This window comes from Lithobates pipiens, unplaced genomic scaffold, assembly GCF_037356315.1.
Source record: "Lithobates pipiens isolate NorthernLeopardFrog02 unplaced genomic scaffold, aLitPip1_a1.2 Scaffold_8, whole genome shotgun sequence".
NCBI lineage: Eukaryota > Metazoa > Chordata > Amphibia > Anura > Ranidae > Lithobates > Lithobates pipiens.
Window position 1 is genome coordinate 32242937 of NW_027507903.1, and position 144179 is coordinate 32387115.

General features: G+C 45.1%; 1 protein-coding gene across 1 annotated transcript; it reads right to left on the bottom strand.

The window, feature by feature from the left end:
- Positions 1 to 10125: 10125 nt before the first annotated feature.
- On the bottom strand, positions 10126 to 118502 carry KLHL25 (kelch like family member 25). Its single transcript, XM_077472001.1, has 4 exons — positions 118376 to 118502; positions 78435 to 78759; positions 51698 to 53524; positions 10126 to 14247 (listed from the first exon to the last, which is right to left on the bottom strand). Exon 3 carries the CDS (start codon positions 53508 to 53510, stop codon positions 51741 to 51743), a length of 1770 nt encoding a protein of 589 aa, XP_077328127.1. The 5' UTR covers positions 53511 to 53524; positions 78435 to 78759; positions 118376 to 118502; the 3' UTR covers positions 10126 to 14247; positions 51698 to 51740.
- Positions 118503 to 144179: the final 25677 nt, after the last annotated feature.

Consider the following 144179-nt stretch of genomic DNA (forward strand, 5'->3'; position numbering starts at 1 on the left):
TATTGGGGTTACAACATCACCACCACATTGCCTACATTCGGTCTATTGCTTAAAGTATTAACCACTTGCCGTCCGCGCTATAGCCGAAAGACGGCTGCAGCGCGGACTTCATTTGCCGGGAGGGCGTCCTCCTGTGCTTGAGTGGCCTGCGTGGCACGCTCTGTGATCAGCGAGTCTATGAGACTCGCCTGATCACAGATCGGAGTAAGGAGTCAATCCCGACCCCTTACCACGTGATCAGCTGTCAGCCAATGACAGCTGATCATGTGATGTAAACAAAGCCATAATCGGCAATTTCTCCTCCTCACGCTGATAGCTTCAGGAAAAGAGGCACATAGGTCCCGATTGTGAAGGTACTCACCAGTGCCATCTACCAGTGCCAGCCAGCACCACCTAACAGTGCCAGCCAGCACCACCTAACAGTGCCCACCGTGTCACCTCACAGTGCCACCTATTAGTGTCCACAGTGCCGCTTATTAGTGCCCACAGTACTGCCTATCAGTGCCCACAGTGCCGCCTGTAAATTAATCAGTGCGTAATTACCAGTGCTGCCTATCAATACCACCTACCAGTGCCCATCAGTGCCACCTATTATTGCCCATCAGTGCCATCTGTCAGTACCACCCATCAATGCCACCCTTCAGTGCCACCCATCAGGGCCCATCGGTGCCGTCTTATCAGTGCCTATCAGTGTCGCCTTATCTGTGCCTATCAGTGCATCCCATCAGTGCAGTCTCATCAGCGAATATCAATGAAGGAGAAAAATGAACCATTTGCTAAATTTTATAAACAAACTATGAAAAGTTTTTGTTTTTTTTCAAAAACTTCTGTCTTTTTTTGTTTGTTTAGCAAAAAATAAAAACCCAAATGGTGATTAAATGCCACCAACAGTGAAAAAAATTATAAAAGTTTCATTTGGGTACAGTTTTGTATGAACGCGCAATTGTCAAAGTGTGACAGAGCTGAAAGCTGAAAATTGATCTGCACAGGAGGGGGGGTTTAAGTGCCCAATAAGCAAGTGGTTAAGGCCATCGATCTGTAACTGTGTTAAATTCTTAGTAGCAGGAGAGAAACGGGTAAGTTTAATGTCGCAGCTGTAAGAAAAGCCCACACTTATGGACTTGTAGGTAGGTCAGGAAATCTCTGTGATTTAACCTGAAATTTATATGGAGTGAATTCATTATGTAAAGATGTAGAGGACACGCCACTTGGATCTGGTTCGTTTTCCTCCAAAAGGAGGATAAGGTCCCTGAGTGCACGAAAATACTTCATGGTAAACCCCTTCATATTTTTAGTGAGTTCCTCATCTTTATTGACCCCGATTCTGTCCGCATCGAAGAGGTATTTATAGGTAAGCTTTCTACTAAATAGATATAAATCCTTGATAGTCTCATATTTGTCCATATTGTTTGACGGACAGAAACTCAGCCCACTATGTCTATATTTATTCTTGAACAGGGTTTATAACTGTAATTAACCCTTCACGCTCCTGAAGAAGCATTATCCATCAACGCGAAACATGTTGAGCACAGTTCTTTCCATCTAGCGTGAAGCTACGCACCCCTCTACAGCTATAGCCCCATTATCAGCTCTTGGTGACATTGTATATTATGCTCTATATTCACCATTGTTATTACATTGGATGCTCCCTACCTATGCTTAGGGGGTGGGTATACCCACACAGTTTGGGTTATTACTGTTGATGTTTTTAATGTTTTTTAAATGATTTTCTAATAAATAAATATATTTACCTTCATATATGTTTATCTTCCTTGACACAGTGCCCATAAAGTCCCAAAATTTTTCGCCACCGTAGCTTAAATAGCAAAGCAGAACTTTCATTTGCAGCCATTGAGAACCTATATAAAGTAAAACGATGAGTGCACGTGACTAAACTAGGTTTTTTTTTTTTCCTGAAATGGCACTGGGGTTATATTATGTGCCAGTTTAAATGCTTACAGCTATTCTTATTCTAAAAGACTTTCACTTAAAAACAATTGCTGCTGACAGTGCAGCTACCAGACCGTTCTGACAGCCAAAGTTCCAACATTTCTAGGTAGCATCAGGCTGAATTCAATTCACACCCATCTATTGTTTTTTAGCTTGCATTGACGTGCACTTCTCTTGATACATTTTGACAGTTTCTTCAAAGACAGTACGTTAATGTTACATTGCCAAAATAGGATTATTGAACTCATGTTAAAATGGTTTTCTTAGACTTCATTGAAGGATACAGAATTCATAAACATATATATACTGGAATTTGTATTTTTTTTCTTCATACTAGTATTATCAGCGGCTTATAATGGGCCTGTGATATTGCGGCTGACAATCAGACACTAACTGATACTTTGTGGGAACCAGTGACCCTAATACATTGATCAGTGCTCAAAATATGCACTGGCACTGTGTACTAATGACACTGACTAGGAAGGGGTTAAACATGTAGGGTAATGAAAGAGTTAAAAGTGTGCCTAATCATAGTTTATGTGTAAACTGTATGATGCTTTTACTAAGGGAAGTGATGGCTTTTATTCCCTTTTATTCACAAAATCCATCACTTTCCCAGTCAGAATGGAGCTCTGTCTTGTTTAATGCCCCCCCCCCCCCCCCCCCAGTATATCTGCTATGGGGCAGTCGGGTAGTGGATAACTGCGGTTATGTCCAGAATAATGCTACATCCATCAGGACGAAGGAATATGTTAAGGAATTAGGAGTTAGGGATTCAAGCAGAGGACAACATTCTAGGCTATAGGTGTACAGCTCTTGAGCAGGAGCACTGCAGACCACCCCAAAACGCTTAATGGTTCGTGAGTGGTGGGAACTGACACAGCTGCACTGCCCTCCCTTTGTTTGGGATGTGGGATGTTGCACTCCATAGCAGGGATAACATATCTAAGAATGCTGTACTAATTAAACAAAAATTGAACGCTGAGTTCACATCCAACTAAAATTGTATAGTCTGCACATCCAGCTTTTGTCAGATGGAAAACTGGAATTGGCTGTTGAAAGCACCATCCTAACAATCTGAAAATCGGCAGATCGTTCGGACGAAATTCTACTTACGATTTTCGCATGCCTCAAAAGGCACCAAAATGCAGACCTCAGTACCAAAGGTTACATTCCAGGCAGGCCCCACAATCATCAAGAGCAAGTCATAGATCATGAGCTCAATAATAGCAAGCAATGCCAAGCTGCGGTTTCCAAAGCGAGCAAAGTCCTTTCCTGTATTAAGAGAGGTATGGACTCCAGAGAGAGAGATATCATTTTGCCCCCCTGTACAAATCATTAGTAAGACCTCATCTGGAATATGCAATTCAGTTTTGGGCACCAGTTCTCAAAAAGGATATCGGGGAACTGGAGAAAGTGCAGAGAAGGGCAGCCAAACTGATAAGAGGCATGGAGGAGCTCAGCTATGAGGAAAGATTAGAGGAACTGAATGTATTCACTCTTGGTAAGAGGAGATTAAGGGGGGATATGATCAACATGTACAAATATATAAGTGGTCCCTATAGTGAACTTGGTGTTGAGTTGTTCACTTTACAGTCAACAAAGAGGACAAGGGGGCACTCTTTACATCTAGAGGAAAATAAATTTCATCTCCAAATACGGAAAGGTTTCTTCACAGTAAGAGCTGTGAAAATGTGGAATAGACTCCCTGCAGAAGTGGTTCTGGCCTGCTCAGTGGATTGCTTTAAGAAGGGCCTGGATTATTTCCTAAGTGTACATAATATAACTGGGTACTAACATTTATAGGTAAAGTTGATCCGGGGAAAATCCGCTTGCCTCTCGGGGGATCAGGAAGGAATTTTTTCCCCTGCTTTAGCAAATTGGATCATGCACAGCTGGGGTTTTTTGCCTTCCTCTGGATCAACTGTTTGTATAGAACTGGGTATATGGGATTGTATGATATTATTATTATTTTTTTGTGGTTGAACTAGATGGTGTCTTTTTTCAACCTGACTAACTATGTAACTATGTAAGATATGACTTGCGCCACTGTGGACTGAATCCGCCAATTTTGGCAGTGGTCTTGCCAGAACTGGACCCTTTGGCAACCTGGCTCCAACTGTCTCCTGGGTGGACCTAGCGTTGAAAGGACTTCTGGGTATCTGAGGGAGCCACAGGGGCCTTAGATCTCTGCGATCTTACAAAGGTTGATTATGTACCCCTCCAACCCTTTCTGGAGTCCTTGGATGGGCAAAGGCCTTCAAAATCTGGGTACCTGTTTGGCGCTCCGCTGGATGGTTGCCCCCTCTGGAGTCTGGACCATTTTTCTTGTGGCAGAAGACTCGATTTTCCTCCTGCAACCCTGAAGATGGTAGTCTCCAGTTTTTTGGCCAAACAGTGCGTTTCCATCAAAAGGCAGTTTATAGCAATTCTGGTTTGAGGATGGGTCGGCCGCCCAGGGTTTTAGCCACAATGCTCTTTTGGCTGTGACTGAGCTGAGCATGGCTCTGGAGGACCATCAAATGATGTCCACAGCTGCCTCACCCGTGAAGTCCTCAGAGAGTTTTATCTCATAAAGAGCCTTGATGATTTTTTTTCTTTTGGCAGCTGGTTTTTGATCGCATACTCCAAGTTCTGAGCCCACACTCATATAGCGCTTGCTATGGATGTTACACAATGGTGGGCTTACAAGCACCACCTACTGCTAGGTAAAACTTTCTTAAGTTCATGTCAATGCATCTATCAAGGATATCGCGGAAGGAGGAAGAGTCTTCCATCGGAAGTGTCACATTCTTGGCCAGTCTGCCACATCCACCATTGGTGGGTTAGATAAAGGCCTCCTCCATGAGTGGATACAACTTCTGCAACCAATTGGTTGAGCAGGATTTTCTCTCCATTCCCCCTGAAACAGGCCTCTTATTTATGTCATAAGAGGAAAGGCTTGTTCATATTCGCAGCAGGCTCTGCTATTGCACCGAAAAGAAGCCCCTGCTCCTATTTAGAGACGACAAGCTTCGCACAATGTTTTTAAAGGTGCGTTCTCCCACGTGACAATCGGAGCAGAATCGCATCGCATTTGGGGTGCCCTAAAAGGATAAAGGCACCTAACGTGTGTTGTGCAGCGATTGCCATACAATTTAAAATCATGGTGTGTGATAATAGGTTTTCTCCTTCTTTGGAGGAGGTTCCGGATCCTCCCATTCCAGTGCAGATTTTACTGCCTTAATAAATGGTGGTATCATCGCAAAATCAAAGCCTGAACCTTTAGGATCCTCTGCCAAAGAGGAGGCGTTATCTTCTCCCTCTGCCTGGAAGATTGGCTGTAATATTGGGTCTGGGGAATCAACCCGCCGAATTCGCTGGGCTGGAGTCACCCCATGAAGTGCGCTTCTGCCCCTGGTTGTCCGAGATGACTGGAAAATTCTGTCAGGGAGTCATGGACTACTTTCTTAAACAAGGTTGACACCTGCTGACTCTTACTCCTGGGCTCTGGCAAGCTGCCCGAAGCAGTTTCTGCAAAGTATCTTTCCTGGCATAGGGTCAGTTCTACATGACCAACATTTGCCTTTCGGGAACTGAGCCCTCAGAGGAGAAGCTGTGTGATTTCACTTAAGCGTACATTTACGCACTTTGTACTGGGATCTGCCAGACCTGGAGGAGTCACTTTCTGCCCTGGAAAAATCATGACAATCCAAAGGGCTTCTGAACCTCCTAGAGTGGGAACGGCTGGGGCTGCAAGAGACAAGTAGTAAGCACACTCGTCCAGGCATAATTCACCCTTTTTCCTACACCTTCTTACTTACCCAAAGTTGGCCCTTACCTGGTATTGCGGTGGTCTTAGGCTCATGCTGGCAGAAGAACTGAAAGGTGCAAGGGGGAATGCATGGCAATAGAGACAAATAAAGGAAGCGAGAGAGGGACAAAAATATATCTATACCCCCTCTTTTTTTTTTGGCAAAGTAACAAATGTAAATAAAATAAAATAATACATTCTTCCTTTCTCCCTCTCCCTTCTATCCCCATTACTAGAATAGCAAGACTTACCTGTCATTGACTGTGCCTCAGAATGAGATGCTGTCTCTCTGCATGCCTGAATCGCAAAGGCATTCATTGCCTGGCCATTTGTGCCCTTTAAATAGAGCACCTGAGAGAGACGGTCCTCTCCAGCCTCTGTTCTATTCAAAAAAGGGCTAGCACAATTAGGAGGGAAGCCAATGCCCATCCACAAAAAAGGACACTTTCAAGCTGGCTACACATCATGCAATCCTCTGCAGATTTTTTTTTCCCTAATGCCGCGTACACACGTCAGGACTTAAGTCCGGCAGACTTTCAACGGAGTTCTGACAGAGTTCTGACGGGCTTTACGAATGAACACACAATCACACCAAAGTCCGACGGATTCGAATGTGATGACGTACGACCGGACAAGAATAAGGAAGTTCATAGCCAATAGCTGCCCTCGCATCGGTTTTTGTCCGTCGGACTAGCACACACACGAGCGGATTTCTCGGTAGGAACTGGGTCTGGCGGAGTTCTGGCAGAAAAATTTGAAACATGTTCCATTTCTAAAGTCTGTCAGACTTTTGCAAATCAAAAGTCCGCTGCAGCCCACACACGATCGAATAGTCTGCCGGAATCATTCCGTCAGACTTTTGATGTTGAAAAGTCTGGTCGTGTGTACGCGGCATTAGATTTACCAAAACCACACAATACGAGGTCAAACCTTAAAGCGGTAGTAAACCCAGTGAATTATTATTATTATTATTTTTCATACCTGCAAGCCAAAAGGCATAATGAGCTAGTATGCACCGCATACTAGCTCATTATGAAATACTTACCTTAGAACGAGGCCCCGACATCTTGCCCGATACACGCCGAGAGAGATGACATGTTCCCTCGGCGCGTCTTCCGGATATCGCGGCTCCGGCGCTGTGAGTGGCCGGAGCGGCGATATCGTCATTACCACGCATGCGCGCGGGAGATTTCTTTCTGGCAGGGTCTGGCATCTGCCGGGCTTCCAGCCAAGAAATCCCTGTGCGCATGAGCCGCTGCAATCAGTGGGTCATTGCCAGGGGAATATCTCCTAAACCGTACAGGTTTATGAGATATTTTTTTTTACCTACAGGTAAGCCTTATTATAGGCTTACCTGTAAGTAAAAGTGAAAAAAATTGAGTATACAACCGCTTTAAGAGCCTCAATTTGTATGCAAGCAGGCAGGCCCCTGCACTACATGGTCCCGGCAAATCCAAAGGAAATCAGACAGCAAAAGCTGCACAGTGTGTATGGGGTCTTTAGAGACATGAGAGCAAGAAAAAGAAAAAAAAAACATTTTATAGAGATTGACAGACCTGGAAAGAGTTCCATGGAGAAGACATCATGCAATTTCAGCTGCTGGATCTGGACTCCAAAGCAGGCATGCCACAAGAGGATTGTCGTCTCTGATTAGAGAAAACCTCGACCCCAAAAGACCACCAGAAGGGGTTCTCCAACTTGTTGGTGCATTTAGCAGCCTAAGATGTGGGACTGCATACTGGGAGAGGCTGAACCCAGATGGACTCCAACGTAGTCGGCAGGTAAGTGCTTACCCTGAGTGTAACGGTCTGTAGCTGTTGATGTTTGAGGACAAAGAGGAGAATGGGGGAGGTAGCTCTCAGTCAGACTTTTATAGAGCTAAACAGGTCCTGTGGGTGTATAGAGGGGCGGAGCTATATCATGTATGCTGCCATGTTGGCATCAGGAAAAAAAAATATTCTTGAGAAAAATAAAAAATGGCTAAACTTTCTCAGTAGAGAAAAGGCATCCATCATCCTAGGACACCAGGAAAAAACAAACAGAGGCATGCTGGGAGTGGGAAGGATTATACCAGGCTGGTCACTTTTTTTAAATTATTTAATAGTGCCCGAAATCTGCTACAAGAGCAGTATAACCCAAACTCCTCTGAATCTCATGTGTCTGAATGTGAACAAGAAACATTTTTCTTTCCTTAACGTGTGTTGCAATGATGGTTTGTTAGGTGTTGCACTGTGTTTAAATGCAGCAGGTTTCATTTTCACAACGCAAGATGTGTGAACTGGTGAGTTTCTAGCTGGTTGTTGCATTGGGTCTATGATGAACAATGCGGTCCAATGCAGGCCAGTGGTTGTGATGTGAGTGGGCCCATCGATCTTGCCTTGTCCTGCACTCAATCTTTTGGCCCATACACGCGATACGAAAATCTGAAGAAAAATTTCGCCCGAGCGATCTTCCAATTTTCAGATCGTTAGTATGGTGCTTTCGACAGCCAATTGCGTTTTTTCGTCAGACAAAAGCTGGATGTGCAGACTATAAAATGTTTGTTGTACTTGAACTCAATGTCTGATTTTTGTTTAATTTGTACGGTTTTTGCCCCAAAAAAAAATTAAAAAAATAAAAATCGTAAGGGCAAGACTACGCATGCTCAGAAACGAAAGAATACATTCAAACTTATTCAACACATTACGTCACTTCTGACGTACAAACATTTTCATATAGTGGGTAACCTCTTCACTTTCTAACAGAGATTAGCATGCAACAAAAAAACGGATGAACGGTCGTCCAAAAATGTGATCGTGAGTATGAGGTCTTACTGGCTCATCACTCTGTTGGGATGCTTTACTGGCTATTAGGAAAACCAGGACAGGGTGGGCAAAAGCTTTGCCTGGCATTTGGTTCCAGTAGCAGGTACTGCAATCTGCTGCAAATGCATTTAATGGCACTTTCACTTCATTCTTGCCGGCAGCTTTTGTTTTCTTAAATTGACCTAGCAGTAGAGAAAGTTCAACACCTAATCCTCCTAATCCCTACAAAATTGTGGTTTAGTGTAATAAAGGTACAATACCATCCTAAACCAATATTGGACTTTATAGGTACCAAGTAACACCATTCCTTCATATAAATTAAATACATTTATTGTGAATAGTGTAATATGTTCTTAAACTGGTCATTTATCTTCTAATCTGATTGTACAATCACCATTGAATTTAACAACATCATGTACCAGAAGGGTCTGCCTGCTTGGATATAAACTGAATGGTTTATTTAGGTATCTGCAATAAATAATTGATATAATTGATAGTATAATCTAAAGGATTTTACAGCCAGCTTTGCTCCCTTAAAACATCTGTAGATATTGGACCACTGATTCCACTAATATGGCAAAAAGATTGACCGGCATTAGGATGCAAACTTGCTTCTGACAACTATAGACTGCAATTTAGTGCAGACAAACTAAAGCCCAATTTCCAGTGACTATGGCACTTATTAAATATTAACATGTAACCAGAAGACACCTAAAGACCCTACGGCAACCAAGCAGGTCCCAGTAAAGTCCTGGAATACCCCCAACCTTTGTGTTCTTGCAGTAAAGCAAAAAATAACATAAGCTAGAATTCACACATAAATTGAGGAAGTTCTCACAGAGTTGCCAAATTTGAAGCCCTTTGGAGTTCCGGGGTGAGTCACTATCTTCCAGAGGATTTGGAGGAGTCCTTTTTGCTCCCCTAAATTAGCAACCCATTTCATTTGGATGTGGAGGCATTGAAGCCTCCTTCTTCCAGCAGCCTCCCGTGGTTCCCGACTATCGCTTCCCTTTCCCATCCCATTACCATGGGCTCCTTTCCCCCCCCTCTATCCCCCCCCCCCCTTGCTCTACTCTGTTCTAGTTTTCAAACAAACATTCTTTATCCCACTTTGTTCTTCTCTTGTTCAGATAGCCACCAGGGACAGTGTCCCTCCCTGTGCTTAGACATGCTACCCTATTTTCTGACCTTCTGGCACTATGACATCAGCCTCAGTCTGCCACACTTTTTTTATTTTTATTTTTTATGTATACTGGTGTCTTATGGTTTAGCCCATGTTCATATGATATCATCTTTGCAGTCTATGTTCTATATTCAGGACCAAAGTTCCACATACGCCATTTCATTGTACCTTGATGGCTATCTTTGCATCTTTCTAAAGTATGATATACTGTGATGTATTGTTTATTGCTTTTGTTTCAATAAACAAACTGAAGAAAGAAGCCCAATGACCATGTGAATCTACAGTAAATTGGACCAAAACTATTCTAGACAAAACTATTTTTCCTATTTTCATTAGTACAGGAAAAATCAAATATCCATACAGAGTATGTAAGTCATGAACTAAACAAACAACAGTTTGGACATGAATGTAATATTTATTAGTGAGTGCAGTTTTAATAAAATTTACATTACAACTAGTAAGCTATTAAAAATGACCACCATTGTTTGGTCTTTTTGTGTGTTCAATGTAAACTTGCACACCATTCATCATAATCAAGTAATCTTGATTAATCTTAATTATTAAAGTTTTTTTGTGCTGTCATATTGGCATTAACATGTAATTTTATTCATTGATTCAGAAAACTAGTTTTCAGACACAACACCAAAACAGAATGTCAAAGGAAGCCCATACCGTCAATAGAGCTGTGAAGGAGGTGATGCAGAGATTGTATGAAAGACAATATTTCTCTATTAATGACTAGAGAATAAAAAAGTACTCAACGCAGAGGTGCCATATTGGTGGCATTATACAAGAGAAACTTGTGACATTAGGGCATTGTGTCTCAGTGATGGATCCGGTTCCTCCAGTAACAAAAGGCCGAACATTATATAGGCACTGAGTGTATCTATAAGTACCATGTGCTTTACATATAAAGTAGACCTGGAAGCAACCAACATAAGTGCTGAATATCAATTAAAAAAAAAAAAAAAAAAAAATAAAAAAGGCCTGAGAGGGTTTGGTGTCCTTACCTTTGGTTTTACTTGGAGATTTTTTGAACTAGAGTTCTAATTAGAACAGGGTTTCTCAACCAGGTTTCCATGGAACCCCAGAGTTCTTCCAGAGATTCCTTGATCAATGAGCAATTTCAATGAGCAATCTCTCACATAAGTTTCCACTGACACCATTGATCTTTTTAGCTATCTGTAATGGGGGTAATTCTGCCCAATGACGACAAGTGTAAGGAGCATTTTTCCCCATGTCCATCATGCTTGTGTATCATGAGTTGTAGATATAGTAATTTTTAGCAGGGGTTCCCAAAAAGTTATTTCAAGGGCTTCTCTGTGTTGAAAAGTTTGAGAAAGGCTGGGTTAAGGGGTCACATTAACATGTGTAAGGTTATTTTTATTTTTTTTACAGCTATCACTGGCCAAATGTGTTACAGAACAGTTAATCTCCATCCAGAAAGGTGACGTTCAATCTGCAGAGGCATAGAAAGTTCTAATTTTCCCAAATTATGTGATTTAAACTGAACCGGTCCATTTCCCAAAAGTAGTTCATTGGTGGTACCAGGTTTTGTGTATTCGTACGTTAAGCTCTCTTGATCCAAAACAGTTGTCCCCAAAAGATCCAAGTTACTTTGCATAGGGAATTTCATCCTTTTTTTAAATTAGTTGACAGTGAAGCTTCATAAACTTTTGTGTCTATGTTCTGCTTGGTAACATTGTGATATTATCATTGCCAATTCTCAGATCATAAGACAGAACCATGTGCCTTTGGTTATGGCCTCTGGAAACTGGTTGACCACATGATCACTTTCTCAGGAAGCCATGCCCCAAGCAAGGTGGTGGCACCCAAATGGGAATAAATTGGGTCTTAGGGAACAAATTGAACAATTTCAAAGAAGTACAATGCATAAATGAGCTCAAGGTAGCTTAGTTCGAGGATATTTGGTATTGTATTTAAAGAAAACCCATCATAAGATAAACATGAAGGCTGCTACTGCTGGCCCCTCCTAAGTATGCATAGGTAAGGACAACTGGCTTTTCTGCAAATTTCCTGATTGACATACTTCTTTCAGGTCAGCATAACAAACATATCTGTGTCTGCTTTGCATTATCAAAAATTGTCAATGTTGTAATACATAGTATTTATTACCAATCATGTACCATTGGGCCTTTACAGTATCCATTGTGCCCAGTTAGAAATGCCAAGCTTATATGGGTTGCCATGATCCATCTCCACCCATACAGAACATTCTGTCCATACAAGCATTCTTCCAAGACCAGCTCGTGGCAAGCGGGCAAAACATCAATGAACAGCATGACTTCCTCAAAGAGCTGCACAGACAAGACTGGCAACTGAAGATGAATTCCAGGCATGGTATATATGTACATAGTTACATTGGTCCAGCTTGGCCCAATGTAACTATGTATATCGGATACCTGCCCAATGGCCCTGGAAGTTGGAAAACACTGAAGTACACATCGCTACTATTTTCACTTGCATACGAGTCCCTTCATTAGAGATCAGCCTGATCCACTGCACTAAAATGATCTCCACTAGTTTCTGGGGCTGTGCGAGTGTCTGCTCCGCTGCTTAATGAATACAGGAGGTCGGCCACTCAGCACTGGCGCCATTCAGAGAATGTTGTGCATTTTCTGAATGAATGCAAAGCATTCTCTGATTGAACAAGGTGGAGAGTGTGACATCCACCACCCCGCCTCATCCAATCAGAAAATACAAAGCACTCTCTGAATGATGCTCATGTCGAGTGGTCAACCTCCTGTGTTCACAATGCAATTAGGCCGGCTGCTTGGCTCAGAACCCATGTGGAGATCACTGGAGTAGCGGTGTCCAGTTGTCCAGGAGCATCGGTCAGGTATGGAATATGCGTAGCTACATTGGTCCAACTTGGCTATGTAACTATGCAAAAATATACAATGTAAAAATATACTATGGGGTTGAGTTACTAAAACTGGTGCGCTTGGAATCTGGTGCAGCTGTGCATGGTAGCCAATCAGTTTCTAGCTAAACCACTTCAGCCCTGGAATGTTTTGCCCCCTTAATGACCAGGCCATTTTTTTGCGATACGGCACTGCGTTACTTTAAGGTCATGCGACGCTGTACCCAAACTTATTGTTTTTTTTTATTTAACTAGTAATGGAGGTGGTCAGTGATTTTTAGTGGGACTGCGACATTGTGGTAGACAAATTGGACACCTGACACTTTTGGGACCCAGTGACATTATTACAGTGAGCAGTGCTACTTATATGCATGTTACTGTACTAATTATACTGGCAGGGAAGGGGTTAACATCAGGGGCGATCAAAGGGTTAACTCCGTTCCTTATGAGTGTTTGCTTACTGTGGGTGGGCTGCTCTGACTGAAGACAAAGATCGGTGTTCCTGCTCAGCAGGAACACAAGATCTTCATCTTCTACTCTGTCAGAACGGCGATCTGGAGGAAGAAATTGGTGGCTGCACACCAAAGTAGCAAAAAGTCCCATTTCATTAACAATTTCATTTGGTAATGAATAAGCACAATGTAACTGTGTGAAACGCGTCTATCTGCTACCATCCTGTAGTGTCATATCATGTTTTATTGAAGAGAAATAATGGGACTTTTTGCTACTTCGGTGTGCAGCCACCAATTTCTTCCTCCATATCCTTTGCACGGCAGGCGAGCCGAGGCTTGCACCCATGGGAGAAGTCCTCTCCGTAGATCACGTGCAATCACTCACCTAGAGCGTTTTTTTTCTTTCCTATAGAACGGCGATCTGCCTTGTTTACATAGGCAGATCGCTGCTCTGGGTGGCCAGCGGTCCCGCCGATGGGCATCCCCCGTGGCCAATCGGTGCGCAACCGTGCCCCCCAGTGGCTATTTCACAAAACGACGTACGGGTACATGGTTTTGCACAATAGAGCTGACCAGCCGCAGTAAATATGCAGTAGGCAAGTAGTTAAGATTGTTCAATCAAACTTTGAAAATGAAACCTGGAAGCTGCACTAGATTTTCCACCTTTCAGTTTAAGCAAATAACCCCGTGTCTGGAATTCTTCTTTAATACCATTTGCAAGCTTTATTAATTTACTATTGTGCCTTAGCCACTAAAATGTGTCAAGGATAGGAGGTTGGAAAGCACAAATGTAGAGAAGTGGAAGCTTTAGAAGTAGGGGAATCGTCCTTCAAAAATGAATATATACGTTTAACTATCAGAGCCTTCAATGTGCAGTTAAGACTAATGTAATTACCTTTCTAGGCAGTTAGTTATGAAGACCTCTGCAATCACTCAACAGAAATAACGTGAATCCTTAATCTGCAGTGACTTTCCACTCATCAGTACAGTGGAGACCTACACAAAGCTGTTCAACATACACACAACACATCTGCCGGTCCTGTGAGCTCTTATTTTGCCACTCAAGTTGCAGAAACATAAGATCGTCTCAAACCCCAGCAGGCTTTTTCATAGTCATGACAATGGCCGCTCTGTATCTTGAAACGGAGACGTTGAATGCAGCATTCAGAGCCAGGACACATCTGTGAGGAAGAGGGGAAAAAAGAAAACATTTTAAAGCCTCGGAGTTTATTGTGTTCCGAGTGTGGGGAGGACATCTGCTCAACAAATACATGTTATGAAGTGAAATTTTATTTCATGACCTGCCAGACCTTCTGGGGCAAAACCCATATTGTTACAAAAGCAGAAAATGTATGAAAAAGCCTGTTAAGACCACAAAGCTGCTACAAATTAGGAGACAAAAAAGTTATGGCAGGCAATAAGTGGAGAAAACAGGAAACAGATTGAGCTTTGATTGATCATGTATACTGGAGTAACTCATAACTAATACATTGAGAGGTATCTGACTGACGAGGGTCCATGTGTTAGTTCCTGTAGTATTAGAGAAAACATACACTAGATTGTCAAAAATATTTGGGCATGTGCCTTCACACACACACACACACTTTAATGGCATCCCAGTCTTAGTCCGTAGTGTTCAATATCGAGTTGGCCAACCCTTTGCTGCTATAACAGCCTCAACGCTTCTGGGAAGGCTATCCACCAGCTTTAGCAGTGTGTCTATGGGAATGTTTGACCATTCTTCCAGAAGTCCACTTGTGAGGTCAGGAACTTATGTAGATGAGAAGGCCTGGCTCAGCGCCTGCGCTTAAATTCATCCCAAATGTGCTTTCATGGGTGCGCAGTCATGTTGGAACAGGAAGGGATCATCCCCAAACTGCTCCCACAATGTTCGGAGCATGAAATTGTCCAAAATGTTTTGGTATGCTGACGCCTTAAGAGTTCCCTTCTATAGAACCAAGAGGACAAGCCCTACCCCTGAAAAACAACCCCACACCATAATCCCCATTCCACCAAATGATTTGGACCACTGCACAAAGCAAGGTCCATAAAGACTGAGTGAGTTTGGGGTGGAGGAACTTGACTGGCCTGCACAGAGCCCTGACCTCACCCCAATAGAACACCTTTGGGAAGAAAGAGTGGCGATCGTGAGCCAGGCCTTCTTGTCCAAAATCAGTGCCTGACCTCACAAATGCACTTCTGGAAAGAATGGTCAAACATTCCCATAGACACACTCCCAGAAGAGTTCAGGCTGTTATAGCTGCAAAGGGTGGACCACCTCAATATTGAACCCTACGGACGAAGACTGGGATGCCATTAAAGTTCATGTGCGTGTAAAGGCAGGCATCTCAATACTTTTGACAATATAGTGTATGTGTATAGCAAGTGCATGCGGGTATAAACCGTGCCTTTTTAATGTTTGAAATATAAAAGCCTATACCTCCTAGTATCTCCAGCACTTGCTGATAGTAATAAAGAGTTTGCCATCTTCTGTTGAAAAAGCAATGGCACGGGGGGGGGGGGCTTATTTCTTTTGTCTGGGAGCACTGGATCGGATGGCAAGGGTATGGTACAGTTCTCTCTTAGCCAACTTTTAGATAGATAAATGTACTGGCAGCATACATAATCAGGAGCTACAGACCAAACACAAATAAGGATCTGTAACAAAGAATTTTAAAATTGCTAAAATGTACGAGGGGTGTTCAAGTCAAACCGGGACTTTTCATTTTACAGGTATAAAAAGGGATGCTAGCGTGGCGGTAATAAATGCAGTAGTAAGTGGCAAGTGTGTGCTATTACTGACAGGAGACGCACATGTCAGGGGCCAGTCCAGAGACCGTTAATCAAGATGGCAGACAACAGTGTTAGTGCCTGCAAGGAACAGCATGTGGTAATGAAGGTGTAAATGAAGGATATCTACAGAAGACTTCAAGCACAGTACGGTGATGAGATACTCAGCCGCAGTAAGACATTGCAATGGTGTAGTAGTCAGTGACGATCCTGGCCATGGTGGTTCCCAGCCCATAGCAGTCATTCCTGTGAACATTCAGCATGTAGAACGTCTGATCCTGGACAATCGATGCATAACCTGATGAGTCTTTCTGTGGGAACGGTGAACACAATCTTCAGGAAAATTAGCATTTTTTGAAACGCTAGCGCACGCTGGGTACAAAGACAGCGCTCTGCTTTTGACCTACAGAAAAGAGTTGAAGTCTGCTCTGCACTGAGTTGAAGGGGTGTTTTGACATGGAAGACCAGGATCACATTATTACATGTGAGGAAACCTGGGCACATCATTTCACTTCGTGCATGGTTCAGGCGTACTGACAAATATTTCTGTGCCAAAGTTTTCCAGGCATTAAACACAGAGAGAAGTGTATAAATGTAGCAAGGGAACATGTTAAAAAAATAAATGCAGTTTCCACCCATTGAAATTTGTTTTTATGAAATAAACTAAAAAAAGTCCCGGTTTGACTTGAACAAGTTTTTCTCCTCAAAACTGGAGTTTGCATAGATTCCCCATTTCAGTTTCACTTTTCAATATGTCGCAGGAGGAAGTACAAGGGGATTAATGTAAGGGACACCCTTCGTATGAAGGGTGTCACTTAGCAGTGAGATCTAAGCAGTCTTTGACAAGGAACCCCAAAGGTTGATCCTGCTGTTTTTTTAACATAATTTAAAAGACCAAGCTGTGCTGCAAAAGGGCCAGTTAGAGAGTTGAGATATACAATAAATAGGGTGTGCCTACACTGGTTGTCAAGCGTCTATGGTAGTAAGCCCTTGCTGATCACCAACTTGGGGTTCCCCAGGGTGTGGGGCTCCAAGCCCCACCCTGCTTCCTCACCAGAGTCTCTGATGATGGGGATGGACTTGCAGCAAGCTGGAACCAGGTTGCGGCCCCCCAGGTACAGCCAGCTGAGGATGCAGAGTCCACTTATGTGTGCAGAGTACAAACGTCAGGAAACAACAGGAAATCCAGAAGACAAGCCGAGGTCAGGCTGGGGAGCAAAAAATAGGATTTTTATAACAGCATGCCTGTAAAAATCCTTTTCTTTGAAGTACATCACGGGACAGAGCCATATTAGTTACTATGTGGGTTAAAGGCCACCTTTAGGTGATGGACACTGCCACGCCCTAAGACAAAAGGTGCATTCCCTATATAACTCCTCCCACTGCTGGGAGTTCCTCAGTTTTGTAGCAAAGCGATACACGTGTATACCAAAGAAGGGAGGGACCTCTGTGTCCTGTGATGTACTTCAAAGAAAAGGATTTTACAGGTAAGCGGTTATAAAAATCCTATGTTCTTATCGTACATCACATGACACAGAGCTATAGTAGTTACTATGTGGGATGTCCCATAGCAATGGCAACTGAAGGGAGGAAGACACAACAAAAGTAGGGCACCAAGAGACTAGAGGACTTATACTGCAGTCTGCAGTACACTGCGCCCAAAGGCGATAGCCTCATGATCTTTTACATCTACTTGATAGAATCTGGTAAATGTATGGACCGAAGACCAAGTTGTGGCCTTGCAAATCTGAGCCATGGAGGCTTGGTGACGCACTGTCCAAGAAGCACTAACAGCCCTGGTGGAGTGCGGTTTAATATGAAAAGGAGGAATTTTCCTCTTTAAACCATAAGCTTAATCAATCACTTGAATCCATTTAGCAATAGTAGATTTCGATGCTGCCTGTCCTCTTTTAGGACCATCTGGCAACACAAACAAAACATCTGTTTTATGAATCTGAGCAGTCACTTTCAAATAGACCTTGACCGCTCTCATCCCATCAAGAGAATGTAGTGACTTTTCTTCCACAGAACGAGGTTCTGGAAAAAGTTAAGGCAGAAAAATATCCTGGTTTAAATGAAAACCCGACACTTACCTTTGGTAGGAAATTAGGATGAGGTCGTAATGCGATCTTATCCTATGAATAATCAAATATGGCTCTTTACAAGAAAGAGCAGCCAACTCCGATACTCTTCTTGCAGAAAATAGGGCAACCAAGAAAATTTTTTTCCTCATCAAGAGGACCAAGGGAATATCTCAAATTTGCTCAAAAGGCTATTTTTGTAAAGCGACAGGACTAAATTTAAAGCGGAGGTCCACCCTAAAATGGACCTCCGCTCATCGGAATCCCCCCCCCTCCGGCGCCACAATCGGCACCTTTCAGGGGGGAGGGGGGTGCAGTTACCTGGATAATCCAGGTAACTGCACCCACTTCCGGGCTAGCTCTCTGCGGAAAGGGGCGTACGTTACGCCCCTTTCCGCAAGCGCCCGCCCCCTTCAGCAAGTGCCCCGCTGCCTGCTGGGAAACACACAGCTCCCAGAGGCAGCGGGGACCGTCCGGATTGCGCCGCGCGGCTCGCGCATGCGCAGTAGGGAACCGGGAAATGAAGCCGAAAGGCTCCATTTCCTGATTCCCATACCCAAGATGGCGGCGGCAGGACCCGCCAGACGAGCGAGCGATCGGCTTCGGGTGCCGACATCGCGGGCGCGCTGGACAGGTAAGTGTCACTATTTAAAAGTCAGCAGCTGCAGTATTTGTAGCTGCTGGCTTTTAAATAAAAAAAAAAAAACGCGGAGTCCCGGTGGACTCCCGCTTTAAGTCCCAAGGGTTCAGGCGTGACCTAACTAACTGGGGAGTTAATCTGCATTACCCCCTGAATAAAGACACGAACCAGAGAGTGTGAAGCAAGTGGACATTGACAAAATACTGATAAGGCCAGCACCTGGCCCTTGACAGTACTCAAGGCCAGCTTAATTTCTAATCCCAAGTGTGACTTCAAGGATCCTACCTATGACATAGTTTCTGGGGTGCCAACCCCTGGATTCACACCAGGAGACATACGCTTTCCAGACTCTACAGTATAGGACTCTGGAGGCCGGCTTTCTAGCATTAACCAAAGTAGAAACTACTGAAGCCGACAGCCCACGGTCCTTTAGAATGTGGGTCTCAATAGTCAAACCATTAAATTTAGCGTTTGTAAGGTAGGATGGAATACCGGACCTTGCGAGAGAAGGTCTGGTCACAGTGGTAGGGTCCCCTACAGCCATTTTTATGATCTCTGCAAACCAAGATCTCCTGGGCCACATGAATCACCTCCTTCCCTTCTTGCTTGATTCTGCAAAGATGCGGAAGCAGCTGAACCGGAGGGAATGCATAGATCAGTGAAAACTGATCCCACGGAAAGAACAAGGCATCAGTTCTGCATGCCATCGGATCCCTTGTCCTTGACACAACATTGTCAATCTTGTTGTTGTACCTGGACACAAACATATCCACGTCTGGAAATCCCCATTTTTGACATATTGAAAGAAAGGTGTCGGGATGAAGGGACCGTTCTCCCGGGAGCAATTGTTAGCAACTCAAGTAGTCCACCTGCCAATTCTCTATCCCTGGAATGAAAATTGCTGATAGGCAAGGAATGTTGCTTTCTGCCCAAGAAAGAATATGATTCTCCTCTCTGGGCCGCACGACTTCTTGTGTCCCCTTGGTGATTGATATAGGCCACCACTGTGGCATTGTCAGATTGAATTCTGACAGGACAATTCTGTAGTCTGAGCGTCCAGGCTTCCAGGGCCAGGCATACTGCCCGAATCTCTAGAATATTGATGGGCAAGATCCTCTCTGATATGGACCATTTCCCTTGGACAGACGCTTCTTGCATGACTGCTCCCCAGCCCAGAAGGCTGGCATCTGTTACGACCTTCCAGGTAACTGGTAGAAAGGATTTCCCTTTTTGAAGATTCTTGGATATCAACCACCAATTGAGGCTCCGACAAACATTGGGGGGGATGAACGCATTGGGAAGTCCAGAGCTTGACTCTTCTTGGTCCAAGTTGACAGGATACTGTTTTACAGTATTCTTGAATGAAACTGTGCATAAGGAATGGCCTCGAAAGAAGCCACCATCTTTCCCAACAAATTTCATGCAAAGTCAAATAGAAGGATTCTTCTTTGTTTTGACCAACTGAATCAGTTCCTTTTTGGAACTGATCATTTCCTGGGGCAGAAACACCCTCTTCTGAGCTGTATCTATGATTAGCCCCAAGTACTGCAATCGCCTTGATGGTTTTAAGGATGATTTCTCTAGGTGGAGAATCCAGCCTAGGTTTTCCCAGGTAGCTGACTGCGGTGACCAAAGTTTGGTTTAAGCAGGCTACTGATTGAGCTATCAAGAGTAGATCGTCTAAGTAGGCTAGTATTGTTAAACCTTGAGCCCTTAAACTGGCTAAAGGAGGAGCCAGGACCTTGGTAACACTCGAGGTGCAGTAGCTAGATCGAAAGGCAGAGCTACAAACTGAAAATGAAGATTTTCTATCGCAAAGCGTAGACATTTCTGGTGAGCGGGGAAAATCGTCATATGGAGTTAAGCATCCTTGATGTCGATTGATGCCAGAAGTTCTCCCCCTTGTAGGATGAAGACTAGTGACCGTATTGACTCCATGCGGAAAGAGCAGATATTCAAAAACCGGTTTAGATCTTTGAGACCTAAAATGGGTCTGACATCCCCGTTTGGTTTTGGAACCGTGAATAGGTTTGAATGAAGCCCCAAACCTTGCTCATCCAAGGGGACAAGAGATGATTCAAAGCTAGAAAGAGAGACTTCTTTTTCATTGGATCTCTCGGAACGTTTGATTTGAGAAAACTAGGAGACGGGAACTCTCGGAACTCTTGACATTGTTCTTGCCAGACCCTTGAAAAGTGTAAAAGCCTACCCCCCCACTCGAGCGAGTGGGGGGTAGGCATGACCTAACTAAGGAGGCTTTAGTATTCCGTTTTCTGGGTTTCTTCCCCCAGGTCCTCTTTTGACCCTGGGACTAACCCTGAGGTTTACCTCTTGAACCAGACGGTGGAGGCCGTCGTGACTGCCTGGAGGCTGATGCCCTTGGCACTGGAGAAGCACGTTTAAAAGAAAAACGCTTAAACTTTTTTTTTTAACCAGTAAAAGGGAACTTTTCCCATTAGAAATTCTTTGGATATACTTATCCAGATCATCTCCAAAACAACCAACCATTCACCATGAAAAGAGAAACTGGCCCAGAGCTTTTTGCATGGCAATTCAGCTGACCAATTTTTCAACCATAGGATTTTACGCACATGTACCAGCCCTAGCTGGAGAAAAGAATCTTTCATAGCGTCTACCATAAAACACAATGCTTCCAATATTCCTTCCAAATGCTGGGCCTTCTGATCAGGAATAATGTTGAGTACTTCTATAAACTGGTCCATTAAGGACTGAGATACTCCGATCGCTGCCAGCGCAGGTTGAACGAATGAACCCCGAAAACTTGTTTTTAAAATGGAACTCCAACTTCTTATCCATTGGATCTTTTAGCATATGAGTATTGTCTACTGAACAAGTCAGGTTTTTATTTACAGAGGATATAGCAGCGTCAATTGCTGGAATTCCCCATTTCTTATAAAACTTTTCCTCTATAGGATAAAGTATTGAAAACTTTTTTGGAGGAAAAAAACGTTTATCTGGGTGCTCCCATTCAGAATACATTAGCTTCCTTAGCCATGAATGGATAGGAAAAGAATGAACAGATTGGGAAAGCTTTAGTAAACCCAAACCAGAAGTGGGCTCATCGACTGACTGCGCTATTGGCAGTAAAAATGTGGAGCGTACCAATTCAGTGAAATTGGACCAACAACCTTTCCGGTGAACCTGATACTTCCATATCAGGTTCTTCAGAAGAGGAGACATCAGCCTCTTCCTGGTCCTTTGAAAGTAAATTATCATCTCTCGCTCCTTGTTCTTCAGCATGAGGGTCCTGAGCAATGGACGGGAACCTGCTGCGCTTAGTCCCACTCTGGGATGCAATTAAAGCATCAACTTTTTGCTCCAAGCATAAAATGGATGAAGAAAAAACCTCCTTAGTAATATACAAAGGGGCTGCAGTGTTAAGAGCACCTGCAACACTTGCCCTTCCTGATGGTTCACTCTGACCAGCCATATTACTCTCAGGGGGAGGATGCCATCTTTACGGGGATGGCTCTAGGCTTCCGTGTGACTGTAGTAGTCTTTCCAGGGCCCTTTTTTGAGGAGTTTTTCACCCCCTTCTGACCATAGCCTGATGCACAAAGCAGAGGTACTACCAGAAGGAATGCATCCACTGCTTGAGCAATACTCCAGCTCTGCTGCTGCTATTAATGCTCAGCCTGGTGCAGTAGTAAATGTGTCAAAGCAAATGCATGTGTCCCCAAACCTCTTGTAAGCCACCTTTGCTCGTGTCCCTCCTGCAGCATGAAACAGCCCAAATGGTGCATCGGAGGACAACAATGCCATGCTAAGCCCCACCCCCGTCACCTATGGCCCTTCCACTCTTTAAATAGAGCTCTTTCCTGCGCTCCTGATCCTATAGGATCCCAGGGAGGAAAGGAGGAATGGCAAGGGGGCAAGGGGGCCTGGAAGCCGCCGAGCGGCGTGCCGTTTGTGCCTTTTTTATTTCTGGTGCGCTTTCCCTGAGAAGTGGAGAAAAAAAAAAAAAAAAAAAAAAAAAAACGCACATGGGGCGTCTTGTGCGGAGAGGGACCCCCCCCCCCCCCCAGGCATACTGGAGGTCTTCCTGCTGGAGAAGAAAGAAAGAAAATCGTCTGCTTCCTGGACACAACGTTGCTCTCTGAGAAGCATGAGACGCAAGTGCTCTATACAGCCCCCAGTGATGACACATAGGCATGACAACACTTACTAAATTTAAAGGAGACATAAGAAAATGTAAAAAATTTCTTAGAAAACTCCACTTACCTTTCTCACCGCAAGGTTTTCTGTGCTAAACCAACAGACCCAATCTTCACCCTTCACAGTGGGTTCGGTTGAACCTTCAGGAGCTGGGGATCCTTAACCGGTTCCCGACCAGCGCACGCCGATGTACGTCGACAGAATGGCACGGGCAGGCATATTGGCGTACATGCAAGTCCAATCTTCAATGCCGCCCTGCCATCGGGAGCGCGCTCCCGCGCTGGTCGGGAACCCCCGTGAATCCGGTCGCGGGACCCGCGGATTTGATCGCCGCGGGCATACCCGCGATCGTCTCACGGGACGGCTGAATGGAGGAAATGCCGTGTAAACAGCATTTCTCCATTCTGCCTAGCAACTAGTGACGCTGATCTCTGCTCCATGTGATTGGAGCAGAGATCAGTGTTCACTAAATGAAAGCCCAACCCCCCCACAGTTAGTAACACACCCCTAGGAACACTTAACGAAGAATACGTATCGGCCTAAACGGAGGGAAACATTTTTTTTTTTATATATATTTTTGGGGGATATTATAACAAAAAGTAAAAAAATAATGTGTTTTTTTCAAAATTGTCGCTCTATTTTTGTTTACAGCGCAAAAAATAAAAACCGCAGGGGTGATCAAATACCACCAAAAGAAAGCTCTATTTGTGGGAAAAAAAGGACGTCAATTTTGTTTGGGAGCCACGTCGCACGACCGCGCAATTGTCAGTTAAAGCGACGCAGTGCCGAATCGCAGAAGTGGTCTGGTCTTTGACCAGCAAAATGGTCTGGTCTGTAAGTGGTTAAGGAAACCCACAATCCTGGACCTGTAATAGCACCTCTGCCAGTAAAACTTTATGGCCTTAATACCAAAAAGTACTGAAGCCCAGGGTCCAGCTCTCTAAAAAGAGGAGTGTCACAGACAAAACCTTGTTTCTTCGGATATGAGGCCCGGTTACCATTAATTTCGGCCAAAAAAATACACTTTGAATGGATTCGGTCTGCATGGCTAGCCCCAGCAAGGATTGCTCCAGTAGAACTCAGCACAACACCTCAGACACTAGCGAAAAAACGGAGGAACTCCCAGCAGTAGGAGGGGTTATATAGGGAGTGCACTTTTTGTCTTAGGGCGTGCCAGTGTCCATCACCTAAAGGTGGCCTATAACCCACATAGTAACTACTATGGCTCTGTGTCCCGTGATGTACGATAAGAATAGCACAGACAGTGAATGACTCGGGGATTGATACACAGGCAGTCAGGCACAGGATACACAAGTATCAAGCAGCAGGGACTTTAGAGATCAGTGACGTTGCTCAGGCAATGTGGGCTACACTGAGCATGCCTTATATAGGCAAACTTGGACGTGGACCAGGAAGTGATGGTAGGGAAGAAATAAAAGCCCACAGAGTAGTTAGCAACGCACATAGGCGAGCATAGCCAAACCACACTGGTGAAAGGATTCAAGTTGGGAAATGCACTGCAGAAAGGAGGTAATCATACACAGGCAGAAAGGTCAGCTTTTATTCATTTAGTTAAATCTTTTATCCAAAACAAAAATAAATTAAAAAAAAAAGTTTTTGTAACTACTTTAAAAGTGTTAGCTGAGGTCAAGCTTTGGTTTGTTAGTTTGTTAGTCACTCATGTAAAGTACATCTAACACTACCTTTTGCAGACAGTACTGTTGTCAAAGAGTGTCTTACATTGTCACCTCCACAGAAAGGGGGAGCCACCCTACCAAAGGAAGTGTTTTACTGGCCAGATCACCATGGGAAGAAAAAAAAAACACTACTAAATATAATCAATGACACCTAAGGATTGGTAAACTGAAATAGATTACATTTCTGTTTTGGATTTAGATATGCTTTAACTCTTGATGGTGCCAAATGCCAAAACGGTCTTGAATGGAGAAAGACAGCATTCATCCCAGGAAGTATGGAGTTTCCTTGCCTCACAGCAGGAGGAATATACCTTCCAGATGCAGTGGTAGACTTGCAAGAAATCCGATTCTTAGCTTTTAAGAGTGTTGGGGTAGCCAAATCAGACAGGCCCCTATCTCACAGGTAATGGGCTTCAACAGCCAGGCTATGAAGGCCAGCAACTGAGAAGCAGGTTAACTGGTCCTTGCGACAGAAGATCTGAGGGCTTAAACACTTTGGGGTGTCTAGACATTGATGACTAAGGAAGTCGGCCTGCCAATTTTCAATGCCCAGGATGTGCACAGTTTGCCACTCACTTGCTGGGATTCTGACAAGTTTATACCAATAATCTGGGTGAAGGCAGAGATGGAAATTCCACCTTGTAAGCTTTGGATTCCGGACCAAAATGTCCAAAATTAAGGTCACCAGATGTCCCCCACTCTAATAAGTGGGGAAGTTCTCTCATTGTGAAAAGGAGGACTTGTTCATATAATTGGGGGATTTGGGGTTCCAGGACACAGTGGCATTCTCGGCTTTGCTTTGGACTTGGAGGCTCAAGAAGCGCAAAATAAACTTTTCTTAGTCTCAGCAGTAGGGGGTTTCCAGAGTGAGGTTTTCCTGTATTTTAAGGGTACTGTTTCACCCAGTAACCACCTTAAAGGTTGTTTAGGGATTTGCCAAAGAGGCATTTCCCAACAAAGGCCATGTGCAAGAGACTTTTCTTTTCTGAAGACCAACACTGATCCAAAGGGTCCTTCGCAAGTGTACCAAAAGGAGGTCCATTTTGGATATTTAGTGTAAAAAATATCCCCTAGCCTGTCAACACCAAGTAGGGACACAGGCATGAGCTCCAGTTGATGGAAGACAAAAGAGCTTGTCAGGATATATTCAGGCTTCAGAGATACAACCTTGGATCCAACAACTAAGATACGGCAAATGGTGAGCAATAGTGAGCATACTGGGTCAGGCCAGCCACCATACCAACCAGACTGCAGTAACGAGCGTATGGGGAAAGATTTGGGGGGTTGGTTACTTTAGTACAGACTAGTAACACTATACATTCTGAAAAAGAATGCTGTAGTTGTAAGATGTATGCACTGCATCAAAAACTACCGTATTTAACGGCGTATAACACGCACCTTTTTCCCCTTAAAATCCGGCGAAAAAAAAAAAAACGCAAATGACACTGGGGCAAGGCTGCAATGACAAGGCTGCAATTATGGACAAGGCTGCAGATGGACACTGATAAGGCTGCATTGATGGGCATTTAAATGTACGTTTTTTTCCTTAAACTTACCTCCTAAACTTGGGGTACACGTCATACACCAGCGCGTGTTATACGCCGATAAATACAGTAATAAGGTCTCCTACATGTGGGAACAGTGTCAGCAGACCCGAGTCCCCACAGACCTAATGCCTCCAAGGAGAGATTCCATTCCCCAATGCCCTCAGCTGAGAATACAGACAGAGTTGCAGTTGCATCAAATATACTCTGTAGGGAGAGTGTTCCTATGTCCCCTGCATTCAGTATGGAGATATTCAGCAATACAAGTCATGGTAACAGAAAAAATGTCTCCCTGGGCAATGTAGAGGTGGATGACACTCTAGTGTAACTGGAGATTGAGAAGAAAGTCTGCAGGGCCACTCTCTCAGCACTTGTTATTGGACTTGCTTCCAAGCATATATTATAGTGTCAGGCCAGTCACGTTCCTCCCCCCAAACCCACTCATCCATGTCTTTATGGACCTTGCTTTGTGCACTGGTGGTCATGTTGGAACAGGAAGGGGCCATCCCCAAATGGTTCCCACAAAGTTGGGAGCATAAAATTGTCCAAAAATGTCTTGGTATGCTGACACTTTAAGCGTTCCCTTGACTGGAACTAAGGGGCCAAGCCCAACCCTTTAAAAAACAACCCCACACCATAATCCCCCCTCCACCACATGATTTGAACCAGTGCGCAAAGCAAGGTCCATAAAGACACGGATGAGCAAGTTTGGGGCGAAGGAACTTAACTGGCCTTCACAGAATTCTGACCTCAACACGTTAGAAAACCTTTGGGATGAATTGGAGTGGAGTCTGCAAGCCAGGCTCTCGTCCAACATCAGTGCCTGACCTCACAACTGCACGTCTGGAAGAATGGTCAAACATTCCCATAGACACACTCCTAAACCTTGTGGACAGCCTTCCCAGAAGAGAGCAGGTATAGCTGCAAAGGGTGGACCGACTCAATATTGAACCCTATGGACTAAAATTGGGATGACAAAGTTCAAGGCAAGTGTCCCAATACTTTTGGTAATATAGTGTATGTTTGCAAATGTAGGAGACTAAACCCCTTGTCTAACGTGAACGGTTAGACAGGACCAATTTGGTTTTGTTGCAGGCTGACAGGTACGCGAGCTGGGAAATCTTGTTTTTGATGTGCGCTGCCCTTCCATGTTTTCCTAGCTGCAAAAGCTAGTTATAGGTTGGGGTGGTTGCCATTTGTTTGTAGTAATTGCTTTTTTACATGACTGTATGGTAACTCGGTTTGATGTGAGCCTGGGTTCCTTAAACTTTTGAAGTGCTTGCTGTCCAAGATCTAAGACCGCGAGATACCTATTGTTACCTTCATTACCCCAAATGTCATCTTCCGTGCTCCTCTCTGATTTGGTTTGAATTATATTCTGGTCCTGAGTTTGTCCTATAACGCCACGTGTTAAACCCAGCCAGCTACCATTCATATTGCTTCAGTGGCCATTAAAGGCACTCTCATTGGATGGAAAAAATGTAGAGTTTAGACCCCAAATCAAGAAAAATCAGGCCCCCACTAACAAATTAAAACTAAATCAGAGTGAGTCACATTAGAGCAGTGCTGTTTCTTGGCTGAGGCCAACAAGGCCCAGGCCTAGGGCGGCAAAAAAGCCACCCCCTGCATGAAAAAAAAAAAAAAAAAAAAAAAAGCCTCCCTCCGAGTTCTGGTTCCACCTCCTGCAAAAATAGTCCTCGGGGGCTTGCTGTAGCACCAGTGTTATGGGGCGTACTTGGTAGGGACTGGCTCCCCCACAAAGTGGCCTGACCGGCCGCAAATCATGCAAATGGTGGAGCTCAATTCTCCACCTACCCTCCTCCGAGGCATCCTAACATCCTCCCAGTTCGCATGTCATAGGAGAGAGGAGGACGAGGGGAACCCCCAGGCCTGAAACTTCCCATAAGTCATAGATATTCACATTGTGCAGACAGTGTGTTCTCCTCCTGGTTCTCTATGGTGTCCGGAGCTCAGAGCGATGCTAAAGGTGAGTGCCATGCTGCAGCTGTCTGTGCTTATTGTACAGTTCAGGCATCAGGGAAAGTTTTTCTGTCCTAAGCAAATGGGTTTCAGTGCCTCACCCAAAGACTAGTCCCACCTGTAGAGGGCAGAGTAAGGCCTGTCATTTGGTGAGAACTATTGTGACAGCACTTGTTACATATAGCACTTTTCTTTAGATCTCCTTTGCTGCTTGAACGTGGGATGTGTGCTTAGCTATAGATCTACCATTTATAAAATGTTTGTTTCCCATATTTAGTTAATGCCGAGATGTTCTGCAGTGACTTTACCATGTAGAACACTCACATTAATTAAAATGCAATTGGAGACTCTTATTGGGGCAATATGTGGATGCATTGCTGCACACTGAGGAGACTGCATGGATGGGCACCAGTGAGGCTGCAATGATGGGCACTGGTGGAGCAGCACTGATGGGCACTGATAGTCTGCGCTGATGGGCACTGGTAGAGCTGCACCGATGGGCACTGGTCAGGCTGCATTGATGGGCACTAGCGGAGCAGCGCGGATAGGCTGCATTGATGGGCACTGATGAGGCACAGATGACAAAGCAGGTCTAAAACAGAAGGGGTGCAACTTTGACTGGAAGGGGTGGGTCATATTTAAATTAGAGGGTGCACAAGTTAAGTCAGGCCTAGGGCAGCACAAAACCTAAATACACAAATGCATTAGGGGCTTTGTGTGTCTGTACTTAGGCAGGAATTTTACTTTTAAAATAGAGTACGGTTCACTTTAAAGCAGTGGTTCTCAACCTGAGGGTCGAATGACGATTTGCCAGGGGTCACCGAATCCTGGGTTGTTGCTGAAGCCCGCACTGCTGTCCCAGTCTTTTTGCAGCCGCCCAGCAGGGCTGTCCGTGGGGGCAGCGGCCACCCAGCTGGGCTGTTCCTGGAGCCTGCAGCCGCCCATTCAGTTCACGGCATGGCTTGGGGGGGGGGGGGGGCAGAGACTAAAGGTCAGCTGACTGGTGAGTAATGTGAAGTGGGAGGGGCGGCAGGAGACCCTATGTCCTGATTTCAGCATAGGTGTCACTGCTACAAGACACCACAAAGTTGGTGACCCAGTGAAGCTGGGAGACACAGTAACACTACCTGTGATTATAGTTGCCATTAAAAATCCTCACTACAGCTCTCTGATCAGCAGATGACCTTGATCAAGAGCACCTAAGTTGGCTGATCAGAACTCCCCCCAGCACTGTCACTCATGCCACCCCCCCACCAGCACTGCCACTCATCCCAACTCCCTGCCACTCATTCCATTCCTCTCACCAAAGAGTAAGAGAAGGAATCAAAGTAGAGAATACATGGAAGGGAGAGGAAAAGAGGGGGAGGAACAAAGAAAGGGAGAGAAAGAATAAGAAAGAGGGCTAGAGAGGGATTGGGGGGACGAAATTAGGATAGAGCGAGATAAAAGGGAAAGAAAGGAGAACAAAGAGCAAGACTGGTACAGCCTAAAGTGTACCATAAGGGGTTATAATACTGTACCAGTGGAAGGGACTCAGGGAGCAGTAAATGTCCATGGGTTAGGGGCCAGGCAATTATTAGTCGTCTTGCCTTGGGTGCTTATCAACCCATACTACGAAAATAATTTTACGGTTAGGGACCCCCACACCTTGGGAATTTTTATCGAAAGGTCACGGCCCTAGAATGGTTGAGGACCACTGCTTTAAAGGGTCCTGAACAACATCTATTCCGGTATCACTGACCGCAGGCCCATTTCTTGCCTCCCTGATTGCAGCGCGGCTACTTCTAGCTTTGGACTATCATGTAAACATGAAATAGCTGAAATCAAGCATTGCATTCCTTATTTCTTGAAATTTTTATTTCTATGGAATAAAAACAGAGAGTAGTGATGGACGAACTTCCGACGGGACGTTTCGCGAACGCGAAACGCGAACGGACACAAACGTTCGCGAAAACGACCGTTCGCCGCGGGCTCCATTGACTTCAATGGGAGGCGAATTTCGCAAACCTTTAGGTCGAATTTGCGGCCACGGGGTAATTATTAGGGGGTAGCACGTAGTCCCACCACCTGGACAATAGCATAATACATGTATGAGGTGAATTTGGGATCGATAACTACAAGCATTTTTTTTTTATTTGGGAAATTGTTCTGACAATTCAGGACTATGGAGCTAATGAAGGCAATGGAGGAGAGGGAAGGTCAGGGACCAGGGTAGGCAAACAAGAGGGTGCAGGAGATACAGAGCACTGACAGCAGCACCGTAATACAGAGCACTGACATCAGCACCGTGACATACAGCGCTGACAGCAGCTCCGTGACATACAGCGCTGACAGCAGCTCCGTGACATACAGCGCTGACAGCAGCTCCGTGACATACAGCGCTGACAGCAGCTCCGTGACATACAGCGCTGACAGCAGCTCCGTGACATACAGCGCTGACAGCAGCACCGTGACATACAGCGCTGACAGCAGCTCCGTGACATACAGCGCTGACAGCAGCTCCGTGACATACAGCGCTGACAGCAGCTCCGTGACATACAGCACTGACAGCAGCTCCGTGACATACAGCGCTGACAGCAGCTCCGTGACATACAGCGCTGACAGCAGCACCGTGACATACAGCGCTGACAGCAGCTCCGTGACATACAGCGCTGACAGCAGCTCCGTGACATACAGCGCTGACAGCAGCTCCGTGACATACAGCGCTGACAGCAGCTCCGTGACATACAGCGCTGACAGCAGCTCCGTGACATACAGCGCTGACAGCAGCACCGTGACATACAGCGCTGACAGCAGCTCCGTGACATACAGCGCTGACAGCAGCTCCGTGACATACAGCGCTGACAGCAGCTCCGTGACATACAGCACTGACAGCAGCTCCGTGACATACAGCGCTGACAGCAGCTCCGTGACATACAGCGCTGACAGCAGCACCGTGACATACAGCGCTGACAGCAGCTCCGTGACATACAGCGCTGACAGCAGCTCCGTGACATACAGCGCTGACAGCAGCTCCGTGACATACAGCGCTGACAGCAGCTCCGTGACATACAGCGCTGACAGCAGCTCCGTGACATACAGCGCTGACAGCAGCTCCGTGACATACAGCGCTGACAGCAGCTCCGTGACATACAGCGCTGACAGCAGCTCCGTGACATACAGCGCTGACAGCAGCTCCGTGACATACAGCGCTGACAGCAGCTCCGTGACATACAGCGCTGACAGCAGCTCCGTGACATACAGCGCTGACAGCAGCTCCGTGACATACAGCGCTGACAGCAGCACCGTAAGCAGCCCCAGGAGGAAGTCAGCACAGCACAGGGATGGTGTGATCCCCTCATAATAAGAACCCCCAGGAGGAAGTCAGCACAGCACAGGGATGGTGGGAGCCCCTCATAATAAGAACACCCAGGAGGAAGTCAGCACAGCACAGGGATGGTGGGAACCCCTCATAATAAGCAGCCCCAGTAGAAATATGACACCGCTCAACCTCTTCAAAGAGGAGGGTAGGGGCATATAGTACGGTGTGCTTTTTTGGGTCAGGGAAGTGAGCCAAATGAATTAAGAAGGTCTGTGTGCTTGATTCCAAAAATTGTTTATAGACATATACATGGTCTACTGATCACATGTGTTGAATTCCTCCGAGATCCATGCCTCATTCATTTTTAGAAATGTGAGGTAGTTAACACTGTGGTGAGCTAGGCGAGTACGCTTATCGGTCACAATCCCCCCTGCTGCGCTGAACGTCCTTTCGGACAGGACACTGGATGAGGGGCAAGCCAACAGTTCGATTGCAAATTGGGCAAGCTCTGGCCAGAGGTCAAGCCTGCCCACCCAGTAGTCTAGGGGTTCATCACTCCTCAGAGCGTCCACATCGGCCGTTAACCCAATGTAGTCGGACACCTGACGGTCTAGGCGTTCCCTGATGCTGGATCCGGATGACACCTGTCGATGGGTCGGCTGAAAGAATGACCTCATATCCGAAGTCACCAACACATCTTCAAACCGGCCTCTTCTTGCAGGCGCTGTTGGATTGGTACCCGCAAATCCTTCTCTGGGAGTGGGAATTGCTCCTCTGCCAGCGCACGCAAAAGCAGAATGCAGCATTTCTCGAAGCAAGGCCTGGAAGTGCTGCATTCTGACAGCCCTCTGCGACGGCGGTAACATTTCCGCCATTTTGTGTTTGTACCGGGGGTCTAAGTACGTTGCCACCCAGTACTGGTCCTTGACCCTCATGCTTTTTATACGGGGGTCCCTATTAAAACACTGGAGCATGAAGGCCCCCATTTGCACTAAAGTGGAAGCGGTGTGGTGGCCTGGCTCCTGCTCATCATCCAGGATAATGTCGTCCTCTTCATTCTCCTCTCCCCATCCTCGCACAACAGGGATCCCAGAAAGGTTTAAAGCATGCTCTTCTTGCTCCTGCTCATCCGCCCCGGCACCATCCTCCTCTGACTCCTCATCAGACTCCTGTTGTTGACTTGTCTCAGATAGAGTAGCCCCCCCTGGGAATTCATCCAGCATTGCGACTTCCTCATCTTCCCGCTCCTGCTCCTCCACAGCCTGATCAATGACACGACGCAATGCACGCTCCAGAAAGAAGGCATAAGGTACCATGTCACTGATGGCGCCATGGCTGCGACTGACCAGTTTGGTGATCTCCTCAAATGGCCGCAGAAGTCTGCATGTGTCGCGCATGAGCAGCCACTGGCGCGGTGAAAAAAAACCCAGCTCCCCAGAACCGTTTCTTTCGCAGAGTTCATACAGGTAGACGTTAACTGCACGTTTCTGCTGGAGCAGCCTATCAAGCATATAGAAGGTTGAGTTCCATCGCGTCGGGCAATCGCAAATAAGACGTCTGACCGGCAGATGGTGTCGCCGCTGAATGTCAGCAAGGCGAGCCATGGCCGTGTAAGATCTTCTGAAATGGGCCGAGATTTTCCTTGCCTGCCGCAAGATGTCCTGGACCCCAGGGTATTTGACAAGGAATCGCTGCACGACCAAGTTTAAGACGTGTGCCATGCACGGCACGTGCGTGATTTTGCCCTGTTTCAATGCGCTAAGCAGATTGGCACCGTTGTCACACACCACTTTACCAACTGTCAAATTGAGCGGTGTTAGCCACTCATCTGCCTGTGAACGCAAAGCTGAAAGGAGTGCCGGGCCAGTGTGGCTCTTTGCTTCCAGGCACAACAGACGCAGCACGGCATGGCAACGTCTCACCTGGCATGTGGAATAGGTTCTGGGGAGCTTGGGCGGTGCAGTGGAAGAGACGCTAGCAGCGGAAAAGGAGGAGGCAGCTGAGGAGGAGAGGGAGGAGGATGGAGTAGGAGGAGGAGAAGAAGAGTCAGGCCTGCATGCAATCCGTGGCGGTAAAACCAAATCTACACGGGTGCCACGGGTTACATGCTTGACGGCCGTCAGAAGGTTCACCCAGTGGGCAGTAAAACTGATATACCTTCCCTGCCCGTGTTTGCTAGACCACGTGTCTGTGGTCAGATGTATCTTGGCACCGACACTGTGTGCCAGAGATACATTCACTTGCCGCTGAACATGGCCATATAGCTCTGGGATGCCCTTCTCTGAGAAATACTTCCTTCCTGGGACCTTCCATTGTGGTGTTCCAATGGCCACAAATTTGCGAAAGGCCTCCGAGTCCACCAGTTTATATGGCAGTAGTTGGCGGGCTATGAGTTCTGACAAGCCAGCCGCCAACCGTTGGGCAAGAGGGTTATCCGGCGTCATCATTTTTTTACGCTCAAACATTAGGCCCACGGAAGCCTGCCTTTTTGCAGAAAAATGTGAGCTTGGCGTGATGGAAGGTGGAGTGGAGGACAATTGTGAGGAGAGAGGAGAAGGAGAAGTAGAAGACGAGGCTGGACGGTGAGAGCCTGCAGTGTGGCTTTGTGTGTTCCGTTGCTCCCACTGGGCTCGGTGATGGCTGCTCATGTGCCTTCTTAAGGCGGTCGTCCCTAGGTGAGTATTGGGCTTACCGCGACTAACGCGTTGACTGCAAAGATTGCAGATGGCAACGCTATTGTCAGCAGCGGACACGTTAAAAAAAGCCCACACTGCGGAGCCATGTGCCGGTGTCCTGGGAGCGCCAGATGTGACCGTACATGGTCGATGACTCGCTCCTGATACATTTGCAGTCTGCTTTGTCCCTGCTGTGCAATGTAAGTCATTGCTGCTTCTCCTCCCTATCTGCTGGTCCATATCTCCCTCTGAACTCCCCTCCTCTTCCTCTCTTGTGGGCACCCACGTGACATCACTAGACACGTCATCATCAACGTCACCTTCCCCACCGCTATAAGTAGAGTAGGCAGCAACACCGGGGACCAACCTCCTCCTTGGGCTGATCTGGGTACTGGCGTCAGACTGCTGAGTAGCGCTTGTTGCTACCTCCTCTTCCTGATCCAATACCAAGAGTGGCTGCGCATCAGAAATGTCCTCTTGATATGGATCGGAAAATAATTCCAGTGACTCAAGCGGAAGGTATGTGGTGGTGGTGGTGGTGGTCGTGTTGTTGGTGGTAGTGTCTTTGGGGGTGCACATAGCAGAGAGTGAAGAAGAGGGTGCAGATCGAGAGGATGAGGAGGGTGCAGAAGAGTAAGGCTGAGCGAGCCACTCAACCAAGTCTGGTGCATCCTTTAAAGTAATTGAACGCACCTTCTGCAACTTCCCACTTTGGCTCAAGCCTGTTGCTCCTGCCCTACCCCTACCACCCCTGCGGAAGGGCCTGCCTCTTCCTCTGCATGTCATTTTTTAAATGACCCTGTGACAAAACTCTTAGTCCCTATACCGCTGAAGGACTGCTGCAGTATAGGTGAGCGGTCAGCAGTGGTGCACGTCAACCCTATCTATTGTGGACCTATAGCGGTCCTTACAGAACAGCAGACTGTACCGCACTCAAGCCTATGTACCGTAGCACCCTATACCAAGTTACCAGTCCTTATAAGAACTTTTGTGGACCAAGCAGGTTGTGTATTAGTGTTTAGCAGACTGTACGTCAGTCCCTATACCGCTGAAGGACTGCTGCAGTATAGGGCAGCGGTCAGCAGTGGTGCACGTCAACCCTATCTATTGTGGACCGATAGCGGTCCTTACAGAACAGCAGACTGTACCGCACTCAAGCCTATGTACCGTAGCACCCTATACCAAGTTACCAGTCCTTATAAGAACTTTTGTGGACCAAGCAGGTTGTGTATTAGTGTTTAGCAGACTGTACGTCAGTCCCTATACCGCTGAAGGACTGCTGCAGTATAGGGCAGCGGTCAGCAGTGGTGCACGTCAACCCTATCTATTGTGGACCGATAGCGGTCCTTACAGAACAGCAGACTGTACCGCACTCAAGCCTATGTACCGTAGCACCCTATACCAAGTTACCAGTCCTTATAAGAACTTTTGTGGAACAAGCAGGTTGTGTGTTAGTGATTAGCAGACTGTACGTCAGTCCCTATACCAATGAAGGACTGCTGCAGTATAGGGCAGCGGTCAGCAGTAGTGCACGGCAACCCTATGTATTGTGGACCGATAGCGGTCCTTACAGAACAGCAGACTGTACCGCACTCAAGCCTATGTACCGTAGCACCCTATACCAAGTTACCAGTCCTTATAAGAACTTTTGTGGACCAAGCAGGTTGTGTATTAGTGTTTAGCAGACTGTACGTCAGTCCCTATACCGCTGAAGGACTGCTGCAGTATAGGGCAGCGGTCAGCAGTGGTGCACGTCAACCCTATCTATTGTGGACCGATAGCGGTCCTTACAGAACAGCAGACTGTACCGCACTCAAGCCTATGTACCGTAGCACCCTATACCAAGTTACCAGTCCTTATAAGAACTTTTGTGGACCAAGCAGGTTGTGTATTAGTGTTTAGCAGACTGTACGTCAGTCCCTATACCGCTGAAGGACTGCTGCAGTATAGGGCAGCGGTCAGCAGTGGTGCACGTCAACCCTATCTATTGTGGACCGATAGCGGTCCTTACAGAACAGCAGACTGTACCGCACTCAAGCCTATGTACCGTAGCACCCTATACCAAGTTACCAGTCCTTATAAGAACTTTTGTGGAACAAGCAGGTTGTGTGTTAGTGATTAGCAGACTGTACGTCAGTCCCTATACCAATGAAGGACTGCTGCAGTATAGGGCAGCGGTCAGCAGTAGTGCACGGCAACCCTATGTATTGTGGACCGATAGCGGTCCTTACAGAACAGCAGACTGTACCGCACTCAAGCCTATGTACCGTAGCACCCTATACCAAGTTACCAGTCCTTATAAGAACTTTTGTGGACCAAGCAGGTTGTGTATTAGTGTTTAGCAGACTGTACGTCAGTCCCTATACCGCTGAAGGACTGCTGCAGTATAGGGCAGCGGTCAGCAGTGGTGCACGTCAACCCTATGTATTGTGGACCGATAGCGGTCCTTACAGAACAGCAGACTGTAACGCACTCAGGCCTATGTACCGTAGCACCCTATACCAAGTTACCAGTCCTTATAAGAACTTTTGTGGACCAAGCAGGTTGTGTGTTAGTGATTAGCAGACTGTACGTCAGTCCCTATACCAATGAAGGACTGCTGCAGTATAGGGCAGCGGTCAGCAGTAGTGCACGGCAACCCTATGTATTGTGGACCGATAGCGGTCCTTACAGAACAGCAGACTGTAACGCACTCAGGCCTATGTACCGTAGCACCCTATACCAAGTTACCAGTCCTTATAAAAACTTTTGTGGACCAAGCAGGTTGTGTGTTAGTGTTTAGCAGACTGTGCGTCAGTCCCTATACCGCTGAAGGACTGCTGCAGTATAGGGCAGCGGTCAGCAGTGGTGCACGTCAACCCTATCTATTGTGGACCGATAGCGGTCCTTACAGAACAGCAGACTGTACCGCACTCAAGCCTATGTACCGTAGCACCCTATACCAAGTTACCAGTCCTTATAAGAACTTTTGTGGACCAAGCAGGTTGTGTATTAGTGTTTAGCAGACTGTACGTCAGTCCCTATACCGCTGAAGGACTGCTGCAGTATAGGGCAGCGGTCAGCAGTGGTGCACGTCAACCCTATGTATTGTGGACCGATAGCGGTCCTTACAGAACAGCAGACTGTAACGCACTCAGGCCTATGTACCGTAGCACCCTATACCAAGTTACCAGTCCTTATAAGAACTTTTGTGGACCAAGCAGGTTGTGTGTTAGTGATTAGCAGACTGTACGTCAGTCCCTATACCAATGAAGGACTGCTGCAGTATAGGGCAGCGGTCAGCAGTAGTGCACGGCAACCCTATGTATTGTGGACCGATAGCGGTCCTTACAGAACAGCAGACTGTACTGCACTCAGGCCTATGTACCGTAGCACCCTATACCAAGTTACCAGTCCTTATAAAAACTTTTGTGGACCAAGCAGGTTGTGTGTTAGTGTTTAGCAGACTGTGCGTCAGTCCCTATACCGCTGAAGGACTGCTGCAGTATAGGGCAGCGGTCAGCAGTAGTGCACGGCAACCCTATGTATTGTGGACCGATAGCAGTCCTTACAGAACAGCAGACTGTAACGCACTCAGGCCTATGTACCGTAGCACCCTATACCAAGTTACCAGTCCTTATAAGAACTTTTGTGGACCAAGCAGGTTGTGTGTTAGTGATTAGCAGACTGTACGTCAGTCCCTATACCAATGAAGGACTGCTGCAGTATAGGGCAGCGGTCAGCAGTAGTGCACGGCAACCCTATGTATTGTGGACCGATAGCGGTCCTTACAGAACAGCAGACTGTACCGCACCCAAGCCTATGTACCGTAGCACCCTAGACAGACCAAGTTACCAGTCCTGATAAAGAGCTTTGTGGAACAAGTGAGTTGTGAATGATTAGCAGACTGCAGCAGAAGGGCAGCAGTCAAGTATAATATTCTTTCTATATTTGGAAGAAAGAATATTATACGTGTACAAGCCTATTACCGTACCACTGATACCAGTCCTGAAAAGAACCTTTGTGGAACTAATAGTAACAGCAAGTCTTTAAAATTATCCTCACTGCCTGACACACTGCTTCCTGCCTGTCCCTATACAAATTGGCAAAAAAGAGTAGGCTGGAACGATTAGCTGGAACAGCTCTTTTGTGGACCTGATAGTAACAGCTAATGATGATGATGATGATGATGATGAAGAAAGACTAATCTGGCTGAGCTGTCCCTAAAATAGCAGCATACAGCGCTCTGTCCCTTTATCTAAACTGACAAAAGAAACTCAGGCTGCTGACCTAACACCTATACCAGTCCTGAAAAGAACTTTTGTGTACCAAATAGCTAGCGTTTTCTCTGTCCCTACTCCACACAGGATCCTTTCCCTACAGTGACAGAAGAAAGAATGTAAAATGGCCACCGGATCGGGTGTATTTATAGGTTAGGGGGAATGTCCAAGTGTCCATGAGCTGTCATGTCTCAATTGGTTGTCCTGTAACACATGATAAACGTGTCACGAAAGGTTAAAGTTCTTGTATACATTAAACACGTAAGTCCGCCGGGGCGAACGACGGAAAAAGGCGTTCGAACCCGCGGACGGCGAAAGTCGGAAATTCGCCGCGAAACGACCGCCGGGCGAACCGTTCGGCCATCACTAACAGAGAGCACCTTTCTGAATAAGAGACTTCATATTACTAAAAAATGCATAGCTTATGTAAGATTAAATAGGATAATGTCTACATGATCCATATCCCTAGGGAGTAATAAAACTACAAAGACATTTCAACAATCCTTCGTGCTAAACTAACTGTATAGCACATTCTTATATTTTTTTTTTTTTTTAAAGAGATTGCAGAGCGTTCTTGGAATCTAGAAGCCCGATTTGCAAAAGCTGGCATTCTTTATAAAAGGATTAATGCAGTCATGGGGTAGCGAGTTGATTATGGGTATAGCAGCTTAAAAATGCCAGAGCGCCGAAAATGACCATGACCGAGTAGAAGCCCACAAATGATACCGAGCATTCGTTATAGAGAAGGAAAAATCATCCAGAGTGCTGTCTCAGCTAAGCCTTTCACTTTTCCTACACATCTTCTGAGTACGCCTAATTTCCATTGCAATTAATTGGGGGAATGGGAAGATCGTCTCCCTTCAAATAATCAGTTCGCTTTCCTCCAGTCTTTTTGGCAGACGTCCTCCATAATAATGAAAACCACAAACCGCTCAGAGACTTTGTGATTTATATCTCTGCTCTTATAATTCCACATTTTAAACTGATGAAAAAGAATATGACACTGAACAATCAGTCCACAGACCAGTAGACTGCCTCTCAATTAAGTTAGCAATGATCTGGCTGTGATGTTCTACTGGAGGGGAAAAAAAAAAAAAAAAAAACTCTGAAAGGGAAACTCATTTGAGTCGGTCAGCCTTTTAGCTTTTCTATGAACTGGACTTTACCACCTTCAAGGGTACCTGTCATAAGAGAAACACATGGATGGCCCGTTTTGACCTTCTTCTGCTAATGTAAGATGACTGGCTGTCATGCTGATCATCAGGGTTAACCACGTCAGCTCCAGGAGATTTACCCCTCTTCCTGACCAGGCCATTTTTTGCAATATGGCACGGTGTTACTTTAATTGACCATTGCGCGGTCATGCAACACTGTACCCAAATAAAATTGATGTACTTTTTTTACCACCCATAGGAGCTTTCTTTTGGTGGCATTTGATCACTACTGCATCTTTTATTTTCGGCGCTATAAACAAAAAAAACGACAAATGGGGGAAAAAAAAAAAAAAGCCTAAAAAGTGACAGGGTGTCAACAAAGCTGGCAAACTTCTTATAGCCTAGGCCAGTGATGGCGAACCTTGGCACCTCAGATGTTTTGGAACTACATTTCCCATGATGCTCAACTACATTGCACAATGCACAAGCATCATGGGAAATGTAGTTCCAAAACATCTGGGGTGCCAAGGTTCGCCATCACTGGCCTAGGCCATCTTTATGTAGCGTAACAATTCTTTTTTTTCAGATCCTCAGAGTTCTTTGCCATGAAGTGCCATGTTGAACTTCCAGTGACCAGTATGAGAGGGTGGGGAAAATTGGCTAATTGAGCCCAATTTAGACATTTTCACTTAGGGTGTACTCACTTTTATTGCCAGATGTTTAAACATTAGTGTGTGTGTGTGTGTGTGTGTGTGTGTGTAATAATATATAATATATATATATATTTTTTTTATTTATTTATTTATATTACACACACATATACATACATATATACACACACACACACACACACACACACACACACACACACACACACACACACACACATGTCTAAACTGCTGGCAATAAAAGTGAGTACACCCCAAGTGAAAATGTCCAAATTGGGCCCAATTAGCCGATTTTCCCACCCTCTCATACTGGTCACTGAAAGTTCAACATGGCACTTCATGGCAAAGAACTCCGAGGATCTGAAAAAAAAAAGAATTGTTACTCTACATAAAGATGGCCTAGGCTATAAGAAGTTTGCCAGCTTTGACACCCTGTCACTTTTTAAACAGCTTTTTTTTTTTTTTTTTTTTTTTTTTCCTTCCTTCAGCCTACTAATTAAGTGGAATGGTTCATTGGTCACGGGTACTTGAGACCTATATCATTTTCTGTAGAACTCATCTTTGAGCTTCCTTTTTGTTTGCTGGAACTTAGACCAAGTGGAGAACTGGACTAAGTGGTGAGTTAAAAAACAGAGTTGAAAACAGGGGGTTATAACAGGAGTCATCAAACCTGTAAGTAGCACCTGCAATTTCCTGTTAGTAATTATTATTGTAAGTGTAGGGCAGTGGCGGCTGGTGAAGTTTTAGGATGGGGGGGCGCAAGACCCCGCCCATCCATGGTTGGCCCCTCCCACTTCTCATAAGCCACACCCAGAATTTGTAGAATGATATTGGCGTGTATCCAGAATTTCATTGTTCTGCAAATACAGTAGCTGTGTACATAGACATACTGTACTAACATTATCTATGTATCCAGAAATACAGGGTTATGTATAGGCATACCTGTGTATAACTGTGTATAGGCGTATCATTGCCCCAGAATTGCAGAGAGCTGTATAGAAACTGTATATATTAAAACAGTAGTGTAACACTGTAGCTGTGTATTCAGAATTACTGAGTTCTATATGTATAGGTGTAACATTATTCAGGATTACAGACTTCTGGATAGACACATCTGTGTGTATATGTGTGTACCACTACCCAGGATTGCAGAGTGCTGTATAGATATATACTGTGTATTTATAGGTATACCATTATTCAGGATAGCAGACTTCTGTATAGCTATGTATAGATGTGATATTATCCAAGTTTTGCAGACTCACATGGATACTATAAATAGATATATATACAGCACTCTGCAATCCTGGATAATGGTACATATATATAACTCTGAAATATCGGATTATGTTACACCTATACATATAGATATCAATACAGCACTCTGCAATCCATGTGAGTCTGCACAGTCAGTGGGCTCCGCAGTTCGATGAAGGATGTGATGGCAGCCACCAGAAGCAGCAGCACATCATACTGTAGCCAGGAGCTATAAGAAATAGTGCTGGTAAAACTCATAGCTAGAGGGGAGAAGGTCACTTTGTTGGAAACAGCACAGCCGAGCAACCATGCTTATGTCAGCACAAACACAACACATGGAACAGCTGTAATGGATCCATGACTGAGCAGGGAAACCAATACAAAGTAAGCAGGTAAAGTAACACCAAACCACTCCAACACCTGCACAGGGAGAAGCCACATTTCAACAGTCTGCACTTCTCATCATCACAAAAACCAACTCGTGCACAAATAACGAATGTGCTTTGTAAAGCCTGACCCTGCTGAGAACACACACACACCAGTATTTTGCCCACAGGCCTATTTCAGAACTGCAGAGGAAAGATTTTCCCCTTCAGAGTTCCCAATCACACCCTAAAAAGTCTCCGCTGATACCCAGCTGTGGCTAGGATGAGCTCATGGTGAAGCCATATCAGGAGGTCCTGGTGCTGAAGATGCCATGAGATGTAAGAGGCTGGGGAGAATTCAAACAGTAGAATGAGCTATTGAATTACTGGCCAGATGAGTAAGACCCAAAACACAACTCTGCTATAGAGGACAAAGCTATCATAATCTAATACTCCAGGTAAAACACAGAAGCTGCCTTTGTGGACAAAGAAAAGTCCTAGCTGCAAGGGGGTCCCTTGTGAATACAGGCCTCGGAATAATACTCTGAGCCCTTGGGGATCCGGCACCACTTGTTCTCTCATGGGGCTATCCTCATACTTTGGCAAGTCCTGAGTTAAGTCCCAGGTCTTATCTGTTGCAGCACGATCCTGATTGCAGGTCCACATCAAGCATAATGCCCATCATGACTGTATTATGAACAATTACTACTTTACTTTTTTTTTAACCATTTCCTCCTTTCGTGAATCCCAGCACTCTTGATCGCCAGGCATTATATGAATGAAAGTTTTAAAAATAACACACACACACACACACACACACACACACACACACCTTACCTGACTGTGTGCTCTCCGCAGCCGCTCCTCACACCGCTCTACTCCTCTTACTTCCTGTTTCCTCTCTCAGGTGAGATGGGAGAGAGAAGACAGGAAGTGACATCTGAGTCAACTCAGATGTCAATCAACCTGCCCGCCCGGCCGTAGTAACACATACTACAGCGCCGGGCGGAAGCTACTCAGCGCTTCAGAAAGCGCCCTGAGGCGGGCTAAACGCCCGCAAATGAAGCGCCACGCCTGCAATCTCATGATTGCATTGGCGTGGCGTTTCCCGGCGTGCAGTGTGACCGGCGCTCGAGCACTTCCTTAAAGAACTTTTTTTTTTTTTTAAAGGGCCAGTTTTAAAACTTTTTTTTTTTTTTTTTTTTTTTTACCACACAGGGGGGGGGGCGGCGCCCGGGCGCCCCCTATGGACGGGCCGCCACTGGTGTAGGGGTGACCATAGACCCTGACAAGCCCTGCAAGTGTCAGATTGCAAGGGAGATTGAGCAGAGCAGTGATAACCAGCTAACCTGATTGTTGTGTGTATCTGAGTAGTGTGTGTGAATCGTTAGTGTATTACGTGTACCCGTGGGCATTGAGTGCATGTGGTTTGCGAGTGGCTGTGTATTGTCTTGCGAGTACCTGTGTGTTGTATTGTTGAGTATTGGTGTCAGGAAGCTAGGTGTTTTGCAATTTGCAAACAATATAATCCCCAATCCTCATTAAATTATTAGGTACGATGCCAGACAGGTGTGGAGATGCAACTCAGTGTTCATCTTGCAGCATGTATGCGTTCCTTGATCTGATTGAGGGCGAATACTGCTGTGCAAAATGTAAGCACATTGTTTCACTGGAAGCCCAGGTTCTGAATATGGGGAAGCAACTGTCAGCACTGAGAAGACTCTCCATACTAAAGGAGAGCCAGGACCGTAACTGGCAGGGGCCAGCACAGAGGTGGGTGGGGACAAAGGTGCAGGCACTAGAAAAGAGTAGATGGGTGACAGTTAGGATGGATAGAGGGGGGGGGGGGGGGGGGAGTGCCAGGGAGGAAGATCCTGGGCTGTAGCATCACAATAAGTACGCTCCATTGAGTGACATTTGTGAAACCAGTCAGGGACCAGCACTACTGGAGCTGAGGGACTCTCCTAGCAGTCAGGGGGAAGAACTCTTCTAGTGAGAGTGGGAAGAGGAAGCAAAGGGAAAGGATAGACAGATTCTGGTGGTAGGGGACTCAATTCTTCGAAGGACAGAGAGGGCAATCTGTGACAAAGATCTTAAGCGGCGAACTGTATGCTGTGTACCAGGCATTCGGGTTTGGCACATTACGGATCTGGTGGAGAGATTACTGGGAGGAGCTGGGTGCAGGTTGGCAACAATGACAAAGTCAGAGGTAGATGGAGTGTCCTGAAGAACGATTTTAGGGACTTAGGAGCTAAATTGAGGAAAAGGACCTCCAAAAAGGTAGTATTCCCAGGAATACTACCAGTACCTCGAGCCACACCAGAAAGGAAAGTAAACAAGTGGCTGAGGAGCTGGTGTAGAAAGGAGGGGTTTGGGTTCCTGGAGAACTGGGCCGACTTCTCAGTCGGTCATCATTTCTATAGAAGGGATGGACTGCACCTAAATGAGGAGGGTTCAGATCTGCTGGAAGTGAAGATGAATGAAAAGTTAGAGGGGCTTTTAAACTAGGCGATTGGGGGGGGGGGGGGGGTCCCAGAGGTAGAGATAGTCAGATTGGAACATACTCCAGAGGGTAGTATTGGGAACTTTAGTGGTAGGTTGAGTAAAGCACATAAACCCAAGGGAAGTATAGTAACAAGTCCTACTTGCAATCTCGGAACACCCAATAGGAGAACAGTATGCGACCGGTCTAAACTTTTGAGGGAATTTCAGAGACCTGGTTCAACAGCTCTCATTATTGGCTGGAAACAATTCAAGGGTATTCCCTTTATCGCAGGGATGGAGGGGGTTAAAAGGGCGAAGGGTATGCCTATAGATCAAGAATAATGTACAAGTGAATGTGAGAGCTGACATCGATAAGGAAGCTAGGGAGGAGGTGGAATCCTTATGGGTAGAGCTACAAAGGGATGAAGCTAAGGGGAAAATACTGGCAGTATGCTATAGGCCCCCTAACCTGAGGGAGGAGGGGGAGACGGACTTCCCATCCTTGCTGCTACTCCAAATTGTGATATGAAGTGTTATTATAATGGGGGATTTTAATTATCCAGACAGACGGGGTAAAGAGAACCACACATTCGTCTAAGGCTCGCCAGTTCCTAAATGTCTTGCAGGACAATTTCATGGGTCAGATGATAGATGTACCAACTAGAAACAAAGCGTTACTAGATCTACTGATTACCAACCATACAGACCTAAATCACAACATTGGACGTACAGAGCAATTTAGGAAACAGAGATCCTAGGTCAATTGGCTTCAGTATAAATCAAATAGGAAACATAAGGGGAATACAAAGACACTGAATTTCAAGAGCTAACTTCCCCATACTACGAACCTTGCTAGAAGATATAAATTTGGATAAAATCTTAGGAACAAAGAACACAGACAAGAGATGGTTTGCTTTAAGAGCATAATAAGGGCATTAGCCAGTGCATCCCATTGGGAAATACATTTAAAAAAGCAAACAAACGTCCTGGCTGGCTTAACTCCAATGTAAAAATGAATATAAAAAGCAAAGCATTCAGACAAAGAATGCAATAATAAATGTAAGGGTGCACATAGGGCCACTACGATAGAACACAAAAAGACACAGTGGAGGAGAGTAGTGTTTATGCTTGTGACACATCATAGGAAGCACCCTCATGGCTAACAGAGAACAGAATTAGAAATAGACGTGAGAAACTTAACATTAATAAATCACTGGGACTAGATGGCTTGCACCTGAGGGTACTTCGGGAACTCAGTCAAGTAATTGCCAGACCATTGGTTCCTATTTTCTACTGATATTCTACTGATTGGAATGGTACCAGTTGATTTGAGAAAGGCCAACGTAGCACCACTATTTAAAAAAGGGCCAAAATACATCCTTGGGAATTACAGACCAGTTAGCCTAACATCAATAGTATGCAATCTCTTGAAGGGGATGATAAGGGACTACATACAAGATTTTACTAATGAGAACTGTATCATTGGCAGTAATCAGCATGGATTCATAAAGAATCGTTCTTGCCAAACCAATCTATTAACCTTCTATAAGGAGGTGAGCTGCCATCTGGATAAAGGAAGGCCTATACATGTGGTGTATCTGGATTTTGCAAAAGCATTTAACACAGTTCCCCATAAACATTTACTGTACAAAATAAGGTACCTTGGCATCGACCATAGGGCGAGTACATGTATTGAAAACTGGTTACAAGGGCTATTTCAGAGGGTGGTGATAAATGGCGACTACTCAGAATGGTCAGGGGTGGGTAGTGGGGTCCCCCAGGGTTCTGTGCTGGGACCAATCCCATTTAATTTGTTCATAAACAACCTGGAGGATGGGGTTCAATCTCTGATACCAAGCTAAGCAGGGCAATAACATCTCCGCAGGATGTGGAAACCTTGCAAAAAGATCTGAACAAATTAATGAGGTGGGCAACTACATGGAAAATGAGGTTTAACGTATAAAAAATTGAAATAATGTATTTGGGTGGCAAAAACATGAATGCAATCTACTCACTAGAGGGAGAACCTCTGGGGGAATCTAGGATGGAAAAGGACCTGGGGGTCCTAGTAGATGATAGGCTCAGCAATGGCATGCAATGCCAAGCTGCTGCTAACAAAGCATGCAGAATATTGGCATTAAAAAGGGGATCAACTCCAGAGATAAAACAATAATTCTCCCACTCTACAAGACTCTGGTCCGCCCGTACCTGGAGTATGCTGGCCCGTTCTGGGCTCCAGTCCTCGGGAAGGATGTACTGGAAATGGAGAGAATACAAAGAAGGGCAACAAAGCTGATAAAAGGGTCTGGAGGATATTAGTTATGAAGAAAGGTTGCGAACACTGAACTTATTCAGTCTGGAGAAGAGACACTAGAGAGGGGATACGATTTTGATTTACAAATGCCATACTGGTGACCCCACAATAGGGATAAAACTTTTTTGCAGAAGGGAGTTTAATAAGACACGCGGCCAGTCATTTAAATAATTATAAGAAAAGAGGTTTACACTTAAACCTTAGAGGATTTCTTTACTGTAACAGCGGCAAGGATGTGGCATGCCCTTCCACAGGTGGCGCTTTCAGCGCGGGGGGGGGGGCATCGATAGTGTCAAAAAACTATTAGATAAGCACCTGAACGACTGCAACATACAGGGATATACAATGTAATACTGACATATAATCGCACACAGGTTGGACTTGATGGACTTGGGTCATTTTTCCACCTCACCTATTATGTAACTATGTAGCAGTGTCATTTCTTCAGTGTTGTCACTTGAAAAGATATAATAAAATATTTTCAAAAATGTGAGGGGTGTACTGTATAATTCATATATATCTCCATATATCGTATTTATCGGCGTATAACACACACATTCATTTTAAGAGGGAAGTTTCAGGAAAAAACGTAAATTTTTGTATTGGCGTATAACACGCACATGCTATTTGCACCCGATTTTCATGGTGAAAAAGTGAGTGTTATACGCCAATAAATACAGTATAATTAATTATATATATATATATATATATATATATATATATATATATATATATATATATATATATATATATATATATTTCTGAAAAAAAAAAAAAAAAAAAAAAAACACACACCACAACGAATACCTTCATTAACCTCTAGAGATCCGCGCTATAGCCAAATGACGGCTACAACGCGGACCTGCATTGTCTATTGATGTTGTCCCATGCACGAGTTGCTGCACGCCCCCTGAAGTCTATGAGACTCGCTGGATCACAGATCGGAGTAAGGGGTCGAAAAAAAAAAGCCGATCACCGGTGGCAGTGAGCGGGACATCCGTGTGCCCAGATCCTCAGTGCCCACCTGCGCCCCCTACAAGTGCCACCTACCAGTGCCCACAGTGCCACCTGTCAGTGCCCACAATCACTGCCTGGACAGTGCTGCTGCACATCAGTGCCATCTATCAGTGCCACCTACCAGTCCCATCAGTGCCATCAGTGGTACCTATCAGTGCCACCCATCAGGGCCATCTTATCAGTGGCGCCTTATCTGTGCCCATTAATGCCACCTTATCAGTGCCGCCTTAGCTATGCCTATTAGTGCAGCCTATCAGTACCCACCAGTGCTGCCTCATTAGCTCATATCAATGAAGCAGAAAAATTACCCGTTTGCAAAATTTTATAACAAACTATTAAACATGATTTTTTTTTTTTTTTAATTTGTTTAGCAAAAAATAAAAACCCCAGCTGTGATTAAATACCACCAAAAGAAAGCTCTATTTGTGGGAAAAAAATGATAAAAATGTCATTTGGGTACAGTGTTGAATGACCACGCAATTTTCATTCAAAGTGCATCAGCGCCGAAAGCTGAAAATTGGTGTGGGCAGGAGGGGGGGGGGGGGGGGGGGGGGCGGGTTTAAGTGCCCAGTAAGCAAGTGGTTAATGTTAGGTCAATATGTATTCTCCTACATATTTTTGGTAAAAAAATAAGAAAAAATTACAATAAGTGTATATTGATTGGCTTGCACAAATTATAGCATCTCCAAACTATGGGATATATTTATAGAATCTTTAGTTATATATTTTTTTTACTAGTAAATGGCAGCGATCAGCAACTTATAGTGGAACTGCGAAATTGCAGTGAACAAATTGGACACAACACTTTTGGGGGGCCAGTGATATTATTACAGTGCTAGAAATATACACTGTCACTGTACTAATGATACTGGCTGGGAAGAGGTTAAAGGGTTAACTGTGTGCCTAGCTGGTGTTTTACTGTAGTGGGGTAGGTGTTTTTACTCAAGGAAGGCATAGATCCATGCCCCTGATAGCCTAGTCTGTGTTCAAGTGAAGGATGGTGAATGGTGCACGCCCTGTCACCGCAGCAGAAGCATAGGTAGAGTACATGAAGTGTATGCACTCCCATACAATGCAATGAGTTTATTTCCAAAATAGCAAAACAGCACTGGAATGGTACAAATAGGGGGAAGCAGGTAATGCTTTTCACATGACTAGTATGCTTTGTCACAATGCCCGTGTACCAATCAGCGGGTGCCGGCAGGCATCGGGTCAGTGGGACCCACTGATCAGCTCCCACTGTGTAGAATCACAGCGGGAGCGAGCCAGTGTCCTGCATTCGTGCCCGATACCCTGAAGTGCAGGGTCACAAATATATATGTGATCCTGAATAGCGCGGCCACCCTGTAGCAATAAAACTGTTATACGGTGGTCAGCAAGTGGTTAAAAGGATAAGATGATCTTTTTTAACATGTTATACCTATATTTAGGGTGTAACTATAATGTAACAAACAAAAAACGAAGGTGTAACCCACTGCTCTTCCAACATTCAAACAAAACACATTCAAGAAGGCAACCAAATGTCCTTCCAAATACGTCCATGATCACCACATGACGAAGACATCACTACCTCTTGGCAGACACTCACCAGATCTCTATGCCTTTCATTTGCATGATTGGCATAAGCGCTTGTATCACTCCACAAATACATGGGGGTATTGCTACATCGCTCCTTCAATTGTATCTTGGTCATATCCGCAAAGGCACATGGCAATCAGAAATTTAGCAAAGATGGAACCAGACGTGACAAACCAGAGGGTTTGCGCAGTCCGGAGAGGGTGAGAGGTGGATGGTAGCATTTGTATACCTGGAGCCACTTTATATGAGGTAAGCATTTTTTCTTCTTTCCTTGTTAGTGGCATTTTATTTAAATAAGTGCTTTTATGGTACTACACCATTGGTGGTGGGGGGGGGGGGCTGTTCCTTGAGCCGTCATACCAAGATTGGTAGGAGTAATGTACCAATACTTCCATGGATTTGTGACGTTATACAAAGCGCCTTATGCTAATCGTGCAAAGAAGCATAAAGATCTAGCGAGTGTCTGCCAAGAGGGAGGGGTTGACATTTGATTGTATTTTCACATTATTTGGACTTTTTGGACATTTCACTACTTTCAGGAATATTGGTGGAATCCTTTTTCACATCAAAGCACTGCTTGAAATTTGGAGGAGTAGTGGGTTGCACTTTCATTTTTTGAGTTTGGTAGATTTTTCATTCATTGAGAGCAGCTGCAGTGATTGGTGTAATTTCTATCAATTAATTTATTTTTTTGTGTGTAGCTGTGCACAATAATTTATTGAGAGTTTATTACCCCAAAAGTGCAGAGTAATTTTGGATAATGCAGCTAGAATGCACCTGCCCGCACCCATAATTTCCACCGCTCTGCGACAGTAGGCAGGGGATCCTAATCCTGCACCAGGTGTCACAATTTAAAAACCAGCGTGGCTGTGCGGGGTTCTGCCCACACAACTGTGATATTTATTCACAGAGATCTGTAAATGAAAGAACTGCAGGTACAATCCTCCATGGCGGCAGACGGCCTGTAGTTCTCAATGAACTGTGAGGGCACTGGAATGCGCCCTCACAGTTCATTGACACTTCATTAACTGTCTGCCAGTACATTGCACCCATGATCTTTAATGTTTTACAGACTGCAGTGCAAAAAAAAAAATATATATATATTAAATGCACGATTTCTTACCTGCAAAACATGGTGCATTTTTATTTTTTATTACAAAAGTTGACCTTAGCATTTAAATAACCTAAGTCACTGACCCAGAACAACTATGCAAAGTAAGAGTTCTGACTTCACCGGTCACGGGTTTTTTTTTTTTTTTCAGGGAGTAGAAGAAGTAGTGAAGCCAGAAACAGCTAGGCAAATAGTATTTTCAGAAGGTGGTCGGCGATGGCAATATTTCCCTTAGCCCTTGTACACACGGTCGGACATTCCGACGGAAAATGTCCGATCGGACCGTGTTGTCGGATAATCCGACCGTGTGTGGGCTGTTTCCGTCGGAATATCCGACAGACAAAGTTTTAGAGCAGGGCTATAACATTTTCAGACAACATGATCCGATCGGACTTTGTCCGATTGGACAAAGTGCCACGCATGCTCAGATCAAATTACAAGACCAAAGCTATTGGCTACTAGCCGCAACGTAGTCCTGTCGTAACTAAATTACATCATCACGTTACGAACGATCCGAGTTTCTGACAACTTTGTCTGACCGTGTGTATGCAACACCAGTTTGGGACAAAATCCGATGGATTTTGTTGTCGGACTGTCCGACCGTGTGTACAAGGGCATACAGATAGATTTTCAAAGGGTAAGCCCCACCAACCCATCAACCTCTAGTCTGCTTTTATTGGCCAGTAAGAAAACCTCACCAAATGGGGTAGGTAGATGGGTGGAGTTTAGCATCAAAAGGCAAAATTTGAGGTTAAAGTGATTATTTTTATTCGGAAAAAAATAAATAAAAATGGAGACTTTACAAACATGTTATACTTACCTGCCCTGTGCAGTGGTTTTGAACAGAGCAGCATGGATGCTCTTCTTGGGTCCCTCTTCTGTCATCCTGACCCCTCCCTCCTGTTCAGTGCCCCCAGAGCAAGCAGCTTGCTATGGGGGCACTCAAGCCGAGTCACAACTCCTTGTGTCCATTCAGACACTGAGCCACGACCCTCTCTCTCTCCTGATTGGCTGGATGACTGACAGCAGTGAAAGCCAATGGCACCACTGCTATGTCTCAGCCAATCAGGGAGGGAGAATCTCAGAAGGCAGAGAGACTCATGGACATTGCTGGACACAGAGGAACCTCAGGTAAGTATGGGGGGGGGGGGGGGGGCTGCTACACACAGAAGGCTTTTTATCTTAATGCAAAGAATGGCTGAAGAGAAGAGAAAAAAACCTTCTACCTTTTACAACCCCTTTAAAAAGGTAAAGAAAATTAAACTAAGACCAGAGGGGTCTTTGTCAGTAGCCTTTATGGTTAAGGAAAGACTTGGCCTTTTAACTTTTAAAAAATACTGTTGTTGGGGGAACTATGTAACGCACCTATGGCCACATCAACATCAATATCAATATCAATATCAAAATCAATATCAACCAGACCTTTTACAATCCTGAAGTTCTTAATTCTTCTTTACATATATTATTTATATTTCTGGTTTACTGGCCAATTACTTGTACCCTGTTTAAAATTAGTATGCGTGTCATTTCATCTTAGGTTTACCTCGTCGGGACATAAGAAGTGATCCTTTACGTAGCCAACCTGCTCATGCTGGCAAGTGCTTCCAAGTGCTCACAAAAGCAGTAGGTATAAGAGAGTAAGGCACAGTGGTGATACTATTCCAAGAGTCTGAGATCGGATCGTAACAATCTAGTGTTTTACACCTTTGAGTCCCAAAGTATCCTCCAACCACATAAAGTTTATTTCCTGATGCCAATGCGTGACAAGACATCCTCTTGGATGTCATATCTCCAATTCTAGTCCACTGATTTGTTTCACAGTCAAAGCGATACGCGGAGGCTGCTGTAAATTCAGTGTCCCCACCCATAATAAAAATCTGGCTGCCCAATACAGCAGCAGCAGTATAACGCCATGGTTGTGGACATTCTGCTTTAATATTCCAACGGTTTTCAAAAGGATCGTAACATTGCACTTTGGAGACGCGATCTCTATGCATACTTGTACCTCCAAAGACAAACAGTTTCAGCTTTGCACTGACCACAGCTGCATTGCTTACGCCATCTCTCAGTGGTGCCACCATTGTCCATTTATTTGACAGCGGGTCGTATCTCTCCACTTGCTTTAAAGAAACTGAAGGCGATGCTGGAAAAACGCCAGCAACTGCTGTATGTCCTCCAACAACATAGAGACAATTTTGCAACTCTGCGGAACCGTGCCCAAACCTTGCTATGAGCATGGGCGCAGCCTTTGCCCATTCCTCGTGGACCGTGTCATACACCCAAACGTCTTTAGACACTCCATTTTCAGAACCCCTTCCACCAGTGATATAGACCTTACAACCTATGGCACAAGCGCTAAATTCTTTTCTTGGACTTGGTAGGTCAGCTTTTGGAATAATTTCTTTAGCTTTGTGGTCAACCTGATAAATTTTATCGCACATAAAAGTCTGTCCACCCAAAATGAGCAGAGTGTGCCCGGCTTGCCTAGGTTTCGCACATAGGCTAGTCACTATTCCATCATTCTGCAGGATTTTTCTCTTGCAATGAACAGCCTCCTCCATAATCCTTTTACTTCTCTCGTCACCCATCACCAAATTCTCACAGGCAATGGCCTCCTTCAGAGACTCTGAAGAAAGCAAAGCCAACCTAACGTTCTTCAGCATTTCGGGAAAACAGTCTTTTCTTTTGTCCAAGTCATACTTTACCCATTCTAGCACGACATTAAAAACGACTTGCTCATCTTCAATTTCAAGTTCATCACTAGATACCAAGTCAAGCAAAATGTCTTTCGACAGGTTAATAAATTCTTCTGTTCTGTGCAGCGTTTCGAAATTTGCCAAACACATTCGCAAGGACAGTTCATACAATCGTCGGCACTGATGAGCATCAGAGAGCATCAGCATTCCCAGGCAATTTGAGGGATAGAGATTTTTCTCCAAGAATTCGGCTGCTGCATCTCGGACATCATGAAACTGAAGCATATCTCCTGCCTCCAGTAGAGACTCTGCATTCTCTTCATTAATGATGATTTTAGATGAATAAGCAAAGTCCAGCAGAAGTTCCAAAACTTCAGGGTGAAGACTGTCATGGAAGTTCACAGTGTTATCAAGGGTTTCCCTCAATCCATTACTAAACATGGCCTCAAAGTACTGGCTGCAGGCTGCCAACACTACCCGATGACATGGAAAAGAGCGGTCTCCTGCCCAAAGAGTGACATCGGTGAAAAGCTGCTGTTTCCGCATGACATTAAGATGGCTCAGGACGCAGTCGGGATGAGTAAGCTTGTGATATAAGGAAATATTCATAGACCCGGTACTGGTCCGGGATTTCCTATTTTCATGAACACTGACAGACATGATGGTATCTAGAGCTGACAGATGGAAAAATAAAAAATAAAGTTATTTCAAAGAACTTGAACAGTGCTTGTTTTTAACACTTACATATAATGAACTGATATTTGTGATAGATTTAATGTCCTTTTAAACTCCAAAAATTAAATGAGCCAGTACCCATAGCCTACCCTTGGCACCATTTCTATTTGAGAGCAAATCCAGATGCAAAAAGGAGATGGGTCAAAGCAACAGCATCATATAATCTGCCTTTCAGTGAAGCTCAGTCTGTCCAGCACAAGGTTTATTTTTATTTTTTTAAAGTGTTACTAAACCTTCATTTTTTTAAACAAACATGTCATACTTACCTCCTCTGTGCAGTTGGTTTTGCACAGAGTGGCCCCCGATCCTCCTCTTCTGGGGTCCTCTTCAGGGGCGCTCGTAGCTCCTCCTCTTCTCGAGTGCCCCGTCAGAGAAGTGCTCTTCTTTGAGACACCTGTGCAGGCACGCTCCCATGTCCTGCTGCTTCCATTGACACAGACAGCAGGACTCTGCCCCACCCCCTGGTGCCCACATCATTGAATTTGATTGACAGAAGTGGGAACCAATGGCTTTGCTGCTATCCATCAGCACCGACTAGAACTGGTATGCTCGTCCCCGGGGCAAGAAAGAACAGGTTCAGGTAAGTAAATAAAACAGGGGGTCTGTGGGGCTGCTGAGTGACAAAAGGTTTTTCACCTTAATGCATAGGATGCATCAAGGTGAAAAAAAAACACGAGGGTTTACAACCCCTTTAAATAAAATGTTATACCCTTGAGCTCTGTGCATTGGTTTTACACAGAGCAGCCCCAATCCTCCTCTTCTTGGGTCCCTCGTCAGCGCTCATAGTACTTCCCCCAGAGCAAGCAGCTTCCAATGGGGGCAACTCAAGCAGGTTAACAACCGAACTGCGGCTGTGTGTGTGTCCATTCACACACAGAGCCGTGGCTCAGCCTTGCCCCCTCTCCACACTGCCTCACTGGCTGTGATTGACATCAGCAGGAGCTAATGACTCCTGCTGCAGTCTCAGCCAATGAGGAGGGAGAGTCCCTGGAGAGCAGAGACTCTTGTGCACATCGCTGGAGGAAGATCGAGCTCAGGTAAGTATTAGTGGGGTCTGGTGGGTGGGTGTGTGTGTGTGTGTTTTTACTGCATGCATGTAAAAAACCTTGAGCCTTTAAAACCACTTTAAACATAAAAAGGGTATAAACATATATGTGAAATTAATCCAGTGCCAATACATCGCAAAATAAAAAATAAACATATGGCCCCACAAAGAAATATCAGTGATCCGAGTAGTCCCAAAGTGAAAGGTGAATCAGTAAAGGGAATCTTGATCCACACAATTAGTTGAGATTCCCGACACCACAATGACCCCGAGTGCACACCCACCTCAGTGTACAATAAAAAAAATCTTACTGGAGTTAGTGTGGTGAAACGCGTAGGGTGGAGGTATCGCTCATGGTGTCATTATGCTTTTCAAAATCAGGAAGTGATTTCATTATCTCCCAGGATTAATTGTTTAAGCACCTTATACCTTGGAATTTGTAAGAAGTCTGTACGTGCTTTTAATAATTAATTATACACAGTTTTACGCCAAGCATTTCCCCAGCTTCTACATTTTGACACGGGGTATCTCTGCTTGCGAATGTGACGCTTATAAGGATATGGTGTGGATTTAGAAGATCTCCATCTCCCATACCGGCGACCACTGAGAATCATGTGCTTTTTTTTTCCTTGGTAAAGATTTCACTAACTCTGGTAAGTGTTTTTATTGTACACCGAGGTGGTGGTGTACTCTAGACATGGGCACCGTCCAAAAAAAATTTGTTTTGTTTCGTACGGAAAAAAAAAAAATTGTATTCCGTAATTAGTGTACGAAATTCAATTCAGATTCGTATGAAATACGAATTTTCTTTAGATTTGTAAACTTTTCGCTAAAATAACGAAAGTTCCTTATGACGAATTTATAATTATGAGTGGTTCCCACCATCCCTGTGCCGAGTTCCCAGGTCTGTACACCTGCTGTGTGTCCATTATGAGGAGTTCCCACCATCCCTGTGCTGACTTCCGGGTCTGAGTGTACACCCTCAGCGCCCATGATTAGGGAGTTCCCACCATCCCTGTGCTGTACCGACTTCCTCTGATTGGTGAGCAAAAACACCAGTCACAATTCTGTTCATTTTGATCCGAAATTCGTTAACTAAATTTCGTAAGCATAGAAATTCCCCACAGAGTTCCCACCATCCCTGTGCTGACTTCCTGGGGTATTAAAGTGGTTGTATGGTCAATTTTTTAACTTTTACCTACAGGAAAGCCTATAATAAGGCTTACCTGTAGGTAAAAAAAATATCTCCTAAACCTGTACGGTTTAGGAGATATTCCCCTCGGTATGCGCCGCTGACTGCAGTGGCGCATGCGCACAAGGGGGTTCTCTCCGTGAAAATCCGGCAGCGCTCGTGCGGCCGGACTGAAATCTCCCGCGCGCATGCGCGGGAGTGACGATATCGCGGCTCCGGCCACTCACAGCGCCGGAGCCGCGATACCCGGAAGAGACGCCGAGGGAGCATGTCGGCTCCCTCGGCGTGGATCGGGCCAGATGTCGGGGCCTCGTTCTAAGGTAAGTATTTCATAATGAGCTAGTATGCGGTGCATACTAGCTCATTATGCCTTTTGCTTTGCAGGTTTAAAAAAAAAATAAAAAAAAATTGCGGGTTTACTACCGCTTTAACTTTTAGGTTCGTTAACTTTTCGTAACAATTACGAATTTTCGTTAAGAATTTGGATCCTAAATTAGTAGTCTAAATTTCGTATGCAATTCGTATGCATAAAAATTCGTATGAATTTCCGGAAATTCCTACAAATTTGATTCGTACAAAACGAATCGCACATGTCTAGTGCACTCTAGGTTGTGTCTGGCGCGCATCAATTGTATGGATCAAGATTCCATTAGCGGATTCACCTTTCACTTTTTTCCACTCAGATCACTGATATCTCTGTGTGGGACTAATGCATATATATAATTTTTTATCTTACTGTGTATTAGCACTGGATTCAATTTCACATATATTGTAGGTTTATACCTTATTACGTTTAAATTTAAGCATGGCATCTTAAGTAGCGGTTCACACTAGCGATCGCATGCGATTCACACCACACATCACGCACAATATTCATGCGATTTCAGCCGTATGGCTGATATTGCATCGCAGTCAAACCAAACCAAACTCACACAGGACCCTTTTTTTGGTCTGCACCAGAATCAATCGGATCGCGTGGGGTGTTCACCCCCATTTGATCCGATTCATGTCCAAACTGTCAGTTCGCAGTGCAATATGCGAGCTGAAATGGGGGTGTCAACAACGTATTGACACTTCCAAAAGTTTGCATATGGCAGTGTGAACATCTGTGCGAGTCGGGTGCGATGCGGGGAATCCGCAGTGGATTTGCAGGGTACCGGCATCGCACAAGTGTGACCCGAGCCTTGGAAAGATGAACTGAGCGGCTTTGAAATGTTGACAAGAAAATGCCGTTGCTTTGACTTCTCTTGGCTGCAAGACCTTCTCCTCTATTCCTTGTTTGGAATTGACTGATGGGTATCTATTCCTAACACCAGGAATGTAATGCATTTATAGAGGATGTCATGTACAAGGCAGGGGAGAGTCGTTAGGTATACATACTCACCAAGGTGACTGTAGCCGTCTATATACAGGGATAGAATACTAAAGACATTAGATTCAATTCTTTACGTTATGTGGGGGGGGGGGGAAGAAAAAAAATGCAGAGTTGATTTTCTTCCCGTGTAAATGACCTCATTCACCAGTCAGCCATACATACAGTACATCTTCTACTGTGACAAATTGGATATTGTAAAATCAGGGCAGTGAATAATACATTTTGTAAGTAGTATTCATTACATGAAATATATAAAAAGGCCTTTAAAAAGTATTCATCATGTTCTGTTCTTTCTCAGAAGCCATAGTGGATCCATCTCCAAACGTCTACAGTTAAGGATGGAACGTTCCTACAGAATCAATCAATCAAAATTTAGACAAGAAAATTGGGACTTTAAAGAGGAACTGCAGTCTGCGCACATAATTTGTAATAAAACCCTCTTTGCCATTCTGAAGCTTCCCTCCAACCACTTTGCATATTATTTTATATTATCCTGTGATTCTGTACTTGCCAAATATGATGCAGAAATCTCCCTCCACTGAGTCCGGCTGTAGCCATTTTAACTGTGGGCAGCGGAAGCGGCAGCCTGTTCACTTCCTGGATTTACACAGACACACCTCCAGCTCTGCAGCTCTCATTAGCCCTCTTATGACCCATCTGCCCTCCTTTCCTGGCAAACTCTCATGAGAAAGAGAGCAAGAGCTGTTCACAATTCACATCAGAAAGGATGTTATTCTAAACTAGACATAATCGCTCCTGTCTACGCATTTCACAAGTTTATCCACTTCCTCGGGACATTAATTGGAGCGGTATAGATGGTCCAATATAAGAAAATTCAAACCTAGGATAGATTTAAAAACAAAAAAAAGAAAAAAACACACACACACACACACACACGACAAATTAATCATACTGTCCAGATCCAGCTGTGATGTTTTACTGCTATCAGTTGGTCCCTGATCAAGCATCTTTAACCTCTTCCCATCCCTTGTATAGTCAAATGACAGCTGCAAGGTGGCTCTCTCATCCTAGGTGGCCATCATATGACGTCCTTGGCTTCCCAGCCCCTAGGGGGGTGCGCACCCGGCATGTCACTGGGGAGCCGGGTTTGCGTGCCTGGCGGCCGCGATGTCCTCCAGGCGCTCACGATTGCTGGTCACAGAGCAAGGACACGAATCTGTGTATGTAAACACACAGATCCATGTTCTGTCAGGGGAGAGGAAACAGATTGGTGTTCCTCTGTACTGGGAACACACCTCCCCCAGTCTCTCAATGACACAATGGGGCCCAATGACAATGATGGACAACAAGTCCTTCCACTGATGGGGTGCAATTGCTCCCACTGAAACAAATGATGGGGGATTTTTTTTCCCACCGATGTTGAGACCTTTGACTCCTACTGCCCACAGTCCAGGCCCCCTAAAGTCTGAAAGACCGCAAATTGGCCCTTTGTTTAGAAAGTTTGGAGACCCCAGGCCTAATGGTCTACTGTACCAACAGACACAGCTACGTCCCATATATTTGGTGTTTTCAGATGTTTTCAATGGGTGTTCCCTGTATTTTTAGGCCCTAGTCACACTGGAATTCGGTGGTGCATTTTTGCCACTCCCCAAACTCCTAACACGGTAGCCTACAATGGACAATATGAACAGCAGGCACAGCTTTCACATTTGAAAAAGCAGGTAGCGTTTGTGTCACTTTACGTCGATGGGTGACAAAAATGCTGCTACATGTCAAGTGTGGGAGTTGAAGCTCGTCAACTCCTTTCATTCAAATCTCTGGTAATGCGCAGTAAACATGCCTGCAGCGTTTACAACACATTAGCGGAGCATTTGAGAGGGGGGGGTTTCTCAATTATCAGTGGGGTGGAAAAAAAAGCTCCCATCAAAAATCATTTGAAGGGCACCTGGTGTGCGTTTTCTTTTTTTACATGAAAAACATGCGTTGATGCTATAGGCATGTTGGTTCACATAAATGAGCGCCAACGAGCAGGGCCCTCTGATCCCTCCAGTATTGATCTGTATTGTGTACTGTCTGCCCTCATGTTGTAAGCTCTGCGCAAACTGTTGGCGCTATATAAATCCTGTATAATAATAATGACAACTTTAGAATTTTTTGTGTGAACTTAAGTCTAGTTTATGTGTACTGAAAGGCTGAGTTACACAGCAAAAGATTATCAGCACGTTAACATAAGCCAAGACAAAAATTTGACATTCTAATGGAAACTACTTCATCCGACCACATAGCACACAAGATTATAGTTCATCTCTGTTCCCATAAAAATTAAATAATAGCTCTGATGTGTAAAACCCTCTCTGTTATTACATCTTTGCTGCTTTGTTTGAATTTCGGTGTAACTATACAAAACATATATTTTGTCCCTGAAACATTGCCTTAGCCACAAGAAAAAAAAGAAAAGAAAAGAAAAAAAAGCCAACAAAATAAGGTCTAATAAAATGGCAGACAGCGAGAATCTAATGGAACAAACTTCAATAAACGGTATAAAATCAAAAGCAAAATTTGATTTTGTGCTTTACCACATCTCAAAATCTATGGAGAATTACATTTTAGGGAGAATAACGTGTACATAAAATAAGAACTGGGAAAAAGTTACAAGAACATTACTTCCTAATTATTCCAAATAAAATGAATAATTTTGGTTATCAGATCTCTCCTATGTTCTTAAAAGCATCAGATTAGATCTGATCAAACCGATCTTGGTTTATTCACAGACCGGTAACAGCTAGTTTACATTAGCCAAAACCGGAAGCGATTAAATCGCTGTCGCTTCCAGTTTCTTAGACCACAGAGATGATCTGGGGTGTTTGGGTCCTTGATCATCTATGGTCAGCTGGGGGAAAAAAAACGCCAGCTTCAGTCCCGGGCTCCCTGGTGGGACAAAAGAGCCCAGGAAGGCAGTTGCCTGTAAAAGCAATCCAGTGGTTAAATGAGCTACTAGGATAGCTTTTACATTAAAAAGCATCGCCACCTGGAAAAAAAAAAAAAAAAATTAGAAGGAAGCTGGGATGATGCCTGCAGCTGCAGGCATCATCCCGGTGTGCGAAGATGTACGGGTATGTCACTGAGGCCACACACACACACACAGATTCTGAAATGCTGAAATACATGTATGCAACACTTTCAAAATGAAGCTGCAGGATGGAGTTTACCTTGTGAACATGACATTGCCCATACTATTGTTTCCTAGCTAAAAAACTGGTTAAAGCTGGCCATAGGATGGTTTGAATGTTGGCTGGTTCAGCAGGAACCAGATGCGATTCGAACCATGTATGGGCAGGCTAAATTTACCCCAGTTGATTGATCGGGTACAACCAGCATGTTGGGCTTTACATGTGATTATTGCTAGCGGCTGTAATAATAATCACTGTGTTTTCCCGGCGGGCATGGTTTCCCACTCCCCGAGTACACAATCGCTTGGCAGGAGAGATTCCCTTGTCAACACTGTCTGTATTGATGGGGGGGGGGGGGGGGGGGGCGCAAACACATAAAATAAAAAAAATTCTTTCCTGCAACCCGTGCTTGAAAGAAATTTGCTCCGTCTACGCCGTCCTTAGTATGACCTGAACTGCAGATCAACCTCCAATTGGTGCATCAAATAGAAAAAACACAAACAAAAGCAATTAAAAGTGAAGCACCATGGGAGCAACCAACCATTTGGTAAATTGAATAAAAAATAAAGATAATAGAAAACAGACCTCTATAGTTGTGACCCTATTATTGCTCTTTGTATGCTTTATAAAATATTTCCAGCTTCTAGAATCCTAGTTTGAGGTTACATTTACAAACACCTTAGATTTTTATGACCTTTTCTCTTTCCAGGTTTTTTTTTCCCCTATTGCCTTAAGAACCATTTTTTTTTTATTATTATTATAAGGGAACGTTAAGATATCTCAATTCTGTGACCACCATGAGCCGCTTTGGAATCTTCAGGAATTTATACTTCACTAGTGTTATGAACTGAAGATCTGATTTATGGAGTGTCGCAGCGGTTATTGTGGTTTGGAAGCTCTTACTATAAAAGGTATTTTCACACTTTCTTGCTTGACTCTTGAATAGCAGTTCTTCCCTGGGAAACCCGGGTGGCATTGGGAATCTATACAGTCATTGCAGGCCAAGCATCTGAATACATTACCATGTGTAGCCTTTTCGAACAATAACCTATGCAACACTAATGTATCATAAATCATTACAGTTACCAACTTAAAGTATACCTGTTAAGTATACAATGAAAATTCAGCCATTCTATTGACTGGTCTGACATTCAGCCTATCAATTCATTAAGTATTAACAATATTACTATATTGTGTATGGGCACCATTGCATAATGCATGCATATATTGCTGGCAGCGTTGCCACCCACCATTCTTTTTACTGGCAGCCAGTTAAAAATAGGCACTTTTCTCCTGCCATTAAATAATATGGTTGTGATGCTCCGAGTGCCTGTGTTCCGTCAGAATCAGTGACCCGTCAGAATTGGTAACAGAAGCGATCTTCTGTCACAACACCGTGACAGCCATCTTGCTACACCCAGCACTCGGCGGCAGTAAGGCGGCGGCAGTAGACATCTTTTTCCACCCAGCCAAGTCTTGCATTTCACACTTATTTTTACTAGTAAACTGAGCTTATATAGTGAAATACAGCATTTTGAAATCCGTGACACTGTTTTGATGCCGAATTTTAAAAGCAGCGGCAAGCCTGCTGATCACTGGGGCGGGTGTTAGCGGTAAAAGCATCGCTAGTTTCAGCTGCACTTTTCGGACACTAGCAGGGTGCTTTTAACCCCCGCTAGCGGCCGAAAAGCACCACGATAACAGCGGTAAAGCACAGCTAAAACTAACGACACTTTACCGCTAATACCCGCCTCAGTGTGAAAGGGGTCTTACTAGATCCAAAATAAAATAAGAAATGTTTTTTGCCTTAATATCTACATTAAAATCACATTGCTAATGGCATATTTTACTTGTTTGTGGCCTAAATACTGAAATTTGCACTTAACCATTTCCCGACCGCTGCACGACGATGTACGTCGGCAGAATGGCACGGGCAGGCAAACTGCCGTACAGGTACGTCCAGTTGAAATTTCCGCCCTCCCATCGCGTGTGCGCCGCCGTCTGCACATGTGCGTGCCATTTAGGGCCCCCGTGAGTCCGGTCGCGTGTCCCGCGGACTCGATCACCGCCCGGATACCCACGATCGTCTCACGGGAAGGCTGAACGGGGAGATTCCGATATAAACAGCATCTCCCCGTTCTGCCTTGCAACAAGTGACACTGATCTCTGCTCCCTGTGATTGGAGCAGAGATCAGTGTTCACTAACACACAGCCCAGCCCCCCACAGTTAGTAACACACCCCTACACTGCCACCCCCTGGTTAACCCCTTCACTGCCAGTGTCATTTACACAAGAATCAATGCATTTGTATAGCACTGATTGCTGTATAAATGACAATGGTCCCAAAAATGTGTCAAAAATGTCCGGTGTGTTCACCATAATGTCGCAGTCACAATAAAAAAAAAAAAAAAAAAAAAAAAAAATTATTAATAATGATAAATATAATATATATAAATATATATATATATATATATATATATATATATATATATATATATATATATATATATATATATATATATAAATAAAAATGCCATAAAATTATCCCCTATTTTGTAAAACACTATAAGTTTTGCGCAAACCAATCAATCGCTTATTGCAAGATTTTTATTTTTTTTTACCAAAAATATGTAGAAGAATACTTATCGGCCTAAACTGAGGAAAGAAAATGTTTTTTTTTAAATATATTTTAGGGGGATATTATAGCAAAAAAAAAAAAATTTTCTTCAAAAATTGTCACTCTTTTTTGTTTATAGCGCAAAAAATAAAAAATAAAAACCGCAGAGGTGATCAAATACCACCAAAAGAAAGCTCTGTGGGAAAAAAAGTAGGCCAATTTTGTTTGGGAGCCACGTCAGTTGCAATTGTCAGTTAAAGCGACGCAGTGCCAAATTGCAAAAAGTGGTCTGGTCTTAAGCCAGCAAAATGGTCCGCTCTGAAAGTGGTTAAAACTGTAATTTTTTAACTTTTGGAAACATCAGTGAAAACTTAGCTGTGCCAGTAAATTTTGAGTGTTGTGTCAGTATATTTCAATCTGGTAGGTTGGCAACACTGCTTGCTGGTTATTTTCCCAGGGGGTCAACCATATGTTGGAGGAAGCCATCTTTAATCAGAAATCCCACACCTCACAGACCGGGAAACAAAAACGTTTCCCTACCCCATTTTGCTCCCTACTTACTCCACTGAGCTCACCAAACAAACAATGAGCTCCTTTGCTGTATTCTTACCAAATTCTGGTACAGAGCCCAGCTATGTTCTGCCATGATATTTACCTTCAGACAGCCCTCTTCATCTCCTGGCCTATGTATGCCCAGAAGAACCCAATAGACTTCTACAGGGCCAGGTGATCTTTTGCTACAATCAGGTAATTTCACAATATAAAAAGCACCTTTAGTGGACAGAGTACCTACTAATGGATACAGAGCTTTTCCAATTAGTTGGATAGAGGGAAGCATGAAAATAGAATGTTGCACATTTCACCAGCTAATTGGGCAGCACAGTGTCTAAGTGGTTAGCACTTCCGCTTGGCAGCATTAGGGTTGTCAGTCTGATCGAGAAGGGCAAGTGGAACAAAGGACAATAACTATGGGAGAAATAAAACAGTCTGTTGTTAGCTTTAGGCAGGATAGGCTTCCCTGAGAGTTTTCAGATGTCGCCTAAAAGTGGACAGAGTAGGAGATTGGGGAAGGGAGTACCAGATAGTGGGAGAGTCTCTGAAGAAGTCCTAGGGATGAGTATGGGAGTTAGAGACAAGGGAGTTAGAGAGAGCAGGAGGTCTTGGGGGGGAATGCGAAGAGGATAGTTTGGGTGATATTTGGAGACAAAATTGGTGATGAAGCTTGGGGCAGAGTTGTAAAATGGCTTTGAATGTTGTTAATATTTTCAAATGTATTTGTTGGGCAAAGGGAAGCCAGTGAAGGGATTGGCAGAGAGAGGTAGCCGACACAGTGGCTGGAAAGGTGGAGTAGTCAGGCAGCAGCATTCAAGATAGACTTAAGAAGGGATAGCCTGCAAAGAGGTAGGCCTATAAGGAGGGCGTTACAATAGTCAAGGCGACGGATAACAAGGGAGTAAAAGTTGCTTAAAGTTTTCAATGGTTAAAAAGGGGCATATTGTGCAGATGTTACGGAGGTGAGTCCAGGATTACACCAAGCACCCTGGCCTGAGAGGAGAGACTGATGATTGGAGGGGGGGGGGGGGGGGTAATATGAGCTTAGTTTTAGAAAGATTGAGCTTGAAGAAGTGGCGTGCATCCATGTTAGTAATGTGGGAAGAGACTGAAGGGGTGAGTTGGGAAGTAGAGTGATAGATTTGGGGGGGTCCTCAGAATAGAGATGGTACTGGAGGCTGTGGGAGTTTATCAAGTGACCAAGGGAGGAGGTGTAGATGGAGAAGAGAAGTCCAAGGACAGAACTTTTGGGGACCCCAACAGAAAAAGGACGTGAAGAAGGAGACAGATATAGGTAACACTGAAGGAGCGCTAAGATAGATAGAGATGGATAGAACTAGGAAAGAGTCTTGAAGGCCAAGAGAGTGGATTTTCTTTGAATGGGAGGGGATGGTCAACAGTATCAAAGGCAGCAGAAAGGTCTAGTAGCACGCTCATGGAGCAGTGGCCATTGGTTTTAGCAGTTAGTAAATCATTGGTGAGTTTTAGTGGAGTGTTGCGAGCAAAGGGCAGACTAAGGGGTCAAGAAGGTTATGGTCAGTGAGGTAGGAGCTCAGACGGTTGTAGACTAAGCATTCTAAAATTTTACAGGAAAATTGGAATAAGGAGGAGAGGAGTCTTAAATTGTTCAGGTGGGTGTGGTCCTGTGACTGCTTTTTAAATATGGGAGTGATCAGTGGATGTTTTAGGAGGGGAGTGGAAGGTGCCAGTAGAGAGGGAGAGATGATGAAGATGTGAGGGAGCATAGGATAAAAGAAAAGGATGACCACAGTTTCCTCCCACATTCAAAGACATGCTGGTAGGTTACATGGCTCCAGCTCAATTTGCCATAGTATGTGGATGTACGAATGAAAGTTGGGGGCCTTAGATTGTAAGCTCCTTGAGGGCTGGACTGACCAGAATGTATGTATGTATGTATGTATGTATGTATGTATGTATGTATGTATGTATGTATGTATGTATGTACATAAAAAAATAAAAACACACACACACACACACACACACACACACACACACACACACACACACACACACACAGTGTAAAATTGTCAGCACTATATAAAAACCTGTAATAAATAATCATTATGGGGTCTAAAAGGAGCAGTCCCCACTTCACTCTCTTCATCACCAGTGAAGTGGGGACTGATCAAAAACAATACTGCTAATTAAAAGATCCAAGTTCCAGCTAATCCAGTGAGAAGGACTGCAACAAGGACATACATAGGTTTGCACATGGAGTGTGCCAGATGTGCCTGGGCACACCCTAATCCCCCTATGTAGCACATATTCCCCCTGTTTAAACCCCTGATATGTCACAAAAGCCCTCTAATGGGAATCCTAAAAAAATAAAAATAAAATAAAAATAAAAAACACACCACACACACCGTCAGTATATATGCACACATGCAAATATGTTGTGCACACCCTAATGAAATAGTCTGTGTACACCTATGGTTACACACCATCTAAGAGTTAAATAAGAGATCTCTATATATTGACATGACATCATCTAATGTGGTTTCTCTGGGAATTATCTAAACCAGCATGAGACTTTCATTACCACAATAGTATTTGTTTAGTGAGATCATCGCGTATAGATATAATTTAAAGGAGAACACAGAAATTGTGCTTACTCTGTGTAAAAAGACAATGGAGTGAGTCACTGCAATTCATGGATAGATCAATGCGGTACCGTACCCCCAATCTAATGATATGTGCCTAAATGACATGATCAATTCAAACCGCTCAAGACGGGCACATGCTCAATCTCCTACAATTAAGTTATCAAGCTCCAACTTGAAAATAATATCCATTGCTAGTTCTCTGGGTTGCAGGTGAAGAGCACAAAATATGTTCAGTCAATGATGGATTAACCGGTTCTCGACCGGCACACGCCGATGTACATCGGCAGAATGGCATGGCTGGGCAAATGGGCGTACCTGTACGCCCCTTTAAATTTGCCATCGCATGCGCGCACTGGCCGAGACCTCCGTGAGTCGGGTCGCCGGTCCCGTGGACTCGATCGCCACGGGGATACCCGCGATCGCCTCACGGAGAGGAAGAACGGGGAGATGCTAATGTAAACAAGTATCTCCCCATTCTGCCTAGTGACAGTGTCACTGATCTCTGCTCCCGGGAGCAGAGATCAGTGACATGTCACATGTAGCCACGCCCAGCACAGTTAGAAACACTCCTCAGGACACACTTAACCCCTACACTGTCACCTAGTGATTAACTCCTTCACTGCCAGTGTCATTTACACAGGAATCAGTACATTTGTAGATCACCGATTGCTGTATAAATGACAATTGTCCCAAAAATGTCTGATGTGTCCGACAATGTCGCAGTCACGACATAAAGAAAAAAAAAAAAAAAAAAAGCTATAAACACTATCCCCTATTTTGTAAACACTATATCTTTTGCGCAAACCAATCAATAGACACTTATTGCAATTTTTTTTACCAAAAATATGTAGCAGAATACGAAAAGAAAAGAAAGCTCCATTTGTGGGAAAAAAAAAAAAAAAAAAGACATCATCAATTTTGTTTGGGAGCAAAGTCACACAATTGTCAGTTAAAGCGACGCAGTGCCGAATCGCAAAGTGTGCTCTGGTCAGGAAGGGGGGGGGGGGTAAAATCTTCTGGGGCTGAAGCGGTTAAAAAAAAAAAAAAAAAAACACACACACACACACACAGGGGCGTAACTATAGGGGGTGCAGCAGTCACGACCGCAACTGGGCCCTGTGATGCAGGGGGCCCATGCAGCCCCCTCTACATATGGCCGGCAGCAGCATAGGCAGCTAGGGGTACCAGTGCACCATGCACACGGGTGGGTGGAGGGTGACTAGCAGAGCTCCATGCTCGACTATGGCACTGGCTGCTCTTTAGTTGTGCATTCCCCGCATGACCTGTGTCCTCGGCCGGCTCCTCAGAGTACCCCTCTCCTGCTCCATGCATTGCCGCTCAGTCCGATATCTGTTCTCCCCAGCCAGAGTCTCGTCCCCCTGAGTCACTACACTGCAAACTTCTCCTGGATAAACAAACTTTAAGCACCCAGATGCAGTGCAGCCCTATGAGAGCCCCCCGGAGGACACTGCAGGCTTGTCTGCCAGCCCCCCCTCCTCCCCCAGTTATACACAGATGATGAAAGGTCTTTCTGGGAGATATGCTGATCACCCGTCCAGCACACTGGATGGAGCCCAGGCCAACATGGATGAGTGCGCAGCCTGCAGCTTGGTCATGGTGAGTGAGAGGACCCCATCCCCCACACACCATTACATACCCCCTCCATCTTCCCCTGGGGACAGGGGCCCCTTCTCACCTGGGGACAGGGACCCCTTCTCACCTAGGGGCAGTAACTTCATCTGCCCTGGAGAAAAGGACCTCATCTCTTCTGGAGACGGGGACCCCATCCTGCCTAGGGACAGTCCCCCAATGGGGCACCTAAAAATAAAAAAATTAAAATAATAAAAAAAACTACTGATGCCAGTGGTGGAACTACAGGGCTCACAAAGGTCATACCCATGACCACCCCCTGGAGTTCCACCGCCGGACTCGGAGGGAAGGGCCCTGGCTTGGGTTCAGGGGGGTCCTTCATGGTTTCTTGCATCGGGGCCCTGAAGGTTCTAGTTACGCCACTGCACACACACACACACACACACACACACACACACACACACACACACACACACACACACACACCCCCTATGAACCCACCAATGGAAATGTATTGTTATAGAAAACAAAAAGGACAGAATTGTCCCAGAACCAAAGATGAACTTTAGAAAACTGCTACTTGGATTCTTCAATACATAATCTATTCAAGTGACATGAAAAAAAAAAAAATGATAAGGATATAGTGCCTACATGCCGAATGCCAGTCAAGGGGTACTTCTGCTGGCCAAAATAAACTTTTGCAACTGGATAGAAAATAATAAATTTTTTTAATTGGGCTTCCAGGATTTCGATAAGCCCCCCCCCCCCACTGACCCCCACAACCACCGGCCAGGGTTGTGGGGAAGAGGCCCTTCCCCTCATCCCAATGCACCTTCACCTGTTGAAAGCATGTGGCCTGGCTGGTGTGGTTCGGGGGGGGGGGCAAGGGTGGCACTCGCTCCCTTTCCTGACCTGCTTGGCTGCATGCTGTTGTCCTGAATTCTGTGTGTGGTTCATGCTGGGGTTTGGGATATTTCTGAGCATTGTCCCTCCAGAAGTAATTCAAGATAATTAATATCACATTTCCAATTGTTAATATATTTTGTGAGCTTGGTCTCGTGGACTGTTGTGGACTTTTTCATAGATCGTCTGAGGTGTGGCTGTATCCCACTGTTCTATTGTTTCTGTCTGCCTTGGAAACAACCTATTATGGGATGTTATATGTTTCTAGCATGCAAGACCGGGGGCAGGGTGGAGAGGGGAGGGGGAATTCCTCCAACAGCCTCCCTGCTGATAGGACAGCCTACTGCTACGAAGTTCAATGTACCTGTGTCTCTTATTACGAGACCCTGTGTCATTATGCAAAGAAGGGGGATTGTCCTCCGAGTGTATATCTGTACACGTGTTTGAATAAACAGTCTTGTTTGCCTACACGGTTATCTTGACAAGTGAATGGGAGAGCTAAGGGGTCTGGGATCGTGCTGGTACCGGGCAAGGAAGCTTATATATGGTGGACAGAATCCTGTTGAAGACGGGGGTTCGTGGCAAGCCACATATATGCGCATGTCTCTTTGTGCTGGGAGCATGATGCACAGCACAAAGACTCAGTGGGAGTCCCGGCTCCTGTAGTAAGGATTGGTACGTGGAACTCCCGGCTCTGGATCAGTCCCTGTGAAGCCTGCCCCTGCGTTTCTCTATCTGAATAGAGAGGAAAGGCACGGTGCATCTCTTGCAGCGAGAGGAAAAAAAAAACCCTGTAAAATAAATGAATAACAACAACAAAAAAATAAAAAATAATAGCTAGATCAAGGTTTGAGCTAGGTCAGTGCCTGTTTGGGTCAAGTAAGGGTGAAAGTCAGGGTCAGTATATTTTGAGCAGGATATTAAAAAATAAAAAGTATCAGTGTATTTTTAGGTAGAATAAAAAAAAAAAAAAAAAAAAAAAAAAAGCACTATTGTTTTTGGGGCATACTATGGGTACAAACCACAAATAACATGCATGTGTTATCCCTGTGATTGTTGGGAGCAGTAGAAATTTATTTTGGGTTGCTCTTTGGCGGTAGGTTATGGTAGTAAGACATTTTTAGAGGAGAATCACCCTCTTACATTTTGCTACAAAATTTCTTGATACAGTGTAGAATTTGTTGGTCCCCTAATAACTGCAAACTATCTAAGCCAGGGGCAGATAACCTCTACGCTCCAGCTGTGATCAACCTACACATTTTAAGAGACATTGCATGATGCCGACAGCCACAGGCTTGACTCCTAGAGGGTATGGTGGGACTTGTAGTTTCAGCACAGCGGGAATGTGAAGGTTGCCTACCTCTGGTCTAGATCTTCAGGCTGCAAGAAAGTCCAAAACACCATACTCACCCCCCACCCCCTCTGCTGATGAAGAATCTATTGGTTATCGTTTCTAGGGTGTGGGCTAGAACACTAATAACTTGCCCTACTCCACGGTCCGGTGATCTTCCATTCTGGTTGTGACAACTGAAACCCAATGTTCATGTTGACTTCCAACCAGTCTTGTTGCTGCCCTTCTTACCAATGTCATAGTTGTAAAAGGACCAATGGCCGAGTCTTTAGTATTAGACATTAGTAGTAATGCCCATCCACAGTCCAGTGTGGAAGAGTAGAAGAGTAGAAGATTGGACTTCCCAACCGAAACCACTGGAATGAAGATAGTATTACTGTGGCGTTGACCACTTCAATACAGGGCACTTAAACACCTTCCTGCCCAGACCAATTTTGAGCTTTCAGCGCTGTCGCACTTTGAATGACAATTACGCGGTCATGCTACACTGTACCCAAATGAAATTTTTATCATTTTTTTCCCACAAATAGAGCTTTCTTTTGGTGGTATTTGATCACCTCTACGGTTTTTATTTTTTGCGCTACAAATAAAAAAATACCGAAAATTTTGAAAAAAAAATGTTTTTTTGTTTCAGTTTCAAAACTTTGTAAATAAGTACGTTTTCTCCTTCACTGATGGGGCTACACTGATGGGCACTGATAAGGCGGCACTGATGGGCACCAATGAAGTGGCACTGATGAGGTGGCATTGATGGACACTGATATGTGGCACTGATGAGGTGGCATTGATGGACACTGATATGTGGCACTGATAGGCGGCACTGATGGGCGACACGGACGGACACTGATAGCTGGCACAGATGGGCATGGGTGGGCACTCATAGGCGGCATTGGTGTTATACTATAGTAATGGATGCCAATCAGTGCCAAACAATAATGCATGCCAATCAGTGATGCCCATTGTGGGCACTGATTGGCCTCCATTATGGGCACTGATTGGCATCCATTGTGCTGACTGGCATCCCTGGTGGTCTAGTGAGGATTACCTTTTCCCTGGTGGTCTGGTGGCGTCCCTGGTGGTCCAGTGTGGGCATCCTCGGGGGGGCTGTGCTGATAATCGATCAGCACAGACCCCCCCTGTCAGAGGAGCAGCCGATCGGATCTCCTCTACTCGCGTCTGACAGACGCGAGTGAGGGAAAGCCGATCACCGGCTCTTCCCATTTACACTGTGATCAGCCGTGATTGGACACGGCTGACCACGTGGTAAAGAGTCTCCATCGGAGACTCTTTACCGAGATCGTAGTTGCCGGGTGTCAGACTGACACCCTGCAACAACGATCGCCGCGATGCGCGCCCCCGGGGGCGCGCAGCGGCTCATAATCCTGATCACGTCATATGACGTCCGGTCAGGATTATGAAACCACTTTGCAGCCGTCAATTGCCTATAGGGCGGGTGGCAAGTGGTTAACATTACCATGGGCTAGCCCAGCGATTCTCAACCTCAATCACCCCCAACAGGCCAGGTTTTGGGAATTTCTCTTGTTTATTTCAGGTACTTATATAGCGTTGTCGTATTACTCAGCGCTTTACATATACATTGAACATCCACATCAGTCCCTGCCCTCAAGGAGCTTACAACCTAAGGTTCTCTAAAGCCTCATACACACAATCATACTTTGTACAAACTTTCCCGTGGACTTTTGTACAAAGGGCGTTGGCCGTAAGTTTGTATTACATACACACAATCTGACTTTTTAGGCAACAAACACGAACGTAGTGACGTTTCGAAGTACTGACGACACTTTAAAAGAGGACGTTCAATTACTTCAGTGCCACCTTTGGTCAACTTCTGTATTGTTGACTGATCTTTTGCATTGGTTCTGAGCATGCTTGTTTGTAAAGTCCAATGGTTTTGTGTACACACGATTGGACTTTGCTCCATTGAACTTACGTTGTCAAAAAGTTTGTCTGTTCGCACAGCCAACAAAAGTCAGATGAAAACCGAAAAAGTTTGTCCAATGGAGCGTACACACGGTCGGATGTTGCTCCAAAACAGCCAATTTGCATGTTTGTTGCCAAAAAGTCAGATTGTGTGTACGGGCCTTTAGATAAAACAGCTGCCCAAAATACCAAGCCATTGACCCGATTTAACGCACCTGTGCAAGATAAAGGAAAAACTGCAGATGTGGCCTGTTGTAGGTATTTGAGGACTGAGGTCGAGAACCCCTACATATGCCCAGTGAAGTCTCTAGCCTCAGGTGATACACAGAGATAGTACAACGTATGTACTGGTTTATCTACAGATATCTCTATCTTGTGCAGTAGTTCATAGTGCAGAATTTATACAGCTTATCTGAGCTTTAGAAATCATAGGGTGGGGAGACAACTCCCCCCCCCCCCCTCCCCACAGCACAGAGGAACTGAGGTGAGGCAGTCAATCACAAGCTGTGTGCGGGAGATCCCTTCCCTTGTCACCTTTTTACCTCTTGGTGTCAGGAAAACTTGTCAGAAGTGACTCATGCTTATTGCAGAGGAACAAGACAGAAATGACACTTGGTGCTCTAGATTGAGACAAGCACACACTATAGAAGGATATGCTTTGTTCATATTTCATATCTGAGGTTTACAAATCACTAAGAGGGGTAACAAATTCTGCCACATGCGTAATCCTAGCGTTAGGCTTTTAGATATGAAACGACTTCTTATGATTTAGATAAAGAATCACAACGCATTTTAGGAACCACTTAAGCAGAAAACTGCTAAAAGGTTCTCAAACATTTACTGTAGACGGACTCAACGACAGCAGCTGAGAAGCACGGTGGTAGACTAATAATATGACTAAACCTGATTTGCAATGCTCCATCAGACCTGCTGGAGGAAATTGAATTTGCTAAGTAAATGAAAAAAGGGTCAAAACTCTCTCACACATCATACTCAACAGTCTTCTGAAATTAACCATTTATTCTCCAGTACACAATCTGGCTGATGGTACCTTAGCAAGATGTCATTTCATTTAACAGTGGCCCCCCTTTTTTCTTCCTATTACATGGGTAATATCAGAAATTTAAGGAGGCTTTTCACCCTAGAAAAAAATAAAATAAACTAAAAATTTAGTTTCGGTTAGAAAAATTTTGTAAAGTAATTTTTCTCCTTCACTGCACTGATGGGCATGGGTAGGCTGCACTGATGAGGCGGCGGCATTGATGACGTGGCACTAATGACATGACACTAACATGCAGAACTGATTGTCACCAATAGGCGGCACTGAAATGCAGCACTGCTGGACACTGTTGATCAGTTCCCTAATGATCTGTACAGATCTCCCCTGTGAGGAAATGCCGCTGATAGTCTCTTCTCCCCACATGCTGCGAGTTAAGGGAAAGGAATCCTGATAACTGTAATTTCCTTGTTTACATGTGATCAGCTGTGATTGGACAAAGCTGATCACATGGGTAAAGAGCCTCATAATCGACTCTTTACTGAGATCGGTGATTTGCGGGGTCCCAGAGAGAAAAGCTAATAATGGTTAATGGTTAATAATAGGACACTTACTCCTTGTGCCTTCACAGCCAGCCTCTTACTGCGCATGCATGAGCTGTGCGAATGGTTACCAAAGCCTTCTGGGACCTGTGATGTGACCCAGAAGGCTGCGGAGAAAAGGAGGGGGCTGGGAGCCACCTTCCACTCAAGACTGCCTGGGAGGTATTGGGAGTGGGTACTCATCTAAACCAAGTACCTGTTCACCCCCAAAAAATATATTTTGCCAAAATGTGGAGCAGGAGGGAGGGAGATAGGGAGAATTCTACAAAGCAGAATTTTCCCTTTAGGGTCATGTTCTGCTTTAACACTAAGCAGCTAAGATGGCAATTAGATCCCCACAAGCAGATGAAAGTTTACCTGGAGAAGATGGACATTTTTGGATCATTTTTCATACTCTTCCTGAGCTCATTAAAGCACCAGACTGGGTAGGGGGTGGATACGACTGACTCCAACTCTAAGCCGCCTTTTGAAAAGGCAGAGCCAATGGTCAATCAGGCAAATGGGTGGATCGCGACAATACTGTCAGGATCCTTATCGAGCCTGGCACTGCTTTGCCCCATGATAGCTGTCAATAGACCACTATCAGCTCACTCTGGGCCACAGGAGAACAAAAATAAAATGTACTCCTGTGATCCTCGAGAGAAGCGCAGCAAAGTAAAATAATAATAATAATAATAATAATAAAAGGGAGGAGGAGAAGACAGTTTGTAGGGATGGGGTTAAAGGCGATTATTATACAGGATTTATATAGCGCCAACAATTTATGCAGTGCTTTACAATAAAAAGGGGGATAGCACTGTTTACAATCCAGAAGGAATAGGGGGGCCCTGCTCATGGAGCTTAAAATCTAAAGGGAAGGGGAGGAGGTACAAAAAGGTAATGGCGGCAGGGGATGATCTGATGGAGGGGACTCAAGTACAATTCTTAGGTGGAGCTGGGGCAGGCTTCCCTGCATACATGAGCTTTCAAGGATTGCCTAGAGGCAGACAGCATAGAAGCCGATCAGACATACTGGAGCAGGGAGTTCCAGAGGATGGGAGAGGCTTTGGAGAAGTCCTGTAGGACATCATGGGAGGGGATAACAAGGGAGATAGATAGCAGGAGATCCTGGGAGGACAATTTGAGCTATATCCGCAGATGAGGTTGGTGATGTAGCTGGGGGCGATGTTGTGGATGGCCTCAGCACACCGTCAACTTGAATTTTATTAAAATGTTATTTTAAGCGGTTGTAAACCTTTATATATACACCCACTGAAGCGACTGGCTTCAGGCGATACAGAGATGAAAGAAATCATCCTACATAAGTACCTGTGTCTACAGCCATCTTTCCCCTACAATAATTCAAAGTGCAGAACTTACATGGGCCCTCTATGCTCTGAAAAGCAGGAGGCGGAGAGCTGAAGTTACATCAGTGAGGAGAGCTCTGAGAGCCGATTGGAGGGAAGGGACACACCCCCATTTACAAAGCACATGGGAACAGAACTGAGGCAGTCAATCTGCTGGAGCTCGCTCCCGTCACCATTTTTCTCTTGGTGTCAGGAAAACGTGTCAGAAGTGAATCATGCAGATAGCAGAGGAACAAGCTGTTCCCCCTCATTGAAATGATAAAAGAATTTTATTTTATTTTTTTAAGTCAAAGAAATGGCTCTTCATTTTCTATATTTATCACAATAAGCAGTGTGCTTCCTGGAGTTTTCTTTATGTGTGGAGGCGTAATTAACAGCTATTCCATAAGGCACCCACAGGGTACAGCTGAGCAGGATTAGGATGATGCCAAGTGAATGAAAATTTCTCAGCAGTAAGACTCTTTCAAACTCCGATCACCTAACAATTCCATTGAGAGAGGAAAAAAAAAAAAAAAAAAACAACCAAAAGGGAAGAAGATGTTGGGACTTTTCAGGTGCTACTGGAGTCATAACACATACAGCAACATCTACTAAAAAAATAAATCCTTTATTCACCGAGCGTTACTTTAACTGACAACTGTGGAGTTATGCGATGCTGTACATAAATGACATTTAGATCATCGTTTTCCCACAAATAGAGCTTTCTTTTGGTGGCATTTGATCACCACTCTTTTGCGCTCTAAAAGTAAAAAAAAAAAAAAAAAAGAAGAGCGAGAGATCTCTATGTGTGTGTATTATACACACACACAGTTGGGCTCATAAGTTTAGATACCCTGGCAGAATTTATGATTTCGACCCCTTTCACACCGCCCATATCGTGGGTGGTAAAACGCCGCTATTTTTAGCGGAGTTTTACCGCATTTTGGCTGCTAGCGGGGCGCTTTTACCCCGCTAGCGGCCGAGAAAGGGTTAAAACCGCCGGCAATACGCCGCAATTGCGGCGTTTTGCCAGTGGTATTACAGAGCTGCCCCATTGATTTCAATGGGGAGCAGCGGTGGAGGAGCGGTAAACACACAGCTCCTTAGAAGCTGCTGGCAGGACTTTTCCATGAGGTCCTGCCAGCGCACCGATGTAGTGTGAAAGCCCTCGGGCTTTTACACTACAGACAATGGTGCAGCTTTTTTAGGGCGGATTGCAGGCGCTATTTCTAACGCTATAGCACCTGCAAAACACACTGGGGTGAAAGGGGTCTTCTTGGTCATTTTTCTGAGGATATGAATGATAACAAAACTCTCATTCATGGTTAGCGTTTGGCTGAAGCTAATTAATTATTATTAACCAAGTGTGTGTGTGTGTGTGTGTGTGTGTGTGTGTGTATTACACATACATACTGCAACTAACGATTATTTTCATAATCGATTAGTTGGCCGATTATTGTTTTGATTAATTGGTTAATAACCTTAAAAAATATATATATAAAAAATAAAAGTGGGTCAAATTGATGTTTATTTTCAACCACAGTGACGGGAAAATTTAGAAATAATAGAAAACTTCTTAGTCAAAGGAATTTTCAGACAGTGTATGTGGTTTTCGTTCAGATATTACATTTTAAAAACAAGTGAAAATTTCAAACAAAATTTTTTCATTCAGCGAACGTACAAAGATTTTTAGTCTGAATATTCTCATCTGAAAATTGATCTGTGTGGCCAGTATAAGGCTCGGTACACACCTATGCAGTTTGCTTTTGATCTGTTTCTGCAGTGCTTTTTTCTGTGCATTTTGATTTTTGCACGCGTGATTTTACTGTAATTTGCAATTTTGCTTTTTTTTTTTTGGGCAGATTAAAAAACACAAATTGCTGCAAAAACCCATTACATGCTTTTCTGCAGCTTCTCCATTGAGGTATATTGAACCAAAAAAAAGCACCATTTTGCGTTAAAAGTCCCGCCCCCTTTCAGATGTAAACGTGTCCCATAGGAAACCATGTAAATGAACTGTAGTGCATTTCTGCAAAAAGCACCAAAAAAAAAAACAGAGATGTGAACCAGGTCTAAGACGTTTAGTAACATAATGGGGTTAAAAAAAAACACAACTAAAATTAGCCCTTTATAGTAGAAAAAAAAAAAAAACAGATAATCACTACTGAAAGGTGTTCATTTTTTACTGTAGAACAGTGAAAGTAATATGTACAGTAGTGATTATTTGCTCTTTTTGTATTATAAAGGGCTAATTTTTTTTTTTTTTTTAACCCATTATGTTACTGGCCGATAAAGATAGATAGATATATCTATCAACTAATCTATTATATATACACACACACACACACACACACACACACACACACACACAATTTTATGGCGGCGATCAGCAACTTACAGCAGGACTGTTCTACTGTCAGATTGCCCTCCATTCTATTTGACACTTTTTAGGAACTAGTGACACTAATACAGTGATCAGTGCTAAAAATATACACTGTTACTGTACTAAGAACACTGGCTGGAAAGGGGTAAACATCAGGGTCAAAGGGTTAATTGTGTGCTCAACCAGTATTCATCTGTGTACTATGTGGTGCTTTTACTAAGGAATGTGCTTTGCAGAGAAACAAAAACTGGCACATCCCCGCTGACATGACAGATCTCTGCCTCGTTTCCATACACAGAACTCTGTCCTGTCTTCTTCCTTGCTGATCGGCAGGTAGCGACAGTGATCCATTGGCCACCACCCGCTGAGCAGCTTGTGCTGTGACTAATCACAGCACAGCTGGGGCACCGGCAGCACGTGCGCCCCCTACACAGTGAAGCATAATCACACACGGAGCTCTGAGAACCGAGTGATCGGCGGCCTTTGATCACTCTGTACTCAGTATTGGAGCCAGCGAGGGACAGATGCTGCATCCACCTAGGTAAGTATGTAGTTTGTTCTGCACTCCCGTGACCTGTTTTCAGCTGTCATCAGCCGAAAGCGTGCTTTAGCCCATAGCCCACTGTCAGTCGGTCGGAATATATATATATATATATATATATATATATATAATCTCTGATCTGTGCAGCCGGCCTGCAGTAAGGCTGGATTAACACGTATGCAGTTTTAGTGCTTTTTGCATTTTGCACTGCAGTCCATTTATCATGGTTCCAAATCTGCAAAAAGCACTAAAAATGCATAGGTGTGAATCCAGCCTAAAGCTGTAGTGCACAGCCAGCAAATGATAAGCTTTGACAATAAAACCTGGAAGCCGATTGGTTTCTATGCACAGCTGCACCAGATTTTGCATGCACCAGCTTTAGCAAATCTCCTCCTAAATGTTTTTCATATATGGCTATCTTGCATGGGAAATGGTGTACTTGCCATCATTTTCTGCTGATGGTACGGATAAGCCACCTATGGGAATAGCACTTGATATGCACTAAGAGAAAGGTTTATAAAAGAGATCTGGACTCTCTCCTACAGCAGAAATGATCTTGTACCGATTGCTTCACAAGTGTAGGCTGCAGAAACAATGAAACACATTGCACTCTCTCTACAAGCAGGCCTTCTTTCCTCTTCAGTCATACACATCTGCTACATATCCAATAGTAAACTTACCCGCTACAACGCTGTATGGGGTGTTTTAGAGGAGTTTTGGTTTAGGTTTTAGGTTAGTTGTGCAATTTCGCTCGGCCCATTTCCCCCATGGCTGTTTACACTGGGCAGAATTTGTAGCAACAAGCAAATTCTGTTTAGTCCAGACCTCAGTGGAACGTCAGGAATGTGCTGCTCTTTGGGTCTAAGGGAAAGAATGTTCTGCATTTTCATAGCTTGTTTAACATGCTTTATATCCCGGCCTCCGGGGTGACGGCACGCTTCTCTTTGTGCATTGTGCTCTGACTTCCGTTTTCCTGCTTTATTTTTGCAGAAGCATCCGAAAACACTGCAATCAAGGAAAAAAAAGAAAAAAAAAAAAAAAAAGGATGTCAAATTATTTAGTATACTTTATGTATATAGGTATACAGACACACTAGGGTTGCACTGATACTAGCATCGTTGCCCATACCGAGCGTTTGCCCGAGTACTTCTACTCGCACAAATTCTCCGAAGCTTAATCCGATACCTGGACAGTCAGGGGAGATTGGTGCGGCGCTGGGGAGGAGTTACAATCGCCGATCTCCCTGTATATACATTTCAATAAAAGCAGCCGACAGCCGCTTCTCCTTCCCGAGGCTTTCAGCTGCTTTATTGAAATGTATATACAGGGAGATCGGCAATTGTAACTCCTCCCCAGCGCCGCACCAATCACCCCTGACTGTATCCCATATCCTCCTCCAGTCCCCCTCTGTGCTTGATTTGTTAGGATGGAGAGCGGAGGAAGGAGCCAGTAAATATGTTATTTACCAGCTCCTTCCTTTTCCAAGTGTACAAATTCCGTGATCACTGACTGTTCATTCATAACTGTCACCGAGTATCGTAATCTGTGTTTATGAATGGAGAGGAGCTGCTATCTCCTGTCCATTTATCTTCAGTGCAGCTGAGGCTGTAGAGAAAAAAGGGACTGGGAATCTGTGTCCTCAGACCCTCTGTCTCAAAAAGGGAGATGTCCAAAAATTGTAATAAAGAAATAAAAATATTGAAATAAAATAAAAATATAAAGTTAAAACTGAAAAAAACAAAAAACACAACACACCCCACACACACTGACCCTACCCCCCCCCCCCCCCCCCCAAAAAAAAAAAAAAAAAAAAAAAAAAAAAAAAAAAAAAAAACCCACAAGAAAATGGAATTGTAAAAAAATACTGACACTTGGGAAAAAAATAAATAAAAGAAACGGCAGTTCATCAACCAGACATGTTGCAGAATTGGAGGAGATAACATGTTTATTATTGGCCTTGGAGTTCTTGCTTTGACCCAAGTCCAGTCCAGGAACAGGAGGATTTCTTGGACCAAAAATGTGTTGATTTATTAATCGTGACCAATTAAGTCATATGCCTTTTATTATCTCCAGATGACGGACCCCTGCGTTCAACAACTCTTGGCATTGATGACCCCCCCTATATTAAGAAGCAGGACACATGCATGAGGCTTTTATTTTTTGGATGAATAATGATTTGATATATTTTATGCTGATGGTGTATACAGGTAAGGCTTCATGCACACGAGACGCAGATGCAAACGCTGCTGGACACATGTTAAAACCGGCATTTAGAAACGCGCGTTTTGCCGCGATTTTTACCGCGATTTAGCTGCGTTTTACCGCGTTTGCGTCTAGAAGCGTTTAGTTAAGCTAACATCATAGACCCTCCCCAGCTCAAAAATTAACTATTTCAGCAATTTTGTGAGACCAGAGTGAGTAGCAGCAGCTGTGAGAGCTGCAGTGTACTTGTATTTAGCGCGTCACTTGCCACGGCACCTGCCACAAGTTGTGGATTGTCCACTTGCCACGTGACTTGCCACATCACCTGCCACGTCACTTGCCATGTCATCTGCCACAAGTTGTGGATTGTCCAACTGCCACGTCACCTGCCACAAGTTGTGGATTGTCCACTTGCCACGTGACTTGCCACATCACCTGTCACGTCACTTGCCACGTCACCTGCCACAAGTTTTGGATTGTCCACTTGCCACAAGTTGGGGATTGTCCACTTGCCACGTCACCTGTCACAAGTTGTGGATTGTCCACTTGCCACATCACTTGCCACCTGCCATGTCACTTGCCACAAGCTGTGGATTGTCCACTTGCCACGTCACTTGCCACGTCACCTGACACGTCACTTGCCACGTCACCTGCCACAAGTTTTGTATTGTCCACTTGCCACGTCACTTGCCACGTCAGCTGCCACAAGATGTGGATTGTCCACTTGTCACATCACCTGCCACATCACTTGCCACATCACCTGCCACGTCACCTGCCACAAGTTGTGGATTGTCCACTTGCCACGTCACTTGCCACATCACCTGCCACGTCACTTGCCACGTCACCTGCCACAAGTTTTGTATTGTCCACTTGCCACGTCACTTGCCACGTCAGCTGCCACAAGATGTGGATTGTCCACTTGTCACATCACCTGCCACATCACTTGCCACATCACCTGCCACGTCACCTGCCACAAGTTGTGGATTGTCCACTTGCCACGTCACTTGCCACATCACCTGCCACGTCACTTGCCACGAGATGTGGATTGTCCACTTGCCACGTCACTTGTCACGTCACCTGCCACGTCACCTGCCACAAGTTTTGGATTGTCCACTTGCCACGTCACTTGCCACGTCAGCTGCCACGTCACTTGCCACAAGATGTGGATTGTCCACTTGTCACATCACCTGCCACATCACTTGCCACATCACCTGCCACAAGTTGTGGATTGTCCACTTGCCATGTCACTTGCCACATCACCTGCCACGTCACTTGCCACGAGATGTGGATTGTCCACTTGCCACGTCACTTGCCACGTCACCTGCCACGTCACCTGCCACGTCACCTGCCACGTCACCTGCCACAAGTTTTGGATTGTCCACTTGCCACGTCACTTGCCACAAGTTGGGGATTGTCCACTTGCCACATCACCTGCCACGTCACCTGTCACAAGTTGTGGATTGTCCACTTGCCACCTGCCATGTCACTTGCCACAAGCTGTGGATTGTCCACTTGCCACGTCACTTGCCACGTCACCTGCCACGTCACTTGCCACATCACCTGCCACAAGTTTTGGATTGTCCACTTGCCACGTCACTTGCCACGTCAGCTGCCACGTCACTTGCCACAAGATGTGGATTGTCCACTTGTCACATCACCTGCCACATCACTTGCCACATCACCTGCCACGTCACCTGCCACAAGTTGTGGATTGTCCACTTGCCACGTCACTTGCCACATCACCTGCCACGTCACTTGCCACGAGATGTGGATTGTCCACTTGCCACGTCACCTGCCACGTCACTTGCCACGTCACCTGCCACAAGTTTTGGATTGTCCACTTGCCACGTCAGCTGCCATGTCACTTGCCACAAGATGTGGATTGTCCACTTGTCACATCACCTGCCACATCACTTGCCACATCACCTGCCACGTCACCTGCCACAAGTTGTGGATTGTCCACTTGCCACGTCACCTGCCACAAGTTGTGGATTGTCCACTTGCCACATCACTTGTCACATCACCTGCCACGTCACTTGCCACGAGATGTGGATTGTCCACTTGCCACGTCACTTGCCACGTCACCTGCCACATCACTTGCCACGTCACCTGCCACAAGTTTTGGATTGTCCACTTGCCACGTCACTTGCCACATCACCTGCCACGTCACTTGCCACGAGATGTGGATTGTCCACTTGCCACGTCATCTGCCACATCACTTGCCACGTCACCTGCCACAAGTTTTGGATTGTCCACTCGCCACGTCACTTGCCACGTCAGCTGCCACGTCACTTGCCACAAGATGTGGATTGTCCACTTGTCACATCACCTGCCACATCACTTGCCACATCACCTGCCACAAGTTGTGGATTGTCCACTTGCCACGTCACTTGCCACATCACCTGCCACAAGATGTGGATTGTCCACTTTCCACGTCACCTGCCATGCCACCTGCCACAAGTTGTGGATTGTCCACTTGCCACGTCACCAGCCACATCACCTGCCACAAGTTGTGGATTGTCCACTTGCCACACCACTTTCCACATCACCTGCCACAAGATGTGGATTGTCCACTTGCCACGTCACCGGCCACATCACCTGCCACAAGTTGTGGATTGTCCACTTGCCACATCACTTTCCACGTCACCTGCCACAAGTTGTGGACCACGTCCCCTGCCACGTCACCTGCCACAAGTGGATTGTCCACTTGCCACATCACTTGCCACATCACCTGCCACAAGTTGTGGATTGTCCACTTGCCACGTCACCTGACACAAGTTGTGGATTGTCCACTCGCCACGTCACTTGCCACGTCCCCTGCCACAAGTGGATTGTCCACTCGCCACGTCACTTGCCACGTCCCCTGCCACAAGTGGATTGTCCACTTGCCACGTCACATGCCAGTCACCTGCCACAAGTTGTTGATTTTCCACTTGCCACGTCACCTGCCAGGTCACTTGCCGCGTCACCTGCAACAAGTTGTGGATTGTCCACTTTCCACGTCACTTGCCACGTCACTTGCCACAAGTTGTGGATTGTCCACTTGCCACATCACTTGCCACCTGCCATGTCACTTGCCACAAGTTGTGGATTGTCCACTTGCCACGTCACTTGCCACCTGCCATGTCACTTGCCACAAGTTGTGGATTGTCCACTTGCAATTGCAATTGTTTAAAATATTTTTCTAATGGTTTTTCATCATTTGCAATCATTTTTGAGATTTTTAATGTAAAAAAAAAGGTCACCTTTAAAAACGCATATAAACGCAAACGCGGCTAAACGCGGTAGCGGCGTTTTGCGTCTGAAACGTGGAAATTTTTGCTTCTGAACGCATTTTTTTGCTTCTGGAAAAACGAGATTAAACGCAACTGCATAAAAACGGAAAAAAACGAGACTGTGTGCATGGACACATAGGATAACATTGAATGAGTTCAGGGGCAGTTGAAAAAACTGTCCAACTGCATCTGAACGCGCGTTTAACTGCGTCTCGTGTGCATGAGGCCTAAGAGTGGCTTAAAAGCGGGGTTCCCAGTTAAATAAATTAAAAATAAAAGTCAGCAACTACAAATACTGCAGCTGCTAACTTAATAATCAGACACTTATCTGTCCCAGGGTCCAGCGATGCGGGGGATCGAAGCCCTACTCCGCTCAGCGGCATTTTAACTGTGGGCGCCCGGCTGTGGCTTCACAGCCGGGCACCCACTGGCCACGCAAACCTGGACTGGTCACGTGTCGAGAGAGAGAGAGAGAGAGAGAGAGAGAGAGAGAGAGAGAGAGAGAGAGAGAGAGAGAGAGAGAGAGAGAGAGAGAGAGAGAGAGAGAGAGAGAGAGAGAGAGAGAGAGAGAGAGAGAGAGAGAGAGAGAGAGAGAGAGAGAGAGAGAGAGAGAGACACGATCTCCCTTCCTGCGCAGAGAGAGATCGAGAGAGATCGAGAGAGATCGAGAGAGATCGAGAGAGAGAGAGAGAGAGAGAGAGAGAGAGAGAGAGAGAGAGAGAGAGAGACACGATCTCCCTTCCTGCGCAGAGGGAAGTGATGTCAGGAGCCCAGGCACTGAAGGAGGCAGATTATGAGGGACTCCCTAGCAACAAACATTTAGAGGTGAAAAAAAATTTCTCCAAATAAATTTTTTTTTTTAAAAGCACATTAATACATTTTTTTTTTTTGTTGGGATGGAACTCCACTTTAAGGACCACTTAAACTTTAAAGTTATAATCAGCAGCCGATTTAGGCTCAGCTCACACTAACGCGGTGCAGATTGATGCGATTTCACAGTGCGATTTGTGTTTTGACAGGTGTGAAATGAACGCCATTTCTGAAGGGACTGGGCATAGCTGGAGATTAAAATTTTGCACACGACCCTTTTTTTTTTAACCGGATAAAAATCCCACTGCATCAACATGAACAGCCTTCATAGAAAACAATGCATTTTCAGATGACATGCAAGTCTAATAGGATTGCATCAGATTTGCATCAGTGTGAACCGGCTCTTAATCACTTACTGAGTATGCAGCTTCTTCATATTTTAATCCTTGCCTATGTTCCAGGTTAAACTGGCACCACGACTTCTGCCCCGGGTTTCTTGTTTCAGGGTGGCTCCTTTCTCTTACAGCGTTCAAGGGAGCATGCCAGGAGTGAAGCTGCGTCTCCCTACACTGTGTGCATCTATAGAATCACATCCTCATAGCCTAGAACAGCAAGGCCCTACCCTGCACCTCCCTCATCTTTCCAAACTGGACAAACTGGCCGGGGACTGCATTATCCACTGTTACGCCCTGTACGCACGGTCGGACTTTCTGACAGAAAATGTGCGATCGGATCGCGTTGTCGGAAAATCCGATTGTATGTGGGCTCCATCTGACTTTTTCCGCCAGGAATTACCGACACACAAAGTTTGAGAGCTGGATCTAAAATTTTCCAACAACAAAATCAGATTGTTTAAATTCCGTGCAGGTTTAGGAGATATTTACAGTACCTACAGGTAAGCCTTATTATTGTCTTGGCTGTAGGTACAAGTGGTGTAACAGGGTTTACCACCACTTTAAAAAAAATACGCAAACCCAACATTTCATATTCCTGATATGTGCCTGCTGTACCATATACTTGTATGACAAAGTCTCCTGTTCCCTTTGTATTGCTTCCTTTGTGTGAAATCCCTTGTTTTCCGGCCAGACCCTCTGCTTTCCTATTAAAAAACTGACTACACTAGACATGAGATCACAGCATGGTCCGTTCTCTAGCTATGCTGGGAAATAAGCTTGCTTTCCGCCAATGATCAGACTTGTGCAGGCCCATGCACACAGCTGCATTTGCATATAAACATGTGTGTTGCATTTAGCCATAAGAAATAAAAAAAAAAATTAAATAAAATAATAATAAAAAGGAAAAAATAAATAAAAAAGTAAGAAGGGAGGACACATCTTTTCATGAAAGCCCATCATATAAATAGATCTGATCTGCCTCTTCATTTGCTGCAGTCTCTATCGATTTGCTGGAATTAGCCTTCTGGATGAAAAGAAATCAATGTGTGTGTCTGCACTGAGATCATAAATACAGAGATAAAATAATTACTGCTGTGATTACTCCGCTACGATTCGAGGTGTCACAAAGCAAGCATTTAGGGGGTGCAGTTTTCCCCAGAATACAGAGAAGTGGGGGGGAGGGGGGCTCACCTAGGTGAACACTGCCAAGCTTCAAAGCCTCATCGGTATCCAGTGACCCGACCATCTATTGATCCGTTTTCCCAGAACCAAAAAGGCTTTATTTGCATTTAAGTAATCATTAATTTATCTCTCAAAGAGTTGAGGTTTCACTCCAATTATATCATCCTAAAGTCTTAGGAGTGACACAACCTAACCGGTACACACCATTTATTGCAGAATTAACCACTTCAGCCACGGAAGGATTTACCCCCTCCTTAATGACCAGGCCATTTTTTGAGATACGGAACTGCGTCGCTTTAACTGAATTGTGCGGTCGCGCGACGTTGTACCCAAACAAAATGTATGTCCCTTTTCCCCACAAATAGCGGTATTTGATCACCTCTGCAGTTTTTATTTAGAAAAACAAAAAACGACAGACTTTTTTTTTTTTTTTTTTTTTAAATACACACCTCACACTACTATAATTTTGGACTTTCTGCGATAAAACATCTATATCTCTCCATCTCTCTCTCTCTTTCTCTCGATCATTCATCAGTTTAGGCCAATGTGTATGCTGTAACATATTTTTGGTTAAAAAACAAATAAATAATTTGATTGGTTTGCACAAAAGTTATAGCGCAGCCCTCAAAAATTCCACTCGTCTGCTCGCATTTTGGCAGTGGAATTTAGCGGAGGGCGAGCGAGGAGCAGGGGCGGACCAGGCTAACAGTTTCCTGGATGATCACTTGTGGTAGAAGTCGGCCAATGTCAAAGTCCTGCCTCTGGACCAGCATTGGACCAATACGGTGTCTATTAGAATCCAGGAGGAGGGACTTAGTTTGACAGTGCGGCTATTCATATAGAAGCCACGTCTTTGCGGCAGGATCCCGCTCTGTGTCATCCGTCCGCCCAATCCACGTGATTCCTCCCTGGTGCATTGCTGGGCACAGATGGCTGATGAGGCTGCACTTTTGGGCAACGAGGAGGCTGCATGATACGCTGCACTGACAGGCAATAATGCGCTGCACTGATGGGCACTGATATGCTTTATGTTAACATTGTTAAAGTTGTTTTTAATATTTATTTTTGGAACTTAATTCTGCATAAAACCTGTAATTTCATTAGATAATTTACAAGGGTGTGTTTAGGGGCGGAGCAAGGTAGGGGTTGGGTGGGGAAACTGGAGGCGAGTAACTCTTAAGGCCTGGCTAGCGGCTCAGGACTTGAAATTTTGAGCCCTGCTATAACGTCTACAAAATAGGGGATAGATTTAGGGACTTTTAAAAAACTCTTTTTTTATTGTTTTTACTAGTAATGGCGGCGATCAGCAATTTTTAGCGGAACTGTAACATTGCGGCGGACAAACCTGACCCCAAGTGACACTTTTTGGGGACCAGTGACATGAATACAGTGATCAGTGCTCAAAAAAAAAAAAAAAAAAAAAGTGCACCTATTCATGTATAAATGACCCTGGCAGGGGGGGGGGGGGGAATCAATTAACCGTGTTCCCTGGGTATGTTCTAACTGTGTGGGGGATGGGCTGGCTGGAACAACACAGAGATCGCTGTTCGTGATCACTAGGAACATGAGATCTCAGAGTTGTCCCCTGTCGGAACGGGGATATGCCTTGTTTACATAGGCAGATCACCGTTGTGACTCTCTGTACCGCGATCAAGGGTGGCCGGTGTAGATATAGTCCGCCTGACCCGCGGGAGTACTCCCACGGCGCACACCCACAATACCGCATGAATGGACCGATTTACAGAAGTGGTTCTAAGGCCTTAAGGTTTTTCACCTTACTACTGCTTTTATGCATAAAATGCATTTAAACTGCATAAAAAAATAAAAAAAACACCAACCACACATTAGGAGAGATGTGCCTCTTTGTTGTTGCAGAGGGACAATTTTTCCAAAGTGGGAGGTTTATATTCATATATCTTCTTAGATCCAGCCATATCTGTGACAGCTTTCAGGTACCCCTGAGGAAGATTCAATAAGTCGAAACACGCCGGGGTATTGGATGCATGCTATCAAGGATCATGATCACATTTTTGTTTGATGACTCACTACCCTCTACCATTTCCTAATATGTAATATTTTTTATGGTGTCATGCGTTAGGTTTTTCATTCTCTCCAATGTTTGTTTGTTTAGGAGTCATTTTAAATGATTATCTTAATACTTGATTTTACTGGCACCACTAACAGTTTTCTGGGTTCCAAACAGTCTTTCCATTCACACCAGTTCTTCCCTTGGGGTATTCCATTATGACAGACTTGCCTAAAAGAATCCCTCCTGTGGTGTGCCGTCACCACTGAAGGCGCTTCTATCTTCACTTTGTCTTCTTTCTGGGTTCGAGGGCTTTGGCTTTCTGATTAGCCAAGCTGGTGATGCCGTCACTTCTGCACACGTGGCTGTTCCCGGCACAGCTCTGAAGGAACGGCACAGGTATGCCGTTCCATCAAAAGCACATGTGCCCATGATGTCACCGGCTGCATCTAAAGTAAATATCTCCTAAACAGTCCACGTGAAGGAGATATTTACAGCAGGCTTGACAAATTTGCTTGAATCTAGGAGCCAGCTAAAGAAGAGAGGAGCCATTTTTCTTTCCGGCATACGAAAACGGACAGTTTCTGTAAGACCAGCATGCCATACAAATGGGCCAAATGGCAGGCCAGTTTTATTGAACCGGGCGATGTTGCCTGGCACTCGGCCCGTGTGTACTTGGCTTGATGGTGTGATGAGCGGTGGCTCACTAGGGAAGGACAGTGCAGAAAGGTGGGGGAGATGGGAGATCCAGTAACTCATGCCAGCTTAGGTCCCTTTCACACGGGCGCCTCCGGTAAGTGGAAATAGTTTGCTCAATGGGGATTTCTCCGCAAATCCTTGCAGAGCAGGTGGATGGCAGGTCCGTGTCCGATCCCCTATGCAGAACAGACACAGCCCGCTCTCCTCTATGGGGCAAATGGACATGTGATCCATTTCCATTTTATCCGCCGGAGCGAAGGGAAAATAGGACCACCATAACTCTGTTTTTGGCGGACAAGATCAGATGGCGGCGGGTGTCAGAGGAAAGGTGTCTGCTGACATCCGCAGGTCCACCTGAACAACTGACAGGCGGACCCGATCAGACAGTCCTTGTGAAAGGGGCCTTTTATTAAAAAAATAAAATAAAATAAAAAATCATATTTGTGGGGGGGGGGGGGGGGGGTGCTTAAATGGAACTGAGCTGCCCCACACTCAGTTAGAGACAGGGTGCCAAATTAAGCTTGCAATACCTTCAACCTCTACCCCTCTTGGGAAAGAGTTGGGCGGGCAGTGAGAACAGGCAGGGGAAACCCTCTGCGCCATCAGTGACTGCTCATCGAAGCCCCAGCCACCACAAGAGGGCACCAGTTCCCCGATATGAGCATAGCTGGCGCGGCATCTTAGTCCACACCGCATGGGGACAAGACACGTGCCGCAGTGTAGCCCAGGTGCCAAGCCGTTAATTCTAGTCGCCAATGCGACCTGGCATTTGTCGAGCCCCAATAGGTAAGCCTATAACTAAAAAATAAAATACATTTTCATACATGGGAGTTCCCTCCCACTTTATGGTAAAGCAAACCTTCGTTACTTCAGCATCCACCCCCTCCCCCTTATTCTTACCAGAGCCTGAGACGATCAAGCAACATGCACATCACCGCCATCTTCCTACTCATTGGGCAGATTGAATGGCTGCTGCTGCTGTCAAATGTAACAAGCGGATAAAGGGGCGGGGCTGAATTGCCTACTCTACGTCAATAAAATGCAGACTGGGCGGCTTGGGAATGAACACAGATGGGTGCCGCTTTCATGGGGACGCTTGCTGAAAAGGAGAGGTCTGGAGTGCTGACAAGAGCAGGCAAGTATAACATGTTTGTTATTTTAATTTAAAATCAAAAAAACTAAGCGTTAAAAGTGGACCTTCAGTATTTTGTTCATCTTTCCATCTTGTGCCCTTGTTGTTTTAACTTCACATAGTAAAATATATTTTTTTCTGCCAGTAAATACCTTATACAGCCCACTGCCTGTTTCTTGTCTGGGAAAAAAAAGCCTAGGCTTAAGACATCATGCACAGCTCCCTCTCTCTCTCTCCAAGAAGGGGGGGGGGGGGGGGGGTGAGTCATTAAGAGGGCCAATGAGAGCTGCAGGTGTGCCTCTGTAAATCCAGGAAGTGAACAGACAGCAGCTTCAGTTGCACACAGTTAAAAAAAATTGTTGCAGCCAGACTCAGTGGAGGGATATTTCAGCAGCATATTTGGCAAAATTATATATATATATATATATATATATATATATATATATATAAATAAATAATTTCACAATCTTTACCAAGCCCGGACCGACTGACAGTAGGCTAAAGCACGCTTTCGGCTGATGGCAGCTGAAAACGGGTCACGGAGTGCAGAACAAACTACTTACTTACCTAGGTGGATGCAGCATCTGTCCCTCGCTGGCTCCAAGACTGAGAACAGAGTGATCAAAGGCCGCCGATCACTCGGTTCTCAGAGCTCCGTGAGCAGAGAGGTGATGACTGTTAAGTCACCGGCTCTCTGCACTGCCCCCACCACCCAAGTTCACTGGAGCGCTGGGCGCTGCTGGCTCAGGCTCTCTGACATCTGATGTCAGCTGTCTGCTGAAAATGGGTCACACGAGTCCAGAATGAATGACACTTCTGTGATCCACAGGAGAAGTACAGCCATATGAGCTTTGACTGTACGTCTCCTTTAAAGAGGAAGTAAACCCTAATGGGTTTACTTCCTCTTTCATTCCCTGCAAAGGTAAAGCATAATGGACTACTATGCATCGCATAGTAGTCCATTATGTGTCACTTACCTGACACAGGAGCTAGCGATGTCACCGCTGTCCCCTGTAGTCCGCCGCATCCATCTTCTTGGTGGGGGGTCTCGCAGTTCCGCCGCTGTCATTCGGCGAAGCCACGATGACGTCACTCCCGCGCATGGGAGCCGACACGCGCGGCATCTCCGTCGAAGATGCCGCGCTCAGTGCGCCGCTGTCTACGGCGCATGCACCGTAGACAGCAGTGCCTGTCTTCGGGCAAATATCTCCTAAACCGTGTAGGTTTAGGAGATATTTCTTGGACCTACAGGTAAGCCTTAAAGTGGTTGTAAACCCTTACAAACCACTTTGACCTACAGGCTTACCTGTAGGTCAAAGTGTGTTGTAAGGGTTTACAACCACTTTAAATCTGCCAATACATCTAAACACTACCCCATCAAAGATGGTCAATGCTGATGTGCCTCATGTGCTCTGTCCTCCAGAGTTGGGTCTCACTAACACAAGAGGTAAGTTACTGGACAGATCACTAGGCAAAAACAGAGGAACAAAAAATAAAATAAAACCACACACACACAAAAGGAAAACAAATGCAGCCACCACATCTAATAATTGGTGAGCTGCTATATATTATATTTTAGGTTTTGGGTTTAGTACCGCTTTAAGCTCATGGATGCCCATATCAACTTTATAATAACTGCGTGGTATACAAGCCATTAACCCCGACAATTCACAAATCACATTTTTTTACACCAATTTCCTTTTTAATCTCATGACAATTCTGTTTATCAGAGTTTCATTTAATCTCATTTCTGTCCTCTGCAAAACAAATTGAAGTAAGCTGACTCTTGGGTCACTGACCCCGGGAGGTCTGTTTATATGGACTTGTGGAACGATCGCTAAATGCCACCAAAAAATCCACGTGTTCTGATGTGCAAAGTTCACATGGAAGCAGAGAGTTGGGTTCTGTGCACTGTACAACCTACTAGGTCTATGTGCATAGAAATTGGACATTACCACTTTATTTTTATTCTACAGGGTCTCTGCTTTCAGAAAATACTGAATTCTTCTGAGTTTTTCATTTGTTTTCAATGCTTACATGACAACTGTCAGCTTTAATAGTCCTCACCACAACAGGGTCCCCATTGGGAGATTTCTCCTCTCCTTAGTACAGTGACAGTGTATATTAGCATTGATCCCTGTATTAGTGTCACTGTCAGTTCCCACTCAGCATCAGTTAGTGTCAGATTGCTTGCTGCACTATTGTAGTCCCATTATATTACTAATGGCAGGGATTAAAAAAAACAAAAAATAAATAAAAACACACCACACCCCTATAACAGGTAGGCAACCCCCGGCACACCTCTTTTACTGGCACTCAGCTCCCTCCCCATCAGCAGAACAGCGCAGGGAAGTGTCAGTGAGACACAACAAATTTCAGGAGTTCCCCACGGTGCACCTGCACTGAGGGAGAGGCACTGCACCCCCCACACATTATAAAAGATGGGAAACATTGTTTGCTTCTCTAACTGTGCGTTTGTCAGCTCTTGTGATGGGGAAGAGATTGGGTGCAGTCCTGCTGGGGGGGGGGGGGGGAGGGGGTCCCCGTTTTCAGGAGAACGGTCATTGGCCACTGCTGAAGCCAATCACAGTCCCGCTAGCACCGCCCACCGTCTGGAGGAAGATGGCTTACTTGGGTGCCACTACCAATCTCAGAAAGAAGAGATTTCACTGATTGAGAAAACCGCAATCAGGTGACAGTTTGTGGAATTACTGTTGGGCTTCTGGGAACTTTGTTGACATTTTTCCTGAACCTGTGTGTCACTTACTACTGAACCCTGCAACTCTGTGTCCCTATAAGCCAGAGCCAACATTCAGTGCAATGAAAAAATAAAATAAAAATATCACACCCAACTTTTGCTGCGGGGCAGAGCACTGCACTTTTTCTCCTGCACACAGGCCCACCGCTTTCAGAACATGCCCCTGACCTGAGCTCATCACTGCTCATCCATTCCAGAGGATGATATGGGACATCCCATTCATCACACACATCCACGTGGGCTGGGTGTGAGAGGCAGATCAGCAGGACGAGTGTGCCAGGGAAAGGGGATTTTTACTACAGAAATTTGGCTTACTGAAAAGTATGTCCATGCACAGTAAAGTAAGCTGTAATTAAAAGAAAAAAAAATAAAAATGCTTGAAATATATCACTGTGTGTCACTTTTTGAATTACTGAAATAATTGAACTTTTTGATGGTATTCAACATTTTATGAGATGCACCTGTATGTCCCAGTTTGTAGACACTACAACTTTCACACAAACTAATCAAATTTACACTCGACGCGTTTCATGGATGTGTTCACTCATTAGGAGCGTATGCAGGGCCGTCTTTAAGGCAGGGCAAAAGGGGCAGCTGCCCTGGGCCCTAAGCAGCTGGCTTACACACTTGCAAACTATCCCAGTTTAAATTCCCTTGTCCCTTGAAGTTTTAGTCCCTTGCTGTGTCCTGCAGACCCTGTGTTTACATGTAAATAACCGGCATTGATATGTAAATAGCAGAAGCATTCATATGTAAATAGCTGCATCCTGCAGCATAGATATGTAAGTAAAAGCGGCATTAATATGTATATGATGCCCCCTGCAGTGAGGAGATGATGTGCTGCAACCAGTGAGCAGTATTACTGTACAGTAATCTCTAGCAACCAATCAACAAGCAGAAATCATGTGCTGTAACATCTAGCAACTAATCAGTGAGCCGTAATGTGTGGTGTAACCTCTAGCAACCAGTCAGTGAGTGGTAATGATACACTGTAACCTCTGGCAACCAATCACAATCGCTGTCTGATCTGATACAGTAAACTGATTTTAAGTCCAGCTGCTATTTATTGTATGTCTCAGAGCAGGTGGAGAGCGATATTGTATGGGGGGCCCCAATCAATATTAACCACTTTCAGACCGGACCATTTTGCTGGTCAATGACCAGAGGTCTTTTTACAATTTGGCACTGCGCTGCTTTAACTGGTAATTGCGCGGTCATGCAATGTTGTACCCAAACAAAATTTGCGTCCTTTTCTTCCCACAAATAGAGCTTTCTTTTGATGGTATTTGATTGCCTCTGCGATTTTTATTTTTTGCGATATAAACGTAAAAAGACCGCAAATTTTGAAAAAAAATGATATTTTCTAATTTTGTTATTAGAAAAATCCAATAAACTCAATTTTAGTCATACATTTAGGCCAAAATGTATTCAGCCACATGTCTTTGGTAAAAAAAAAAAGTCAATAACTGTATATTTATTGGTTTGCACAAAAGTTGTCACATCTACAAACTAAGGTACGTTTTCTGGAATTTACGCAGCTTTTAGTTTACGACTGCCTATCTCATTTCTTGAGGTGCTAAAATGGCAGGGCAGTACAAAACCCCCCCAAAATGACCCCATTTTGGAAAGTAGACCCCCTAAGGAAATTGATAAGTGGCATGTTGAGCCCATTGAATATTTTATTTTTTTGCCTCAAGCAATTGAATAATGACAAAAAAAAAAATTTTTCTTTTTTTTTTTTTTTTTACACAAAGTTGTCACTAAATGATATATTGCTCACACATGCCATGGGCATATGTGAAATGACACCCCAAAATAAATTCTGCTGCTTCTCCTGAGTACGGGGATACCACATGTGTGGGATTTTTTGGGAACCTAGCCACGTACGGGGCCCCGAAAGCCAAGAACCGCCTTCAGGTTTTCTAAGGGCGTAAAAATTTGACTTCACTCCTCACTACCTATTACAGTTTTGAAGGCCATAAAATGCCAAGATGGCACAAAACCCCCACAAATGAAAGAAAGTATGTGAAATGACACCCCAAAATAAATTCTGCTGCTTCTCCTGAGTACGGGGATACCACATATGTGGGACTTTTTGGGAGCCTAGCCGCGTACGGGGCCCCGAAAACCAAGCACCGCCTTCAGGCTTTCTAAGGGCGTTACAGTTTTGAAGGCCATAAAATGCCAAGATGGCACAAACCCCCCCCAAATGACCCCATTTTGGAAAGTAGACACCCCTAAATTTAGGGGTACACTAGTGAGACTAGGTAATAAATGGCGGGTGCCCTGAAACTATAAAAAAATAACTAACCAACCAGCGTCACCTGTAACAGTTATATGGTGATCACTGGTGAAAGGGTTAACTAGGGGGCAATCAGGGGGCTTTATGCGGTAGTATATGGGGGTCCCTGGCGCTATAAAAAGCTGGGGCGAACCTAAATACCTACCTGCCTAACTAGCGTCACCTGTGACACTAATACAGCGATCAGAAAAACGATCGCTTATTAGGCTGGGTTCACACTGGAGCGATGCAGGAACGCCACGAATCCGCGGCGGGTTCCCGCATCGCATGCCTCCCGGCGGCAGTTCACACTGCCCTATGCGAACTGCTGGGAGTGTCAGTGAAATGTTAATGACACCCCCAGATCAGTTCGCATATCGCAGTGCGATCTGCAAACTCGGATCGCATGGTGTGAACACCCATGCGATCCGATTCTGCTGCGGACCAAAAAAAGGGTCCCGTGCGAGTTTGCGGCGGGTGCGACACGAATTCAGCCATACTATCTGTATGGCTGAACTCGAATCGCACAGAGATCGGATGTGATTTGCACTGCAGTGCGGTGCGAATCACATCCGTTCTCATAAACCGCTGCAATGTGAACCCAGCCTTAGTGACACTGGCGACGGGGGGTGATCACGGGGTTAAACCTTTATTGGGGGGGTTAGGGGGGTACCTTAGAACTAAAGGGGGCTAACCCTAACTGCCCTAACAGTTATTACAGTCACAAATGACACCAATGCAAAAAAAAAAAATGCAATTGGTGTCACTGTGACTGGGGGGGCAGGGGTAATTGGGGGGGGTTGGGTGATCGGGGGGTGAAGGGGGGGTGTGAGTGTGCCTGGCATGTTCTACTGTGTAGTGTCGTGTTGGTGCAACTCACCGATCCTCTCTCCTCGGTGCCGGAACGAAAAATACCGACACGGAGGAGAGATTACATCACTTCCTCTCCTGTGTTTACATTACAGGAGAGGAAGTGATGTCACGGAGCATTTCTATTCGTCGGGAGCGATCGCGAGGGGGTGGCCATGAATGAATGGCCACCCCCTCATCCCGGATCGCTCCCGAACGAATACTGACCGCCGCAGGCACCGGGGGGGGGGGGCCCGATCGGGCCCCCCACCCGCGGGAAGGCAGGGACGTATATATACGCCCATATGCCTGCCCGTGCCATTCTGTCGACGTATATCGTCGTGCGGCGGTCGGCAAGTGGTTAAAGACGGCCCTGAGCGTATGGAAAAAAAAAAAAAAAAGTAAAAAATATACCATTTATTATGGATATACTTCACACACACACACACACACACACACACACACACATTTTTAAATTTGTTCCCAGAAGTCACATATCATCACTGTTTTATCGTTTTCCACATGGGGGGATTCATTTCTAAGTACACTTCACTTTTCAACATCACCGGATGCCAAGTCATGGTATATCAGCTCCTGTGATACTGGATGATGTTCCCAGTCCACCTTGTGCCTGCCACCACATGCCACACCCACGACCCAGTCTTGCAAGTATGAGTGGATAACGTCTACTCTTTATCTGCCTCCTTCATACTTCCCTTTTATTCTAGTCAGACTGATGCTCATTTTATCTATATGTACTCCATAGATATTCATGACACATACACTCCTGATGGGTGCTATATCATGTCAACACAGATGTCAATAGTCACTCCTCCCCCGTACTCGTTACGCTCAATCAGAACTTCAACATCACCGGACTCCCCACCCCCCCCCCCCCCCCTTCGTTAGCAGACGGAGACACTTGGGGAAGGGGGGGGGGGGGGTTGGGAGGAGGAGTCCAGTGAGTGACGTCAATGTCCGTGATGTCACCGGATCTCCAATGGAACTTCCAGAAGCCGGTGGAGAGGCGAGTACCGATCAAAAAAAATTGAATTAAATCGAGGAATTAATCTTTAACCGGTTCCCGACCAGCGCACGCCGATATACGTCGGCAGAATGGCACGGGCAGGCAAATGGGCGTACCTGTACGTCCCTTTAAATATGCCGCCCTGCCATCACGAGAGCGCTGGTCGGGACCCCCGTGAGGACTGGATCGCCGCGGGCATACCCGCGATCGTCTCACGGGGCAGCTGAACGGAGAGATGCCATTGTAAAACAGCATCTCCCCGTTCTGCCTAGCAACTAGTGATGCTGATCTCTGCTCCATGTGATTGGAGCAGAGATCAGTGTTCACTAAATGAAAGCCCAGCCCCCAACAGTTAGTAACACTTATTCCCTACACTGCCACCCACTGGTTAACCCCTTCACTGCCAGTGTCATTTACACAGGAATCACTGCATTTATATAGCAGTGATTGCTATATAAATGACAAGGGTCACAAAAATGTCTGATGTGTTCGCCATAATGTCGCAGTCATAAAAAAAAAAAAAAAAAAAAAAAAAAAATAAAAAAAAGAAGAAGGAGAAACCAATCGCTGATCACCGCCATTGCTAGTACAAAAAAAATAAAATAAATAAATAAAAAAAAATTATTAATAAAAATACCATAAAATTATCCCCCCATTTTGTAAACGCTATAACTTTTGCGCAAACCAATCAATAGTCACTTATTTCGATTTTTTTTTTACCACAAATATGTAGAAGAATACATATCGGCCTAAACTGAGGGAAAAAAAAATGTTTTTTTTTATTTATTTTTTTATATATTTTTGGGGGATATTTATTATAACAAAGTAAAAAATAATACGTTTTTCCAAAACTGTCGCTCTATTTTTGTTTATAGCGCAAAAAATAAAAACTGCAGAGGCGATCAAATACCACCAAAAGAAAGCTCCATTTGTGGGAAAAAATAAATAAAAAAAAGGACGCCAATTTTGTTTGGGAGCCACGTCACACGACCGCACAATTGTCAGTTAAAGCGACGCCGTGTCGAATTGCAAAAAGTGGTCTGGTCTTTGGCCAGCAAAATGGCCCGGGGCTGAAGTGGTTAATTTTCACAAAAGAAAAAAAAATTACATACATACATACATACATACACACACACACTTAACCTGCATTGTGGTTTTACTTGATCTGTATCGGTAGATGTAATAAAAACACTTTACACAGAACCAGAGTGCGTTTTTGCATCCAGGTAAATGCTTCATTCAAAATCCCCTCTCTCTCTCTCGTATATTAGGGATGGAGGCATTGGACTCACATCTTTTACCTCATTTAAAGTCCCAAACCTTAAAAAACCCAAAATAAAAAATTAGGGTTTTTTTTCCCCAAGATATTTGGTCTTAATAATGCAAAAAAATAAAATAAAAAACAATAATATTTTATGCAGCTGAGAACAGAGGAAATGTTATTACAAAAGGGAAAAAGGGGCGTTTTATCTCTATACATACATTTTTTGCCTTTTATTCCTATTTTACACTTAATAGGTTGTTTCACAGGGTGAGGCTTTACATATACTTTAAATCTGAAGTCCATGTTTTCTGTCACTTTAAATAAATAACAGATTTTGTAAAAGTTTTACGCAGCATTTCCAGAATACCTGACCTTTTATTAATAGTATAAATGTTTATATCGTACTTCTATTTTCCTGTTCTTTTTATAAACTCAGACAGACGTGTTTATTTCTTGTTGCCCTGGCTGTGTACTGCGGAATCCAGAAAGAAGTTTCTGTTTTTGTATCCGAGTATACCGATTATACGCCCACATTCTGTATTTGCAGTCCAGCTTCTTGTATGATGTTCCAGGCACTGTCCCCATATATAGTCATTTATTGGAGCTCTGTTTAAAAACAACAGGCTTAAAAAAAATTCTAAGAATTTGGAGAGACTGTCCTCCTACGTCAGGTATGCAGGTCCCCATCGCTACGTTCTCATCCAACACCTAACATTTTACTCTTGGTTCACACCCATGTGCGTTTTACAGGAATGTACTACAATCCATTCCAGTTCAACATCAGATTTTTAAGCCAGTGCCCACAAACCTACCCCTCAACCCCAACCCTAACCTGCGACTTGGGATACAAAGGTTCCGGTGCTACCTTAATGATACTTGTGCTTTTTAGTGTTTTACAGGAATTTACTACAATCCATTTAACATGGTTTCCTATGGATCTAGTTCACATTTGTGATTTTTTTAGCCAGTGCCCTTAAACCCCAATCCTAGCCCTCAAATGCCCACCTCAGAATGCGATTTAGGTTACAAAGGTTCCTGCGCTACCTTGATGTTACTTGAGTGCCATCAAAGTTGCACTACTGAACTGAACTGGTATACTTTCCTATGCAGAAAAAAAAAATAAAAATGCGAAAACACATCAAAAAACGCACCAACTGCAACCTACATTAGATGTGAACGTAGCCTAACCCCCTTCTGGGGAAATGTGTAAATTTGACGAGCCAACTGTCGGCTGTAAAAGAAAAAAAAAAAAAAAAAAAAAAAAAAAAAAAAAAAAAACACACACACGCGCGCACACACACACACACACACACACACACACACCACTTGAGACCCGCGCTATAGCCGAATGACAGCTACAGCGCGGACCTTCTTTGCCGGGACTACGTCTATTGACGTCGTCCCGTGCACGAGGGGCGCGCTCTGTGATCGGCAAGTCTATGAGACTCGCCTGATCACCGATCCGAGCAAGGGGTCGATCCCGACCCCTTATCACATGATCAGCTGTCAGCCAATGGCAGCTGATCATGTGATACAACGGAGCCGGTAATCGGCTATTATTCCTCCTCGCGCTGATAGCGAGAGGAGAAAAAAAAAAAAAAAAGAGCCGATCACCGGCGGCCATGATCGGGACATCAGTCCCGATCACGGCCAGCCCTGCCAGCGCCCACCTGCCCCCTGCCAGTGCCACCTCATTAAAAAATAAGTGCCCCCCATCAGTGCCCACAGTGCCACCCAGCAGTGCCCACAATCTGCCTCAACAAAGGTGCTGCACCCCAGTGCCACATATCCGTGCCCATCAGTGTCATCTACCAGTGCCCATCAGTCCCATCTATCAGTGGTACCTATCAGTGCCCCTTAGTGCCACCTTATCTGTGCCCATCTTTGCCCATCAGTGCCGCCTTATCTGTGCCTATTAGTGCCGCCTTAACTATGCCTATCAGTGCAGCCTATCGGTGCCGCCTCATCAGCACACTTCAATGAAGGAGAAAAATGACCTGTTTGCAAAATTTTATAACAAACTATTAACCACTTGAGGACCGCCGTATTGCCATTGTACGTCAGCACAATGGCACAGGCAGGCACAATCACGTACATCTACGTGATTGCCTTCCAGCGGGTGGGGGGTCCGATCGGACCCCCTCCCGCTGGTTACGGCGGTCCGATTCGGTCCAGGAGCGCTCCGTGATGAGGGGATGGCCGTTGGTTTTCGGCCACCCCCTCTGGATCGCTCCTGGCCAATGAGAAGCTTCCTCCCCTGTGTATTGTTTACACAGGAAGGAGGAAGTGATGTCATTCTCCTCGGGGCGGTCTTTTTGACCGGACTACGAGGAGAAGAGTAAAAGTAAGTCTGCACGAACACTACACTGACATGTAGGTACACACAGGCACACAAACCCCCCCCGATCCCCCCCCCGCCCCCCCTCCCCCCCCAGTCACAGTGTCACTGATTGCATTGATCATTTCTTTACTGATCAATGCATTCAGTGTCAGTTGTGACAGTAAAAACTGTCAGGACAGTTAGTGTTAGGTCCAGGGTAGCCCCCTATCACCCCCCAATAAAGATTTAACCCCCTGATTGCCCCTAGAGTTAACCCTTTCACCCCCTTTTGCCAGTGTCACTAAGCGATCATTTTTCTGATCGCTGCATGTGTCGCTAGGTAGCTAGTTATTTTTTTAGGTTCACCGCCAGGTTTTTATATCGCTAGGTACCCCGATATACTACCCAATAATGTTTTTAACCCCCTGATTGCCGCTAGTTAACCCTTTCACCCCCTTTTGCCAGTGTCACTAAGCGATAATTTTTCTGAACGCTGCATCAGTGTCGCTAGGTAGCTAGTTAACTAGGCTCCCAAAAAGTCCCCCACATGTGGTATCCCCGTACTCGGGAGAAGCAGCAGAATTTATTTTGGGGTGTAATTTGACTTCTGCCCATAGCATGTGTGAGCAATATATCATTTAGTGACAACTTTGTGCAAAAAAAAAAAAAGTTTGTAATATTCCCGCAACTTTTGGCAAAATATAAAATATTCCATGGACTCAACATGCCTCTCAGTAAATAGCTTGGGGTGTCTACTTTCCAAAATGGGGTCATTTGGGGGGGTTTTGTGCTATTTTGGCATTTTATGGCCTTCGAAACTGTGATAGGTAGTGAGGAGTTAAATCAAAAATTTGCACCCTTAGAAATCCTGAAGGTGGTGATTGGTTTTCGGGGTGCCGTGCGCGACTAGACTCCCAAAAAGTCCCACACATGTGGTATCCCCGTACTCGGGAGAAGCAGCAGAATGTATTTTGGGGTGTCATTTCACATATAACCATGGCATGTGTGAGCAATATATCATTTAGTGACAACTTTTTGTAAAAAAAAATTTTTTTTTTTTTTTTTTTGTCATTATTCAATCCCTTAGGACAAAAAAAATAAATATTCAATGGGCTCAACATACCCATCAGCAATTTCCTTGGGGTGTCTACTTTCCAAAATGGGGTCATTTGGGGGGGGATTTGTACTGCCCTGCCATTTTAGCACCTCAAGAAATGAGATCGGCAGTCATAAATTAAAAGCTGTGTAAATTCCAGAAAATGTACTCTAGTTTGTAGACGCTATAACTTTTGCGCAAACCAAAAAATATACGCTTATTGACATTTTTTTTACTAAAGACATGTGGCTGAATAAATTTTGCCCTCAATGTATGACTAAAATTTAGTTTATTCGATTTTTCTTATAACAAAAAGAAGAAAATATCTTTTTTTTTCAAAATTTTCGCTCTTTTTCCATTTATATCGCAAAAAAAAAAAAAAAAAAAAAAAAAAAAAAAAAAAAAAAAAAAAAAAAAAAATCGCAGAGGCAATCAAATACCATCAAAAGAAAGCTCTATTTGTGGGAAGAAAAGGACGCACATTTCGTTTGGGTGCAATATTGCATGACCGCGCAATTACCAGTTAAAGCAGCGCAGTGCGAAATTGCAAAAAGACCTCTGGTCCTTAAGGTGTTTATTGGTCCGGAGCTGAAGTGGTTAAACATGATTATTTTTTTTGCATCTTTTTTTGTTTGTTTAGCAAAAAATAAAACTCCCAGCTGTGATTAAATACCACCAAAAGAAAGCTCTATTTGTGGGGAAAAAAAAATGATAAAAATTTCATTTGGGTACAGTGTTGTATGCCCGCGCAATAGTCATTCAAAGTGCATCAGCGCTGAAAGCTGAAAATTGGTCTGGGCAGGAGGGGGGTTTAAGTGCCCAGTAAGCAAGTGGTTAAAAAGGGGGGGGGGGCAGGAGACCACACACACGGCAATTGTGCTGGAGTGACCAATAATTTTTTCTTGTTAAATATCAAACATGTTATCCTTACCTGCTCTTTGCAATGGATTTGCATAGAACAGTTCCGATCTGCCTCTTCTTGGGTCCCCCACCGATGCTCCTGGCCCCTCCTCCTTCCCCAAGTGCCCCAATAGCAAGTTGGTTGCTATGGGGGCATTCATGTGTGCTTACTCCCGAGCCAGCTTTGCATGTCCCAGACACAAAAAGTGTGACTGGGCCCTGTCAGGGAGCTCTGTATTAGCTGTGATCAGCAGCCAATGGCTCCTGCTGGTGTATCTGAGTCAATTAGGCGAGAGCGAGCCAAGGGAGCCTCTGCTCTACTGCAAATTGCTGGATCATGATTGGAGGAGTTGTTAATATTTAAGGGGGGGGTTCCGGGATGGCTGTTTGCCTTGTAGAAGTTATTTTTTTCTATTGGATGGGCTTGAATCACACCGCATTGAATTGAACAGGAACACAGTGCGTTTTTTTTTTTTTTGCAATTCACATGTGGTTCTTAGTGTGAACTGAGGCCTAATCAATTCACTACCACATTTGTCTTTAACCACTACAATACAGGGCACTTTCACCCCCTTCCTCAAATTTGGTTGGGATTTTTAAGGCAATATAAAAAATGTACTAATTATATGTAAAAAATATTTTATTATAAATACAAAAAAAAAAAGAAAACACTACTGTATATACAAAAAGTCCATAATGTGACATTGTTGTGTTGGCATACAGTAAAGCATAAAACAATACCACATGCATAAATTTATGCGACAAAGCGAGCGGCTATTTCTCCTACGCGTTTCGAAAAATATGTGTAAATAGTTTCTTCTTCAGGGAAGCCACTTTCTGTGAACACATAACAAACAATAAATATATCGGAAGTACATTTACAAAATAACATAATAATATTAAACCTCAACACTTGACTACTCACATGTTTGTTTTTAACATCAAAAGGACATTTCTCTCTTTCTTGGCACCACCCAAAACAGGAAAAAGTAAAAATAATAATGATCTGCTGAATTGTCACCGCACTGCAAAGCCCAGGAGTTTGGAAGACTCAACAGTAGATGGGAATAAAAAGCTTCTTTAATGCATGTCCAATGGCTCAACGGGTGAGGAAACCCCACGTTATATGAGCCCTCAGTTATCAGGAGGACCTAAGGCAGGAATATTTTAATTTTTACTCCCATCTTATCACTTTTCTTTAAAGAGAGAGATCACTCAATTATTGCTTCCCGCAGTAATGGAGTCCAACATTCATAGACCAAAGTTCCTTAGTTGTCCTGCCGGTACAATCATATCCTGGAAATCCTAAGGATATGTGAAAGGTTCCCACCTGTTAGGGCTTCTGGCGTTTGCCTTAAGTAGCCAGATTGATTGGCACCAAAGAGTCCTCCAATCAAAATGATAACTCCTCCTAACTACTAATAAACTCCCTTGATAGGAGGTCTTACTTGGAAACCATTCCAATCACAAGGCGCCCTCATTGCCCAAACAGCGTCATCACTGTTGTGTACACATCCGATGCGCCATCCTCAACCGGAACCGGAAGTAGTGCTCATCCAAGACTTCCGGATGTGACTTCCGGGCAATGAGAGCATTAAATCGGAGAAGCAGCCAAGAGGCCCATGGTAAATCTGGAGGAGCTGCAGAGATCCACAGCTCAGGTGGGGGAAATGTCCACAGGACAACTATTAGTGGTGTCCTCCACAAATCTGGCCTTTATGGAAGAGTGACAAGAAGAAAGACATCGTTGAAAGAAAGTCATAAGAAGTCCCATTTTCAGTTTGGGAGAAGCCATGTGGAGGACACAGCAAACATGTGGAAGAAGGTGCTCTGGTCAGATGAGATCAAAATTGAACTTTTTGGCCTAAAAGGAAAAGATGCTATATGTGCGGTGGAAAACTTAAGCCTCGTACATACGATCGAACTTTGACGGAAATGTGCGACGACAGGCTGTTGGGGGGAAATCCGTTGTTGTCGGATTTTCCCGCAAACAAATGTTGAATTGCAGGTTTTAACATTTTCTGGACAAATGTGTATTGTCAGCTTTTCTAAGCGTGTGTACACAAGTCCGTCGGACAAAAGTCAAAAGTACAAACACGCATGCTCAGAAGCAAGGACGAGCCAGAAGCAGTCGGTCTTGTAAATTAGCGCTCGTAATGGAGAACTAACATTTGTGACGTGGCAAATTACGAAATCTCCAAATGCAGCGCACAATTCTCTTCTTCTTTAACCACATCACATCAATACCAGGCACTTAAACACCTTCCTGCCCAGACCAGTTTCAAAACTTTGTAAATAAGTACGTTTCTCCTTCGCTGATGGGGCTGCACTGATAAGACGGCACCAATGAAGTGGCACTGATGAGGTGGTATTGATGGGCACTGATGGACACCGATAGGCGGCACAGATGGGCACTGATATGCAATACAATGTCGCTTTGTTTTGTACTGATGGATGTCAATCAGTGGCAAACAATGCATGCCAATCATTGATGCCCATTGTGCGCACTGACTGGCATCCATTGTGGTGTAGGGTGGCATACCTGGCACTGGGCATCCCTGGTGGTCTGGTGGTGTCCCTGGTGTTCCAGTGTGAGCATCCTCGGGGGGGAGCCACCTGTCAGGAGCAGCCGACTGACAGACGCGAGTGAGGAAAAGCCGATCACCGGCTCTTCCTATTTATACTGTGATCAGCCGTGATTGGACACGGCTGATCATGTGGTAAAGAGTCTCCGTCTGAGACTCTTTACCGGGATCGTAGTTGCGGGTTGTCAGTCTCAAAATCCTGAGGACGTCCTGTCAGGATTTTGAAACCACTTTGCATTTGACAATTGGTGGGCAGCAAGTGGTTAATGGGATAATAATGAAGCTGCTTTGCTGGTGATAGTGATGGAGTTATTGCAAACAAATCTTCAAAGGCTTTTTTTCCCCCCCTAGTGATATCAAGAATAATATTACCGCTCAGCGCGGTATACTGGGAGACAGTATGTTACCTGTTACCATAGCCTACTGAACATACAACATTTTTTGGCGCAAGTTACCACAACGCCATTATCCTGTAGTTCTTAATCCCTTGCCAACCGGCTGATGCCAATATACAACACAAGGGCACATACAGGCATATTAACGTACCTGCACGTTGCCCTTTAAAAGACAACGACGAAGTCCAATGATAAATAACATGTTATTTCCACGATTCCGCAACAGGTCTGGTTGACGAACGGCCGTTGAGAAACTAAGAAAAGCACGAAGTGAAAAGAAAAGTGTGAATCAACGCTCAAACTTTTACGAACACAAAATTAGCAGAAGGAGCCCAAAGGGTGGTGCTAAAGAGCTGAAAAACCACGTAGTACGTGACTACATTCTTTGCCGTTTGCATGCAAGACAAATTTGGGCCAACGCCCTTTGGACAAAAGTCTACGGTTTTGTTGACCAACAATCCGATCGTGTATAGGCTTTACACTGGATATCACCCTGAAATCACCATCCCCACCGTGAAACATGATAATGGCAGTAACATGTTTTGGGAAATGTTTTCTTCAGCAGGGACAGGGAAGCTGGTCAGAGTTAATGGGAAGATTCATGGAGGTAAATAGAGGGCAATCAAATACCCCGTACACGCGATCGGAAAAATATTGGATGGTTTTTCTGATGGAATTCCGCTCAAACTTGGCTTGCATACACACGGTCACACAAAAGTTCTCTGAACTTTCGACCGTCAAGAACGCAGTAGAGGTGCGCGATTAATCTAGGTGACCCACGATTTTCTTTTAGTGCCGCCGGTTCCACGTAACCAGCGTGGAATGCAAATAGCGGATATATCGGAACTGACGTCAGTCATTGGAGCGTGCGATGTGGCGTGCCGCTGCCTGGTTGTGGGCGGGTACAGTGGCCGGGAAACAGCAGTGCGAGTACGCACTGCTATACACCAGTAGCAGTAATAAAAGACAGCCAAGATCACAGATTAAGTATTCCCGTGAAGGTAACCTAGATAGGACAAGGCTCCAGAGGGTTTGCAACGCCATTATTGAGTCATCAGGACATATTTACACACACGGATTAAATAAAAAACACATTTAGGAAAGTGGAAGTGTTTTTCAAAAACAGATTGACATCTGATCCTGCATAAATCAGCAGCCAGTGTAACCACGCCGTGTAACCATGCCACGGCGCTGCCAAACAAATAAGTGTTTGGATAAAATGTGCAGATCTATTCTGTACCGAGGCAAATTCATTACTATATCTGCAAACATCAATGGACAAAATTAAACTAACAAAGCTCTGATAACCTAATGTTCTCAGAGATTGTAAATTTTTCAAATAAAACAGTTTTTTGAGAATCGCGATCTTCATTCTAAGCAAAAGAATTGCGATTCTCATTTTTCCCTGAAGTTTGGAGATCGCTGGTTTAAATGAAAGCATATTCATGCGTTAAGCCCTTGTACACACGATCGGAGAATCTGTCGGAACGTGTCCTATCGGACCGTGTTGTCGGATAATCCGACTGTGTGTGGTATGCATCGGACTGTTTCCGTCGGACCCAAATTTCCAACTTGTTGGAAATATTTCCCAACCAACTGGGCCAATCAGACATACTCCGATCATGTGTAGAGAATTTTGATCAGACCAAGTGCCACGCATGCTCAGATCAAATTCCTACATCAAAGCTATTGGCTACTAGCCTGAATGTAGTCCCATCGTAAAGAAATTACATCATCACGTTCTGAAAGATCGGATTTTTCGACAACTTAGTCCGACCCGTGTGTATGCAACAGTTTCGGACAAGATCTGACGGGCAAAATCCGACAGATTTGGTTGTCGAAATCTCCGACCGTGTGTACAGGGGCTTAGAATGGCCCAGTCCAGTCCAGACCTCAATCCAATTGAGAATCTGTGGCAAGACTTGAAAATTGCTGTTCACAGACGCTCCCCATCCAATCTGACAGAGCTTGAGACATTTTGCAAAGAAGAATGGGCAAAAATGTCCCTCTACAAAGTAATGACTCAGGGGAGCTGAATACAAATGCCCCCCACACTTTTCACATATTTGTAAAAAATTTTGAAAGCCATGTTTCATTTTCCTTCAAATTATGTGGCACTTTGTGTTGGTCCATCACATACAATCCCAATAAAATACATTTACATTTTTGGCTGTAACATCACGGCAAATGTAAAAGAGTTATAACAGAAACTAAGAATTTATTTTTTTTGTCCTGGCCTTTAACCACTTCAGCCCCGGAAGAATTTACCCCCCTTCCTGACCAGAGCACTTTTTGCGATTCAGCACTGCGTCTCTTTAACTGACAATTGCGCGGTTGTGTGACGTGGCTCCCAAACAAAATTGACGTCCTTTTTTCCCCACAAATAGAGCTTTTTTTTGGTGGCATTTGATCACCCCTGCAGTTTCATTTTTTGCACACAAAAAAAAAAAAAAAAAAAAAAAAAACACACACCAGTTTAGGCCGATACGTATTCTTCTACATATTTTTGGTAAATCGCAATAAGCGTTTATTGATTGGCTTGCGTATAAGTTATAGCATTTACAAAATAGGGGATAGTTTTTGGCATATTTATTAATTTTATTTAATTAATTTATTTTTTACTAGTAATGGCAGTGATCAGGGATTTTTATCGTGACTGCGACATTATGGCGGACACATCGGACATTTTTTTTTTTTTTTTGACACATTTTTGGGACCATTGTCATTTATACAGCAATCAGTGCTATACAAATGCACTGATTGCTGTGTAAATGACACTGGCATTTTAGGGGTTAACCACTAAGGGGCAGTGTTTGGGTTAAGTGCATCCTGGGGTGTGTTTCTAACTGTGGGGGCGTGGCTACGTGTGACATCGCCAATCTCTGCTCTGATCACAGGGAGCAGAGATCAGTGAGACTGTCACTAGGCAGAATGGGGAGATCCTTGTTTACATTAGCATCTCCCCATTCTGTCTCTCCGCGAGACGATCGCGGGTATCCCCGCGGCGATCAAGTCCACGGGACCTGTGACTCGACTCATGGAGCTTGCCGCGGGTGCACGCCACCTCTTAAAGGGCCATGTACAGGTACGCTAGTTTGCCTGTACGAGCCCTTCTGCTGATGTATATTGGCGTGAGGCGGCCGGCAAGCGGTTAATTTATTTCGCAAAAAACAAAAAAAACAGTAGCGATTAAATATCACCAAAAGCTCCATTTGTGATACAATTTTCATATGGGTGGAGTGTAGCATGACCGCGCAGTTGTCATTCAAAGTGTGACAGAGCTGAAAGCTGAAAATTGACCTGGGCAGGAAGGGGGTAAAAGTGTCCGGTATAGATTAGTGGTTAACGAATAATTCTACCATAAAGCTATATTTTATTTTCCTCCAATATATCCATCTATCAATCCGTCCTTCGTCCACACAATCCAGACACCACAATGAGAATTCAATATAGGAGGATAAAATTACAACCTGCGCTTTCCGGGACGTTTGCGGATATATTATCCACACGCTGACACAGACGCCTGTATGAAAAATACATTAAAACTTCCAATCCTTGTATCTGACGTTTGGTAATAGGAGCATCAGTAATGAACCGGTTATTAATCAAAGGTAATTATTGATCAAATGCTAATGGCCAGGCGCCATCTGGTCCTATCAGCAGGGGATCGGTGAATCGGAGCCGAGTGGAGAGGACATCACTAGTGTGACTGCTCAGTTTTCTGCAGCAGGAGAATATCAGGTCTTCGGGCAGATGGATGTAGCGGACTTGTGTCCATTTAGATCAGGTTCACACTGGTGAAGGCTCCATTCATTGCATTGAGCTGCCCGACTCACAGCACACAAGGGAAAAAGTCCCGGACCCCCGTCTGAAAAATCCCACCGCACACAATCACATGGTGCTGCACCTTGCCAGTTGGTTTGCGTGTGTGTGTGGGGGGGGGGGGGGGGGGGGGGTATCGTTAACATTACTTTCACACTAGCCGCACTAGACACTTACCTGTCCAGCGAGCCCGTGATGTCGGTCGCCTGAGGACGATCCGTCCATCGGATCGGATCGGGTGCTGGCGCTGCCATCTTAACAAAGGAAAACAGGCAGTGGAGCCTTGCAGCTTCACTGCCCGTTTCGTACTGTGCATGCGCGAGTCACGCAGCGTTTTGTGAATGGCCATGTTTTCTGGGGGACACACCACAGGTCCCAGAAGACAACGGGGCAGCTCGCCGAAAAGGAGAAAAGTGCCACAGAATAGGAAGATTAGGAAGACTGCCTAGCAACAGGTGTTTCTAGTAAGTAAAACATTTTTTTTTTTTCTTCAAGTTTTTTTTTTTTTTTATGTTTGCGACTGTTAATGTAATTTTTTTTTTTTTTTTTAGGGTGGCCCTCCACTTTAAAAGCACCCGTGTCGCGGGACTGCCGAATCGTTTTCCAGTGCCTGGTATTAAAGTGGTTAAATAACAAACATGTTATACTTCCCTCCTCTATGAAGTTGGTTTTGCACAGAGCAGCCTGGATCCTCCTCTTCTCAGGTCCCTCTTAGCAGCTCCTGGCCCCTCCCTCTTGAGTGCCCCTCAGCCAGCAGCTTGCTACAGGGGGGCACTCAAGCCAACTCAGAGTTCTGTGTATCCATTCAAACGCGGTCCCCTGACCTGGCCCTGCCTCCTCTCTCCCCCGATTGGCTTTCAATTAAAATCAGCCAGCCAATGGCACCACTACTTTGTCTCATACAATCGAGAGGAGGGTCCTGAATGGCTGAGGGGATCATGGACATCGCTGCAGAGAGAAGGGGCTCAGGTAGGTATTTAGGTGGGTACTGGTTCGGCTGCTATACACAGGTTTTTATCCACTTAATGCATAGCTAATAAAACCTTCTGCTTTTACAAATAATATTCCTGATATGTGGCTGCTGTACCATGTACTTGTATGAGAAAGTCTCCTTGTTCCCTTTGTATTGCTTCTTTTATGTGAGATCCCTGGTGTTCCTACCAGTCCCTCTGCTTACCTATTAAAAACTGACCACACTAAGCAGAAGAGCACACCATGATCAGTTCTCTAGCTGTGCTGGGAACACAGTGTACTCTCCTTCAACGATCAACGCCCCCCGCTGCACAGCCATTCACTGGCAAGCTCAGTGTGCTGCTGCTTCTCCTCCCCCCAGCTCGTATGCAGCCGAGAACAGAGGGAACCGGATTTGATCACTTATAGGGAAGGAGGGGGGATTGAGAACAACAACCCAAAAAAAAATGTAATATATATATATATATATGCTTTGCCTTTCATTTCGATTTTAAACTGAATGGGTTGTTTTAAAAGCTGCCCGTTTACAATCACCAAGAATGAATTGCACCCCTGCATGTCTTCCAAAGAGCAGTGATTATGTGAGAATTCCCAACTGACAAGAGCTGCACGATTAATCGCCAAGAATTGCTATCGCGATCTTGACTAAAGTTTTTCACAATTCTTTCTATGCAAAGAATTCTCTCTCTTTTGGAAGCCACAGCCATCAAAAGAAAGAGGGGAAAAAAAATAAATAAAAAATAAATAAATAAAAATCGGGCAGTCTGCCAAGAATCAAAAAAAATCAGTTTTAAAAAAAATATCAGTTGAACTTAAAGTGGAGGTCCACCCTAAAGTGGACCTTCTGCTCATTGGAATCCTCCCCCCCTCCGGCGCCACAATTGACACCTTTCAGGGGGGAGGGGGGGTGCAGGTACCTGTACAGTACAGGTATCTGCATCCACTTCCGGCGTAGATTCCGCAGAAGGTACGTCCCTTTCCGCAGAATCTACCCCCCTTTCCGAAGGTCCCCCGCTGTCTGGGAAACACACGGATCCCAGAGACAGCGGGGACCATCCTTATTGCGCAGCGCGACTCGCGCATGCGCAGTAGGGAACCGGAAAATGAAGCCGAAAGGCTCCACTTCCTGATTCCCATACCCAAGATCGGCTTTGGGTGCCGACATCGCGGGCGCGCTGGGCGGGTAAGTGTCATTATTTTAAAAGTCAGCAGCTGCTGTATTTGTAGCTGCTGGCTTTAAAAAAAAAAAAAAAAAAACAGCGGAACTCCCGCTTTAAGTACAAACACTGTAAGAATTTGTCAATGGAATAGACTTTGTGAGTTAGTGCCCGTTCACTTCTATACAGAAGTCGTTTTTGCAAGTCGCGTCTGTGAGTCGCGCTGCAAGTCGTGTCGCCCCTGTGTGAACCGGCACCAAGTGAAAAAAGGTTTAACCACTTAAAACCTTTATTGGTTTCAAGTTAAAATCAATTTTTTTTTGTTGCTAGAAAATTTAATATATACTATGAATAAATTACAAAAAAAAAAAAACACACCACACACTAACCAGTAAAGTTGGCCCTTTCTTTGTATAATGTGAAAGCTTTTATGTCACGACAATGGTGATCTTTTTAGTCTAAATAAAAAAAAAAAAAAATAAAAAAAAAAAAAAAAATGCGATTCTCATTTTGCCCAGAATCGTGCCGCTCTACAACCGACACAAGCGCGAACCTAGGTTTACGCACACGCAGCGAGTACAGGTACTCCTCACTTTACGACCAGGTTCTGGTCCAATAACTAGGTTATTAAACGAAGAGCCACGAGTAATCGATATTTTAAGCATTCTTAACTACTGTATTAAAAAAAAAAAAAAAAAAAAAAAAAGTCTAAAATCACAAAAACGCTCAATAAAGTTGTTTTAATTTGCATAAGTACAGAACACAAACAAAAATCGTGTGCTGTACAATAGAATGATGTGTAGCGTGTGGTTCGGGTGGGAAGAGCCGGTTGTAAGTCCGGTGGTCGTTAAGCGAGGAGTATCTGTATAGAGTGGTCAGCAGAGAGGCTGTGTGGCGCCGAACGGATGAAGGCAAGTATAGCACCAGGTTGGCAGTATTAATAAAGATGTACTTTAAAAGCAAAGGTCCCCAACCCCTGTGTGGCACAGCAGGAGGTGGGTGTTTGGCGAATGAAGCTCAATCTTCATTGGCGGCCACTTGCATTTCCGCCTGGGCTCTGTCTCTCTGTTGGCGGCGGGGGCGTGCACAAATGGGTGGGTCTAGTGCACTGACACCCTTCCACCACCAGAGGGCACCCACTCACATCTACCAGCAATATCACTGTTGTATCCGATTGGCTGACAACATGAGCTCACTAGGAAATAAGAAAAAAATAGAAATAAAGATTCATTTTTATTTTATTTCATCTGTTGGGCTGATTTACACGAGTCCTACTTAATATTATTAATAATATATTGAATTGAGCTCATGTAAGCAAACAAATCTAAATAAAGATTTTAAAAAAAAATTAAATTTTTGCTTTCAATAATTTCTAATAATCATAATAAATAAATACAGACAAATAAAGATGTGAGTGGTGAACACTCACCCAAGCTCAATGCATTTAGGCATCTAGACGTGGTGAAGACGACTTTCTGAAATTCAAACTGAGCATCAGAATGGGGAAGAAAAGGGATTTAAGTGACTTTGAATGGTTGTTGGTACCAGACGGGTGGGTCTGAGCATTTCAAAAACTGCTGATCTACTGGCATTTTCATGAACAACCATCTCTTGGGTTTACAGAGAATGGTCGAAAAAATAAAAAACAAATAAATAAAAAGAGAAAATATCCAGTGAGCGGCAGTTGTGTGGAGGAAAATGCCTGGTTGATGTCAGAGGAGAATGGGCAGACTGGTTCCAGGTGACAGAAAGGCAACAGTAACTTAAATAATCACTCGTTACAACCAAGATTTGAAGGATAGCATCTCTGAAAGCACAACGTGTTGAACCTTGAAGCAGATGGGCTACAGCAGCAGAAGACCACACCGGGTGCCACTCCTGTCAGCTAAGAACAGGAAACTGAGGCTACAATTGGCAACAAAATTGGGCAATAGAAGACTGGAAAAAACATTGCCTGGTCTGAGGAGTCTCTATTTTAGCTCCGATATTCTGATGGAGGGTCAGAATTTGGTGTAAACAAAGCATGGATCCATCCTGTATGTATCACCGGTTCAGGCTGGTGGTGGTGTAATGGGGGGGGGGGATCTTTTCTTGGCACACTTGGGCCCATTAGTACCAATTGAGCATCGTATAAACCCCCACGGCCTACCCAAGTATTGTAGCTGACCATGTCCATCCCTTTATGACCAGTGTCCCCATCTTCTGATGGCTTCTTCCAGCAGGATAATGCACCATGTCACAAAGCTCCAATCATCTCACCACTGGACAATGAGGTCCCTGTACCACAATGGCCTCCACACTCACCACGTCTCATCCAATAGAGGACCTTTGGGATGTGGTGGAATGGGAGATGGCATTATGGCTATGCAGCTGACAAATCTGCAGCAACTGTGTGATGTCATCATGTCACTATGGACCAACATCTCTGAGGAACGTTTCCAAACCCTTGTTGATTCTATGCCAGGAAAAATGAAGGCAGTTCTGAAGGCAAAAGGGGGTCCAACCCGGTACTAGCAAGGTGTATCTAATAAAGTGGCCGGTGAGTGTAGATTTCCATACCGAGATATTCATCACATCAGTCTCCCAAGAAGCTTACAATCTAAGGTCCCTAGCCCTTGTATACACCATACTAGGGCCCATCCAGATAGGAAACAATTAGAGCTGGAATGTAGAACTCCTCCCTTGTAGTGGGGAGGTCTCAGTCCTGCGAGGGTTAAACGGTCACCTATGTCTTAAGGACTTACCTGATCCTCTGTCCCTGCGGGATGCAACGGTGGCCATACACACTTCAATAAATGATTTATTTTCTGATTGATTCCCCCCCTCCCCCGACAAGAATAATCAATCTTTAGTTGAGCCCTTTCAGCCTATGAGACACACAGGGAAGAGGATTTTAATTGATAGTTGGAAGATCTGATTGGAAGTGATCAATCACTCCTCTCCATTGTAATCTTATAATCAGATGCATCACCAAAGTCCCTGCTGATCGATGCCAACCGATCAATACATTTCCACTCTGGCCGGTGGACTCAGTTTGATGGAATCTGATGTAGACCGATAGGAAGGGAAGTTACGGCTTTATCATTGTTTTCTGATTCAATCTTTTGATTGGCTCACAGATCGGATAATGAAATCAGAGTGTGTATGGGGCACTGCGATCATCAGCAGCAATCAGTGATTTGTAGAGAAGACGATCGCTCCACACTTCTCAGAAAAGCATCACAAATGTAAAGAGGGGGGGGGGCTCTGATGGGGACCTCTAATGTAACGGGGGGGGGCCCTGATGGGGACCTCTAATGTAACGGGGGGGGGGGGCCCTGATGGGGACCTCTAATGTAACGGGGGGGGCCCTGATGGGGACCTCTAATGTAACGGGGGGGGGGCCCTGATGGGGACCTCTAATGTAACGGGGGGGGGGGGCCCTGATGGGGACCTCTAATGTAACGGGGGGGGGGCCCTGATGGGGACCTCTAATGTAACGGGGGGGGGGGCCCTGATGGGGACCTCTAATGTAACGGGGGGGGGGCCCTGATGGGGACCTCTAATGTAACGGGGGGGGCCCTGATGGGGACCTCTAATGTAACGGGGGGGGGGGGCCCTGATGGGGACCTCTAATGTAACGGGGGGGGGGGGGCCCTGATGGGGACCTCTAATGTAACAGGGGGGGGTCTCTGATGGGGACCTCTAATGTAACAGGGGGGTCTCTGATGGGGACCTCTAATGTAAAGGGGGGGTCTCTGATGGGGACCTCTAATGTAAAGGGGGGGGGTCTCTGATGGGGACCTCTAATGTAAAGGGGGGGGTCTCTGATGGGGACCTCTAATGTAAAGGGGGGGGTCTCTGATGGGGACCTCTAATGTAAGGGGGGGGGGGTCTCTGATGGGGACCTCTAATGTAAAGGGGGGGTCTCTGATGGGGACCTCTAATGTAAAGGGGGGGGGTCTCTGATGGGGACCTCTAATGTAAAGGGGGGGGGGTCTCTGATGGGGACCTCTAATGTAAAGGGGGGGCGCTCTGATGGGGACCTCTAATGTAAAGGGGGGGCGCTCTGATGGGGACCTCTAATGTAAAGGGGGGGCACTCTGATGGGGACCTCTAATGTAAAGGGGGGGCACTCTGATGGGGACCTCTAATGTAAAGGGGGGGGCGCTCTGATGGGGACCTCTAATGTAAAGGGGGGGCGCTCTGATGGGGACCTCTAATGTAAAGGGGGGGCGCTCTGATGGGGACCTCGAAGGTAAAGGGGGGGGGGCGCTTTGATGGGGACCTCTAATGTAAAGGGGGGGGGCGCTCTGATGGGGACCTCTAATGTAAAGGGGGCACTCTGATGGGGACCTCTAATGTAAAGGAGGGGGGGCTCTGATGGGGACCTCTAATGTAAAGGAGGGGGGGCTCTGATGGGGACCGCTAATGTAAGGGGGGGGCTCTGATGGGGACCTCTAATGTAAAGGAGGGGGGGCTCTGATGGGGACCTCTAATGTAAAGGGGGCACTCTGATGGGGACCTCTAATGTAAAGGAGGGGGGGCTCTGATGGGGACCTCTAATGTAAAGGAGGGGGGGCTCTGATGGGGACCGCTAATGTAAGGGGGGGGCTCTGATGGGGACCTCTAATGTAAAGGGGGGGGGCTCTGATGGGGACCTCTAATGTAAAGGGGGGGGGCTCTGATGGGGACCTCTAATGTAAAGGGGGGGGCTCTGATGGGGACCTCTAATGTAAAGGAGGGGGGGCTCTGATGGGGACCTCTAATGTAAGGGGGGGCTCTGATGGGGACCGCTAATGTAAGGGGGGGGGCTCTGATGGGGACCTCTAATGTAAAGGAGGGGGGGCTCTGATGGGGACCCTCTAATGTAAAGGGGGGGCGCTCTGATGGGGACCTCTAATGTAAAGGGGGAGGGCTCTGATGGGGACCTCTAATGTAAAGGAGGGGCGCTCTGATGGGAACCTCTAATGTAAAGGAGGAGGGGGGCTCTGATGGGGACCTCTAATGTAAAGGAGGGGGGGCTCTGATGGGGACCTCTAATGTAAAGGAGGGGGGGCTCTGATGGGGACCTCTAATGTAAAGGGGGAGGGGCTCTGATGGGGACCTCTAATGTAAAGGGGGGGCGCTCTGATGGGGACCTCTAATGTAAAGGGGGAGGCTCTGATGGGGACCTCTAATGTAAAGGAGGAGGGGGGCTCTGATGGGGACCTCTAATGTAAAGGAGGGGGGGCTCTGATGGGGACCTCTAATGTAAAGGGGGGCTCTGATGGGGACCTCTAATGTAAAGGGGGAGGGGCTCTGATGGGGACCTCTAATGTAAAGGGGGGGCGCTCTGACGGGGACCTCTAATGTAAAGGGGAGGGGGGCTCTGATGGGGACCCTCTAATGTAAAGGGAGGGCACTGATGGGGACCTCTAATGTAAAGGGAGGGGGGGGGGGCGCTCTGATGGGGACCTCTAATGTAAAGGGGGGCACTGATGGGAACCTCTAATGTAAAGGAGGGGGGGCTCTGATGTGGACCTCTAATGTAAAAGGAGGGGGGGCTCTGATGTGGACCTCTAATGTAAAAGGAGGGGGGGCTCTGATGTGGACCTCTAATGTAAAAGGAGGGGGGGCTCTGATGTGGACCTCTAATGTAAAAGGAGGGGGGGCTCTGATGTGGACCTCTAATGTAAAAGGAGGGGGGGCTCTGATGTGGACCTCTAATGTAAAAGGAGGGGGGGCTCTGATGTGGACCTCTAATGTAAAAGGAGGGGGGGCTCTGATGTGGACCTCTAATGTAAAAGGAGGGGGGGCTCTGATGTGGACCTCTAATGTAAAAGGAGGGGGGGCTCTGATGTGGACCTCTAATGTAAAAGGAGGGGGGGCTCTGATGTGGACCTCTAATGTAAAAGGAGGGGGGGCTCTGATGTGGACCTCTAATGTAAAAGGAGGGGGGGCTCTGATGTGGACCTCTAATGTAAAAGGAGGGGGGGCTCTGATGTGGACCTCTAATGTAAAAGGAGGGGGGGCTCTGATGTGGACCTCTAATGTAAAAGGAGGGGGGGCTCTGATGTGGACCTCTAATGTAAAAGGAGGGGGGGCTCTGATGTGGACCTCTAATGTAAAAGGAGGGGGGGCTCTGATGTGGACCTCTAATGTAAAAGGAGGGGGGGCTCTGATGTGGACCTCTAATGTAAAAGGAGGGGGGGCTCTGATGTGGACCTCTAATGTAAAAGGAGGGGGGGCTCTGATGTGGACCTCTAATGTAAAAGGAGGGGGGCTCTGATGGGGACCTCTAATGTAAAAGGAGGGGGGCTCTGATGGGGACCTCTAATGTAAAAGGAGGGGGGCTCTGATGGGGACCTCTAATGTAAAAGGAGGGGGGCTCTGATGGGGACCTCTAATGTAAAGGGGGAGGGGGGCTCTGATGGGGACCTCTAATGTAAAAGGAGGGGGGGGCTCTGATGGGGACCTCTAATGTAAAAGGAGGGGGGGGGCTCTGATGGGGACCTCTAATGTAAAAGGAGGGGGGCTCTGATGGGGACCTCTAATGTAAAAGGAGGGGGGCTCTGATGGGGACCTCTAATGTAAAAGGAGGGGGGCTCTGATGGGGACCTCTAATGTAAAAGGAGGGGGGCTCTGATGGGGACCTCTAATGTAAAGGGTGGGCGCTCTGATGGGGACCTCTAATGTAAAAGGAGGGGGGCTCTGATGGGGACCTCTAATGTAAAAGGAGGGGGGCTCTGATGGGGACCTCTAATGTAAAAGGAGGGGGGCTCTGATGGGGACCTCTAATGTAAAAGGAGGGGGGCTCTGATGGGGACCTCTAATGTAAAGGAGGGGGGCTCTGATGGGGACCTCTAATGTAAAGGAGGGGGGCTCTGATGGGGACCTCTAATGTAAAGGGGGAGGGGGGCTCTGATGGGGACCTCTAATGTAAAGGGGGAGGGGGGCTCTGATGGGGACCTCTAATGTAAAGGGGGAGGGGGGCTCTGATGGGGACCTCTAATGTAAAGGGGGAGGGGGGCTCTGATGGGGACCTCTAATGTAAAGGGGGAGGGGGGCTCTGATGGGGACCTCTAATGTAAAGGAGGGGGGCTCTGATGGGGACCTCTAATGTAAAGGGGGGGGGCTCTGATGGGGACCTCTAATGTAAAGGAGGAGGGGCTCTGATGGGGACCTCCAATGTCACTATCAGTAGACAGACCACTGCAGTCATCACGGGGGTGTCTACAGACAGGAAGTGGCAGCAAATAGTCTGCAGGAGATCAGCAGCACTGAGATATAACAAAACAAAATTAAATAAAAAAAAGTGACAATATGATGATTGGTTATTATAGGAGATGTTTTAGAGAAGTAAATGTCACTCAGCTCTCATCTCCCCTTATAATCCTAGCACTGTCCATAGAAGAGCCTCTCCTCCTCCTCCTCCTCCTCCTCCTCTCCGTGTCCCCTATCAGCACACACAGGTATGGGGACACTCCACCTGATCCCCCATCTCCCCGCTTACCTCACCCACAGCTCCGGCTCTTCTCCTTCCCTTATCAGCGGACTCCCCGTCCTCCTCCTCCGGGCTCATCACCCACAATGAGAGCGGACCACAAAACAAACTAGTTCCCACAGCGGGCTGAGAAGACTGGCACCGCCGGGCAGCCAATGACCGAGCAGCAAGAAAGGGAATGGGGCGGGGCGCCTGCCGGGACATCCAATGAGAGTTGGTGGGCGGGTCGAAGTGGGAGAGGTAGGGGCTCTGCTCGGTCTCAGGACACAACACAGGGGAGGGGGAGGAGCGGAGGATTCTGGGAAATGTGTCATCCCAACTCAGCTGGAAGTTTGTTCTCTCCGGAGGTGAGGAGCGCTGTGATTGGTCACTTTGTATGATATAGAAACAATGTTACAATGATAGAGATACATGATCTCCAGGGGAGATCTCCATCATATTACAGGGGAAGTCACAGATCATTAACCAGTTTCTCCCACAGACATTTTTTTCAGGTTTTTGCACACATGTTAAATATAGCCTTTTATTATTATTATTTTTATTATTATTATTTATTTTTTTATTTTTTAATCATACAGGATTTATAAAGCGTCAACAGTTTGCGCAGAGCTTTACAACATGAGGGCAGACAATACACTTACAACACAAATCAATAGAGGAGGGATCAGAGGGCCCCGCTCATTAGAGCTTTTAGGCCTGAAGATTGGTTGATCGCTGGTAGATTTTACCCCCCTGCATGACCAGGCCATTTTTTGCTATTCAGCTACTTTAACTGGTAATTGTGTGCAACACTACGCAAATTAAATGTGTATCTTTCTTTCTTTCTTTCTTTCTTTTTTTTTTTTTTTTTTACACAAATAGAGCTTTTATTTGGTGGTAGTTGATCACCTCTGGGCTATTTTTTATTTTTTTTTCAATATAAAAAAAAAATGTTGAAAAAAAATAAATATATTTTTTACTTTCTGCTATAAAACATATCCAATAAATAATATAAAAAAAATCAATCTTCATAAATTTTCACCAAAATATATTCTGCTACATGTCTTTGATGGGAAAAAAAATCCCAATAAATATTGATTGGTTTTCATGAAAGTTATAGCGTCTTTAAAAATATGGGATATATACTGGAATTTTTTTTTATACTACTAATGGCGGCGATCAGTGACTGTAATAGTGCGTAGAGCAATCTGACACTGACTGACGCTGGGGGGAAGGGGAGGGACTAACTGCCACTGACATCACCAGAGACATGAATACAGTGATCAGTGATAATACTATATACTGTCACTGTACTAATGGGCAGTGGCAGCTGGTCCATAAGGGGCACAGAGGTGCTGCCCCCTAATCTCCATGCGGGGCACTAGATGCATAATATATATATTTTTTTAAGCACATGATTAGAACTCAAGGCTCTAATTGGCTTCAAAAAACACTGGGCTCAGGGTGCAGGGCACTGCACCTCAAGCCCACCCACTTATGACATTAGTGAAGTATCGTTCGCTATTGTCTTCATGTTTCTCCTCCCGGCCAATCAGGACAGGAAGCAGGTATTAACAGTATTGGCCAGGAGGACAAGGCAGGGAAGCCACCCACAATCTGGTTGGGGTAAGTGCCTACCGGGGGGGGGGGGGGTTTGTCTGCCACCCCCTCCCCCCTAGAAAATGAAGCACCAGCCGCCACTGCTAATGGAAAGAGGTTAAAGCAGAGTTCCACCCAAAATGGGAAGTTTCACTTGTCTGCCGCCCCCCCCCCCCTCTCCCCTTCACTGCCACATATGGCACCTTTTGGAGGGGAGAGGGGAGCGAATACCTGGTTTTGACAGGTACCCACTCCTACTTCCGGCTCAGTTCACTGCGGAGATTGGGTCCCCCTTCCATACCCCGCAGCCTTCTGGGACTCTTCACAGGTCCCAGAGGACTGCGGCCCATTCACAAAGCACAGTATGCTTCCCTTAGTCAAGATGGCAGCTCTGGTGAGGCTGGTGCTGGATCCCTGGACAGGAGGTAAGTGTCCTTTATGGTTTTTCACCTCTATGCATTAAGGTGAAAAACCTTTTGTGCTGCATCAACCCCTCAGACCACCCCCCCCCCTTTTTCTTACCCAAACCCGATTGTTCTAGCAACGAGAATGAGCCCACCAGCTCCAGCCACTGTCTCAGGTCCTCATTGGATAGATTGATAGAAGCGGGAGCCATTGGCGGGGCAGATGTCTGTGTCAATGGACGCAGCAGCAGGACTCAGGAGCCACACGAGTGTCCCCCATGGAACGCGGCTCTCCGTGGGGGCACTCGAGAAGAGGAGGAGCCAGGAGCGCTGCCGGGGGACCCCAGACAAGGAGGATCAAGCCGTTCTGTGCAAAACCCTTGTACAGAGGAGGTAAGTGTAACATGTTTGTTATTTTTTTAAAAAAAGCAAAGCTTTACAATCACTTTAAAAGTCAGCTGTTACAGTATTTGTAGCTGCTGACTTTTAATTTTTTTGGGGGAGCCTGGAGCTCCGCTTTAATATTTGGAGCAATCAAGGGGTTAAATTTGTGCCTAACTATGTGTAATATATGTAACTGTTTTTACTAATAGATCTCTTAGTTTCTCATCCCTGCTTTGCAGATTTGGAGAGATCCCTCCCCCTGTACAGAGCTCTGTGTAGATTGTCAACACAGAGCTCTGGGCTGTGATTGCACACAGCTGATCAGCAGGTCCTGGTCATGAATCATTGGCCGGGACATTGACAGGCTCACAGCGGGTGCTGGCAGGGGACGCATGTGTGCGCCCTAAACCCGGCAGCAGGCAGTGCCTTACGCGTATGTCGCTTTGCCTGTGCAGGCTGCCGCCCGGATGGGAGAGACTCTGGAAAAAGTCCTGGAGTTGGATATGGGAGGAGGTGATGAGGGAGCTAGAGAGAGCAGGAGGTCCTGGGAGGAATGAAGAGAACGGTTAGGTTGGTATTTTAGGACTAGCTTAGTGATGTAGGTGGGGGGCGAGTTGTGGATGGCTTTGTAACTTATTGTTAGTATTTTGAATTGCATTGGTTTGGTGAGTGGAAGCCAATGGAGGGATTGGCAGAGAGGAGTTGCAGACACTGAACGGTTAGTAAGGTGGATGAGCTTGGCAGCAACATTCATAATGGACTGAAGGAGGGATAGTCTATGTAAAGGTAATCCAATGAGGAGGGAGTTGCAGTAGTTAAGACAAGACATGATCAGGGAGTAAACTAACAAACATGTTATACTTACCTGCTCTGTGTAATGGTTTTGCACAGAGCAGCCCCAATCCTCCTCTTCACGGGTCCCTTGCCGGTGCTCCAGGCCCCTCACTTCTGCCTAGTACCTCCATAGCAAGCAGCATGCTATGGAGGCACCTGAACAGGCTCGCTCCTGAGCTGCTGCTCTGTGTATTCATTCACACGTGGAGAGAGGCTCGGCTCCGCCCCCGCGCTCTCCACATTGGCTCACTGGTTGGCTAAAGACTACCACTGCTGTCTCAGCCAATGAGGAGAGAGAGAGCCGGAGCTCTTGTGCAAATTACTGGATCAAGATGGGGGTTCAGGTAAGTTTGGGGGGTGGGGGGCTGGGGGCTCTGCTGCACAGATAAGTTTTTTTACCTTCATGCATAGCCATAGAGTGTATGAAGGTAAAAATCCTTGAGCCTTTACAACCACTTAAAGTTGGCCATAGAGACAAATCAAAAATTGGCTCAGCATGGACATTTCAAATATACATCAGTGTGTGGCCGTCCTTGTTTGTTAGAAGTTGATCGTTGCATTGATTTCTATCAAATCAACAAGTTTGAAAACTTTTATTTTTGGCTGTCAGAATACAATGTCCCTGCAGATGGGATTCCTGCATTCACTTCGCTTGTGTGGATGGAGGAATCTCTTCATTTTTCCCCTTCAACCCCCCCAAAAAAACATACTCATCCATGACCAGCTTAACTTTGCTTAGCAAACAGGTTTGATTTAAAGAAGTTCTAAAGGCAGAAGGTTTTTTGTTTTTTTATCTTAATGTATTCTATGCATTAAGATAAAAAGCCTTCTGTATGCAGCAGCCCCCTTTATACTTATCTACGCCCCCTTTCTATCAAGGAACATTGCAGGTGTGTCTTGTCTGTCCAGGACGCCACTCCTCGATGGCTGAGACAGCTCGGGTGCCCCCATAGCAAGCTGCTTGCTGTGGGGGCACTCAACAGGAAGGAGGGGCCAGAAGCACCAAAGAGGGACCCGAGAAGAGGAGGATCTGGGCTGCTCTGTGCAAATCCACTACACAGGGCAGGTAAGTATAACATGTTTGTTATTTTTAACTAAAAAAAAAAAAAATGAAACTTTACAATCAATATAACTTTAAATAGTTTATTTGGACCAAGCTCCAAGCTAATTCTTGTGTCCACTGTCAATGTTCCCTTTGTACCTCCCAAGACCTCCTGCTCTCTAGCTCCATTGTCACCTTCTCCCATTCTCACATCCAGGACTTCTCCGGAGCATCTCCCATCCTATAGAACTCCCTACCCCAAATCTGTCTGTCTGATTATCTCCAACTCTGTCCACTTTTAGGTGATCCCTGAAAACTTTTATCTTCAGAGAAGCCTATCCTGTCACCACCTACTGTAACTGTACTTTTATTTTCTTCATCAGCTCATCCCCCACAGTTATTACTTTTTGTATCACCTGACCATTATTTTTAGAATGTAAGCACGAACGAGTACTTTTGCCCTAATGTTGTAAAGTGCTGCGCAAACTGTTGGCGCTGTATCAATCTTGTAAAATAATAGTAATAATCACTGTTCCTGTCAGACAGGTGACCTGTCCCTGCACTATCCGCATACAGAATGCACACCAAGCCTGGGAGACAGGGCCTTAAATAGGCTCCCTGCATGACCCAAGATGGCTGCCAGAGTCACATGGGGTGGCAGTATCCAATCGGATAGCTCCCTCAGTTACATAGTTACATTAGCTGACGTCAAAAAAAGACACAAGTCCATCAAGTCCGACCTATGTGTGTGATTATATGTCAGTATTACATTGTATATCCCTGTATGTTGCGGTCATTCAGGTGCTTATCTAATAGTTTCTTGAAACTATCGATGCCCCCCGCTGAGACCACCGCCTGTGGAAGGGAATTCCACATCCTTGTCGCTCTTACAGAAAAGAACCCTCTACGTAGTTTAAGGTTAAACCTCTTTTCTTCTAATTTTAACCACTTAAGTACTGAGTCTGTTTCTGAGATTTGTTGTTTACAAGGTAAAAACTGTTTTTTTTTTGCTAGCCCCCAAACATTATAAAAAAAAATTCTAACACCCTAGAAAATAAAATGGTGTTAATTGCAATACTTTCTGTCACACCGTATTTGCACAGCAGTCTTACAAACGCACTTTTTTTTGGAAAAAATACACTTTTTGAATTAAAAAATAAGACAGCAGTAAAGTTAGCCCAATTCTTTTATATTGTGAAAGATAATGTTACGCTGAGTAAATTGATACCCAACATGTCACGCTTCAAAATTGCATCCGTTTGTGGAATGGCGACATACTTTATCCTTAAAAATCTCCATAGGCAACGTTCAAAAAATTCTACAGGTTGCATGTTTTGAGTTACAAAGGAGGTCTAGGGCTAGAATTATTGCTCTCGCTCTACCAATCGCAGCGATACCTCACATATGTGGTTTGAATACATGTGAGGTGGGTTCGGAGTGCACTCTCTGTGACCCGAGCCCACCCTATATTGAAGCCTATTAGAGCCTCTGGCATTTACATGGGGTATGAATACTTTTTCAAGGAACTGTACATGATGCATACTAGCGCATTATGCCATTTTCTTACAGGGTTAAAGAAAAAAAATGCGTTTTACTACCACTTTAACCACTTCAGCCCCCGGCAGATTTTACCCCTTTCCTGACCAGAGCACATTTTGCGATTTGGCACTGCGTCACTTTAACTGACAATTGCGCGGTCATGCAACGTTGCACCTAAACAAAATTGACATCCTTTTTTCCCCACAAATAGAGCTTTCTTTTGGTGGTATTTGATCACCTCTGCGGTTTTTATTTTTTGTGCTATGAACAAAAAAAGAGCGACAAGTTTGAAAAAAAAAGCAATATTTTTTTACTTTTTGCTATAATTAATATCCTCCAAAATTATATAAAAAAAACAAATTTTTTCCTCAGTTTAGGCCGATATATATATTCTTCTACATATTTTTTGGTAAAAAATCGCAATAAGCGCATATTGATTGGTTTGCGCAAAAGTTATTGAGTCTACAAAATAGAGGATAGTTTTATAGCATTTTTATTATAAATTTTTTGTTTTTTTAGTAATGACGGCGATCTGTGATATTTATCATGACTGCGACATTATGGTGGACAGATCAGACACTTTTGACACTATTTTGGGACCATTGTCATTTATACAGCGATCAGTGCTATAAAAATGCAATGCCAGAGAAGGAGTTAAACACTAGGGGGGCGATCAAGGGGTTAATTGTGTCCTAGGGAGTGATTCTAACTGCGGGGGGGATGGGCTACCACTGACATGACAGCGATCACTGCTCCCTATGACAGGGGGCAGTGGGTCTCTGTTATGTCACAAGACAGAACAGGGAAATGCCTTGTTTACATCTCCCTGTGCTGCCTCTCCACACCGCAATCGCGGGCCGCTGGCGAACATCGAGTTCCCGGGACCCGTGGGCACGCTCCCGCGGCGTGTGGCGGGCGTGCATGCACCCGAAAGGCAGCAAATTTAAAGGGACGTACCTGTACGCCCATTTGCCTGCCTATGCCTTTCTGCCAACGCATGTGTGTGTGTGTGACGGTCGGCAAGTGGTTAAACCCAAAAGTGCTTTTTTTTTGTTTGTTTTAACCACTGATATTCCTTTATATTGGCTTTTGAAATGTACAAATACAGCAATGTAGAAATCAGATGAAAGGTTTAGCGCTGGGAAACACTTTTTGAAAGATAAAAAGTGCATTTTATATACAGATATATAGATCAGACCACAATGAGGCTCAAATGAGGAGGAAAGAGGAACAGAGGGACTTTGTTCTAATTTAGGCCCCTTTCACACTGGGGCAGGAGCGGTGTCGGCGATAAAACTGCGCTATTTTTAGCGCCACTTTACCATCGTTTTAGCGGCGGTATTCGGCCGCTAGTGGGGCGGTTTTACCCCCCTGTTAGCGGCTGAGAATGGGTTAAAACCACCACAAAGCGCTGCTGCAGCAGCGCTTTGCCGGTGGTATAGCTGTGCTGCCTCAGTGTTTTCAATGGGCATTAGCAGTGAAGGAGCGGTGTGCACACTGCTCCTTCACCGCTCCAAAGATGCTGCTAGCAGGACTTTTTTTTACCATCCTACCAGCGCACCGCTTTCACACTGGAGACACAGCAGCGGCTCTTTCAGGGCGCTTTGCAGGTGCTATTTTTAGCGCTGAAGTGCATGTAAAGCGCCCCAGCGTGAAAGGGGTCTTAGGGACAGTCCCGAAAAATCCGGCCATAACCCTTGCAGGGCGGCCTTGACTTATTGGGCTTACCAGTTACCTCTGCTTGGCCTGCTCTTCCACGTCTAGGGGTTCCCAGGGTTGATTCCCAACAACTTGAACGCTGACACAAATAAAGTCCTTTTGAAAGGTTTTATTTTGCAGTAATAACATCCAATAACCCAGTCTCTTAGGGAACAGAGGGCACGGATGAAGAACTCAGGCACCTTGAACTGCAGGTCTAGCAAAGTCTCTAATTCCACCCAGAGAGTAGCCACTCGCAGCTGGACACTTCAAGGCTGAACAGATCTCTAGGCAGAGATCATGGCAGTCAGCACATTGACTCAAAACTTGAAGCAATTCTATGAACGTTTACAAGTTGTAACTAAGGGTGAACAGGAACCTTATCCGCAGTACCTGGAACCTTCTCTGTCTCCTCAATGGTACTAGAAAAATGCAAATTCGTCAATGTCCTTCCCAACTCAGTAACCAGGCACTTCTCAGGATGCCACTTGTTGGCCCTCCTCCGAAGAGTCCTCCCCCATTCACTTCCACGAGCTGTGGAGCCTCTCCAAGCCTAATGCACACCCGGACACCTTGAATCCTCCCTCAATTACTGCGCCTCGGACCAGCCGGTTCTGAGACTCGGGAACAGACGGATCCCTACCCCAGACCGAGCAGGTCTGTTACGGGCCTCTAACAGGAGCATGTTGCGGGATGTCGAACACCCCGTGACCGGGTCCCCTCACGGGCTACCCCGGTCCTGGAACCAGAACAGACCACACGGGCCTCACAAACTCCTCTCCTGAAACACGTGACCCACACATCTTAAAGAGGAAGTAAACCCTGATGGGTTTACTTCCTCTTTTTTTCCCTGCAAAGGTAAAGCATAATGGACTACTATGCATCGCATAGTAGCTCATTATGTGTCACTTACCTGACACAGGAGCCAGCGAAGTCGCCGCTGTCCCCTGTAGTCCGCCGCATCCATCTTGCTGGTGGCGTCTCGCAGCTCCGACGAATGACAGCGGCGAAGCCGCGATGACGTCACTCCCGCGCATGCGCACGGGAGTCGCGTCTCGCAGCTCCGCCGCTGCCATTCGGTGAAGCCGCGATGACGTCACTCCCACGCATGCGCACGGGAGTCGACAAATTAGGCAGATCCATTCTTGGACTTGCCGCATTTAGTGCGCCTGCGCGCCGCTGTCTACGGCGCATGCGCCGTAGACAGCGGTGCCCATTTTCGGACAAATATCTCCTAAACCATATAGGTTTAGGAGATATTGCTTGGACCTACAGGTAAGCCTTAATCTAGGCTTACCTGTAGGTCAAAGTGGTTTAAAAGGGTTTACTTCCTCTTTAAGTACCCCTTCCCAGACTCCCCAGAGGGGCCCGGCACTCCCACTGATTGGTTCCGAGAAGGTTGATACTCAAAACGTCCAACCAGGCCTGGTTCTGGCCTGTCATGTGCACCTCACCACACACATGACCAGGCAGAACTTCCAACACAGCCCAGCCAGACTGATGTCAAGGCCAACCTACGTAATTAACCCTCAGAACCCCACTACTGTTCTGAGGCAAAAACTAAATTTACATGCGTATGACATTTTGTCCAAAATGTCATCCGCTACACTAAGCCCCTGTACACACGGTCGGACATTCCGACAACCAAATCCGTCTGATTTTTTCCGACGGATTTTGTCCGAAACTGTTGCATACACACGGCTGGACAAAGTTGTCGGAAAATCCGATCGTTCAGAACGTGATGACGTGATTTTGTTACGACGGGACTACGTTCAGGCTAGTAGCCAATAGCTTTGGTCTAGGAATTTGATCTGAGCATTCTCTGCACTTTGTCCGATCGGATCATGTTGTCGGAATATTTTATAGCCAAGCTGGAAAACTTGGTCCGTCGGATATTCCGACGGAAACAGTCCGATGGAGCCCACACACGGTCAGATTATCTGACAACACGGCTCCAATCGGACATTTTCCGTCGGAATGTCCGACCGTGTGTACAAGGGCTTACAGTATTATGTAAATTATGTATGTATTCGAAAAAGTAATAGCTTGTTGGGTCCAAACAAATTGGTGATAGGGTTTTAAAATGAAATCAAGAATTTAAAAAAAGCAGCCTGTGCTTATACTTGTTAGGGCATTATGACGGCCCTTTGTGACTTGTGACTTGTCCCACCTGGATAGGGACGGTTTGCACTAAGCCAAGCTTATTAAAAGATCCGAGAAGTAAAGAAAGCTGAGCTTGTTGTGCAGCATATGGAAGGGGGTTTATTCCCTGAGCAGCATAAGGTTGCACACTGGGAGGGTTGTGTGTGTCAGAAGAAGAACGTCATGCCTTCCTGCCATCGCGCTCGTACCAAGCCATATCCTTGCTGAAGTCTTCTCTTCCTGAACAAAGAAAAAAAAAAGTATTTTTATTCTAGTATTTCACATAAGCAAAAGTAATTAGGCATTTATAATATTGTCCGCATAGACACGGGAGAAAATGGAAAACAGTGCTGGGCCCTGTTTACTGCAGGACAGGCGGCTTTAATGTCAAAATACAGCAACATATTAAAACTCACAAGTGGTCTTGGAATGAGATCAGTAAGTGGATGCCAAGAGATGCCAGCTGTCACCTTGGCTGCAGAGCAATTCAGTGTTTTTTTTTTAGATCTATTTTATTTTGTCATTTAAGTGTGCTGTTAAAGTGAATTGAACTAATAAGCATGGAAAAAAAATCCATTGCTTTCCTTCTTGCTTAGAAAAGTTGTATTACCTCATGCCCCCTTGTGGTGAGATATAAGAATGCTCGGATTTAGAATCAACCAGGATCTGTGCTGCAGGAGGGCATTTTACTTCTTCCTAAATGAAGGCACAGACTTTGTTTTTGTTATAGGGAATCTGTCACCAAGAAAATAATGCTTGGCCGCGCAGCGATTCACTAATTAGATAAAGTAACATGTTTGTCGATTCTGACAGTGTCCAGATTAATGCTGCAATATAATACAGAATTCAGTCCGGGGGTAAATAATTATTTCCAGCATCTAGGCACACAACAGAGGCATCGGCTCCAAGTCCTTGCGACTTTATGTTATAGAGTTCCACATATAAAATCAGACAAATACATTGTTTTTCAATTGCTGGATAGCTGACAAAGGTAGTCTTATTAAAATAATGAAATACATAAAAAAGGAGTGATCTTTGTTTTTTTTGTTTTTTTATTCTACACCCCTGCAGTCCTGTATGGGGGTGTCTTTAATCCTTCACAGAGAGTCACAAAAGACATAATAAGTTATTATGGTGGAGATTTAATGGTAATGGATGAATGAGAATTGATGCTATGTTATCTATACAGTATGTACTAATTGTTATTGTATATTTTATTGACATTTCTATTCCTGCTTTAAGAAGTAGAGCCTAATGCCGCGTACAGACGATCGGACTTTCCAGTAGACTTGGTCCAGTGGACCGGAATCCATCGCACAATTCAATCGTGTGTGGCTCCAGCGGACTTTTTTTTCCCAAAAGTCAGACGGACCTATAAATAAAACCTGTTTCAAATCTATCCGACTGACCCAAGTCCGACGGACTAAAAATCAGGAAAACCGCTTGTCTGTGTGCTGGTCCGACGGACCAAATACGACGCATGGGAAGCTATTGGCTACTGGCTATTGAACTTCCTTGTTTAGTCCTGTTTACGTCACCACGTTCAAAACGAATGGACTTTCGAACAGACTTAGCCCTTGTACACACGGTCGGAGATTCTGACGGAATGTGTCCTATCAGACCGTTTTGTCGGATATTCTGACTGTGTGTGGTATGCAACGGACTGTTTCCGTCGGAATATCCGTCGGACCCAATTTTCCAACTTGTTGGAAATATTTTCCGACAAACTGGTCCGATCGGACATACTCCGATCATGTGTAGAGAATTTTGATCGGACAAAGTTCCACGCATGCTCAGATCAAATTCCTACACCAAAGCTACTGGCTACTAGCCTGAATGTAGTCCTGTTGTAACGAAATAACGCCATCACGTTCTGAACGATCGGATTTTCCGACAACTTTGTCCGACCGTGTGTATGCAACAGTTTCGGACACAATCCGTCGGACAAAATCCGTCGGACAAAATCCAACGGATTTGGTTGCCAGAATGTCCGACCGTGTGTACAGGGGCTTAGTCCGGTCGTGTGTGGCCAAGTCCGTTTCGTTCAGACAGTCCATCGGGAAGACCGCCGGATCTAGTCCGTCGAAAAGTCTGGTCGTGTGTACGTGGCATTACGCTGAAAAATGTTCAGTCTCATTTTGCTGACTGCCCAGTATGGTGACAACATATGATTAACCGCTTCAGCCCCAGAAGATTTTACCCTCTTCCTGACCAGATCACTTTTTGCGATTGGGCACTTTCGTCATTTTGACAATTGCGCGGTCATGCGACATTACATCCAAACAAATTTGACGTCTTTTTTTCCCCACAAATAGAGCTTTCTGTTTGGTGGTATTTGATCACCTCTGTGATTTTTATTTTTTGCGCTATAAACAAAAAAAGAGCGACAATTTTGAAAAAAAGCTATATTTTTTACTTTTTGCTATAATAAATATTCCCCAAAAATATATAAAAAAACAAATTTTTTCCTCAGTTTAGGCCAAATACAAAATATGGGATAGTTTTATGGCATTTTTTTTTTTGTAGTAATGGCAGTGATCTGCGATTGTTATTAGGACTGCCACATACTGGCAGACACATCAGACACTTTTGACACTATTTTGGGACCATCGTCATTTATAAAGCGATCAGTGCTATAAAAATGCACTGATTGCTGTGTAAATTACACTGACAGGGAAGGGGGTAAACACTAGGGGGCGATCAAGGGGTTAAGTGTGTCATAGGGAGTGATTCTAACTGTGGGGGGGATGGGCTACCACTGACATGACATGACAAAGATCACTGCTCCTGATCACAGGGAGCAGTGATCTCTGTCATGTCACTAGGCAGAACGGGGAAATGCTTGTTTACAAAGGCATCTCCCCTTCTGCGGCTCTGCGACACAATCGCCGGGACACAGGTGGACATCAAGTTCGCGGGTCCCCGTGGGCATGATCACGCTATACGCGGCCCCGCCAATTAAAGAGGGCATACAGGTACGCCCATTTGCCCAAAGTATTAGCTGGGCTTCAGATTACATTTGTTATAGTATTTAAATCTGCTAGTGCATTTAAAACTACCCCCCCCCCCCCTCAAGACTTACACTGCTGCTGTCTGTTGTGCCCCCTGTGCTTCTTCATGCAGAGTGGGAACAGTCCAATATAGGAGGTGTGTTACTGGCCAGATCACCAGGTGAATACAGAAGGAAAAAGCCTAATAAAAGAAACCTAATGCAGCCACCACACTTAATGATTGGTAAAGTGCAATGTATTACATTTTTTGTTTTGCATTCAACCACTTAAAGTGGACCCATGCTATAAGCGTTCCTCGGCCCCTTACATGCCATATTTGGGGGGGGGGGGGGGTGTGGGTACCTACAGGGGCGGACTGACAACTCATGGGGCCCCCGGGCAATAGGAGATTATGGGGCCCCCAGGCAATCAGAGATTATGGGACCACACAGTATACACAAACACACACACACAGCATACAATCACACAGTATACACAGACATGTTTCTATTGGCTGAGAAGGTACTGGAGATGTGGGGCAGCTATAATCTTAGACCTAAAGGATGTCGGTAAGGGACATTTCAGAGACAGATGTTTAAAAAAAGCACAGATTTTTATATACTGTCCCTGGTTTTACTGAGGCTGGCAACCCTGATGGGGCCCCCCTAGTGGCCCGGGGACCTCAGGCAGTGCCCGAGTGGCTGAATGGTCAGTCCGCCCCTGGGTACCTAATATTGATAGGTACTTTCTGTACCACTTCCTGCTTCCGTTGCCACGCCGCCTAGGTGTGACCTCCTCTCCCCCGTCCCAGAAGATTGCCTAGCCACTAAAAGAACAGTGCAAACACTGCTGTGAGGCCACAAGCTGTCTCAGCTAGGTGCCCACACTTGCAATAGTGGGCTTGGCTGGCAGCCAAAAATCCCATGCAAAAAAAAAAGTGGCATAAGGGAAGAGGAGTCTGTCATGGCCTGCACCTGGTGACTGTAGAAGTACTGCCCAGCAGGAACCAGCTAATGTCCCTGAAATGCCAGTCGCTTCTTTGTCCCTTACTAGTGGTCATCTCCTAGTAGCAGCACAGAAGAGGAATGGGAGACAGGAGGTCCCAAGGTCCTGGAGGTCCAGTCCTAGGGAGAAGAAAAGCCAGACTTTGCTGGAAGAACCGTGGAAGCTGCAGGAACCTTCATCAGCAGCAGACAACTACATACAGGCAGTGGGTCAAGAGGTCCCGCAATGCTTGTGCCCTGCCAGGAAAAGGGAAGCCCAGAGAACTGCCCAGGTTTTCCAGATTTCAGAGGGAGGTGCAGCACAAAGTTGCTCTGGAGTAAGGTCTGGACTACCCTTGTGTCCCTCCCGAGACCATGGACATAATTTAGAACTCCTGGGGAGAGTGGGAGGGTGACTTGGTTTGGGAGTATCTTCATATCCCCAAGCCTCTGTGGGTGCCAGGATGTGAGGAGACATCTTCGCTTTGAGGACATTCGGAGGGAATGGAGGATGGGGAGAGCAATCTATAGGGACAGAGTGATGGTTGTGAAGGCAGGACGGCCTACAAGAAGTCATTCTGTCTCCATCAGGAAGAAGGGGGCAGCAGGAGGAGACTGCCCGACCATTTCTATGTGTGAGGAGGACTGTTGGGATGTACAGCCCACCATGGAAGTAGCCACATAGACTGCCGGAGAGTTACAGAATGTGTTTCTCCCTGACTTTTGCAGGATCATACCAGCCTGCCACCCTGTGTTGTGCCTGATAGATGGACCTTTCCTATCAATGGATGCTGGGTGAGGTCTGATCTCTACTTTAACTCTTTTAGGGAGCCCATCAGTCCAGGGAGGGGCCCCTCCCACCAGGAACTCCAAAGAGAACTGTTCACTTTTATGCTGTGTGTTTTTTTCCCCATTTGTTTCTGTCAGCACGCCATAACCCCCTCCTGACAGAACAAAAGAAAGAAATGTGTTAAAGTGCAGTATGTGCAGGGCCGTCTTTAAGGCAGGGCAAAAGCGGCAGCTGCCCTGGGCCCTGTCATTGTTGTGGGGCCCAAAGCAGCTGCCTCATACTTGCCAACTATCCCAGTTTAAATTTCCTTGTCCCTTGAAGTTTTAGCCCTGTTGTTGTGTACAGATGACTCACCCGCAGACCCTGCGTTTACATGTAAATAACTGGCATTCATATGTAAACAGCAGTGGCATTACTAAGCAAAGAGCTGTGGCCATCTGCATTGCTATGTAAATAAAGGTGGCATTCATATGTATATCATGCTTCCCTGCAGTGAGAAGATGATGTGCTGTAACCTCTAGCAATCAGTGAGCAGTATTACTGTACAGTAATTTATAGCAACTAATTAACAAGCAGAAATCATTTGCTGTAACCTCTGGCAACTAATCAGTGAGCCGTAATGTGTGCTGTAACTTCTAGCGACCAGTCAGTAAGCAGTAATGATATGCTGTAACCTCTGGCAACCAATCACAATTGCTGCCTGATCTGATACACTAAACTGATTTTAAGTCTAGCTTCTATTTATTGTATGTCTCAGAGCAGGTGGAGAGTGAAATTGCATGGGAGGGGGCCCCCCAAAAATTTTTTTGCCCGGGGTCCAATCAATATTAAAGACGGCCCTGAGTATGTGGTTTGAACATTTGATATTTCTGTCAGCAGGATGCTAACCCCCCTCCTGACAGAAAACTTTGTAAAGTGTGTATATAGTTGCTAGTGTAGGATGTTGTTATATTTTGTCTTTTCAGGCTCTCTTGGCATGGGATGGCTGACCATCCATCTCTGGCTGGGTCAAGACCTTAGCGGGCAGAGAATTTCTCTTGAGGGAGAGATGCTCTTTTTTGTACGTATTTATTTGTATATAGCTCTGTCCCAGTTTTTTTTCCCCTTTTCCCCATCCAAATTGTATATTTGATAAGATGCCCTTGCTCTTGGGCCCAGGAGCTCACTTTTTTTAATTTCCCAGCTAAGGGCCTAGCTGGATGTTGCGGGGTGTGAGTGTAGCACCCTTCTATTTTTTTGCGAAATAAAGGAGAAAAGACCAAAAATTTGGAAAACATTTTTCTTAGTTTCTGTTATAAAATTTAGCAAATAAATCATTTTTCTCCTTCGCTGATGGGCACTGATGAGGCTGCACTGATGACTGAATGACTGAATTACAATAGTAACGACTTTAACCACTTGCTTACTGGGCACTTAAACCCCCCTCAGTCCCAGAGCAATTTTCAGCTTTCAGCGCTGATGCACTTTGAATGACAATTGCGCGGGCATACAACACTGTACCCAAATGAAATTTTTATCATTTTTTTCCCACAAATAGAGCTTTCTTTTGGTGGTATTTAATTACAGCTTGGAGTTTTATTTTTTGCTAAACAAACAAAAAAAGATGCAAAAAATAAATAAAAAATCATGTTTAAAAGTTTGTTATAAAATTTTGCAAACGGGTCATTTTTCTCCTTCATTGAAGTGCGCTGATGAGGCGGCACTGATAGGCTGCACTGGTGGGCACTGATGGGCTGCATTGGTGGGCACTGATAGGCTGCATTGGTGGGCACTGATAGGCTGCATTGGTGGGCACTGATAGGCTGCACTGGTGGGCACTGATAGGCATAGTTAAGGCGGCACAAATAGGCACAGATAAGGCAGCACCGATGGGCACAGATAAGGCGGCACTGATGGGCAAATAAGATGGCACGGATGGGTGGCACAGATGGGTGGCACGAATGGGTGGCACGGATGGGCACTGATAGGTACCACTGATAGATGGGACTGATGGGCACTGATAGGTGGCACTGATAGGTGGCTCTGATAGGTGGCACTGCTGGGCACTGATGGGCGGCACTGCTGGGCACTGGTAGATGACACTGATGGGCACGGATATGTGGCACGGGTGCAGCACCTTTGTTAAGGCAAATTGTGGGCACTGCTGGGTGGCACTGTGGGCACTGCTGGGTGGCACTGCTGGGTGGCACTGTGGGCACTGCTGGTTGGCACTGTGGGCACTGCTGGGTGGCACTATGGGCACTGCTGGGTGGCACTGACGGGGGGCACTTACTTTTTTTATTGTTGCAGTGGCAGGGGGCAGGTGGGCACTGACAGGGTTGCAGGTGGGCACTAGCAGTGCTGGCCATGATCGGGACTGATGTCCCGATCACGGCCGCCGGTGATCGGCTTTTTTTTTTTCTCCTCGCGTTGACAGCGCGAGGAGGAATAATAGCCGATTACTGGCTCCGTTATATCACATGATCAGCTGTCATTGACAGCTGATCACGTGATAAGGGGTCGGGATCGACCCCTTACACGGATCGGTGATCAGGCGAGTCTCGTAGACTCGCCGATCACAGAGCGCGCCGTGCGCGCCCCTCAGGGGGCGCGCAGGCCGCTCGTGCACGGGACTACGTCAATAGACGTAGTCCCGGAAAAGGAGATCCGCGCTGTAGCCGTCAATTGACTATAGCGCGGATCTCAAGTGGTTAAACAAATCTGAAATAACAAATTGAAATGTCATCCGAAATTCTAATCCAATTCGAATCAAAACAAATTGAATATAGAATTTGAAAACAAATTCAAAATGTAAAAATATTACTGACTATTGCTGATTCCCTTCAAAGGCAGTGGGGTTGATTTACTAAAGGCAAATAGACTTAGTAAATGAAGTAAAGCTTCAACTTACCAAGGATACCCAACCAGATGCAAGGAAAAAAAAACAAAAAAAAAAAAAAAACAGCATTTTCGCTTGCACATGATTGGATGCTGGAAATAAGCAGAGCTTTACTACATTTATTATGCTCGGGTGCAACTGCACTTGCAAAGTGCAAGTGCACAGTCTATTTGCCTTTACTAAATTAACCCCTATGTGTATTAGTGTTAGAATATAGCCGTTTTCCGAAATTCTAATTTAGAAAAGAATAGAATAAAACAGAATAGAAAATAAAATAAAGGAATATGATAGAATAAAATAAATAAATAAATAGAATCAAATAAAATAGAAAGAAGCTGTCTTCTGAAATTAAAATTTTGAAAAGTATAGAATAGAATAAAATAGAATAAAAAAAAAGAATAGGGTACAACAGGACATAATAGAATAGAAAATAAAAGAATATAATAAATTAGAATAGAAAAGGAATAGAATAGAAAAGAATAGAGTAACACAGAATAGAAAATACAAGAATAGAATATAGAAAATAAAGAAATAGCATAGAATAGAATTTTTTTTTTAATAGATTAGAATAGAATAAAATAGAAAGAAGCCGTCTTCCAAAATTTGAATTTCCAATAGAATAGAATAAAACAGAATAGAATATAAAGAATAGAGTAAAACAGAACAAAATAGAATAGACTAAAAAATAAAAAGAAATACAAAAATTGAATAAAATAGAATAGAAAATAAAGGAATAGAATAGAATAGAAAATAAAAGAATTGAATAAAAAAGAATAGAAAATAAGGAACAGAATAGATTCAAATGGAATAAAATAGAAAGAATATAGATGTCTTTCGAAATTCAAATTTCAAATAGAATACAATACAACATACTAGACTAGAATAGCAAATAATAGAGTAAAATAGAACCGGCTAGAAAATAAAATAGAAAATAAAGAAATGGAATAGAATAGAAAAGAAAAGAATAGAATAATGTAGAATAAAATAAAATAGAATGAATACAACCATCTTTTGAAATTCACATTTTGAATAAACTAGAACCAGCTATTATTCACAATGAAGTCAGATCAAGTTGATATTTTCAATTCAAATGCAATTGGAATACTTCAAATCTATTGGAATAATCTGAATCCAGTCGAAAAAGCATAAACAAAACTAAACTAAATTAATTTCATTATGAATCCCACGAAAATAAATTAGTAACTGAATAAATCTATCCAAAACAAAAGAGATTTCTTTGTTCTGCACATGTCTACAGTCCAGTCCCTACTCTGCTCTGCAAAATGCAAATGCTCCCGCTGCTATCAATCTGGGCAATGTGGAGAGAGGCAGTGGCTGGAGCCGGGGTGCTCGTGCACATCGCTGGATCGGATTGGGTTCAGGTAAGAAAAAGGGGGGGCGGTGGGTGCTGCAGCACAGAAGAATGCATTAAGGTGAAAAACCTTAAAGTGGATGTAAGCCAAATGTCATCCTTTCTAAACTACTGCCATAGGGGTTATCTATAAGGATCTACATGCCTCCTGCATGTATTCTTACCTGTCAAATGCCTCCCCTCTGTGGGTTATGAGACCCGGAAAAATGCAGATTCTGTGGGTAGGTCTGTTGTCCGGAGCTCGGTGGGTGGAGTTATGATGTCAGTAGAATCCCCGCCCACCTCTACACTCCCCTTGTCAACATGCATTTTTTCCTGTATATTTCTTACACTGAACTGCTATGATCTCTAACATCCAGTGAAAAGACAGGAAAGTCTCCACATTTCAGCATGCCCAATCATGCTGAGGTGTGGAACAGCCAATCCTGGCAGAGCAGCAGAAGAAAGGAGTGCGAGGGAATTAAAAAATAATGCATGTCTCTTAGGCTAGTGCACGAGATATGTAAATCACCTGTCACTCACATCAAGGGGGAGGATTTGACAGTATTTCTCTGTTTGTCAAGATTTATCTCACTGAACAATAAAAGAGGATTGCTCAGAGCTGGAATAACTTTGTGGCAAGACTGGGCTCAAATGATAGGAAATCTTATACTCTACATTATGACATCAAAAAAATCAAACAAACAAATTTTTGGGTTTACATCCACTTCAAAGTGGATGTGAACCTGATTCATGAAACTTGAGCTGGGCACATATATCTGCAGTGTTTTCTTATCTGTCTTCAATGCAATAAGTCCTGTGTCTTTCTCCTGCTCCATTCTTCTGTTATCAGCCAAGTTCTCTGACAAATGAGATAAAACCAGGCTGAAATTTTGTGTCTGGGTGGGTGATATAAATAGATTAGCAGACAGCCGGTCAATTTATAAGAACAGCTCTGCAAGTCTCTGCCTATGAGGAGAGAGGGTGTGTCCCTTTCCTCCAATCAGCTGTCTCCCAGTGTATGGCAAGACTCCCCTCCCCCTGCTGGATCAGGAAGAGAAAATCCTAACAGGACGTGCACTTTCTAAACAGTATATAAAGCTGAAGACAGTAGATATACATGTAAAACTTATGTAGGGAGATTTGTTTCATCTCTGTGGCTCTGAGTCTGTTCACTTCCCTGGGTATAGGAGAGGGTTTACATCCACTTTAAGGCTTTACTACCCCTTTAATTATGTGTTTCTTATAAGCTCACCATCCCTATAAATTATGGCTCACACTAAGGTCCCTTTCACATTGGGGCAGTGCGGGCGCCAGCGGTAAAACTGCGCTTTTTTTAGTGCTGCTTTACCACCGTTTCAGCTGCAGTATTCGGCCGCTAGTGGGGAGGTTTTACCCCCCTGCTAGCGGCCGACAAAGGGTTAAAACCACCGCAAAGCGTTGCTGCGGTATAGCTGCGCTGCCCAATTCATTTCAATGGGCAAGAGCGGTGAAGGAGCAGTATACACACTGCCTCAAAGATGCTGCTAGCAGGACTTTTTTTTACCATCCTATCAGAGCACCGCTCCAGTGTGAAAGCCCTCAGAGTGTGAGGAGCGTCTCTTTCAGGGCGCTTTGCAGGCACTATTTTTAGCCCATTGTGAAAGGGGTCTAAGATGTACTTTTTGTGGGGCCTGCACATATGATTGCTCTTTATTGTGGCCAAATTGATGGCTGCATTAGTCTTCTTTTTTTTTTTAGGCTTTTCCCCTCTGTTTTCACCTGGGGATCTAGCCAGTAACACACCTCCTGTATTAGAGTACCCCCACTCTGGATGAAGGAGCACAGGGCCACCTTTGGACTACAACATTGTTAATCTGGGGGAGGGGGGGGAGGGGAGTGTTAGATGTTCTAGCTGATTTAAATACACCAACAAATTGAAGCCAAACTCCAGCTAATGCTTTATGCAGTGGCGGAACTACCACCATAGCGACCCGTGCGGTCGCTACGGGGCCCGCAGCTGAGGAGGGCCCGGTGAGCGGGCGGCAGGTGAGCCGCCGAGCTCCCTGTCCGCTCGGCGCTCGTACAGTCACACTGACTGTACGAGCGGACACAGCCAGGTGACTCGGCGGCGGCGGGGGGTTGTTGGGGAAGCTGCGGGGAGGCTTAGTGGGTGGCCAATCAGCGGGTGGCGGGGCAGAGAGATGACATCATCTCTCACTGCCCGGCGCCCGCCCTGCAAACTGTCAGCTCCGCTCTCACTCACTGTGCAGGCAGCAGAGATTACATCCTCTCTCTGCTGCCTGACTCAGACTGGCAAACAGAGCGACTTTAACAGGAAAGTGACAATCCGCAATGTGTGACAGGTGACATGGCAAATGGACAATCCACAATGGATGGCAGGTGACATGGCAAGTGGAAAATCCGCAATGTGTGGCAGGTGACATGGCAAATGGACAATCCGCAATGGATGGCAGGTGACATGGCAAGTGGAAAATCCGCAATGTGTGGCAGGTGACGTGGCAAGTGGACAATCTGCAATGTGTAGCATGTGACGTGGCAAGGGGACAATCTGAAACTTGTGGCATGTGACGTGGCAAGGGGACAATCTGAAACTTGTGGCAGGTGACGTGGCAAATGGACAATCCGCAATGTGTGGCAGGTGACGTGGCAAGTGAACAATCCGCAATGTGTGGCAGGTCACGTGGCAAGTGGACAAACCGCAATGGGTGGCAGGTGACATGGCAAATGGACAATCCGCAGTGGGTGGCAGGTAACGTGGCAAATGGACAAACCGCAATGGGTGGCAGGTGACGTGGCAAATGGACAATCCACAATGTGTGGCAGGTGACGTGGCAAGTGGACAATCCGCAATGTGTGGCAGGTGACGTGGCAAGTGGACAATCCGCAATGTGTGGCAGGTGACGTGGCAAGTGGACAATCTGAAACTTGTGGCAGGTAACGTGGTAAATGGACAATCCGCAATAGGTGGCAGGTGACGTGGCAAGTGAACAATCCGCAATGTGTGGCAGGTCACGTGGCAAGTGGACAAACCGCAATGGGTGGCAGGTGACGTGGCAAATGGACAATCCGCAATGGGTGGCAGGTGACGTGGCAAATGAACTATCCACAATGTATGGCAGGTGACGTGGCAAGTGGACAATCCACAATGAGTGGCAGGTGACATGGCAAGTGGACAATTTGTAATGTGTGGCAAGTGACAATCTGCAACTTGTGGCAAGTGGACAATCTGAAATGAGTGGCAGGTGATGTGGCAAGTGGACAATCCACAATGGGTGGCAGGTCACGTGGCAAGTGGACAATCCGCAATGTGTGGCAGGTGACGTGGCAAGTGGACAATCCCCAATGTGTGGCAGGTGACGTGGAAAGTGGACGATTTGCAATGTGTGGCAGGTCACGTGGCAAGTGGACAATCCACAATGGGTGGCAGGTGGACAATCTGCAACTTGTGACAAGTGACAATCTGCATCTGGTGGCAGGTGACACACTCGAGGCTCCCACTGATTCTGCATTATGGTGAGTTGAACTATTTAATTTTCTATAACAATGCAATAATAGAAATAATGTGTTTCAATCATCCTGACACCATAACACAAATGGTGCCATGATAATTGAAGCGCCAACATCAGCCATTGCCCCAATAAATTGCCCCCATAAAAGTATTTTCTATCAGTGCCCCTCCCGAGACTAGAATCTGGATCCGCCCCTGGGTGGGGGGGGGGGGCCCATACAACATTTTGCTATGGGGCCCTGTGATTTCTAGTTACGCCCCTGGCTTTATGTGTTTTTATTTTTTATTTTTTTTATTTTGGAATAAAGGTTTTACATGAATAAATTAAACAAATCATTTTATGCACCCTTGCCAGTGGCAAATTGTTTGTCCCATCCCTGTAATTGCTACGTCTCCAAGAGAGCTTGTTCTTTTGCAAAACAGAGTTACTGGCTAGATCACCAGGTGAAAATCAGGGAAAGAAAACCTAAAAAAAAAATGAATGCAGCGGTCAAATCTTTTTTGCAAGAGGGAGTTTAACAAGATGCTTGGCCACTCATTAAAATTAGAAGAAAAGATGTTTAAAGCGGTAGTAAACCCGCACATTTTTTTTTTTTTTTTTTTTTTTTAAACCTGCAAAGCAAAAGGCATAATGAGCTAGTATGCACCGCATACTAGCTCATTATGAAATACTTACCTTAGAACGAGGCCCCGACATCTGGCCCGATCCACACCGAGGGAGCTGACATGCTCCCTCGGCGTTTCTTCCGGGTATCGCGGCTCCGGCGCTGTGAGTGGCCGGAGCCGCAATATCGTCACTCCCGCGCATGCGCGCGGGAGATTTCAGTCCAGGCGTTTGGCTGCTGACGGATTTTGACGGCGAGAAACCCCTTGTGCGCATGCGCCGCTGCAGTCAGCGGTGCATACCGAGGGGGATATCTCCTAAACCGTACAGGTTTAGGAGATATTTTTTTTACCTACAGGTAAGCCTTAGTATAGGCTTTCCTGTAGGTAAAAGTTAAAAATGTGGGTATACAACCACTTTAACCTTAAAGCGGAGGTCCACCCTAAAGTGGACCTTCCGCTCATCGGAACCCTCCCCCCCTCCGGCGCCACAATTGGCACCTTTCAGGGGGGAGGGGGTGCAGGTACCTGTACAGTACAGGTATCTGCACCCACTTCCGGGATAGCTCTCTGCGGAAAGGGGCGTAGATTACGCCCCTTTCCGAAAGTCCCCCGCTGCCTGCTGGGAAACACACAGATCCCAGAGGCAGCGGGTCCATCTATATTGCGCAGCGCGACTCGCGCATGCGCAGTAGGGAACCAGGAAATGAAGCCGAAAGGCTCCACTTCCTGATTCCCATACTCAAGATGGCGGCGGCAGCACCTGAGAGACAATCGAGAGATCGGCTTCGAGAGATCGCGCTGGACAGGTAAGTGTCACTATTTTAAAAGTCAGCAGCTGCAGTATTTGTAGCTGCTGGCTTTAAAAAAAAAAAAAACGCGGAGTCCCGGCGGACTCCCGCTTTAAACTACGTAGAGGGTTCTTTACTGTTAGCCCTTGTACACACGGTCGGAGATTCCGACGGAATGTGTCCGATCGGACCGTTTTGTCGGATATTCCGACTGTGTGTGGTCTACATCGGACTGTTTCCGTCGGAGTATCCGACGGACCAAGATTTCCAACTTGTTGGTAAAATTTTCCGACAAAATGCTCCGATCGCACATACTCCGATCATGTGTAGAGAATTCCGATCGGACAAAGTGCCACGCATGCTCAGATCAAATTCCTACACCAAAGCTATTGGCTACTAGTGTGAATGTAGTCCCGTCGTAACTAAATAACGTCATCACGTCGGATTTTCCGACAACTTTGTCCGACCGTGTGTATGCAACAGTTTCGGACAAAATCAGTTGGACAAAATCCGACGGATTTAGTTGTCGGAATCTCCGACCGTGTGTACAAGGGCTTAGAGCGGCAAGGATGTGGAATTCCCTTCCACAGGCGGTGGTCTCAGTGGGGAACATCGATAGTTTCAGGAAACTATTAGATGAGCGCCTGAACGACCGCACACTACAGGGATATACAATGTAATACTGACATATAATCACACACATAGGTTGGACTTGATGGACTTGTGTCTTTTTTCAACCTCACCTACTATGTAACTATGTAAAATCTAAGAATTGGAAAACTGCAATATAACAAATGTTTGCTTTTGGGTTAGAAACTGCTTTAGCTTCTCCAATCCTACATCCAACCCTGAATAACATTGATAGATTATCCTTTACTGCCCTCTATAGATGCTTTTTTATTGAAGCCAAGAATAATTCCTTTACTAACTCGTATCTTTTACTATTACTTGAGTGGATGTTGTGTTCTTTTTTTCAAAGCTTATTGCTCATCTATGCTTTTTTAAGACATCGCTAATTATGTGTGAACCTGAAAATGAGAGATCTTAGTACGTGTCCCTAGCTCCCAACTGTCCCTGATATTGAGGCATTGTCCCTGATTTGGAACAAAGTGCTAAACCTTTCATACAATTTTTAAAAATTTCTGCATTTGCAATTGTTAAAAGCCAATTTGTTCAAAAAAAAACAAAAAAAAAACTTGTGGGTTTAACTAATAATTACATTTTTTATAATTCTCCTTTAACCACTTAACCACTTTCCGACCAGTGCATGAAGATATACGTCGGCATAATGGCACAGCTGCGCAAATGGCCGTACAGGTACGTCCTCCTTAAGAAGTGCTCCATGCCTCGATGTCCGCTGGTGTCCCGCAATCGTGTCACGGAGCAGCAGAACGGGGAGATGCATAAACAAGGCATTTCCCCATTCTGCCTAGTGACAAGACAGGGATCTACTGCTCCCTGTCATAGGGAGCAGCGATCGCTGTCATGTCCTAGGTAGCCCACCCCCCCAAAGTTATAATCACTCCCTAGGACACACTTAACCCCTTGAACGCCCCCTAGTGTTTAACCCCTTCCCTGCCAGTGTCATTTACACAATAATCAGTGCATTTTTATAGCATTGATCACTGTATAAATGACAATGGTCATATGGTATAAATAGTTATGTGTTTTTTTTTATTTATTTTGGAATAAAGGTTTTACATGAATAAATTAAAAAAATCATTTTATGCACCCTTGCCAGTGGCAAATTAGTTGTCCCATCCCTGTAACTGCTACGTCCCCTTGATCACCCCCCAGTGTTTAACCCCCTTGTCATTTACACAGTAATCATTGCATTTTTATAGCATTGATCTCTGTATATAAAACAAAGATACACTCACTCTTTCCCCATCTACTGTGTACTGGGTCTATAGTATTTAATATTTTTGAATTCACTGGTGTGGATTTATATTCAGCACTGCTTATTCTATTGTTTAGATAAGGAATACTGTACACATTTTGATCTCTGTATAAATGACAATGGTCCCAAAATAGTGTCAAAAGTGTCTGCCAAAATGTCGCAGTCACAATAAAAATCAAAGATCGCCATCATTACTAATAAAAGAAAGAAATTAATAATAAAAATGTTATAAATCTATCCCCTATTTTGTAGACACTATAACTTTTACACAAACCAATGAATATATGCTTATTGTAATTTTTTTTTTATTTTTACCAAAAATTTGTAGAAGAATACAAACTGAGGAAATTTTTTTTTATATATATATTTTTGGGGGATATTATAGCAAAAAGTAA

What these genes read in the sequence shown, in the direction of transcription:
- KLHL25 (XM_077472001.1), bottom strand. Translation starts at nt 53,510, where the DNA reads ATGTCTGTCAGTGTTCATGAAAATAGGAAATCCCGGACCAGTACCGGG.